Source organism: Sus scrofa, chromosome 17 (assembly GCF_000003025.6).
Source record: "Sus scrofa isolate TJ Tabasco breed Duroc chromosome 17, Sscrofa11.1, whole genome shotgun sequence".
In the NCBI taxonomy this organism is placed as follows: Eukaryota; Metazoa; Chordata; class Mammalia; order Artiodactyla; family Suidae; genus Sus; species Sus scrofa.
This window is the reverse complement of record NC_010459.5, coordinates 35,516,044-35,631,952: the sequence shown is the minus strand read 5'-3', so window position 1 is coordinate 35,631,952 and position 115,909 is coordinate 35,516,044. Positions and strand designations below refer to the sequence as shown.

Below are 115,909 nucleotides of genomic sequence, written 5' to 3'. Positions count from 1 at the left end.
CTCCTTTTATCTTTTTCTTCACCGTCCCCCTCTCTATCCTCCCCTCTTGCATTTATTTCCTCTGTTTACCTTCGTTCGTCTGGATCTGAGAAGGGTGGGGAACCAGAAGTAAGAGGCTTTTTAGGCGGGCACCCCAGTAACTCATTAGCAATCCCTCCACTGCTAATAGGCTACTTCCCAAAGTGTTCACATATCATGGTTCCATCCCTTTCTTTGATCTTGGGAGGTCTCTTTTCTTATTATCTTTTTCTTACTGCTTTGAAGCTGAGTAAACTGCAGCTCTGAGAGTTGCTGTCTCTTTCCACTCTCCCCTTTCCCTCCCTCAGGGACAGCCTTCATCTGGCCACAACCCTAGCAGAATAAAGGCAGGGAAGAGGGCAACATCAGAGGGAAAGTGATGAGAGAAAAAAAACTAGGTGGAGGGAAGAGCAAGTGCAAAGGCCTGGAGGCCCGAGACTGTTTTCCTGAGGGCATGTTTTCCGGAATGTCTGGATTTCAGATCCAGTGAAATAGAAAGCTAGGAAAGATGGGGACTGGAGCCTTCTGAGGGCTGAGATCCTAAAGGGCTCTTTATCCAGGAAGCAATGGGGAACTATTGCAGAATTTGAGCAGGGGAGTAATGTAACCAAATCAGGATTTGGAGAGAAGATTCTGCAACTAGAGGAGAGAAGTGCTCACAGGGAAGCAGCCTGGAGGTGGAGAGACCAAAGAGAGAGAGTAATCCAGGTAGGGTCACTCATACATCCTGGGTATCCCCAGCTTACCACCCCACCTCACCCCCTTTTGCTCAGATTGAATGTGTCAGGGCTTTTATGATACAAACACTCTGTTTGCTCAGGACAGTTCTGAGCACTGTATATTTACTAAATCATTTTATACTCGCAAATTGTGAGGTAGTTCATGTTTTCCTCCCATTTTACAGATGAAGAAACTGAGTCACAGAGAAGTTAATTTATTTATTCAGCATCACATAGTAAGTGCTAGAGTCAGGTTCAAACTCATCACCTGGCTCCAGAATAAGCTTTTCTTTCTTTCTTTCTTTCTTTCTTTCTTTCTTTTTTTTTTTTTTTTTTGCATTTTTAGGGCTGCACCCATGGCACATGTAGGTTCCCAGGCTAGGGGTCGAATTGGGACTGTAGCTGCTGGCCTACACCCAATAGATACTCTATAAAAATACGTAAATGAGCAAATGATCAGTCCTATGGTTCAGAACCTATAGGTTCTGCTGTTCTCATTTTATCAACAAAGCAACTGATTCAATAAAAGGGTAGTGGTTTGTGTAACTATCAAGCCCCTCTGTGCATCGGGAGCTATGCTAATAAATTTACTGATGTTGCTACATGTTATCCTCAAACCAGCCATTTTTGGGGGTGAGGAAACTGGGACACAGGGAGGTGCTGTCCCTTACCCAAGACCATGAGTTAGGAAGTAGAAGAGCTGACATTCAAGAACTCTAGTTCAGGCAACTGGAGAAATGACACGGGAAGGATCTGATGGGGTGCATGTAGCGTGGGTCAAGTGCTACCATAGAGGGGTACTGTAGAGGGGACTCTGCCATGAGTCAGTTTGGACCAGTCTGTTCTGAGTGGCCTGAGATCAGAGACCAAGGAGTCAGACTAGGACAAATAGGGAGTACAGGAGTGGTGTTCCACTGGGAGCAGGGACAGAGCAGCATGGACAAACGCTCATCAGTGGGACTAAGCCAGGCTCATTTAAGGCTGAGAAGAGGTTGGGTGTGGCTGCTGTGGAGGCAGAAGGAGGGCCTCAGCTGGTTAGAAGTGGGTAGGTCCTTTGAGATCGCCTCCAATTCCCCAAGCTCTTCTCTCATTTTACAGACAGGGATGCTGAGGCCCAGAGACAAGTACATCTAGCAAGTGACAAAAGCAAATCTGGGAGCTTTTCCATAGTTCCCGAGGGCATGGTCTCTGGGCTTTGTTGGGAATCACCCTTGGGAAGAGCCATCATCACATTTCCTCAATTAGCCAAGAGCTCAGTCCATGTCTACTGCACCCTCGGCTTGGACCAGTTTCTAATAATATTCCTTTAGTTCCTGTGGGAACTAAGCGCAAGATAATTGACATAGCATTGTTGATAACAAGAAAAACTGGGGACGACCCATATGTCCGTCAGTAGGGGACTGGCTACGTCAATCATGGACTTCCTGACAATGGAACGGCCTGTGGTGGTAAAGGAAAGGATGAAGCCCTTTTCTCCTAATACCGAGAGATGGCCATAGGGGAAATCAAGGGACACGACACTGGGCAAAGCTGGGGGAGAAGTAAGACTGAGCAGTTCCTATTGTGGATCAGCAGTAACCAAGCCGACTAGTATCCATGAGGATGCGAGTTGGACCCCTGGCCCCGCTCAGTGGATTAAGGATCCAGCATTGCTGTGAGCTGTGGTGTAGGTCGCAGATGCATCTCGGATCTGACATTGCTATGGCTGTGGCATAGGCCAGCAGCTTCAGCTCTGATTTGACCCCTAACCTGGGAGCTTCCACATGCCACACTTGTGACCCTAAAAAAAAAAAAAAAAGAAAAGAAAAAAAAAAAAGACCGATAACATATATTTGTATTTGTTCGCATACGCATAAAGAAACCTTGGAGTCTACATAAGGAAACGAGATTATTGGAGGGCACTGGGCAGAAGGGAAACAAGGATGAGAGGCAGACTTTATTATATGCCTATTTATAATTTTTGGAATCATGTGAATGTATTTACCTATTAATAAAATGAAATAATAATGGGGACAGCTGCTACTCAGTTACTGCTGAGTGTTGTCATATGGAAAGAGCCAGTCAGATTTTCCAATTATTTAAGAGAAGCCAGAAATCCGGATTTTAGTATAAAAGCTCTGGATTTTTAAACCTTGACTCCATTTTTTCTCAAACACTTTTCAGGCCAAATAAATAGGTCAGTGGGTCAGATGCGGCCTGAGAGCCACCAGCTTTCAACCTAAGCTCTAATGGCTTCCTGCTCCCTGGGCTGGAGTCCTCAGCGCCCCAAGTCCCCACCCCCAGGTGGGCAGCTGCGGACAGAAACAGAGAAGCGTCTTGTCCAGCCCCTTTTCTGGCACCCTCCAACCCTTGCCCCTTGGGGCTGTGACATTTGGGGCTTTTAACTCAAGATCTGGAAGGCAGAGAGGGGTTATGAACGCTCAGATAAATCCCTCCCCTGGGGCCCTGCAAGCGTTGAGGGCCAGCTGCCTCCTGCCGCCCACCCATCTGTCCTTGGGAGGTGGGGACAGGAGTGGGGCTGACAGTGATGGGGGTGGACTGGAGTCTCCCCTCTGAGCCTTAGATCACTGGGCTCTGTGCAGGCTCAGAATCCAAGAGATTGTGAGAAAAGAAAAGCAGGGGCTTGCCTGGACTTAGTTGGTGTGTGTTGGGATAATTCAACCAAATTACAAAATGCCAGCCCTGGAAAGGCCGTAAGGGACCATCTTATCCAGCCCCCTCATTGCACAGATGGGGAGATGGCTCCCCAACACACTGCCCTGGACCATGGCCTTGTCACCCCTCTCCCGGACAGCTGGACAGCACTGGCCTCTTCACTGGGCTCCTGGCAGCCCTTTTTTCCCCTCTTACTATTTGGTCTCCACTGTGAACCAGAGGGGCCTTTTAAAAAGATGAATCTGATCAGATCCCATGTCCTCTCAGAACCTTCTGCCTATTCCTACCTCACTTCGAGCCCAAGTCCTCAGCCCCACCTATTATCTCTCTCCTAATCTCCTCCCAGACATTTCCTCCTCTGCCTTTCCCTCGCTCATTCTGTTCCAGTTACACTCTTGCTGTTCCTTTAACCCACCTCCTCCCTCCCACCCAGCTTTTGTTCCTGCTGCTCCCCCAGGTGTTCACATGGCCCAATCTCTCTTTTCGCTAAAATGTTGCCTCTTTCCTAATCATTTCCCCCGACAGTCTGTCCCCTTACCTGTCTTATTTTTTTATCCATGTCATTTACCACTATGTGATGTTATAACACATATTTATTCGCTTCTTGCCTAGAGTATAAGGTCTATACAATCATGCTTATGTTGTTCACCACTGTGTCCTCAGCAGTTAGCAGAGTTTCGCATCGAGAGGTGCTTAGTGATCCTGAAACAGCTGTGACATGAAAGGGCACAGTCTATGATTCAGGTGGGCAGCCAGTCCTGATTCTACCATCACCTGCTTCAGTGACCTTGAGCAAGCCACCTCACTTCTCTGGGCCTCAGTTTCCTCATTTGTAACACAAGCCGTCACTAAGACAGCTTCCATTCAACAATCCTGGGGTGTCTTCTCTGTTCCAACATTACTTTTTCTATGGAATCTGAAAGTCCTTCAGACAAATGTAATTGTGTTTGTTTATTTATTGAATAGTTAATGCAGTCACATGATTCAAAACTCAAAGATAGAAAAAGAACGCATTTGTCTCTCCTGTTTGTCCTCCAAGGCTCTCCTTCCCAGAGGCACACAATGATATGTTTCCATTTCCTTTCTTTCTTTTGGTCTTTCCTTCTTCCTTTTCTTATTTCTCACCCCTGCACCGCTTATCTCTACCATGGCCTTCACCATTTTGAAACAAATCAGAGTTTAATTATACACATGTCTGTACTTTGCCTTTTTCCCCATGTGATAGCATTTTAGGAGATTGGTTCATATCAGCGCATAGAGAGCATTCCTGTGCTTTTTCGTGGCATCACAGTGTTCCATTGCAGCGATGGACCAGTCCCCTTCGCCACTCCCCTAGGTGGTGTGGATTAGGTTGTCACCAGTCTGTTGCAATAATACGTCCATAATTGACCCTGTGGCCACCCCATGTTGGGTATGTGTAGAACAAATGGACTTGCTGATTGGTATGATTGATAGGGTGAGTGTGTTCTTAATTCTGAAAGATGCCCTCTGTAGGGACCATACCCATTTATCCCACACACATAGCCTTGAGTAAAAGTGCTCATAAAATGCCTCTTAAAATGGACTGTAATAAGTCCTCAAGACTCCTTATGAGTGGATAAATTGTTCAACCTTGCTAAGCCTCTTTCCTCATCAATAAAAATGAGTTTCCTACTTCACGGTGTGGTGGTGAGCATCAAATGAGATCGTTGCGCAAAGTCCTCACTCCGCACAGTTCTTGGCACCTAGCAGGGCCTCTGTGAAGGTTAGCATTCCCCCTCTGCCTCATGTTATTATCTGCCCTCAGACTGCAAGCTCTGTGAAGGCAAAGACTTTGTCTTGTTCGCAGCTATTGCACAGCCTTGGCTATTGGAAGGTACCTTGTCCAATAATTACTAAGTGAATGCATTCACCTTTCAACTTCACTTTGCCCACCAGGCCTTCCATGATGACCTAGCTCCTGCCTATCCATTCAGCCTCATCGCCTACCCCTTTTTCCCCTTCTCCTTTGGATCTAGCCGTACTGCCTCTGCTAGGTTCCCTCCTGCCACAGTGCCTTTGCAACTGCTGTTTCCCCTGTCTGAAATAACGGCTCTACCCCACCTCCACCCAAAACATCTCCACTTTCTTAGTTTATTTCTACTCGTCCTTAAGTCTCAGGTCAAATGTCACTTTTCTAAGAAAGCTTCCTCTACTTCTACTCCTTGATTTAGGTAGAGACAGCCTTCTATATAATCTCGTTGGACTTGGCTTTTCATTTGAACCTTCTCACATTTAGGAATGGTATCTGCAGGAATGTATCTTATCCTTGGAACTGAAAGCCCATGAGGCTCAGGACCAGGTCTGTTTTGTTTCCCATTGGATCCCAGGGTCTGGCACAGTGTAAGCACCCAATAAACATGGCTTTGGGTGAATGACAACACCCATTTTTACAAAAGAGTTGAGCCATGCATCCTCACCCAAGAGAGGAGAAGTCTGGATTCCATGTTCCACTCTTTTTTTGTTTGTTTGGTTTTGTTTTTGGCTTTTAACAGTGGCACCTGCAGCATAGGAAACTCCCAGGCTAGGGGTTGAATTGGACTGCAGCTGCAGACCTACACCACAGCCATAGCAACACCAAATCTGAGACACATCTGTGGCCTATGCTGCAGCTTGGGGCAACGCTGGATCCAGGGATCGAACCTGCAACCTCATGGATACTAGTCATATTTTTAACCCACTGAGTCACAACAGGAACTCCCATGTTCCACTGTCTTTCCAGTGGAATAAGGAACGCCTGAAAGTTTCTATTTGGTAAAGAAGGGGTGGGGGGAGGGAGAGGGAGAGAAGGAAATTTGACCTATAATTCTCTCCAAGGCATGATCAGGTCATGGTCTCAGTGATTCAGCAGACCTCCCCTGAATCATCCTCTGAGGGTCCTGAGCACCCAAGAGGAAGCCCACAGAGGCTGAGCCTTAGCCTCAGTGGGCTCTCAGACCAGTGAGAAAGCCAAAACCATGGCAAAAATAGGTTTAGTCCATAACAGGAAAGTGATCTATGGCAGTAGAAAAGGAGGACTGCAGTCCTTCTGGAAGACCTGGGGACAAGCCACCCTCCTGGGGGATCAGGTCGGGGATGGGGTGGAGTCTTGGTGGGGGGAGCGGAGCTTAAGAAAAGAGTGAGCTTCAACAAATGGAGCAGGAAGACAAAGGCTACTCCAGGCAGAGGGCATAGCCTGAGCAAGGGCAGAGAGGTGGGCAAGCCAGAGTGGGTTTGGGAATTAGGGTTCAAGGAGAGTAGAGGAAGAAGAGGCAGAGAAAAAGTTGAGCTCACAGATTAGTGCCAGGAGATGTGTCTCTGAAGGGTCATGGCAGCACTTCTTATAATCCCCAAAGATGGAGAACGACTGTGTCCAGCCACAAGACAATGGGTCTGCAAATATGATACTTACAAACCAGCACAATGGCAAAGCCGTAGAAAGATGGATAAGACCTAATGTTGGGGAAGATGTGCCTCACTGGCAGGACTGCAAAAGAGCGCAGCCGTTCTGGAGAGGCTGTGGCAGAGCTTTGGAAAAAGAAGTTCGTGCCTGCCCCATGTCAAGGCAATGGCACCCTAGGGTGTTTAGTGGCACTGTGTGTGTCAAGGTGGAGAAACAGGGAACTCAGGCACTCACAACCCAGGGAGAGAACTTATGAAATGTTGTAGAAGCAGTTCTGAGTTCTCTGGAGGTTCCAAGAGCCAGGAACTAGAGGGACACAGAGAACAGGTATAGATCCAAGGAACATCGAGATGAGCCAAAAAAAGAGTAGGCTATGAACACAACTTATAGCACCATAGTATTTACATAGATTAAAAAAACACATACCCAGGGGCTCCTGCTGTGGCACAGTGGGTTAGGGATCTAGCATTGTCTCTGCAGCGGCTTAGGTCACTGCTGAGGTGCAAGCTTTTTTTTTTTTTCTTTTTCTTTTTCAGGGCTGAAATTTTGGCATATGGAAGTTCCAGGCTAGGGGTCAAATCAGAGCTGAAGCTTCTGTCCATGGACACAGCAACACCAGATCTGAGCTGCATCCTTGACCTACACCAAAACTCACATCAACGCTCTACCTTTAAACTGAGTGAGGCCAGGGATTGACCCCACATCATCATAGATACTAGTTGGGTCCTTAACTCTCTGAGCCACAAAGGGAACTCCCTATAGCATGGGTTTGATCCCTAGCCTGGTGCAGTGGCTTAAGAATCTAGCATCAGGAGTTCCCGTCGTGGCGCAGTGGTTAACGAATCCGACTAGGAACCATGAGGTTGTGGGTTTGGTCCCTGCCCTTGCTCAGTGGGTTAACGATCCGGCGTTGCCGTGAGCTGTGGTGTAGGTTGCAGACGCGGCTCGGATCCCGCGTTGCTGTGGCTCTGGCGTAGGCCGGCGGCTACAGCTCCAATTAGACCCCTAGCCTGGGAACCTCCATATGCCACAGAAGTGGCCCAAAGAAATAGCAAAAAGCCAAAAAAAAAAAAAAAAAAAAAAAAAGAATCTAGCATCACTGAAGCTGTGGTACAGCTCACAGCTGCAGCTTGGATTTAATTCCTGGCCTGGGAATCTTCATATGCCTCGGGTGCTGCCAGAAAAAAAAAAAGTTTATTTGTAGCTACTAAATCTAAACATACCCAGCAATCCCACTCTTAGGTATACACACAATAGTAGTGATACACATGTGTATGTACCTGAAGACACACACATGACTATTCTTATCTACACTCTTTGTAACAGCCCCAAGCAGGAAACCACCACATGCTCACCAATGACAGAATGGGTTAATTGCCGTGTAGTCTGTTGAAAGACTCTATAGCATTGAGAGTAGTTGTCTCTCTACAACTCCACATGACAGAGACAAAACTCATGACCAAAATGCTGAGTGAAAGAAGTCAGACACAAAAGAGCACACAGGTACGATTCTATTGGTGTACAAATTCAAAGACAAGCAAAACCAATGTATGGTGTTAGAAGTCAGGGTGCTGATTACCTTGGGGTCGGCTTGGAGGGGATCTCCTGGGGCAGGGGCTGCTGATGTCCTATTGCTTGGTCCTGTGCTGGTTACATGGGTGTGTTCAGTTCACAAACTGTATACATATGATTTGCACACTGTGTGTGTGTTCTACCTTAATAAGAATTTTTTTATTTTTTATTTTTAGGGCTTCCCTTGCAGCATATGGAAGTTCCCAGGCTAGGAGTCGAATTGGAGCTGCAGCTGCCTACACTACAGCCACAGCAATGCTGGATCTGAGCTGCATCTGCGACCTATGCTGCAGCTTGTGGCAATGCTGGATCCTTAACATGCTGAGTGAGGCCAGGGATCGAACCTTCATCCTCACGGATACTAGTCCAATTCTTAACCCACTGAGTCACAACAAGAATGCCAATAAGAATTTTTTAAATACATAAACACATAACACAACTACCATGCCTTTTTCAATAAATCACAAATATTAAAGGGCATATATCCAACACAGTAGAAAGGGTTTCGGTGCGTGGGTTGTGGGGGGAGGAGAAAATAATATAAAGGAGAGAGGGTCTTTGAAGACTAACTCATGACCACATGCTAAGAGCTGAGAAGTGGGATTAATTCAACCATCTGCCCTTTAGGGGAAATGAAAAAAAAATGTAAAATTTAATTTAGAGAACTAGGTAAACAAATGAATTCTGGGACTTATACACTATAGACTCTTTGGCAGCTGTCAGGGAATAGGAGAGAGATCTAAATATACCCATCAAAGATGCCCAAGAGCAAACAGGTGGCAGAGTGATCATTGGTGTGCTGTGGTCTCCACCCCACCTTCCGACCCTGCAGTGCACATAAGAGTCCTACATGTGTTTCCTGGGCTCTGAACTATGTCTTTAAATGAATCTCACAGCTCTGAAAAGGCACACCCAAACTGGGACTCTGGAGGGAACTGAGATGGGGGAGGGGGTGCCAAAACAGAACTTTAGTTTTCTTTGTAATGTTTTCATTTTCAATAGAATCTATTCATGGAATTTTAAATGAATGGATTTAGTATTAAATGTAGTAGTAAAAACCAGCTCAGGGAGGCTTAGACTGTTCTGGGGTTGCATTCTCTTTGAGGTCATTGATGATTTTTCAAGTCAAGCCTTGGGACCATTTGTTGCCTGATGAAATCAAAGCGTAGGGGGTTAGGGCACAGGTCCCCACCTGGCGTCCCCATCTGGCTGCATGACCTTGGGAGGGTCCCATCCCCTTTCCGGGCCTCAGTGTCCTCATCTGCCCAATGGGAATCAGATTTCTTTGTTACCAGGGGACGTGGGAGGATGAAGCAAGGGCACTGGTAGACTCGTATGAATATAAGGATTATTCTCTGGGTCGGGGGAGGAGAGGGAGTGGACGCCTCCCCTCCACCTGCCAAGCCCACAAGGCACAAAGGAAATGGAGGGAGGAGCTGCGGACCACCCAGGAGAGCAAACGGCCCATCTGTGGGACAGGGGCACATGTCAGCAGCTGGGAGGCCTGGCGCAGTGCACTCATAGGCCAGAGCCCGTGGGGCAGCCACCGAGGCTGCCTGGAAAACTGGGATACAGAGCCAGCTTCCTGCTGCTCCCAACCCCAGTGCAGTCACAGCCCTGTCATTTCTCCAAGCCCCATAATCACCCTCTCATCCCTCACTCACACACACACACACACACACATACACACACACACACACACACACAACTGCACCACACTTGCACTTTTAAGCCCATCCTTTCCCCATAACCAGGGATTTCCCAAAGTAACCCAATCACGGCCATGCTTGCTCAAAACCCTCCCCGTAGGTTCCCACTGATATGAGAACAAAATCTAATCCACCTGTCTTGGCGACAAGTCCTGGCATGATCTGCCACTCTCCCCGCCCCCGGCCACATCCAGCATAGGGATGAAGAGCCTGGCTTCAGAGAGAATCTGCTTTGGTTAGAAATCTGGCTCTTTTTCTCATTCATCCATTCATTCAAAAATGCACTATATGTGTCTCAACAATCATTTGATATGTAACCACATAATGTATTAAAATAAACATCTTTTCATAAAAAAGCAAAAAAAAATGTTTATTGAGCACCTACTAGGGGCTAGGTATTGTTCTAGGTATTTGAGATACGTCAGTAACAAATGAGACAAAGATTCCTGACCTCATGGAACTTCCTTTCTAACATAAAGAGATTAACAATAAATATAAACAAATTATACAGCATGCAAAAAAGGGACAGATGCTATGAAAAAAAAAAAAGAGCAGAGGAAGTTGATCAGGAACATTAGGGGGATGAGGGTTTCATTTTCTTTTTTGCTTTTTACGGCTGCAGCTGTGGCACATGGAAGTTCCCGGACCAGGGGTCGAATAGGAGCTGCAGCTGCAGCCTTTGCCACAGCCATAGCAACACCAGACCCAAGCCAAGTCTTCAACCTATGCCACAACTTGTGGCAATACCAGATCCTTAACCCACTGAATGAGGCCAGAGATCAAACCTGTGTCCTCACAGAGACAACGTCAGGTCTTTAACCCGCTGAGCCACAATGAGAACTCTTTGCATTTTCAAATAGAATGGTCACGGTAGGCTTCATTGAGAAGGTGAAATTTTTTTTTCCTTTTTGCTTTTATTTTTTTAGGGCTGCACCAGCAGCATATGGAAGTTCCAGGCTAGAGGTCAAATAGGTGCTTCAGCTGCTGGCCTACACCACAGTCACAGCAATGCCAAATGTGAGCTACATCTGTGACCTACATCACAACTCATGGCAATGCCAGATCCTTAACCCACTGAGCAAGACCAGGGATTGAACCTGCGTCCTCATGGATACCAGTTGGGTTTGTTAGCACTGAGCCACAACAGGAACTCCAAGAAGGTGAAATTTAAGCAAAGACTTTTAGGAGCTAAGGGAGACATGAGGCCATCAAAGGAAAGTGCAGGCAGAGTGAGCAGCCAGTGCAAAGGCCCTGAGATGGGACTGCCCTTGGGTGGCTTGAGGAGCAGCAAGGAGGAGGGGAGAGAGGTGGGAGATGCTCAGAAAGGTAGGGCAGTTCATGGAGGGTCTCTGGGGCCTCGGTGAGGAGTTTGGCTTTTACTGAGTGAAGTGGGAGCATTGGAGGGTTCTGCCCAAGGGGAAAGAGAGGAAGCCCAGCAGGGTTGGGGGTGTAGTGTGGGCGGCTGCTTCAGCCTGATCCCACCAGGGGGACTCTGGAGCCTAAGTTACACCTCACCCTACCAGCATCCCACGTGAGGAAGGTGGGCTTTCATAGCCCTGAAATGATGAGCTAGCTTGGAGAGAGGGTAAGTCCCCCCCAGGAGGCTTCGGCAGCCTGAGAGTGGTCCTTTCAAAGGAGAGAAGTGGGTGCTGGTCACTGAACACTTACTCAAGGAGGTGGATGCGGGTGCACAGAAACAGGAAAAAGGGGTCCAGGGGAAGGGGTGCAGCATCATTCGTATTGCCTCCAACCCCCAAACGCCAAAGCCCCAGCAGCCATAGCCCTTTCAGCTGGCAGGGCAGGGGGTGACCCAAGAGGGGGGCATAGCTTTGTGTGACCAAGTAGAAGTTTCTGGTTAGGAAAGACTTAGGGACCACCCCCACCTGATTTGCAAACAGGTTCATGCTCTGCAGTGTCTGACCAGGTGACTGTCCAACCTCATACACCTGGGATGGGGAGCTAGTTACTCTTCAGATAGCTCTGTTCACTTTTGGGTACTTTGGGTTTTCAAAAGTTCTGCTTCAGGAGTTCCTGTATCGGCTCAGCTGTAAGGAACCAGACTAGTATCCATGAGGACACAGGTTTGATCCCTGGCCTCGCTCAGTGGGTTAAGGATCTGGCATTGCCATGAGCTGTGGTGTAGGTTGCAGATGCGGCTCAGATCTGGCATTGCTGTGGCTGTGGTGCAGGCTGGCAGCTTCAGCTCTGATTTGACCCCTAGCCTGGGAGCCTCCATATGTCACAGGTGTTTCCCCCCTCCAACAAAAATAAAATAAAATAAAATAAAAAAGCAAAGAAAGTTTCGCTTCACGTTGAGTCCATGACTGAACACCTCTCATCTGCCAGGCACCATCCTAGAATCTGGAGACACAGCAGCAAACAAGACAGACAAGGTCCCTGCCCTGGGGAGCTCTCGACTGGCGAGGGAGATGATGAGGGTAAGAAGATGGTGTGTGCTAAGTGCAGAGATGGGGGTAGCCCAGGAAGCAATGGGGCCCAGAGGGAGGAGGTGACACCAAGCTGATAAGTGGGAGTACGGAGCAGTTACATAGGCACAAAGGTGGAGGAGAAAACAGATCCAGGTGGATGGAGGAGTGTGTGCAAAGGCCCTGAGAATCTCTCCCATGCTCAGTATTGCCCTTGTTACCCTCTGTCCAGCCACTGGCCACTGTACCTGGGTGACTGGAGCCACCTCCTTGTGGGTTTCCTGTGGGGAGGCAAAGAAGCTGGGGGAAGCAGCCACGGGCTCCTCCCTCGTCTTGGTTGAAGGTCACTCCCATGGGTGTTAACTCACCCTCATTCCCCACTCAACCTTCGTCTGTGAGCAGCAAGAAGCAGGAAGCCACCAGCCTGTGCTGTGGGGTCTGTAGGCCACCTCCGGGGAGGGCCTTGCCATGGCAGATGGGACACCTCTAGCCCCTTCTAGAGGCCCACAGGCTCACGCCTCCTTCTCCTTTTTACCTCACTTCCTACTTTCTCCCCCACACTCATTCTGTTCCATCTGCGCTGGCCTTGTTGTGCTTCCCATTGGCCAAAGGCAGGCTCGTCTCAGGGCCTTTGCCTTTGCTGTTCCCTCTAACTGGAATGCTTGTCCCCCCGATTTCCATGTGGCTCACACTCTCACTTCCTGCACATCTGTACAAATGCCACCTCTTCAAAGAAGCCCTCCTTGACCACCGTATCTCAAGTGGCCCCTTGTTTATTCACTCTCCACCTTGCCCTGCTCTGTGCTCCATGGCACTTATCACCCACTCCCTGACACATGATGTGTTTGCTTGTTCATGAGTTTATTGCCTGTCTGTGTCTCCATCAGAATTTTTTTTTTTTAAGGGCTGTACCCATGGCATATGGAAGTTCCCAGGCTAGGGGTCTCATCAGAGCTGCAGCTGCTGGCCTACACCACAGCCACAGCAATGCAGGATCCAAGCCACATCTTTGACCTATACCACAGCTCATGGCAATGCTGGATCCTTAACCCACGGAGCGGGGCCAGGGCTTGAACTTGAGTCTTCATGGATACTAGTTGGGTTTGTTACTGCTGAGCCACGACAGGAACTCCTCCCACCGGCCTTCTGAGAGCAAGGACCATGCCTGTTTTGCTCACAGTGGAATCCCTATAACAGGACCAGGGCAGTCAATAAATATCTGTGAAACAGATGGTGTGAAACCTAAGTGGTTCTGAAACAGGAGTCCTTCCAGGTCTGACTGGCTCAAAGTCTTAGATATGACCTCCTCCCCAACACTGCCAGCAGGCAGGGGTGCCCTCTAAGGGCCAGTCACAGCCAAGAAGCTGCCAATTTGGGTGCCTCCCTCCACCCTGCCCCATCCATGCCCATCTGGCAGGGGTCAGGGGTCAGTCTGGGCCCCAAGATGGAGGAGACTCAGTCCTGGGTTCCAGGCCCAAGGGATGACTGGTGGGCTCCGTTTCTCCTGTGGCTAATACTCCACCTTCCTTCACAGGGCCTGTGTCTGCATTTCTGAACCAGAAGGTGTTTATACAAAACATCCTGGCTTTGGTGACAAATTCACCCTCAATGAGGAATCCTTAATGAGTCTCCTTCTTTCCCCATGCCAGGTGGCTGCAGGGAAAAATAGCTCTGCCTCTGGCAGTCAAAGGAAGCCAAAGGCCAGGCAAAGATTGGGTGCTCCTGGGACTTCCAGGGCCACAGTTTGGGGAAGAGCCTTTTTTTCAGGGTCTAGAGACAGCAGTGGTCTAGAAGCCAGTGCACTCCTGGACCCATGCTGGCTCCTGACTTGCTGTGGACAAGGCATCACCCTTCTCCTGGCCTCCGTCAGCAGCTGTGAAATGGGACAGTAATAACTTGTCTATACAAAGGTCATTGTGAAATTCAAATAAGGCAAAGGTTATGAAAGGGCTTGGTTACAGTGGCCAAAAGGAGAGAAATAAAAGCTGGACTCAGGGAGAAAGGAGGTCAGAATTATAGTATCAGGTCTGCTGTTGACCTTTTAAAGTCCTCGCCGCTCTCCGATCCTTGATTTTTCCAGCCATGCAGTGAGGGGTTTGGGCATGAAGATTTCTAGGGAACCCTCTGGTTCTGAAGGGTAGCCACTTTCCACCTGCCCCCCTCTTCTTGGAGGTCCTCCCAGATCCCACGGCCCACACGGGTTCACTTTCCAGCACTTACACAACTTCTTTTCTGAGCTGGCACTTAATCGCTCACGGCCCATGGTTTTCTAACCCCTTCCTTGGGTGTAGGTCAGCTATTGCAGACACTGGGCCCAATACAAGGGCTCAGTGAATGTGGGAATCAAACTCAATTTAAAAAGATTCCTGAAGTTCCCATTGTGGCTTAGCAGAAACGAATCTGACTAGTATTCATGAGGATGCAGGTTCGACCCCTGGCCTCACTCAGTGGGTTAAGGATCTGGCATTGCCATGAGGCTGTGGTATAGGTCGCAGACATCGGCTCGGATCTGGTGTTGCTGTGGCTCTGGTGTAGGCCAGCTGGTACAGCTCTGGATTTGACCCCAAGCCTGGGAACCTCTATATGCTGTGGCTGCAGCCCTAAAAAGACCCCCTCAAAAAATTTAAATTAAATTTTAAAAAGTAAAAAGATTCCTGCCTCCTTCTAGTCCTGAAGAAAGACAATAAGGGGGATTTTTATTCACTCCATTTTATAAATTGGAAAGTGAAGATGTCACACTGTCAGAGTTCCTTGATGGCACAGTGGGTTAAGGATCTGGCGTTGTCACTGCTTTGTCTTGTGTCACAGCTATGGTGTGGGTTTGAGCCCAAGCCTGGGTGACTTCTGCATGCCGTGAGTTCCGCCAAACCCCCCGCCCCAAACCACAATGTCACATGGGCCTCTTCCGTATTCCTCAAGCAGAGGAAGAATTATTTGATTTCTCTGAAGCCTTATCACTGCCTGCCATATTATATAATTATTTGTTTTGTCATTAATTGTCCATGTTTCCCACTAGGATGAAGCTTCATGAGGGCAGGGCCTTTGTTTTGCTCACAGTTGCCTCCTCAGTACCTATAACTCCTTGGCACAGAGTAGATGCTCAAGAATTATACGAAGGGAGGGAGTGGTTAGGAGGCATCATAGCGTATACAGCAGAAACTGGCACAACACTGTAAGTCAACTATAATCTAAAAAAAATTTTTTAATGAAGTAAAAAAAAAAAAAGAGCAGCAGCATAGCCGACTATGTTCCCTTGGCCTGCAGGGGGCGCTCTAACCCTGCCTCCAAAGCTAGACCCCGCCTCTCGCGTTCCGCTAACGCGCTTTCGTTGGAGCCTGCGCGCCACCGTTCTTCTTTCAATTGCGCGTGCGCGCCGGAAGCCCCGTCAGAGCTGCGCGTGCGCAGGCAAAGCAAGAAGCGAGCTGTGGCGGAGCTTGTTAGAGTCGCGGCAGAGCAGAGTCGGGGCTGGAGCGCACTATGCTGTCACCCGAAGCGGAGCGGGTGCTGCGGTACCTGGTGGAGGTGGAGGAGCTCGCCGAAGAGGTTCTGGCGGACAAACGGCAGGTAGGAGGCTGATCCGCGAGGCTGGGACCCGGGTTCGGAGGTTGGGGCCTGGTGGCGAGCGCCTAGTGAAGCGCAAGGTGCGGAATCGCTCCAGCTCAGGCTCTCCAGGAGGTGACCTAGGCTTTTAGGCCAATGGCCGTGACGACAGGCTGGGCGGCTGTGAGATTATGTGGGTTAAATGAAGCGCCGCGCTTCATTCTGCATGTATTACACGGGGGCCTCTCTGTGCCAGGCATTCCGTCTCTTCCATCCTTTCTCTGCTCCCTTGCCCTACCTTCCCGATCCCGATCTACTCACCCCTTTGGGCATTTGATTGATCTGAACCCCTCTTTCAAAATGCGGTTCCTGGGCTCCCTCCCTGAGCTGGGCTGCACCGCCCCAGTTCACACTCTGAGTGGAGAAGAGAAACAGAAAAGAGGCCTGAGTGGTCTTGGGATCACGCAGGGATGGGGATGTGGGAGGAGTGTGGGGCCCTGGCCTTGGAAGGCCATGCAAACCTGCACTGGGAGTCTGGGTTTGGTACTAATAAAGATGCAGAGGCTTTGAAAAGAGTTCATGGGGAGAAGGAGAGTGATGTAATGGATTTAGGGTTTGAAAGATCCCTTTGGCTGCTCTGTAGAGAAGAGAATATGAGGGGCCAGGCACTCTGTAGAGAAGAGAATATGAGGGGCCATTGCCATGGGTGGGGTGAGGGATGGCTTTGAGCCAAGGTGGTGGTGTTGGGTCAGAAATATATTTTGGAGATGGACTTAGGCTTCCATGATCGTTAGGTATAGGGGTGAGGGAGTGGGAGAAATCAAGAAAGATTCATGACTCTTCATCTCCAGTTAGAAAGATTGAATGGTTGCTCCCTCAGGTAGTGAGAATGGGAAGACTTGGGGAAGAGCCTGTCAAACACTGCCTCAAGGTATGCTGGATGGTAAATAGCAGTTTAAAGTTTATTGGGTCCTTACTGTGGGTCAAGTACTGTGCTGACCTACTTAGTTCCTGGATTCATAACCGATGAGGTGTGTACTGTTCCTATCTCCATTTTTCAGAGAAGTGAAATAACACAGCTTAGAGTGGGCAGCATGAATCAAACCTGAGTATTCAGCTCCTTCAGGCAGTGTACTGTACCACCTCCTCACTTCCTTGGTAGCTATTGTGCTGTTATCCCCATCTCAGTGCCCCCACTCTGCTGTTCTGGTGTAATATTGCTGGGTTTCTTGTGGTACTAGGTGAGAATCAGCTGGAGGAGCTTGTCCAGGGAGTGGTTTTCACTCCCCTGGTGATTCTGAAATGCCCTAAAGTTTAAGAACTGGTGCTCCAGTGGATAATAAAAAAACAAATTGTTTGGTCCTGAAACATTTTTCCTGGGAAGACACCTGCACAAAGCATTGTCTTGAAGGAGCTGGCAGCTAAGTGGGGGAAGGAATACCTTCACACAGCAGGGCATTGGAATTAACCTAGCAGGGATGCCCTGGTTTTGTTTCTGTTCGGTTTTAACAGCTCTGGTCTGTTGGGAGTACAGGCCCGGGTAAGAGGTGTCTGAGTTCCCTCATGCCCCTGTGCTTTTCAGATTGTGGACCTGGACACCAAAAGGAATCGGAACCGGGAGGGCCTGAGAGCCCTGCAGAAGGATCTCAGCCTCTCTGGTAAGCCAAGACTTCCTCACTGCAGCCCAGGAGGCCTGTTCACTTCTCCTTCTAAGGCCTTTGACTTACCCCTGATAGAGACCAGGCAGGAGGCCAGAGGTGTGTGCACAGCCCATGGAGATGGGGAGACAGTATCCCAGTTCAGACCTGGACTGTGGCTCAGGATTTTAGCCACTCACCTCAGAGACAGGTTGTTAGCTGCTGGCTTATGAGTGACGGCACCAGGAAAAGCGCTGGGGGCTATAAAAATAGTACAGTTTCTGCCCTTGTGCATGCACCTAAAGATGGGTTAAACAGCATAAATACAGAAATGAAAGTCGTGAGAAAGCTGAAGAAGGAATTGGACATGGGCTTGGTGTTGGAGAAGGGGATGTGGCTCCTTAGATGAGGCCAGGTGTTGTGACAGAGCGTGTGATGAGGCTGGAGAGATGGGCAGAGGCCAGGCTGTAATGAAGGGCGGTAATGAAGGGCCTTGGGGCCAAGAGTTTAAAGTGCACTTGCTTCTGGCCTCACCAGAGTAAAACCCTGTGGATGCTCCCCTGTCCTTTCCTCTCCCCTCCCCCTCACTCATAACTCCACCCTCCTGGTCTCCCCTGCTGTTGCTGACACCCCGGCACACCACTGATCTTTGCTGTTCCTCGTTCCTCTGCCTGGCTCGCTCTTTCTTCGGATGTCCGCAGGGCTCACGCCCTCACTTCAGGTCTCTGCCCAAATGTCACATCATCAGCGAGGCCTTCCCAGACTGCCTGGTATCGGTGACAAGCCCCTCCCTCCTTTGGTGTTCCCCATCTCTCTTACCCTGCTTTATTTTCCTCGCCGACACTTGTCAGGGTCTGACAAGTCATATTTCTGTTGAGTGTCTTTACTTTTTTGTTAATTTCCTCTCCTCCACTATAACATAAGCTATGAGGGCAGGAGCTTTGTCCTGTTCTTCTGTGTGCTCAACCTCTAAAGCAATGCCTAGCAGATAGCAGGCACTTAAAAACATTTGTTGAAAGAATGACTGTTGCCATTTCAGAAGATGTGATGGTTTGCTTCGGGAACATGTTTATCAAGATGCCTCACCCAGAGACGAAAGAAATGATTGAGAAAGGTAAGGCCTCCTGGGCACGAGGACACCCCCCCCCCACCTCCCCCAGCCTTGGTCTTAACCCAGAGCTGAGAGTCAGGCTTTGGGCAGCTTGATGAGAGGTGGCTGTGTGTATTTTAATCCTTACTCTGCCACTGTGAGTTATTTCCTCATCTCTAAAAGGGGTCACATGTGTGTAGCACAGTTGTTGTGAAGTTGAGATGAAACAGTGCCTAGCACAGTGCTTGTTTATCAGTGAGGAACAAGTTGAACTGCAAATAACAGAATTTCACAAATTGAGGCTTAAGGAAATAGGGTTCTTTTTTTTCCCTCATTTTTAAGGCAGAGGGCTTTCTCCATATATGGCCCTGCCTTCTTTTTTTTTTTTTTTTTTTTTGGTGGTGGTCGGGGGGGTGGGTGGGGGGGTTGTTTTGTTTTCTTTTTAGGGCTGCACCCTCAAGATGTGGAAGTTCCCAGGCTAGGGGTCAAATTGGAACCACAGCTGTTGGTCTATGCCACAGCTATAGCAGCGTGGGATCCAAGCCACGTCTGCGACCTACATCACCACAGCTCTCATCAATGCCAAATCTTTAACCCTTGAGCAAGGCAGGGGTGGAACCCACATCCTCATGGATCCTAGTTGGGTTTGTTACCGCTGAGCCACAGTGGGAACTCCCCTGCTTTCTATTTCGGAAATAAGGCCATCCTCCTCAGGGACTTCTGCTGATACCTCATTGGCCAGAACTAAGGCCCACGGCCACCCATAGCTGCCAGGGAGCCTGGCAGAGGAGCTTTGCTTTCTCACATCCCCTGCAGTAGTGACTGGGTTGAAAATGGAGGTTTGGGGACAGTGAACCTCTAGGATGTGCCACAGCCTGGGTACACACCTCATGATACTCAAATTTCACAACCACAATCCTGGAGGCTCCTTGGAGAAGCATCATAAATGCAAAAGGTCAGGCTGCAAATGGTTCCTTGTCTGGGCAGGATACACATGTTCCCGCCCCCTGCGAAAACATGTGGGCCAGGAGGACCGGCAAGGTTGCCTCTGTCCCTGAGGACAGGGTGTCTGTCCCTGTTGAAATTCTAGCAAAGGAAACTAGGTCAGTTCGGAGGAGATGCTTCCAGCCACCCCACTGAAAAACATACACTGATGTCATGGTTATAAAACTAAGAGCTGTCATTGCACGAGGGTAGAGGCTGGAGGCCAGGTAGACTGAACGTTCAGAGGGCATGGCCTGCCTGGGCTCAGGGTTGGGTCCTTGGCTCTCTTGGTCGAGATGTGATCTTGTCACTAACCCAGGGGGTTCCGAGACATCATCATCTCTGCTTCTCAGGGATGGACGCAGGCTAAACAAGCTTGTGCAAGACTGTGGTTACTCATTTACAACAAGAACCCGAACCACTGCCCAGGCCAGAAGGCTCGGCTGGTCAGGGCTTTCCCCCACCCCCATCAGAAGAATGAAAGTCTGTGGGGGAAGACAAGCTGGCCAGAATGAGCGAGTGAAAACGGAGCAGGTGGGGTTGGTTGGGTGGCGCCAGCTGGTTGCACTTCTCACAACGCATCTGCCTTCTGGTGCGGTCCATGTGCTAAGATGGCCTTGTCTTCACTAGCGTGGATTGGGCTGAACGTCCAGGTCGCAGTTACCACAATCCTGCCTTTGTGAAAACTCCTCCCCTTGCTGGACGTGGGTCCATAAAATTCTCAGCTACCTGTTTTCCATCCATCTTAGGGTAGGCTGGGTCTAGGTTCTTTTTGATCCTAACATTTGCCTTTTCCATAATTTCACTTTGGGAGGATGACCTAAAATCCTGGGGTTGCCTTCCCCATCCTCTGGCCAGGGTCCTTTGCGTAATGAAAACAAGGTGACCCTCGAGTCCCGAGGCTGGTGTGCTCAGCCCTGGTCTGGACCCACTCAGTGTCCCTTCTCTAGCCTTTGGTTTCTTCCTCAAGTGGTCTCCGAGGCCCCCTTTTCCTTCCCGCATGCTGAGACCTCGTGCTCTCAGGGGGGTTGGGCGGAGGCTGGCATCCTTGAATCTGTCTGTAGCATAACCTCATCTTGTTTGCCATTCTCATTTTTTCAGATCAGGACCATCTGAATAAAGAAATAGAGAGACTCCGGAAACAACTTAAAGTGAAGGTCAACCGCCTCTTTGAAGCCCAAGGTATTGGCCTGGGGGCTGGGGCTGGAGACTGGGAGGGGAAGCCACCGTCAACACGGACTTGGAAGGCAAGGCTGGGCAGGGAGCCCCTGCAGGTGGGCAGTGGCCCAGACGGCCGGGAGTGGTACTGAGGCTGTGGGCTGTGGGCAGGGTTGTCTTGAGCTGTCCAGAGACGGCATGGGCAGGAAGTTTGTGGGGTTTTACTCCTGTCGCAGGTTTTTTTCCAGGCGCCAGGAGTGGCCTGGGGTATCTCACATTTCATGCCAGGCTGCAGTGTGGGGGACCCGGGTAGCTCTGACTGAGGGTCAGAAGGTCTCCGTCAGGCGGTCCAGGTTAGAGCTGAATTTCTAGGGAAACCTAACCACTCCGGATTGGTCACAGTTCAGCAGACATCTCAAGGTTCCTGGGCAGCACTCATGACCCTGCAGGTTCTTGGTGACTAAGGAGTGGAAGTCGATGCGTGTCGTTCCGTGTGTTGTAGAATTTGAGGCCCGTCTCTGTCAGACCTCCAGGGCCAGTAGGTTGGACAACAGGAGGCCCGGCTGTCTGATGAGTTGTCTTCTCCCCGTAGGCAAACCGGAGCTGAAGGGTTTTAACCTGAGCCCCCTCAACCAGGATGAGCTTAAAGCTCTCAAGATCATCTTGAAAGGATGAAACTTAAGAACCAAGATGGGGGACCTAAGACCAGCCTGCCCCCCACTCCCCACCCTGGGATGGTGGAAGACCCAGGACTCTCCAGCTTTGAAACCTGCAAGTCCAGGATCTGCCCTGCAAGGGGACAGGTGTGAATCTGGCCATAGCCCCCGTACGAAGCTTCTTTGTCTGTAGCACTTGGCTACTTGGTGATGACAGGAGGGAACCCTCAGCCTGCCAGTATCTGCCGGGCCTGACCGCTGGGGCTGGATGGACACAAGACGCATTGACAGGCCCTGGCGGCCACCAGTAGGTGGGTGGGGGCAGTGCCCATGGGGGTGTGAGAATGACTGCATCAGGCACTTCTCAACAACAGCCTGCTGTTAGCTGGGCCTGGCAGGGCAGAAGAGTGGGAGCGTCATTCCGGCATTCCTCTCAGAAAGGGGGAGACACGTTTCCAAGCAGCATGTGTAACGGAATTGGATAAAGCAGGAGGCTCACAGGTGGCTTCTGAATGAAGGACAGACTCTAGGGGCTCCGTGGTTCCCCAGAGCCATCTGTGGGGCAGATACCAGCCCCCCACCTCCACCCCGGCCGCCTCCACTTTGGCCCATTTTCCTGCTTGTCCCCAGGACAGAGCCCAGAGTGATGCTGCTTCTCAGCCTGTTGCAGCTGCTCTTTAGTCAGGAAGGCCTTGCAGAGTCCTGCACTGCTGCTCCGTTGTCCAAGATGCACCCCCACCGGCTCTGAAAGCAGGTCTGGGCCAGTGCTGCTCACAGTTCCCTTCTGCCTTCAGGGTCTATGACCCTAAGGTGAATGTGCCCTGAGAGGTGGCGTTCGTGTGCCTGGGTCTCAGTAAATGTTACCGAAATGAATGAATAGCAGCTGCTAGTGTTCACCTCGTTTGGTCCTCAGTTGAGGGCCTGCCACTCCATTTAGGGTGCCGTCTATGGAGGGGCAGTGATTCCTCCTTGAAATGATGTCAGGATTAGACAGGCAGAAACAGCAGATGATGGTGAAACCGAAAGGGCATTCCATGTGGGTCCAGCCACTAGTTATATGGGGACACAGGCTGGCATGGTCTTAGGTTTTCTTGAATCTAGAAATTGGATTTTTAAGTTGAGTTTTCTGTTTTTTAACTATTGCTGATTAATTCAGAAACTTTTTTAAAGCTTGGGTATTGGCCAAACAAAATGCTTTACATGAGCTTTTTGGTCCGGACCTATGATTTTGCCTTCTCTTGAGATTTCTTAGTAGAAACTGCTAGGTTTTCCCCATGATATCCCTAAGTAGGCAGGTGGACTTGGAAACTAAATGTCCACAATAGATTTAAGACATTAAGAATTCTAAACAGTGGAATACTATACAGCTGTATTCAAGGATGAAGACACTTTGAGCACTGCTTTTGAACAAACTTCAAGATACAGTACATTGAGAAGCAAGGACAATGTCTAATAAGCTCGTAATTTGTGTGCAAACAATGAATGTGGTTCCCTCAGAATAGAAATTTGCATGTTTGGGACACAAGGGTGCGAGGGGACATGTTGCTGTTATAGTGCATATTTTTAAATAAAAACTTAAAAAAGCAGGGAGTTGTGTCATTTACTTTGGAAGATACTGTCTGATGTGACTGCCTGGCTCACAGTTGCTCTGTCTGCACGTTACCTCTGCCTGTGTGGCCCCGTGGATGCAAGGCCTGTCAGATTCTTTCTCCTAGAGACTTGGAACCCATGCCTGGGGTTGCCGGGACTTGCCCCACTCAGAGGCTTGGAGGGAAGTCCCCACACTGGAGGCAGGAGGCCCTCGTAAGCCAAGAGGAGGTGTAGGAATGTGGAAAATGCATTTTTACTTGTGCCTGACTCCCCAAGCCTTCTCTTTGCCTGCCAGCTCAAGGCTTTCTGGGCTAAAGAGCTTGGCTCCCAGGCTCAAACAGGAAGGCCCAGAGAGGCACCTAGGTCACCCAGCTGACTTAGAGAAGCTCACATTTGCAGAGACCCTCACCAAGCAGCTCTGCCTTCCTGATCCTTACCTTGTCCACCTGAGAAATGGGGATGCTCTGGCTCACTGGTTTTAGGTGGTTGGGGGCACTCAGTGGGTTCCCCAGACAAGGATGGCAGGATGTGTTTGGAGCTCAGTCCTTCCCCAAACCTGCAGTAAATGCACAATCTAGTAACTGCTTGCTTTGCAAACGCAGCTTGCGACGAGTTCCCTTGCTCCTGGAGGATCCCTGGCCCCCTGAGAGACCTCAGAAGACTTGGCCGACAGCACCCTCTGAGCCAAGCCTGGAGCCTAAGATTCTCTGAAAGGGGTCTGTGTTCCTTTATTAGATACAATCTCTCAGGGGCAGCAGAACTTGCAGCATTTGTCCTTGTTGGGCCTGATCGCCAAGCCAGCCAATCTGTTGAGGTTAAAATCTATCCAGTCCCGGGGATAGGCTCTCTGCTGGGGCAAGATGCCCAGGGTGGGGTGGGGGCATCCGGGGGGCCGGCAGCAAGCACCTGCCAGGCCGGAGGGAGGGAGGCGAGTGCTTGGAGGTGCTGCTGTGCTGGAAACTGGGAGCAGAGCAAGGACTGGTTCGGCACCTCCAGGGTTTCTCCCCTCCGCATTGGGGATTAGTTGGAAGCTTTCTTCTGGCCTTGAAGGGAGCGGAACAGCTGCCTCAGCTGTTTTTTCCGATCGTTGACACAACCTGCAAGCAAAGTGGAGTGTTGGCTGCGCTGGCCTGTCCCTGGTAGAGGGGGCTTGGTGGTAGGGGAGGGGGGTGGCCTGTCCCTGGTAGAGGGGGCTTAGGGGGATGGGGGAGCCTATGCTCCTGCTCCCTGGTGGGAGGAGAGGAGAGCAGAAGCCACGCAACCACGGATGGCCTGTGGTTTGCATCCTGGCTCCTCTCCTGACCGCCGTGGCCCTCAGGCAGGTCATTTACCTCTTTGAGCCTCAGGTTCCTCATCTGTAAACCAGGTACCTGCTTTAGGGGATGAATGTTAGGATCATCAAAAGAAGGTAACATTCACTGGGGGCTTAGCTCCAGCCCAGGCTGCCTCAGGTATGGAACGTGGATTAACTTATTGAGCCTTCCCAGGAACCATGTGTACAAGAGAGAACTGAGGCTCAGAGAGGGTAAGTAACTTGTTCCAAATCACACAGTAAGCAGCAGGACTGAGGCTGGAGCCCAGGCTGTCTAGTCCTAGAGGCCAAGCTCTTTACCCTTATCCCACATTGCTTGGCTTTGCTCAGTGAAAATCGAAAATGCATTTAAAGCTGGCACAGTGCCTGGTACCTAACTGGCTTTTCCCTTCCCTTCCTTTCTTCCCAAACCCAAACCCATGGGTCAGGCACATCCAGCTAAGAGATGAATTGTCCCCACAAGTCGCCCCTGCTCTCGTGGAAGTGTATCCCAGGTAGTCCATGCTGAGAGCCTGATGTGACCTCCTCTCTGAGCACGTTCAGCGCTCCTAAGACCCCATCAATCCCGCTGCGCCATAGCGGGAACTCCTCTGAGCACGCTCAGTGTTTCCCACTTCCTTTTGCTCGCAGAGCTGATCCCTGAGGCAACTCCATGGTCATTTAATCTTGTGCCATGCACACTGATGGCACTCATGAATACTGACTGCATGAGTGAATCCCCAAGGGCACACAGCTAGTGACCTGGAGATATCTGCCATCTTTCTCAGCACGGCAGAGCCCCAACCCTGCCTCCTAGGCACTCAGCAGCCGTCAAGGCTTTACTGAGCTGAGAGCCCACGTAATGCATCCCCAGGGTTTTTCCAGAATGAGTTCCATGCAACCCTGGCTTTAATTCTAATTAGCTCGTTCATAACTCCCAAGGCTTTGTGTCCAATGCAAATCTCTTCTTGGAATTCTAGACTCATCTCTGAGCTCATCTGTTGATCTTTTCACCAGGGGATCTCCCGACACATCTTTAACTCATTTCATCAGTATTCTTCCCACCCCCAGCCAGCTCTTCTTGTATTCACCACCACTGGCCCAAATACTCAATTGGAGACTTAGGAATTATTCTAGAGATTTCTGAAACAGTGGCTCTCAATGTAGGTAGTGCTTTAGAATCATCTGGGAGCTTTCAAAAATACTGATGTCCAGACCAACTGAATCTGTCTCTGAAAAGCATTGTTTTTTGTCTGTTTTTGTTTTTGTTTTTGCCTTTTAGAGTCGCCCCCGTGACATATAAAAGTTCCCAAGCTGGGGTCAAATCTGCACTATAGCTGCTGGTGTACACCACAGCCACAGCAATGCCAGATCTGAGCCTCATCTGCGACCTATACCACAGGTCAAGGCAACGCAGGATCCTTAACCCCTGAGCAAGGCCAGGGATCAAACCGGCGTCCTCATGGCTGCTAGTCGGATTTGTTACCTCTGAGACACAATGGGAACTCTCAGCATTGGTTTTTTTGTTTTTTTGGTTTTTTTTGTCTTTTTGCTACTTTGGGCCGCTCCCGTGGCATATGGAGGTTCCCAGGCTAGGGGTCTAATCGGAGCTGTAGCCACTGGCCTACGCCAGAGCCACAGCAACGCGGGATCCAAGCCGCGTCTGCAACCTACACCACAGCTCACGGCAACGCCAGATCGTTGACCCACTGAGCAAGGGCAGGGACCGAACCCGCAAGCTCATGGTTCCTAGTCGGATTCGTTAACCACTGCGCCACGACGGGAACTCCAGCATTGGTATTTTTTAATGCTCCTATGATTCCGATATCCAGCCAAGGTGGAGAATCACTGCTCTAAATCCTTGCTGCTCAAACAGGGTCTGGCAGCATTGACATCTGAGGTAGACAGTTAGCAAAGGCAGCTTGCACCACCTCTCTGCAAAGGGACTTTGCCACTCCTCCCATCAGGAGGTGGAGTCTATTTCCTCGCCCCCTGAGTCTGGGCTGGACTAGCTTTGGCTCATGTGTGGCAGAATGACACTGGGATTTTCTAAGCTTAGGCCTCAAGAGACTTCGTTAAGTCTTCTCTCGCCTTCTCAGAACCCTGAGACTGCCCTGTGAAGACCCTGGGGCAGGACTGCTGGAGGATGAGTGGCCCCCTGGCAAGAGAGGCACCGACAGTGTCAACCACCACACATGTGAATGAGGCTCTCCTAGGCCGTCGTGTCTCAGCAAATCCATCAGGTGCCTGCAGCCCTAGAGCGATTCCAGGCAACACCTGAAGAATCATAAGCAAAGAAGTGAGTCGTTTTAAGCCACGAGGTTTGGGGAGGGTTTGTTACACAACAGTAGTTAACTAATAGGGCATCGTGTGGGAGCTTATTAGATATGCCTCCGCTCTAGACCTACTGAATCATAACTTCATTTTAACAAGATTCCCAGGTGATTGCACAGCTTGAAAGCACTGAATAGTCACTGTATAGTCCCCTCCAACAATACAGTGTGGCAGCCACTAGGGGTCTGTTGTGGGAAAACCATTCACAAACCTCCTCTCCTTTGCCTTCCTCAAGGCAGCATACTTGACTTCCTAGGCTTCCCTAAGGCTCAGATGCCCATGTGACCCAGTTCTGGCAGGTGACATGTCAGCAGAAGTGCCTGACAGAACATCCCTTTTGGAATAAAGAGTCAAAGCTTGAAGGAAAGTCTTTGGCCTTTGGGCCTTCCTGTTTCTTCCTGCCTGGAACAAAGACATGGTGTCTGGAGTTTGAGCAGCCATTTTGTAGCCATGAGGCAACAAGCATGCTTACAGAGGCAACACACTGAGTGTAGCAAAGCAGAAAGAAGAAAGAGCTGGGTCCTCAGGGGCATTGTCCAGCCATTGTGTCCAGTCCTGTGTGATCTACTCCATGACTTCCTATGGCTCAAGACAAATCAGTTCCTCTCTATATAACTATTAGTTGGCTTGTTAGTTGCTTGCAGCCAAACCCAATTCCAAATCATGTCAAATCCTAAAACATGCTTAAAATTTCTTTTCATCAAAAAAGAAGGAAAAAATGCCACAAACAACATTGAAAAAGCAAAATGAGGGAGTTCCCATTGTGGGTCAGTGGGTTAAGAACCCAACTAATATCCATGAGGTTGCAGGTTCAATCCCAGATCCTGCATTGCTGTGGCTGTGGTGTAGGCCAGCAGCTACAGTTCTGATTCCTGGGAACTTCCATATGTCTCAGGTGTGGCCCTAAAAAGCATTAAAAAAATAATAATAATTTTAAAAAAAGCAAAATGAAGGTGCTCCCTGGTGGCACAGTGGGTTGGGAATCCAGTGTTGCTGTTGCTTCTGTGGCTTTGGTTGCTGCTTTGGTGTGGGTCCAATTCCTGGCCCAGAACTTCTGCATGCCATGGGCACAGGCAAAAAACAAACAAACAAACAAACAAACAAAAAGAGCAGGAGTTCCCATCGTGGCGCAGTGGTTAACAAATCCGACTAGGAACCATGAGGTTTCGGGTTCTGTCCCTGCCCTTGCTCAGTGGGTTAACAATCTGGCGTTGCCATGAGCTGTGGTGTAGGTTGCAGACGCTGCTCAGATCCCGCGTTGCTGTGGCTCTGGCGTAGGCGGGTGGCTACAGCTCCTATTCGACCCCTAGCCTGGGAATCTCCATATGCCGCGGGAGCAACCCAAGAAATGGCAAAAAGACCAAAAAAAAAAAAAAAAAAAGAGCAAAATGGAAAGCTCAGGAAAATGTTTACAATAAGTTTGACAGAGGAATAATATCCTCAATATATTAATATCTAAGGCCTTTATAAATTTAGTAAACTGCAAGCCCATTGAAAAATAGACAAAGGCATAGACAGCTTACGAAAGAAGAAATTCAAATTTTAAATCTAAAACCTCATCTGTAATCAATGGAATGCGCAGAAAACAAGTCAATGTTTTTACCTATCAAGCTGGCAAAGGATTTTGTTGTTGTTGTTTTCAATTCAGAGCTGGTAAATTTGTGTAATCTTTCTAGAAAGCAATTTGACTGTAATGAGTCCCTCCTTTTGACCCAGTAACTCAATTCCTAGGAATCTGTCCTAGAGAAACAGCCAGAGTTTCAGCTGAGATGTATGTGAGAGGAGGTTCTCACAGTATTATTTATACAAGTGCAAAACTGAAATCATGCCAAGGGCTCAATTATATGAGATTGGTTTCATAAATTTTGGAATATTTTGCAGCCGTGGGTAATTTTTTCAACTGGGCCAGCTTGCCAAGCATTCAGGTTTTGCAGATTAGAGTTCAAGTCCCAGCTCACCCCTTATAACCAAGACCATCAGCATGTTATGTAACATCTGGAGACTATTTCCTCATCCTGCACTAAGAAAAGCTGCCTAAAAATGAAATGAGATAACATATATAAGATAGTTAGCCTGGACCTGGCCATAAAGTGGCCAAAAGAGAAGCTCTTGCTAATATCGTTGAATGAGATGGAAAATGCCATGTGGAAAAGTTAGACTCAAGGCTCCAGCCCACTGCCAATTTCGTAAAAGAAAAAGGATGAATATATGCATTTTTGAAAACCTGGAAGGAAATACACCAGATTGTTAAAGATGGTTATGTCTGGATGTTTTTTTATTTCCTTCTTTAGTTTTCAAATATTCTACAATGAGTGTGAAAAAAAAATCTCTTTTTTCCTTTTGCGGCCCAAGCTCGGCATATGGAAGTTCCTGGGCCAGGGATTGACTCTGAGCCACAGGTGAGCAACGCTGGATCCTTAACCCACTGCTCTGGGCTGGGGATTGAACCCATGCCTCTACAGAGGCAACACTGGATCCTTAACCCACTGTGCCATGGCGGGAACTCTGAAAAATTTTTATAGTCAGGGAAATTTTTCACCTTTTAAAAGCCAATTTTAAAGTCAAGCCCTAAGGTCTTTAATTTCTCTTAACAACATACTATGTTTTTGCTTGTTTGCCACCTCAGCCTTTGAAGTCCACCTCCTAACTAATTAATAATATCTCTATGTGCTGGGGAGTATTTTAGGCATATATTGAGATAGAAAATATTTAATCTGGAGTTCCTGTCGTGGCGCAGTGGTTAACGAATCCGACTAGGAACCATGAGGTTGCGGGTTCTGTCCCTGCCCTTGCTCGGTGGGTTAACGATCCAGCGTTGTCGTGAGCTGTGGTGTAGGTTGCAGATGCGGCTCGGATCCCGAGTTGCTGTGGCTCTGGCAGTAGGCCATCGGCTACAGCTCCTATTCGACCCCTAGCCTGGGAACCTCCATATGCCACAGGAGTGGCCCAAGAAATAGCAAAAAAAAAAAAAAAAAAAAAGAAAATATTTAATCTGTTTTACGGATGAGGAACAGAGAGGTTGAGTAGAAAATATTCAATCTGTTTTACAAATGAGGAACAGAGAGCTTGAGTCCCCTGCCCAAGGTCACATAGCTGGTAAACTGTAAATGAAATTATTATTATTTGTCTTTTTAGGGCTGCACCCATGGCATATGGAGGTTCCCAGGCTAGGGGTCCATTCGGAGCTACAGTCACCGACCTACACCACAGCTGCAGCAACTCGGGATTTGAGCCACATCTGCGACCTACACCACAGCTCACAGCAATGCTGGATCCTTAACTCAGAGATCAAACCCGCGTCTTCATGGATACTAGCTGGGGCCAGGGATTGAACCCGCATCCTCATGGATACTAGTCAGGTTCGTTAACCACTGTGCCACGGTGGGAACTCCAATGTCAATCAAATTAAAACAGTCTCACCGCTGTGCGAAGCTACCGCTTAGACTGCTGGGCAGCTCCCATGACTCAAAGCCAGCGCCCACTCCCCACCTGGCCCCACATACCAAGGTGCGTGTTGGTCACAAAGTTCCCCATTCCTGACAAGTCGGGAGCTCCCTCTTCTCTGCTGACAGGGCCATCGTTCCACATGAGGTCAAAGCCTCCCACTCGCTTCTCCCGTCCTGTGAGTCTGCATGGGCAGGAGACAGAAAGGGATAATGAAGGTGCGCCTGGCGGGGGCTAACACTCAAGCCAGGTCCCTGACCCCCCCACACCCTCTGGACCCACCCTGTCAGAGTACCTTCTTTTGTCCATCCATTCACCGGCCGTGTCCCAGGCGCCCACACAGGCCTCCCTCAAAAGGGGTCATCCCCCATTGGTTCCCAGGCTCCCTCAGTAATATGCACCTACTTGCATTTTCTGATTTAAAGTCTGCTGTCATTCCCAGACCACAGACTCTATGAAGGCAGGGACTAGATCTGTCGTGCCCTTTACTGTGTCCCCAGTGTCTGGCTCATAGCAGGGACTCAAATGTTTGTCGAATGAATAAGTGATGCTGCATAGAGTGGGCACTTGAGGTTCTGCCACTTAGCATCCATTTCACCTTCTTTTAGCCTAAGGTTTCCTGGGTTTTTCCTTTGAAAACTAGACTCCCTCTCTCACTCTCCTGGCTCGGGGGGGTTGACACTGCCCTCTGGGAAGTGGGCATAAGACTGGCCTGGTCAATCAGAGCCACAGTGACTGGTTCAGGGATGGGCATGTGACTCAATCCCCACCAATGAGCAATGAGAGTCAGCCCTCAAACTTTCGCTGAAATAATTGGGAAAAAAACTAATGCAGAGGAAAGAGATGAGGAAGAGGAAAGTGAGAACAGACCAACCAACCAACGCCGCCTGAGCCATTCCTGATATACACATTGTTATATCAATAAATAGCCTCTTATTGACATTTTATAGACAACTTCTAGATGTTTTACAATAAATTATCCTGGTAAATTAATCTAACAACACTGAGAGGTAGATAGATGGGAAGCCTCCCCTTTTACAGATGAGGAAACTGAGGCCTAGAGAGGTGAAGTGACTGGTTCAGGGTCCCACAGTCAGGAAATGTTGAGGAAATCCTGCTGGACCGAATCTCAGCTCAGAAAGCTGTAGCTGGCACTGCGCTGCCCAGACAGGGCTGAGTTCCTGGGCCAGGATCCAACCTCGTGGGGACCTCTCAGTTTCTCCATCTGTAGAATGGGGGGAGGGCAGGGGTGGGCAGAGCCTCCGAGGGCCTGACTTCTCTGTCTTTCTAATGGGAGCCCCGAGGGTCAGGTACGAGGATGCCCTCCCCCACCGGGCCTCCATGTCCACGACATGCAGGGTATCTTCCAGGAGGCAGGTCTTGAGCACGTAGTCCTCCTGGCTGCTGGCCGTCAGGGATGGGGACGCATTGACCTCCAGGAGCCACCTGGGGAGGGAGGGGAGAGGAGGGTCTTAGGTTACCTGGTCCCTGGGGGCCTCAGAATCTCACTGAGGTCAGCTCTCTCTCCACACTTCCATCTGAAGATAGCTTTCAGTGACTAAAACTTTTGAAAACAACCATCACAAACTTGAAATCCCCACTGGGGCCCTGCGGCGACTTAAATGAGGCAAGTTGGTGGGGCTAAGACATTGTTGCCCTCGAGCTCGTTATTGCTTTTCCTTCTTCCAAAAGGTCTGTGAGTGCAAGAAAAACTTTCCTTTCCCAGCTCAAGTTTGCCTATAAATGGCAACAGGGCTGCCATGCCCAGGGCTGGGCAGTAGGGGGGAAGGGCGGAGCCTGTGGTGGGCTGGAAGGAGGCTTCCATGTGGACAAGGGCAGTCGTGGCAGCTCCGGGAGGGAGCTGTCCCTTGGGAATGTGAGCCCAGAATTTCGAGATCCTCTGAGTCTTTCAGAATAGCCCCAAATCCAGATTTTTGTGTAAACATCTACCAGTGATCAGACCTGCAGTGTATGTAGCACAGAGAATTCTACCCATAGATTCTGTGATGATCTATGAGGGAAAAGAATCTGAGAGGGAATGGATATGTGTATATGTCTGACTGGGTCACTTTGTCGTACAGTGGAAATTATCACAGCCAAACTTTAAAAAAAAGAAGGAAAAAAAAAAACAAACAACAACAACAACCGAGTTCCCGTTGTGGCTCAGAAGGTTAAGAACCTGACTAGAATACACGAGCATGCAGGTTTGATCCCTGGCCTTACTCAGTGGCTTACGGATCCGGCATTGCCGCAAACTGTGGCATAAGATGCAGCTGCGGCTCAGATCCGGTGTTACTGTGGCTGTGGTGTAGGCTGGCAGCTGCGGCTCAGATCTGGTATTGCTGTAGCTGTGGCCTGCAGCTGCAGCTCTAATTTGACCCCTAGCCTGGGAACTTCCATATGCCCAGGTAGTGCCCTTAAAAAAAAAGGAATGAAGGAAGGAAGGAAGGAAAGAAGGAAGGAAGGAAGGAAGGAAGGAAGGATGGAAGGAAAGAAGGAAGGAAGGAAGGAAGGAAGGAAGGAAGGAAGGAAGGAAGGAAGAAAAAAGAAAATCAACAAACCAAACACAAACATTCTGAATGCCAAACTCAAAGTGTCTGCAGGCCAAAAGCAGCCCAAGGGCCTCCAGCCTTTGAACTCTTGCTTTGTGCAACCCTGTCATTTTACAGACAGGAACCTGGGGCACAGACAGGGGGAGGGCTCGCCCAGCAAGGCCGTGGGCAACTAGGGCCTCCTTTCCACTATCTTCTGCCTCCTGCCAAGCCTGTTCTTCCCATCGACGTCCACTTCAATGCCTATGGCACATCTTGCATCCCAGGGGCAAAGGAGAGAGATCTGCTGGTGCTGGGCCCCTGTTTTTTCTTGAACTTGGGTCCAACTTAGGTTTTTCTCAACGGCTCCTTCGCCTGGCTCCGAAAGCCCCTCAGCAGATGTACAGTGACCCTGGGAGGGTAGTTGGGTCCAGGAGCCACTGTGCTGGTGGGAGCAGCTCAGCCCAGGAACGTGGACACTGAGCCTGGCTTGGCCTTGACTTATTTAACTGCATGACCTCAAGCTGCCTGGACAACCCCACTGGGCTTCTGTGCCCTGTTATATCAGGTGAGGGCCATCACTGTGTCCCCTGCCAGCTCAGGCTTGTTCTGCTCATCGGCCCAATCTCCTCGTGGGCACTGTGGGAGGGTACCAAATTCTCAGCAGGGATCCGCATGGTAACAGCAGGCCCGTACATGGCACTTGGCATCCTCAAAGCACCAGGACTAACAGAGGGAAGGCTTCTTGCCTGGAATGAGGGTAGGGGGGGGATCTTTGCTGCAGCAGGTGCTCAGGAAAGGCCTCGGTGCCAGGCATGGGGCTCCACGCCTCATTTCAAGCCTCTAGGCACAGGGACCACTTTCGAGGCAGGCAAGCTGAGGCGCAGAGAAAGGACGTGCGTCCAGCTAGGAAGCAGCAGAGCTGAGGTCACACCCCAGCGGGCCACTCACGGCTTGAGGTCCTGGTCGATGAGGATGTCGTAGCCATAGAGCTCAAAGCAGTGCTTGTCGCTGATGATCACCTTCTGCACGCTCTGCAGGCTCCTGACGAAGATGTTGTCCATGTCGCTGAAGAGTGTCTCCACGGCCTCGGGCCCGTGCTTGGATGCCAGGTACTGCCGGAAGCGCTGCAGCATCCACTTGCAGCCCTGGGGCCCCCATAGCCGGGTTGGGAGAGGGAGCCTCCGTCACCCCGGACCTGGCCTGCCAGGACCCTCACTTACCGTCAGCACAGCCCTTAGGTTTGGACAAGAGGGGCCCAGCCCTGATCCTGTGATTAAGAGAAGCCCCCGTGGGGCCCTCCCTGGGGAGCCGAGATTCTGCAGGCCCAAGGGGACGCATCCACACAGAGCCTGCGCCTCTCTCTCTAGAGCACGGCCTGGCTAGCCACCCCACCCCTCTGGAAGTCCCTGCCCGAGTGTCCCGCACAGGCCTCTTCCCTGGGCCTGCCCTCCTGACGACAGACTGCACTGGCCAGGTGTGCACCCCAAGGCTCAAGGAATGACCAACAGGTTGCCGTCTTGGGTGAGTGTATGCATGCGTGTGTGTGTGTGTGTGTGTGTGTGTGTGTGTGTGTGTGTGTGTGTATGCGTTTGCAGGAGGCCCCCACGGTGTGGGGTGGAGCTGGGGACCATCTCTCCCTGTGCTCCTCTGTTCTGGCTTTTAACTCTGAGAAACCTGAGTGTTCTAAACATGAACCTGGCCTTACAGCTGAAAGAAAGAAAGAAAGAAAGAGAGAGAGGGAGGGAGGAAGGAAGAAAGATGACAGATAACAGATGATGGATGATAGATACATAATAGATGATAAATAGATAATAGATGATAGATGATAAATAGAAAATAGATGATAGATAATAGATGATAAATGGATGGATAGAGATAAAGGGTCTAAAATATAAGAAGATACAACACATTTTGTTAAAGCCTCTGATAGTTTGATTTGTAACTTTTAAATACTTAGACGCAGGCTGTGTGGGCCTCTATTTGTACTCTTGCCCTGGGCCCTGAAATGGGGTGATCCGACCTGGCTGGAGAACTGTCCTGGGCTCCCTGGCACCTCGCGTGCCCACCCAGCCCAGGCCCGGGAGGTTGTACCTGGAGGGCGGAAGCCCAGCTTCCTCACCTTCTTTGGGTGGTAGTCGGGAGATGTCTTTTGCACGGCGACGTTGGTGAGGTGAACATCTAGCAGAGGTTCGTGGTCAAGGGCCAGCGCAGACAAGAAGGGTGAGTCCTGCTCCATGAGGCCCCCAGGGAGCAAACGGCAACCCTTGCTTGGGACTCAATGGGGGCAGGCTGCAAAGCAGCCCAGCGGTCACGTGGTGGGGGAGGGCTTTGGAGTAAGATGGGCTCAAGTTCAAATCATGCCATCTGTCTTTACTGACTATGGGCTCTCTGAACCTGTTTCCCCAGCTATTAAGTAGCAACACAGGGTAGTATATCAACCTCCCAGGTGAGCTGGAAGATCAGATAAGAGGCTGTGTAGAAACACCTCGTACAGTGCCCAGCATGGCTGATATTATTAGATTAGGGTTTTTCCACTCAAGAGGAGAGAATCTTTCTGACAAGTAGAGCGACCAAGTAGAGAACAGCCGTCTGAGGACATTCTGAGCTCTCCATCACTAGGGGGCTTCAGGCTGGGTGGCCACTTTGTGGCACTATCAGAGATGTGACCCAGCACTAGGGTGGGGTCAAGATGGCCTTTGAAGTCCCAGCGCCGAGAGTCTGCCTTATGGTAGCATCGCCATCAGCAGCACTTTGCCACTTACGGATGCTCACACGATCATCTCATTTGTCCCCCAATCATTCCCATCTCACGGAAGAGACTGTCCAGCCTCAGAGAAGTTAAGAGTAGCCCCTCATGGTACATTCCCCCTGCCCCCGCATGGCTAAGCAAGAGGGATCCCCCGACCTCGTAAGTGACAAGAAGTAGCTTGCTGAAGACTTGCTGGGACACTTCATAGCAGGGGAGGTAGAGGCCCTAGGTCACTGATCCAAGTCTAAGTCCCCTAAAATGTATGTTTCTCCATGTTTGTGGCATCTCAGACAAGGCGGTGTGGCTTCAGCCTCTCCAGAGAAGGTGGGTGTCCTCATTAAGCACTGTTTTCCTAGAAGATCTTCTTCAGAGCTTTGCGACAACTTTTTTCCCTCGCATTTGTCTGAGAGTTTTTCTGCCTTAATTCCGAAAGAAGCAGCACATAACAAACCACTAAATAGGAAGAGAGCCCTTACATTTCTGGTCAATCGATTTTCAAAAAGGGTGCCAAGGAGTTCCTGTTGTGACTCAGTGGGTTAAGAAGGACATAGTGTCCCTGAGGATGTGGGTTCGATCCCTGGCCTCACTCAGTGGGTTAAGGATCTAGCATTGCTGCAAGATGTGGGGTACACATGCAGCTTGGATCCGGTGTTGCTGTGACTGTGGCTAGACCACAGCCACAGCAGCTCTGATTAGACCCCTAGCCCCGGAACTTCCATATGCCGTGGGTGAGGCCACAAAAAGGAAAAGAGTGCCAAGGCAATTCAGTGGCAGGAAGCATAGACTTTTCAACAAATGGGGTGGGGATGCCTGGATATCATGTGTGAAATATTGAAATTAAACCCTTTCCTCACACCATGGACAGAAATTAACTCCTCATGGACCATGGGACCGAAATACAAAAGCCAAAACTATAAAGCGCTTAGAGTAAAATTTGGAATAAGTCTTTGTCACTTTGTGTTAGGCAGAGCTTCTTATAGGTGACACCAAAAACACGGGTGACAAAGGAAAAGGTAAATTTAAAACTTCTGTGCTTCAAAGACATTATGAAGAAAATGAAAATATGGGGCACAGAAGATTTTTAGGGCAGTGAAAATACTCTGTATGATACAGTAATGATGGATACATGTCGTTACACATTTATCCCAGCCCATGTAAACTATGGACTTGGGGCGCTTATGTTGTATTAATGTAGGTTCATCAATTGCAGCAGATTTACCACTCTGGGGATTGGTGTTGATAATGGGGGAGGCTATGTGTGTGTGGGCACAGGGCCTGGGGTCTGTGGAAAATCTCTGTACCTTCTTCTCAGTTTTGCTGTGAACCCAAAACTGTCCTAAAAAAAAATGCCCTTTAAAAAAAAAAAGGACAAACCACAGAATGAAAGAAAATATTTGTAAATCATGTATCTGATAAGAGAGCAGTATTAAAAATACATTTAGGGAGTTTCCATTGTGGCTCAGCAGGTTAAGAACTCAACTAGTATCCATGAGGATGCGGGTTCAATCCCTTGCCTCGCTTAGTGGGTTAAGGATCCGGCATTGCTGCAAGCTGCAGCATAGCATAGGTCACAGATGCAGCCTGGATCTGGTATCACTGTAGGCTGGCAGCTGAAGCTCCGATTCAACCCCCAGCCAGGGAACTTCCAAATGCTACAGGTTTGGCCATAAGACAAACAAACAAACAGACAAACACACAAAAACATTAAGAAACTCACAACTCAACAATAAAAAAGACAACCCAATAAAAAAATGGGCAAAGACTTTGAGTAGAAATTTCTCCAAAGATTTACAAATGGCCAAGAAGCCCACGAAAAGATGCTTAATATCATTCATTACCAGGAAAACGCAAATTGAAACCACTTCACATCGACTAGGGTGGCTAAAATAAAAAAGGACAGATAATAACAAGTGTTGGAGAGGATGTAGAGCAAATGGAAATCTCATACCATGCTGGTGGGACTGTAAAACAGGGCGGAGCTTTGGGTAATAGCCTAGTGGGTCCTCAAAATGTCAAATATAGAATTACTATGTGACCAGCAATTCCACTCCTAGGATATACCCAAGAGAAATGAAAACATACATTCACACAAAAACCTGTACACAGTATTCACGGCAGCATTATTCCTAACAGTCAAAAAGTGGAAATAACCCAAATGTGCATTAACCAACAATGGATAAATACAATGCGCTATATCCATACAATGGAATATTGCTTGGCAAAAAAAAGGAATGACATACCGATACATGTGACCACATGGTTGAACTTTGAAAGCGTTATGCTTAATAAAAGAAAAAAAGATACAAAAGACCACATGTTGTATGAATCCATTTATGTGAAATGTCCAGAACAGGCAAATAGAGAGAGACGAAAGTGGTTGATAGAGCTGGGAGGGGGGATTGCAGGGAAATGGGAAATGACACCTAATGAGTACGGGCTATCTTTTAGGGGATGGTGAAAATGTTCTCAAGCCGATTGTGGTGATGGGCAAGTGGCGATGATAAGAACCACTGGGTTATATGCTTTAACTGGTGAACGATGCGCTATGTGACTATGTCGCAATACAACTGTTTTTTAAAAAAGAGAAAAGGAGGATGTCCAGACCAAGGAAGCTACTGGCTTGAAGAGGGGAACTCGCTCCTTCGGATGGAGGAAGGACCCACATTTTTCCTCCCCACAGGCATCTGCGAAACCGGGGACTTTCCTAGTTTCGGAGAAGCAGCGGATAAAAGGGGAGACTGGATGACTTGGTCCGCTGACCTCAGAGCCTCCTCTCTCCACAGATGGACCTGAAACCAAGTTCCAATGGATCAAAGAGCTAAGTGGCAAAAAGAAAACTCAGTGTGAGCAAACAACTGAACCAATCCCTAGTTAAGTGGAACTGATGAGCTGTGAAAACTTCGGGGGGTAAAGAATTTTCTTAGCTTAGCAACGATGGCAGAAATCACAGAGGAAATCAGTGGACACAGCCAACTCTATGAAAAGGAAATTAAGCAGACGTCAAGGCAAAAATGAATGGCGGACATGATCAGAGAAGAGATTTGTAACGAATATGACAGGCTAATGTTTTGTCACAAGACGATTCTGCATGAATTGTTAACAATAAAATTTTACGACACTAATAGATAAATAGATAAAGGATAGGAAAACATGAAAGAGAAAATATCACTCTAAAAGACCATCTGGGAATATGCCCAAAGTGTCTAGTAATAAAAGATACACAATTGTAAAGGGATGTAAATGGGGGGAAAATGCAAATTGGAAGAGATGCAAGTTCTAAGACAAGAATCTCCTTCCCCATCAAGTCAGTTGCATTTTTAAAATCTTTTTATTAAAAAACAAATGACCAAAAAACTCAGAATTCCTGTCAGGGCTCAGTGATAATGAATCCGACTAGCATCCATGAGAACTCGGGTTTGATCCCTGGCCCGGCTCAGTGGGTTAGGGGATCCGGGGTTGCTGTGAACTGTAGTGTAGGTCGCAGAGGCAGCTCTGATTTGACCCCTAGCTTGGGAACATCCATAGGCCGCGGGCTTGGCCAAAAAGAAAGAAAGAAAGAAAGAAAACCCACAGAATAGTTATAAGAATAGTATAATGAATGTCCACATATGCTTCACCTACATGTGCCAGCTGTTTCAGAAACATCCTGTTAAATAGATTGGCCCCAGTACTGGGCATCTGGGGTGAAATGGGACCTGTCAATGGCAGGGTGAAAACATAAAGAAATCTTCCAGAGAGCAATCCGGGAGTTCCTGCTGTGGCTCAGTGGTTAACGAACCCAACTAGCACTCATGAGGACTTGGGTTGGATCCCTGGACTTGCTCACCAGGTTAACAATCTGGCGTTGCCATGAGCTGTGGTATAGGTCGTAGATGCGGCTTGGATCCTGCATTGCTGTGGCTGTGGCGTAGACCAGCAGCTGTAGCTCCCATTCAACCCCTAGCCTGGGAACCTCCATATACCTGAGGTGCGGCCCTAAAGAGGCCAAAAAACAAAAACAAAAACAAAAACAAAACAGAGAGCAATCTGGCCTCATGGCCTTAACACTGTTTATGCTTCTGTGACATCATGCAAAGAAAGAAAATGTTTACTATAGTAAAAGATTTGTGTAAAAATGTTTCTTTGCAGCATTAAATTCCATAATAGGAAGAAACTGACTACTTTCCAATGCCTGCTGCCCAGAAGACTAGTAAACTAGTTAATCTACTCATTAGATTTGTATGCTTTGTAACTAAAAAAAAATGTTTATAAGGAAAACACTTTTGTAATGGTCAGGGAAAAAGAAGTTTTATTTATGCAATGGGATCGCTCATATATAAAAGGCAAAACAGGAGTTTCCCGTCGTGGCGCAGTGGTTAGCGAATCCGACTAGGAACCATGAGGTTGCGGGTTCGGTCTCTGCCCTTGCTCAGTGGGTTAACGATCCGGTGTTGCCGTGAGCTGTGGTGGAGGTTGCAGACGCGGCTCGGATCCTGCATTGCTGTGGCTCTGGTGTAGGCCGGTGGCTACAGCTCCGATTCGACCCCTAGCCTGGGAACCTCCATTTGCCGTGGGAAGCAGCCCTGGAAAAGGCAAAAAGCCAAAAAGAAAAGAAAAAAAGAAAAAAAAAGAAATTCTGAAGCTGGCTAAGTAGAAAAACAAATTGTAGAAAATATTCAGGAGGGCCTAGGCCCATTCTAACATGGAGGGAATGCAAATATATCAGCTTGGACAGATACTTATTCGAATGATGAAATTAAGGCAGAGCCATGTGAAATGGCTAAAAGCACCAGCTGGGTTGCCCAAGCCAGAAGCTTGGCAGCATTGCTTGCCATTTCCATCTCTCCCACGTGCAGGTAATCTCGTTCTGCTGATTTATCTCCTAAATATTTCTGGATTGTCTACCCCCTTTCCTCTAATGCTCAGATCTAAAAGCCGAGAACAATTTTTTTTTTTTTTTTTGTCTTTTTAAGGCCGCATCCATGGCATACAGAAGTTCCCAGGCTTGGGGTCGAAACGGAGCTGCAGCTGCTGGCCTATATCACAGCCACATCAATGCCTGATCAGAGCTGCGTCTGCAACCCTTACCACAGCTCATGGCAACACCTGATCCTTAACCCACTGAACAAGGCCAAGGATCAAACCTGCATCCTCATGGATACTAGTCAGGTTTGTTACCACTGAGCCATGATGGGAACTCCTAAAAGTCAAAAACAATTTTTGAGGTGTATATTTTAACCAGATAATACATTCACATGGTACAGGTCACAGTGTGGCTGGGGGAGGGATGGACTGGGGCTTTGAGATTGGCATGTGCACACTGAGGTATATGGAATGACTGGCCAACGGGGACCTGCTCTATAGCACAGAGAACTCTACCCAATATTCTGTGATAATCTATGTGGAAAAAGAATCTGAAAGAGAGTGGGTGGGTGTCCATGTATAACCGACTCACTTTGATGTAGAGCAGAAATTGTCACAACCTCATAAATCAACTACACTTCAATAAAACGTTAAAAGTAAAAAAAATTAAAATGTATATTAGGAATATATCCTTCCCACCCCATTCCCCACCCACCCATTTCTCCCCCAAAGGCAAATTCTATCTCCAGAAGGGAATTACTAGGTCAGAGGACCTATGCATTTGTCTTTTGATAGGCATCTGCCAGATTGCCTCCTAAGTGGCTGTACCAGCTCACACTCCACCAGCAAGGTATGCAATCCCTTGGCCTTGCCAATATAGTGTGTTACCAACTTTTTAATATCTGCCAATTTGCTTGGTATAAAGGCCATTGTATTCAAGGGAATGAGTGAGTCAACGACTAGGCACATAAAAGGATGCGAACATTCTCCAAAGAGGCTCAAAGAGTCCAATCCTATGAACATGGATCAATGTGAAATGATCATCAAGCAGAGAAGCTTGGGGTGGAGTTGCTCTGAGCAGAGCAGAGATGCTCCCTCGGATCACTGGGGGATTTGCCCCCACCCAGGACTGAAAGGGACCAGGTCTGCTGTGATCACAGCTGTATCTCCTGTGGCCAGACCAGAGCTGGGCCCTCAGCAAACATCTATGGAATGAATGAGTTCTCTCTGAACCAGCCAGGGGACATGCTGGGGCAGGCTGCATGGGGGATGCTGGGGGTGGGGAGCGGCTCCCAGGATACACTGGTCGTCGATGCTGTTCAGTGTGAAGCGGGTGTTGGAGAATCGGGCGAAGCCATCCCGGTATAACCAGGCCCGCAGCGGGATGTACTGGGTGGAGGCGGGAATGGAGAGAAAAGGGTAGGAGGCTCACTACCGGCACTTTCGCACCTCCAAGCTTTTGCACCTGCTCTTCCCCGACTGGAATGCTCTGCCTTCTTTCCCACATCAAGCAGCCTTCAAGAATCTGCTCAAACTTCAGCTTCCTTTGATTGATCTCCAGGGGGTGGGGATGGGGGCGAGGAGATGCAGAAGGGGACAAAATTCATCGGCCTCTTCTCTGCTCCACCACCACGTGTAACATCTGCCCGCTCAGGGTGTGTGCGTGTTTCCCATCAGACGGAAAGCTCCAGGAGGGCAGGGGCCGAGCCCGTCCCAGACAGCCCCATATCCTGTATCCAGCATAGGTTTTGTGCCAGGAAGGTTTAAGTGTTGGTCGAATGCATGGGTGGAGGGAGTATAGCAATTTCTTGGCTGAGAGTAGGCCGTCTGGATCTGAATCCCAGCTCTGCCCCTCCCCAGCTGTGTGAGCTCAGGCAAGTCACTCAACCCCTCTGGTCTGTCTTCTCATCTATAAAATGAGGCTAATCAAAGAACCCTGATTATTAGGAGAACTGAATGAGATAAAACCTGCTGAATTCTGGACCTGGTACTTAGTAGGCGCTCAATAAATGCTGGCTGTGCTCATCATGGATGACTGAATGAATAAGGAAGGAAGGCAGAGGGACAATTCAGATTCTGGGGCCTCGAGATGGCAAAGCTTGAGTCTGTTTACCCAACCCCGGACTCTCCCAGGTAGGTAAAACCAGACAACTAACACAGGTGCCCCCAGAATGGCTTCTGCCCCCATCCCTGGTCCAGCTGCCCCTTCCCCACCGCTGGAGGAGGGGGCCTGTCTTGGTCACTCACCGACATCACCAGCACGTAGACACGCAGGTCAAACTTCCGGCCTGTCAGCCAAGAAAAGAATGAATCAGTGTAACAAATATTGATTGTGTTGCCGGCACTGTACTAGGTTTGGGGGATCGAGCAGGAGACAGGCAGACGTGAAGCCCAATAAAACCACAGGAAGCCTCGGGTGGGAGGAGATGAGTGAGCAGAGGCCCCAAGGGGGAGAAAGAGCTGGTCCAAGGGCAGAGCAGGAGACCATGCCAGTGAGGTCGGCAGGGGCCAGGTCAGGTGCAATTTGGGGATTTTGTTCTACCAACCATGGAAAGCTACTGAAGGGTGTCTGATCCCTCTGGCGACTGTGTTTGCAGTGGAGTGAAGGGGACCAGAACAGCGGGCATCAGTGAGGAAGCTGGCACGGTTGTCCCAGAGGGAGAGGACAGTGGCCAGAACTGGGATGGAAGGGACCAGGCAGATGCAGGAGCTGCGTGGGAGCTTGATGAAGAACCGGATGGGGGAGGGGGAAAGAGGGCGGACCCAGAACAGTCTCCCGCTGCCAGCTCAGCTGCCAGGGCTGGAGGGGCTGTGTCCCCAGGTGAGGAGGCTGGGGGATGCGCCAGTTGGTGCGGAAAAGACAAGGGCTGGACGTTAGTCCTGTTGGATTCAAGTTACTGAGGGCAGCCTGAGAGGGCGTGTCACAGGCTTGGGGCATCGGGGTCTGGGTGCCGCGGGACAAGGTCTCGGCTGAAGACAAAAAGCTGGGAGACACTGGATCTGGATCGTGTTCCAAGCCATGAGAAAGGAGGGGCTCACTGGGAGAAGAGACCCAAGGACTGCCCCCGGGGAAGGACATTGCCCCAGGAGGTGACTGGAGGCAAGTGATCTTGAAGCTATTCCTTGAGGGCCCTTCAGAGCGTGGGGCCCCTCTCAGACAAGACCCTCCCGAGTCACGCCCCTCCTCCCTTGCGGCCTGCAGTGTCTGTACCTCTCAGCCCCGTGCAGGAACCGCAGAGGTAGAGACAGCCTGGGGAAATCCAGGAAGGCTTCGTGGAGGAGGCTGGTTCCACCTCAGGCCCTTGGCCCTTGCAGCATCCTCTCCCTCCAAATCTACCCACAGGTGACTCCTAGTTGAAATTCAGGTTCAGCTCACCCAAGTCACCTCCACAGAGAGGCCCTCCCTCAGGTTCCGCCTGATTGACTTCATAACACCCCCACACACACCCGCTCCCCGCTGTGTGGAACCATCTCGCTTTGTTTCCAGTTTACTGCCATCTGCTCCTCTGGGGTGTGAGAGAGCAGGGTGGGCAGCCAGCACTGAGGACGGTGGTTGGCACGAGTAGGTTCTTTAAGTGTTTTTTAGATAAACGCGTGCAGGAGTTGGTTCTTACAGAAGGAAGAGGATTTTAGTGAACCAGGAAGGGAGAGGGAAGGCCATGCTGGGCAGAGGAATCCCTGGGGGCAATGGCTAGAAGGTGTGGGCATGCAGGATGGAGCGCCACCATCTTTTCACCCCTTCACACCCCATGTCAGGCTGAGCCCACGATGGGCTGCTAATTGAGGTTTGTTGATTGACCAACTGACCGTTCTGTGGAAGGGCAGGGAGCAGAGACGGCCATCGTACCTCCTATCAGGTAGGGATTTTCGATGTAACGCTGAGCTACATAGTTCTCCACTGGAATTTCATCTTTCTGATCTTCAGAGCTTCTTGTGTCCTAGTTGTGATAATAATTGTTGTTAACATTTTTGAGCATTTCCTGTGTATGAGGCATTGTGGTAGGCACCCTACTTGAGGTCCTTAAATCAACCCTGTCAAGAAAGTACTATTGCTGAAGTCAGCCATATAATGAGACACCAACATCCAATGCTTCCACTGACATGTGGAATCTGAAAAAAGGACAGACTGAACTTCTTTGCAGAACAGATGCTGACTCACAGGCATTGAAAAGCTTATGGTCTCTAGAGGAGACAGTTTGGGGGTGGGGGGATGTGCCTGGGCTGTGGGATAGAAATCCTGTAAAATCAGATTGTTATGATCATTATACAACTACAGATGTGATAAATTCATTTGCGTAATAAAAAATTTTAGAAAAAAGAAAGTACTATTGTTTCCCCCATTTTACAAATAAGAAACTAAAGCACAGAGAGAGGGAGTAACTTGCCCAAGGTCACACAGCCAATCAGTAATATAACTGGAGAGTGGACCTATAAGGGCTAGAACTTGGGCATTTAACCTCTAGATCTGTGTTGCCCAAAAGGGCAGCCACTGGCCACATGTGACTATATATATTTATATTTAAATTGATTAAAAGGAAGTGACGTTACATGAGACGACATGGATAAACCTTGAAGGCTTCATGCTAAGTGAAATAAACCAGACATAAAAAGACAAAAATTATATGATTCCACTTATTTGAGGTATCTACAGTAGTGAAATTCATAGAAACAGAAAGCAGAAGGGTGGTTGCCAGGGGCTGGGGCAGGGGGGCAGAAAGAGGTTAGCGTTTCATGGATACGGGTGTCAGTTGGGAAAGATGAAAAAGTTTTGGAGGATGGACGGTGGTAATTGTTGCACAAAGCTAGGAAGGTACTTAATGCCATTGAATTGGACACTTAACTATGGTTACGCTTGCAAATTCTATGTATACTTTACCACAATAGAAAAGGAAATAAATGAAAAATTCAGTCTTTTAGTCACACTAGCCTCATTTCAATGTCCGACATCAACATGTCGCTAGGGGTCAAGGCATCGGAGACCACAGGTGTGTGACATTTCACCAGTGTAGAAAGTTCCACCGGTCAGGGCTGCCTGGAGCACCACCCAGGCCCCCAAGCACATTCCTTTCCTTTCTCTACCTGCTAATCCTTTGCAAACCAGCCCAGCTCAGGAAGACAGCCATGTTCCTTCTCTGTCTCTGTCTCTGTCTCTGTCTCTGTCTCTGTCTCTGTCTCTGTCTCTGTCTCTGTCTCTCTCTCTCACACACACACACACACACACACACAGTTCCTCGCCACCTGCGAAGCTCTTCCCCACCCATCGTCTCCTTCCCAGTAACCTTGCGAAGAAATCAAGACCCAAAGGCAAATGTCGCACACTTGGTGAGGTCACCCACCAGCCAGTGGCCGTGAGCACTGGAACTCAGGGCTTCCGGGCTCAAGCACAGAATTTTCTACACCTACCATCACCCCACCCTCAAGCGGCTTCAGGATGAAGGCAGGATCAAAGGTCTTCTCTTTCTGGGACTCAGATCATCCCCCATCTATACTCACGTGGCTGCCAGAGGGGTTGATGGCGCTCCGGGAGGGCTGGGCCTCCAAGCTGGTGAGCTTCTTCCCAGCGGTGCCCTGACAGTTTCAAGGGAGGAACAGGGGACACATGGCAGAGAGAGGAGATTCCTTTATTAAGCACCTGTGAGCTGCTGGTGCAACAGGTGCTGGTGGAGTATGAGTTCTGCCATCCTGCTCCTCACACCCACCTGGCACCATGATCATCTCTAAGGCTCAGAGGGGTTCGGCAGTTTCCCCACGACCATACAGCTGCTGAGTGGCAGAAGCAGGATGGGAGCGGGGATTTCTACTGAGCCTGTTCTTGGGACAAGAGTGGGTTTGGGGGAGGGAGGGAGGGAGCTGCTTCAGGCTCAGCTGAGGACCTAGAGGAAGACTTAGCCAAACTCTGCAGCCAGGTGAGCAGGAGGCCCCGGAAAAGAATGACTACTATTCTCTTTGGCACATTAACTCACTGCATCCTCAGGGGTACTATTACTGTCCCATTTATGAAGTCACAAAGAGGTGAAATGACTTGCCCAAGGTCACACACTTATTAAGTGGCAAAGTCAGGGGGTTTTTTGTTTGTTTTTGTTTTTGGTCTTTTTAGGGCCACACCTGCAGCATATGGAAGTTCCCAGGGTAGGGGTTGAAGCTACAGCTGCCAGTCTACACCACAGCCACAGTGGCACAGGATCCAAGCTGCGTCTGCGACCTACACCACAGCTTGTGGCAACAATGGATCCTTAACCCACTGAGCGAGGCCAGGGATTGAACCTGCAACCTCATGGATACCAGTCGGGTTCTTAATCTGCTGAGCCACAATGGGAACTCCAAAGTCAGGGGTTTTGGGTCCAGAGACCTTTGCACATGGGCAGGCCTGTGGGCAGAGTTCTCTGCCAACTTCTGGTCCCTGAAAGGGCAAAGGCAGGCTTGGGGAAGAGGTGGGAGAGACGGGCTCACCTTTCTCCAGTCCATGATGTCCTTAAGCCTCCGGAAAAGGAAAATGCCCTTCCCCTGCGACCGGGCTACCTGGGGTGGGGGGTGAGGGCAGAAAGGTTGGCTCTCAGCTCTGTGTGATTCCCCGTTGGGCCCTGGGCTGGGGCCCCTCCCCAGCATTTCTCTGTCTCCATCTCCCCCATGGGCCCCCAGCTCTCCCTGGAGGAATGGCCTAGCCCAGCCCTGGGATGGCAAAGGTGCTATAAGCCTGGTGGGAGGGAGAGAGAGAAGTGAGGAGGAAAGTGAGAGACGAACTTGGCTCATGAAGGCACACAATTGCATGAATAATACAAAGGGGCAGACAATTAAAAAACCATTTCTAACAGTCCTGGGAACATATCATCCAATTCTTTTTTTGGAAATCAATTTGCCTTCCTAATTAGATTTTACTTCAGCTAATACTGAAATCAGTCTGCCTTTACTGAATCCTAGCATGGATAATTCAAAGCTTCATGGAGTCGAGGGGCTAGAGGAAGCTTTAATATCATGCAGAGCAGCCAGAAACCCAGGCATTGCTCCCTCGGGGACATCATTCTGCGCTGATCACCCGCTGGCCTTGCATATTCATGGTGCCAGAGGGCTCACTGCCCTCCCTCCCCCACCCCGACAGCCCACTCCCGTGCAGATTAGCTCTATTAAGCAGTCATCCAAAAGGTATATATTAGGTGCCTATTGTGTGCTTAGCTTCATGCTATACCAGGAACACAGACCTCATGGAGCTTCCACAGCCTAACCTGTGTTGAGCTAAAATCTGCCTGCCTGATTCTGGCCTGTAGGGCCTCCTAGAACAAATCTGATTCCTGGGCTCCAGAACGGCCCTTTTGTTATCCACAAGCACTGAACAGCTCCCCTGAGTCATCTTTTCTCCAGCATAAAGGCACCCAGCCTGTGCAAACTCGTCTCTCCCTCTCATCGCCTCTGAGCATGGCCTGGCTGGTCAAAGCGAGGCTTTCTGCACAACATGAGGCAGGTGGAGCCATCAGGCAGGGCTATACAGGTTGTCCACTGCCAGAAGGACTCCCAGTCCTGGGCGCGGTGGGAACTGAAACCCGGCCCTCCTCTGCCCGCTCGCGCACTCTGGTTCAGGGTGGCGTGTGCCCAGAAGATGGGGTGCCCAGAAGACTGGAGCACTGGCAGTGGTACAGGGGCAGCCACACGTACACGGCTGTTTTGGACAGCAACTACTCAGTGTGCATCAAGGGCTTTCAACAGTGCACAGACCCTTCATGAGAGAAGAGAGATGACCCAGTGTCAGCAATGAAGCGGCACTGACTCCATTACATTTCAGGAAACACACATGAAAACCCCAATATGATAGCACTGCACACTCCCTGGGAATGGCTACAGTTAAAGGCAGACACTACCAAGTGTTGGTGAGGATGTGGAGGAACTGGAACCTTCACGCACTGCATTGTGTGGAGCAGCCTCTACTCAAGCTGAGCTTAGGCACCACTGTGACCTAGTAATTCCTTTCCGAGGTCACAGAAACACATGAACATGGGCACCCACGACATGGATGGGAACACCCAAGCAGCAGGATTCATAGTAGCTCCAACCTCGAAACCCTCCAATGGATAAATATTCTCTCAATGGAATAGTATACAGCAGTGATTATTAACAGTTTCTAATTACCCACCTCAGGATGGATGAATCATATGAACCTAATGTTAAGAGAGACCTGATGTAGCTGTACTGCAGGATTCCAATTATATAAAGTCCAAAAATAGAAGGAAGCTACGCCGTTGGTAACTGGGGCTAGGGCACTGGAAGGGTACTGTGTGTAATCTTGGGTGCTGGTGTTCGCTTTGTGAACGTTCTTCAAGCTGTACCCTTAAAATCAGAGCCGTTTCTGTTTTATCAAACTTAAAAATTTTAGGTTCTTGAAGAACAAACTTGTGGCTGCCAAGGGGGAGGGGGAGAGGGGGGATGGACTAGGATTTGGGGGTTAATAGATGCAAACCATTGCCTTTGGAATGGATAAGCAATGAGGTCCTGCTGTAGCCCTGGGCTCTAGTCACTTATGATGGAGCATGACGGAGGATAATGGGAGACAAAGACTGTACATATGTACATATGTATGTGTGACTGTACATATGTACATATGTACATATGTATGTGTGACTGTACATATGTATGTGTCACTTTGCTGTACAGATGAAAATTGACAGAACACTGTAAACCAGCTATGATGGGGAAAAAAATCACTTAAAAATTAAAAAAATAAAATTTTAAGTTCATATCTTTCAATGGAGACTTCTGTTGGTTGACTTCCCTGTAGCCACTCCACTGCCTTTTCTTCCTGGCTGGCAAAGCCCACCTCTCAGGATGTGGAGGCTGGAAAGACCAGATACTTGTTTTCCCAGCCTCCCTTGCAACTAATGGAAACCACGTTACCTGTTTTGGCCAATGAGACCTAAGGAGATATCTTCCAGGGGCTTCAAGGAAAGAATTTCATCCTTGTTAAAAATTTTAAGGTTGGGGAGTCCCTGTTGTGCCTCAGAGGGTTAAGAACATGTCATAGTGTCTGTGAGGATTCAGATTCAATCCCTGGCCTCTCTCAGTGGGTTAAGGATCAGGTGTTGCTGCAACTGAAGCACAAGTTGCAGAAGTGGCTTGATGTTGCTCTGGCTGTGATGTAGACCAGCAACTGCAGCTCCGATTTAACCCCTAGCCTGGGAACTTTCACATGCTGCAGGTGCAGCTGTTAAAAAAAAAAAATAGGGTTGGGGAGAGATTGAGGGGTCAGGGGAAAGAGAGAGAAAAATGCCTGCCCCTCGTTTGAATGCTACGTCTGAGGAGGTGACACTTGCAACTACTGTGGCCATCTCACATTGGTAAGGTGACAGGTTTGACGACAGAAAGCCAACACATTGAGGGTGCAGAGGGGACAGAGAAGAAGCCTGGCCTTTTTTTTTCTTTTTAACTGCACCCATGGCATGCAGAAGTTCTTGGGCCAGGGATCAAACCCACGCCACAGCAGTGACCCGAGCTGCAGCAGTGACAACACCGGATCCTTAACCTGATGAGCCACAAGAAAATTCCCAAGCCTGAGCCTTTAATGGCACCATGGAGCACATCCCCAAACCCACAGCTGCCTACCTCCAGCTTTTTGTTTCTAGGATAATGAAAAGCTTTTATTGTTTAAAGTCTTGTTAGTCACTGACATGCCTGTTCTGGGAGATGCACTCTTAAGGAAATAATCCTCAAGAGTGGAAAATAAACTTCCTGCTTAGTGACATATCAGAGTTGTTAAGACTGGAAATCACCTACCATCTGGCTCTGGCAGACTGTCATTTCCAAGCGCAGTCTCAACCCAGTCCCGTATGTTTTCCATGGCCTTGCTACCCCTCACCTTCTGCCAAGAGTTCGAGTCACTGACCCTTCCCCTTGAATCTGGGTGAGGCTTTAGGACTGTCTCGAGGAATCGTGTACAGCAGAAGTGATGCTGTGTGAATTTCAATGCTGGATCATCAAAGGCAATACAGCTTCCACGCAGCTTTCTCTTTGGGGATGGTCACCCTTGGAACCCAGCCACCATGCTGTGAGGAAGCTCAGGTCACATGGAGAGGCCCACGTGGAGGGCAGCTGAGCCTTCCAGCCCTCAACCCTGGCTGAGCTCCCAGCCAACAGCCAGCACCAACTTGCCAGCAGAGCTATAGCCAGCCAGCTTGGCAGCAAATCAATCCTCCAGCCTTTGGTAAAGCCTCCCTGGTAGATGCTGGGGCAACAATGAGCCTCCCCTGTCAAGTGCCACCCAAGCTGGAGGCTTATGAGGCAAATAAATAAGAGATGGTTGTCATTTCAAGTCCCTGAGTTTCAGGACATAGCTACAGAAACAAAACTTTAGGGGATGGTTCCTAATAATGGTAATATTAGCAGCTAACACTTCTCAACTATTTCCTATGTACCAAGCACACATGCCTCATTAAAGCTTAAAAAAGGATTTGCACACATTGCCTCATTAAAGCTTAAAAAAAAAAAACCCTGTGGCGTTCCCATTGTGGCTTGGCAGATTAAGAAACTGACATAGTGTCCTTGAGGATGCAGGTTCGATCCCTGGCCTTGCTCAGGTTAAGGATCTGATGTTGCTGCAAGCTGCATAGGTTGCAGATGTGGCTTGGATCCAGAGTCACCATGGCTGTGGTGTAAACCGCAGCTGCAGCTCTGATTCATCCTCTATCCTGGGAACTTCTATATGCTGCACATACAGCCTTAAAAAAGGAAGAAAGAAAAAAAAAAAAAACCCTGTATGAAGGCATTATTTATTATTATTATTATTATTTTGTCTCTTTAGGGCCACACCTGTAGCATATGAAAGTTTCTAGGCTAGGGATCCAGTCGGAGCTGCAGCTTCGGTTTACACCACAGCCACAGCAATGTGGGATCTAAGCCTCATCTGTGACCTACACCAGAGCTCATGGCAACTCCGGATCCCTAACCCACTGAGCAAGGCTAGGAATTGAACCTGCATCCTTCTGGATACTAGTCAGGTTTGATACCGCTGAGCCACCACAGGAGGAACTCCCTGAAGGCATTAATTTTATCCCCACTTTGCAGCCAAAGAAACCAAGGAACAGAGAGATCAAGCACTCTGCTCAAAGTTACCCAGCCAGTAATCAGGTGACAAATCCAGTTTGGTTAAATCTGTGTTTCACAAGCTTGGGGCTCCTAGCTCCTGCAAAGCACCAGGGAAATGCACACAATCACGTGATCAACATGGTGTTTATCTCTGGGAGCATCGATCTTACTTGATAATTCAGGAGGAAAATTTTTTATATTATTTTTATTAAAAGATCCGTTATTGATCAGAAAACAATATGAGTGGATTATTCAAATGAACCACACGTTCATTTTGCACCACCCATGGCCACTCACAGCCCTCGACCCCTTGCCTTGCCCAGGGGGGGCATTCTTTATGGGGCATTCACTGGATGCAGCAGATGTGGTTGGTGGTCTCCCCCCAGCAACCATTCCCGTTTTTCCCTGCCAATGGAACCCCACCTGGGTCTCCTCTTCCCAGTGACCTGGCCCTCTGGGGACGTCTGAGCACTCACAGTGGTCTGATGGCCCTGCCATGTGATGAGTTCAGGCCTGAGCCAGCAGGAAGCCAGGGGAAATCCGCAGCAGGGACTTCTGGGAATTTGTGTGTCTTCCACAAAAGGGCCATAAGATTGGAGTATTCCCTTATTCCTGTGGCAGGTGGAGATGTGAGAGGTGAACCAGAGCTGCAGCAGCCTCGTTGTGACTAAGAGGAACGGTCAGCCCAGTGTGCTGGGAATTGATGATGCTGCTGAGCTGCCCAGTGAAGCATCCCTGGAGTCGACTTTCATCATCAAAGGAAAGTCCCTGGGGTCTGTACACTTGGATGAGAAAACATTTTTCATCTTTATTTTCATTAACCCCTGACCAGATTTTCGCATTTCCTTCCATTAAGAATGCAGGCGAGAAATTTTAATAATCTTACCCATGCCTGTGACTTTGCTCTCCAAAGACATCACAGTTATTTTCATATCACATTACAACTGTTACTGATCTCTAACTCCAAATACTGTTTATACTCATTCTGACCTTGAAATGATGGTAACTATTGGGCCTGCTGTTAGACTTCTCTTTAATTGTTAATGAAAAGCACATATATTCCTACGGCATAAAGAATGTTTTAATAGTCTGCGGTGACTGTGAGAAAGCACCCGCAGGGCTCTAACTGCAGGAGAGTGGCTGACAGAGTGCCAGCTGCTGCGGCTGAAAACCAGCCCTGCTTGCCAGGCCAATGACAGGGACACGAAGGCTGACCCCCTCCTGACAGCGAGGGGGTTGGGAGGCCTCTGCCTGGCCTCGATGATCTTCCCTTGGGCCTCACGGCCAGTTAGAACCTTCCACCCACACTTCCTGCCCGCTCTCCCTCACCAGGGTGCCACTTGGTGGTGAGACGGCTCCCCCAGCCTCCTCCCAGCTCCCTCCTGCTTGCCTCGGGGAAATAACTCTGGCCCTGGTGAGTCTTGTCTTGGCATCTGTCTCTCAGAGGACTCAGGCTAACAGTTCGTAACTGTTTTTCAACCTAGTTGCTTTCTTTCTTTCTTTTTTTCCCCGCTTTTTAGGGCTGTATTCCCGGCATATGGAGGTTCCCAGGCTAGGGATCAAATCGGAGTTACAGCTGCAGGCCTAGGGCACAGCCACAGCAATGTGGGATCTGAGCCACGTCTGTGATCTACACCATTGCTCCTAGAAACGCTGGATCCCCAACCCACTGAGAGAGGCCAGGGATCAAACCCACAGCCTCCTGGATCCTAGTTGGGTTCATTAAATGCTGAGCCACAAAGGAAACTCCAACCTAGTTGCTTCCTTATATAATCTAACATACTTTATTTTATGCTTTGAAAAACAGTATTCTGGGGAGTTCTCTGCTGTGGTGCAATGGGATCAGCCATGTCTTGGGAGTGCCGGGACACAGGTTTGATCCCCAGCTGGGTGCAGTGGGTTAAGGATCTGGTATTGCCGCAGCTGTGGCTTAGGATGCAGCTGCGGCTCCAGTCTGATCCCTGGCCTGGGAACTCCACATGCCACGGGGCAGCCAAAAGGGAAAAAACAAGAAAAACAAATTCCCAAAAACCCCACTATTCTGTGATGGGGTCCCCACATTTCACCGGATGCCAAAGAGGCACGAGAAGAGTTCAGAGCCCTTGCCTTCCTGTTTGCGCTACTGTGAGTTGGGTTTTCTGTTACCTGCTTTCCAAAACACCCCAGTTCTTAAGAGATTTCAAGTGATAAGGTGTGAGAAGCTGGGGTTGGGGTAACCTGGTATACGAGAAGGTTAAACCTTGGCACTTCCTGTCCTGCAGTTTGGACAGAGGCTCCCAAAGCCCAGAACAGCCCATGGTTCCCAGGAAGCTCACAGCCCTGGGTGAAGTGTGACAGCAGCTCTGCAGTCACACAGAGAGACCGACAGACAAGCCAGGACCCCGGGAGCCCAGCAAGGGAGGCTGGAGAAGCAAGCATGGTCCTAGGAGCTGGGTCCCGTCCAATTCCCTGCCAATCCAGAGCGCCTGGGCTGGTGGCAGGGCAGCACACTGAGATGGAAGAAAAAGTTTGGATTGAGGCGATGTTTACACTAGTCTGGTGGTGTGGGAAGAGAGGTCCCTTTAGGGTGGCACGAAGGGGATGACACTGCTTGCTCCCTTCTGAGTCCAACTCCACTCCCTCTTTCCAGAACTGTTTTGCTGCCACCGAAGAGGAAGGGGCAGGTGTGGCAGGCCCTGGGGAATCATGCGGAGAGGACATCTGAGGGAAACCTGAAGATTATCGTACTAAGTGAGGTTGGTCGGACAGTAAAAAAAAAAAACAAAAAAAACACCATGTGATATCACTTGTATGTGGACTCTTTTAGATACAAATGAACTTGCTGCAGAACAGAAATAGACTCATAGGCTTTGAAAACAAATTTATAGTCCCCAAAGGGGACAGGTGGAGGGAAGGAGGGATGGACTAGGGGGTTTGGGCCCGGCATGTGCACACTATCATATATGGAAAGGCTGGCCGACAGGGACCTGCTGTAGAGCACAGAGAACGCTGCCCAACATTCTGTGATCATTTATATGGGAAAAGAATCGGAGAAAGAGGTTTGTGTGTATTTAACTGAATCACTTTGTTGCACAGCAGAAATGATCACAACATTGTAAACCAATTACGCTGCAATAAAAATTTTAAAAACGAAGGGAAAAAAAAGACATCTGAGGGAAAAGGCAGGCCAGTGGCTGCCTCAGCTGGCCCCGCCGTGGCAATTATGTGAAAACCCTTGTGTGTGGCTGGACAAGGACCGACTGGGTCACAAAGACAGGCCCTGTGGGAAAGCAGAGGGATTTGGAGGGCTTTTCCCTCCATTTTCAAAGTTTAGGGCAACATCCTATTTTTTAACATTTCCCCACACCAAGAGGAATGCAAACAACAGGACTCCAGAACTAACGATTGAGCCCAGTGGGTCTCAGAGTGTGGTACCCAGACTAGCAGCATCCTCGTGACCCCTGGTATGATGGTCCATTTTATGTGTCAACTTGGCTGGTCAGAAGTGCCCAGTCATTTGGTCAAACACTCATCTAGTTGCTGCTGTGAAGGTATTTTATAAATAAATGTGATTAACATGAGTAAACTTCAAGTAAAGGGAATCACTCTGGAGGAGGTAGGTGAGCTTCAGCCAATCAGGTGAGGGCTTAAGAGCAAACACTGAGGTTTCTGGAAAAAGAAACAATCCTGCCTGAAGACTGTAAAAGGGGAAGCCTGCCTGAGTTTTCTGCCCCCACAGATTTCAGACTTGCCAGTCCCCTCGAAATCACAGGAGCCAATTCCTTACACACACACACACACACACACACACACACACACACACCCTAATGGTTCTAGTTCCCTGGACAGCCCTGATGGCTACATCTGGGAATTTGTTAGAAATGCAGATTCTCAGGCCCCACACGACTGCATCTGATCTCTGGGGGTGGGTGCTTGAAGGCCTCCAGAAAATTCTCAGGTTTGAGAATTACTCCTCTCTAGTCTCACTCCTCAAAGTGTTGTCCGTGGACCAGCCCCAAAGGCGTCACCGGGAGCTGGTTAGACAGGCAGACGCTCAGGCTCCACCCAGACCTGCTGAATCAGGCTCCGAATTCTAACCTGCTCCCTGAGGATTTGTGAGTGCATTCAAATTGGAAAGCCTGAGCCCATGCTTCCTAGGGGCAGGAGGAAGAGATGGTGTTGCCCGGACTCTCGGAAATACCAATAAAAAGGGTCAGTCATTGGGCACCTAAGTGCCAAGCCCTTTACACAGGGTGTGTAATTCATGAACACAACGTGTACACATTTTTTTTTCCTTTTTGGGGCCGTGCCTACACCATACGGAAGTTCCCAGGCTAGGGGTCGAATCGGAGCTGCAGCCACAGCAACGCAGGATCTGAGCCGTGTCTGCAACCTACACCACAGCTCACGGCATCACCGGATCCTTAACCCACTGAGCAAGGCTAGGGATTGAACTTGCATCCTCATGGATACTAGTCCCTTGAGCCAAGTCAGGAACTCCACAATGTGTATAAATCCACTGAATTCTCTCACAACCCTGTGTGGTAGGTATGCCTGTAAATGTCATTTGACGGATGAGGAAATGGAGTGAGAGGAGTTGAGTAACCTGTTGAGGGTCATGCAGCTTGTAAGTGGCGGATCACCCACACCCCGCACAGGGCGCCTCAGGGATTCAGGAGTGAAAACGCTAATACAAGCACGCGCACGCACTCACACACAGGCACACACACACACACACACACAGAGCCAAGATTCCTCCTCCTAATTACAGCTGTCATTGTGTCTGCCGCTAACAAAGGCCGGGGGCTGGGAAAGGAACAACTTAATATGCAATTGCTTGTTCTCAATTAGCACAAATTACCACTTGTCTGAGAAGAGGATGCTGGGAGCTGGAATCCGCCCTGGGTTGCCCTGTTTGTCTGCCTAACCCCCTTCAGAGCCCATCCCATTGGCTTCCTGCCTTCCCGGGAAGGGGACATAAGCCTTCCAGCAGGCCTCGTGGGGTGACATCAGGAGGCCTGGATAAACCCCGGCTCGGTCCCCTTTGGGAGCATCCATTGTTTTCCATGAGTTCCCTCCTCCACACACTTGTGTTTTGACTAAATCAGCCAACACTGGTGGGTCTCCAGCTCCACAGAGGAGCTGCTCCCACCCTCACCAACCTTCCTGGGGCCCAGCACGTTCCCAAGCCTGGAAACTACTAGGGGCTTTGATGCCATTCAGGGCTATGGTGGTGTTGTAAGAGACTGGCCCTGGCATGAGGCAGGACTAAGGGATTGGCAGGTGCTCTGCCACTCTTGCCCCTCCACTTAGTTTCTTTCTTTCTTTCTTTCTTTTGCTTTTTTAGGGCTGTGCTCATGGCATATGGAGCATATGGAGGTTCTCAGGCTAGGGGTCAAATCAAGGCCAGGGTTTGAACCCACATTCTCGTGAATACTAGTCAGAGTCATTTCTGCTGAGCCACGACAGGGCCAGGAACTCCCTCCATTCAGTTTCTTGATGGCCCAAGGGCTCTCTCCAGATGCAAGGCCTTCGTGCATGCAGTTCCCTCTTCCTGGAATGCTCTTCCCTATCTCTGCCCTTCTTCAGGCCACCTCCTCTGCCTCCTTCAGGTCGAAGCTCAGTACTAATTCTTGTAACAACAATTATCATTCATTGCTATACCGTAACTCATTTAGTCACACAACATTATCCCCTAGGTCCTGCAGTTACTCTCACTTTGCAGATGGGGAAACGGAGGCCCAGAGAAGTTAAGTAATCTGCCTGAGGTCACCCAGCTAATACGTGGTACAGCTAACATTTGACCAAGGGGTTTGACCTCAGAGCCACTCTCTCACTTCTGTAGAGAAGACTGCTCACAGGCTGGGGGAAATCCTCTTGGTGTTTCCTCTGCTGACACCACTCTCCGTGTTAACACTCGGCACAGCGGTGACCACACATGTATCCTCTGCACCTTGTCTGCCCTGGAGGAGGGCAGAGACCCATGTCTGACTTGCTGAGAGCTATAGCCCCGCCATCTAGTTCTGTGCCTGGCACATGGCAAGTGCTCAGTAAGTATTTGGGGGATACTCAAATAAATAGGTCTCAGGCTCCTCATCTTTAAAATGGGGCTGGTAGGAGTTCCCGTTGTGGCACAACGGAAACAAATCTGATGAGTATCCATGAGGATGCAGGTTTGATCCCTGGCCTTGCTCAGTGGGTTAAGGATCGGGCGTTGCTGTGAGCTGTGGTGTAGGTCGAAGACACAGCCCAGACCTGGCATTGCTGCAGCTCTGATTTGACCCTTAGCCTGGGAACCTCCATATGCCACCAGTGTGGCCCTAAAAGACAAAAATAAATAAAATATAAAATAAAATAAAATAAAATGGAACTGTTAATACCTCCTCCCAAGGACCATTATGAGAACTGTAAAAACTTCCCACGGCCTGGCCATTGTTTTCATTCATAGCAAAAAGAGAGGCTCTGGAGTTCTCGTCATGGCTCAGGGGGTTAAGAACCGGACTACTATCCATGAGGATGTGGGTGTGATCCCTGGCCTCACTCAGTGGGTTAAGGATCCGGCATTGCTGTGAGCTGTGGTGTAGGTCGCAGACATGGCTCAGATCCTGCGTTGCTATGGCTTTGGTGGAGACCAGCAGCCACAGCTCCAGTGCAACCCCCAACCCCAGGAACTTCCATATGCCATGGGTGTGGCCCTAAAAAGAAAAAAGAGAGAGAGAGAGAGGCTCTGGATTCCCTTCCTTGGTGTCCTGAGGATCACTTGTTTATCTAGTGAACATTTTTGAGCACCTCCTATGTACCAGCAGTCATAGGTGCTGGGTTCACACACTGCAGAGAAGAGGAGATGATGTCAGCACTTTAGGGAAAGGCAGATGGTGCATCTAAGCCTGAATTCCCAGGCAGAGTCCTGTCCTGAGATGTGCGAGAGGAGGAGCCCTGCTCTGGGGCCCGGGACATCCCCCGCCACGCCCCCCCCCCCCGCCCCCCGCACCGGGCACTCACAGGCTTCATGATCCAGGTGATTCCCGGGTTTTTGCGAAACTCCTCTACAAACAGGTGATACTCGCATGGCATCTCAAAGGTTTTGGGGAAGAAGTCACACTTGGCTGCCTCCAGCTTTCCTGCCTCACGTTCCAGCTGTTTCCGGAACCGCTTCAGGTTCTTTACCATGTAGTTCTTGCGGGTCAGCTGGGAGGCACAAAGGGCAGGCAGGCTGTTGGCATGCGTGACCACTGCCTTGCTCCACCTCCAACCCCAACCATCCCACTGGCTGCATCCCCTGCAACCTCCATTCTTTGTACGGTAAGAGTGACAGTAACTTGGACTGAGAGCCTGCTATTCAGTAATTATCCCCACATTACAGGTGAGGAAACTGAGGCAAGGCAATGTTGTCGGTTGCCCGGAGCTATCCAGCCTACAGGAGGCACAGCCAGCATTTGATTCAGGCCTGTCTGACTTCAAAGTCCTTGTTTCTAACTGCTAAGCCGTGCTAATCTTTTTTCTTTGGTGGAGGGTGGGGCGTGAAGGACCAAAAAAATAGCTTCACTGCTTTGCCAGGCAAAGGAGGCCACAGCTGGCTAATGCCCTAAAGACGCTGTCCTCCCTTGGGAGAGATTAGGAAGTGGTTTTATAGTTTGGAGTGGAAAATAGGGCCACAGATAAGGATCAGGGTAGATGCAAGCTTGTATTCTTCAAAGCTGGTGTTTAATGGTCCCGGGACTGGTCCTGGTGGCCCGCCTCCTTTCTGCACTAAACTATTAAAATCTCCCACCACTGGCCTCTCCAGCCCCATCTTTGTGGTCTGACTCCTCCCAGACCTCCCTCCCGCCTCCAGGCTCCAAACAGGTCCACCTGCCTCACCCCGATATCCCATAATCCCTCAAACATCCTGCTCCTTCCGCCTTTGCACCCGAAACCGGCCAGCCCACGACCTCAACCCCCAGCCCAAGATGGCCTGTTCCTTAGGCCTTAGATCCTTACCCCCTGGCCCCCTGGCCTTATTCAGCTCATCATGTATCTAGGTCACATATACCCCACCTGGCCTGACCCCCAAATTCCCTTACACTTTTCCATGCTGGTTTGTACCCCCAAACCAGCACCTACTTGCGGCTACACCCAGTCCCCTTGTCCCCCTCCCCTGCTCCCAGCTCACCTCGTAGTGGTTTCGGAAGTGGCTGATCCGCACATGCTCATCCATGTAGGTGTGGTCGAAGTTCTCCCGGAGCCAGCTGACGTCACACCAGTAGAAATCCCACTCCCCTTCACTGGGGGCCGGGGTGGGACAAAAGTCATGCCCTGAGACCCTCAGCATGCTGGGGGGGGGGCGGGGTCTGCCTCCCCCTCCCACCTGCCCCTAAGGTGCAGCTGAGAGGGAAGCAGCAGGGTGCCCATCAGGAGTCTCAAGGAAGTGTCCCTGGGCCACCTACTGCTCACAATGTGCTTTGTGACGCTGGAGTGAAAACTACAGAAATGTGCCTATAAAAATCCAGCTGCTGGCTTCCTTTGAACGATTGGCAGATCTGACCATCCTGAGCCCAGATGCCTCCCAGCACCCACCACCTTAGGGCACAGCCTGTCCAGATCACAGTCCCTACCATGTATGGCCTGTGACGATTGGCCAACTCTGGAAGCATCCACGTAGGCACCCCAGAGCCCACATTACTGAGCAATGGAATTAGGTAACTTTATAAACTTTCCCCAGTTTAAAAAGCCCCCCTCTCACTGAATCCTCAGAGCAGCTCCCGAAGTGACTAACATCATGCCTGGAGCCCTAAGACAGCGACAGCCTTGCTCACGGAGGAACCAGCAGCCTCAGGATTCACACCCAAGCCTGCACGACTCCAAATTCAGACCCTGTCCTTCACCATCAGGCCATAGAGCGGGACAGGAAACCAGACCAATCTACCAAATCCAGACACCACAGAGCTGTGGTGCACAGAAGAGGTGCTTGAAAAAGGCGTGACAGGGGAGCTCTCATTGTGGCTCAGCAGGCTAAGAACCTGACATAGTGTTGGGTTTGGTCCCTGGCTTTGCTCAGTGGGTTAAGGATCTGGTCTTGCTGAAAAGCTGTGGCATAGGCTGCAGATGCAGCTCGGGTCCCACATTGCCATTGCCGTGGCTACGGTGTAGGCTGGCAGGTGCAACTGCTGATTCGATCCCTAGCCCAGGAACTTCCATATGCCGCAGGTGCAGCCATAGTAGCTGCCATCATCAGCATCATCATCTCTGTAATATGCCCCAAAGCATCCAAGAAAGGACCCTGCCATCTTAAATGACCCGTGCTACAGCTTGCCATCAAGAGCCAATTCCTAATTTTTCTTGTGGGACGATTTATTCAAACTCTGTCTCCCCTGCTAGGCTCCAGCACCAGGCAGCAGGCATCATGGATTCAAGGAACTCATTTGTTCCTTCATTTACTGAGAGGCTGCTGGGACAGGGAGGATGAGCCTGGGACTCACAGACAGCCAGACGAGGTGCAAACTCTAGCTCAAGTCCTTACTAGGTGAATGACCTCCAACACGGTATTGTGTGTATGTGTGTGTGTGTGTCTTTTTAGGGCCAGACCCGCAGCATAAGGAAGTTCCCAGACTAGGGGTTGAATCATAGCTACAGCGGCCAGCCACAGCAATGCCAGATCCAAGCCATGTCTGTGACCTCACTACAGCAACTCCGGATCCTCAACCCACTGAGCGAGGCCAGGGATCAAACCTGTGTCCTCATGGATACTAGTCAGGTTCGTTTCTGCTGAGCCACAACGGGAACTCTCAACATGGTTTTTCTTTTTGTTTTTTTCACTTAGTGTGTCCAGTTTTTGCATCAGGAAAATGGGGAGGATAATAGCACCTACTGGAAGGTTTTCTGGAATGATTTAAAGAGGTCATGCTTGTAAATTGCTGAAGAGTGTCTAGCAGGCTTAGCTATTGTCAGGTAACAAATACTGACTGAGCAGCATGGCAGGGCAGCTGGTTGCCCTTAGCCCTCATACCTCTGCTCGCTCTGTAACAGAATCTCCAGTGTTTCCCCAGGAAAAATATAGTCTACATTTTCCAGAATAAAGACAACATTTTCCTAGATTCTCTTGCAGCTAGATATGGCCACAGGGCTAAGTTTTAGCCAATGAATGTGAGGGACTTCTGGGTTGTGTCTTTCGAAGGTAGGACATACTTTTTCTTGTCTCCTTCCTACCTCCTGCTGCTTGGAATGTGGATGCAAGGCTGGAGCTCCACTTCAGACCATGAGGACGAGGGCCTTACTCAAAGGAGAGCAGAGTGGAAAGATGGAAGCAGATGGGTACCACGTTTCCATATCATCTCTAAGCCTCCTATAACTGGACTCCAGTGGGAGGGATAAATAAACTTCTAGCCTGTTGAAGCCTCTTTGATTTTGGGTCTTTGTTACAAGCTTCCAAATCTTAACCCTAGCATTAGCACCTACCGTGTGCCAGGGATGGCATGCCTGCTCATTTCAGTATTCCCAGAACCCAACATGGGAAAGGAAAGGCTTAGGGGTCATATAACTTGTTCAAAGTCAAAGAACTAGTAAGTAGCGAGGACCTGCCATCACCGGATTTATCCAGCAGGTCTGTGACAGCTGCGTAGAGAGCTATAGGACCCTGGCTGTGGAAGAGTCAAACTGAACTGAGTTTGAATTCTACTCTGACACTCACATGCTATGTGACCTTAAACGACTGACTTAATATCTCTGAACATAATTATATCTTGCTGGATGGTTGTAAGGCTTAAATAAGACAAAGATGGCATTCAGCAATGCACCTGACACATTGTGAATGCTAAATAAATGTTGGCCCCTCTCACAGTCAGACCGAGACAAGTCCCTGTGGCCACCAAGGGAACTGGGAGAAAAACAAAGGGTGAGCAAGACCTGTGAGACAAAGGGAAGGAGAGATGAGGCTTGGGGGTGTGTCTTACTCCTTCACTTCCACCCATCCTGGCCTGTTGCGAAGGACGTCCATGAGAGTATTCATGAGAGTGGTCTTGAACCGGATTGATGCTCTCTGCTCTCTGCAAGACAAGGCAACAGAACGCTTGCTCAGAATCAACTCTTTTCCTAGGATGGTCCAGAGTAAAAAGAGAAAGGAAGAAAGGTCAAGTCGCATACCTGGAAATGCCAAAATCTAGAATTACTGAATTTCAGAATTTAGCATCACAGCATGAAACCCTTAAAATAATCAAATTGAGAACTACAGAATCTTTGAATCATTGAAAATAATAGCAACCATTTTCTTCATTGCCTCCTATGTGCAGACATGGTCTGGTTGCTTTACATAGGCCATGGCTAATCCTTAAATGTAAGTGCTTGCAAATCTCCCTTTCTGTCACTCATTTGAGAAGACGGAGTGGATATACTTTTCCATCTCCCTCCTACTAGTCCAACTAAAACCCCAAACATAAGAAGACCACGAAGGAGTTCCCGTTGTGGCAGAGCAGAAATGAATCCGACTAGTAACCATGAGGTTGCTGGTTTGATCCCTGGCCTCGCTCAGTGGGTTAAGGATCTGGTGTTGCTGTGAGCTGTGGTGCAGGTCGCAGACGCAGCTCAGATCCCGCATTGCCATGGCTGCGGCGTAGGCCGGCAGCTGTAGCTCTGATTCAATCCCTAGCCTGGGAACTTCCATGTGCCACAGGTGCAGCCCTAAAAAGACAAAAAACAAAAACAACAAAACAAAACAAAACAAAAAAACCCAACCACATTTGAAGAACATATAAAGAACACAGGAAGAAAGCAAGGATGTCCACTCTCACTACTCTTATTCAACATAGAACTAGAAGTTCTAGCCAGTGCAATCAGGCAAGAAAGGGGATACAGATCAGACAGGAAGAAAGAAAACTGTCTCTTTTTGCAGATGACTATGTAAAAATTCCTAGAGAATCAAAAAAACAACTCACAAACTAAAAGGTGAGTTCAGTGAGATTATAGGATATAAATAAGCCATACCAAATGCAATTACATTTCTATATATTATCAATGAACACATAAACACTAAAATTAAAATGCAATTTATAATTACATTTATTTTATTTTATTTTAATTGTCTTCTTAGGGCTGCACCTGTGGCATATGGAAGTTCCCAGGCTAGGGGTCAAATTGGAGCTGGCCGACACCATAGCCATAGCAACGCTAGATCTGAGCTGTGTCTGCAACCTATACAGCAGCTCATGACAACACCAGATCCTTTAACCCACTGAGTGGGGTCAGGGGTCGAAGCTGCCTCCTCATGGATACTAGTTGGGTTTGTTACCACTGAGCCACCATGGGAACACCTACAATTACTTTTTAAAAGAGGAATAATTAGGAGCAAATCTAACAACACAAGTGCAGGATTTAGGTACTGGAAACTACAAAATGCAAATGCAAAAAATCAAAGAAAATCTAGATAAACTGAGAATCCTACCATGTCGATGGAATGAAAGACACTGCAGAGTAGAGATGTCAATTCTCCTCGCATTGGTGTGCAGATTTAATGTGATTCTTGGGATCAAAATCCTAGTAAGGTTTTTTGGAAGATATAAATAATTCCAAAATGTATATGGAAAGGCAAAGATATTAGAACTAGAATATCTGAAATGATTTTGAAAAAAATAAAATCCAACCAATTTCAAAACATCATGTAGCGTTGCCATGAGCTGTGGTGTAGGTTGCAGACGCGGCTCGGATCCCGCATTGCTGTGGCTCTGGCGTAGGCTGGCGGCTACAGCTCCGATTCGACCCCTAGCCTGGGAACCTCCATATGCCGCAGGAGTGGCGGAAGAAATGGAAAAAAAAAAAAGGCCAAAAAAAAAAGAAAAAAACATCTTGTAGCTACAGTAATCAAGACTGTGTGGTATTGGCAGAGAGACATAGACCAAAGGAACAGAACAAAGAACCAAGAGATAGACCCACACAAATATGTCCAACTGAATTTTGACAAATGAACAAAAGCAATTCAATGGAGGAAGAATAGCCTTTTCAATAAATAGTGCTGGAGCAATTGGGTATGCATGTGCAAAAAATGAACCTAGGCTTAAACCTCATATTTTATACAAGAACTCACTCAAAATAGGAGTTCCCATTGTGGCTCGGCAGTACCGAACCTGACTAGTATCCATGAAGATACAGGTTTGATCCCTGGCCTCACTCAGTGGATTAAGGATCTGGGGTTGCTGTGACCTGTGTGGTAGGTTGCAGACAAAGCTCGGATCACATGTTGCCATGGCTGTGGCGTAGGTCTGCAGCTGCAGCTCCAATTCGACCCCTAACCTGGGAATTTCCATATGCCGTGGGTGTGGCACTAAAAAGACAAAAAACTAAGTATGCAGCTGCTACATAGCCCATCAATTGTAAACCTGAGCATTTATACCAGTGAAAGGAAAACTAATGCACAAGCCCATACTTGAATATTTATGACAAATTTACTGATAATAGACCCAAACTGGGAACAACTCAGATGACCTTCAACAGGTGAATGGTTAAGCACATGATGGTATAAACACTCCATGGAATATTAGTCAGCAATAAAAGGGAATGAACTGTTTATACACTTGACAATCAGATGTATCTCTAGAGAATGATGCTGAGCGAAAAAGGCTAATCCCAAGAGGTTAGTATGTATTGCATGATTCCATTATAAAACTCTTTGAAATGACAAAATTATTGACATGGAGAACAGATTAGCAGTTGTTGGCGGTTAAGGATAGGGTACTTTGGGAAGGGGAAGCGAAGGTGGCTATAAAAGGCACTATGAGGGAGCCTTGTGGTGATGGAGGTATTGCATATTTTGACTCTATCAGTGTCAATATCCTGGTGGGACACTGTGCTATAGCTTTATTCCATGTTACCATTGGGGTGAACTGGGTAAAGGGCATGTGAGATCACTCTGTATTATTTCTTACAACTGCATATGAATCCACAATTAAAAATTCAATTTTGGAGTTCCCATCGTGGCGCAGTGGTTAACGAATCCGACTAGGAACCATGAGGTTGCGGGTTCGGTCCCTGCCCTTGCTCAGTGGGTTAACGATCCGGCGTTGCCGTGAGCTGTGGTATAGGTTGCAGACACGGCTCAGATCCTGCGTTGCTGTGGCTCTGGTGTAGGCCAGTGGCTACAGCTCCGATTCGACCCCTAGCCTGGGAACCTCCATATGCCGCGGGAGCGGCCCAAAGAAATAGCAAAAAAAAGACAAAAAAAAAAAATTTCAATTTTTAGGAGTTCCCGTTGTGGCTCAGAGGTAATGAACCTAACTAGTATCCATGAGGATGCGGATTTGATCCCTGACCTTGCTCAGTGAGTTAAGAATCCAGCATAGCTGTGAGCTGCAATGTAGGTTGCAGACACATCTTGAATATGGGTGTTGCCGTGGCTGTGGTGTGGTCCGGCAGCTGCAGCTCTGATTTGACTCCTAGCCTGGGAACCTCCACACGCCGTGGGAGAGCCTCTAAAAAAAAAAATTATTGCCAAAAAATGCTAACCATCGTCTAAGCCCACAGTGAGTTGTTGCAGTAACATAAAAGATCGCTGATCTCAGATTACCACAATAAATAATAATAAGGAAAAGGTATGAAGTATTGTGAGAATTACCAAAATGTAACAGACATGAAGGGAAAAATGCTGTTGGAAAAATGGCACCAAGACCTGGTTGATGCAGGGTTGTCACAAATCTTCAATTTGGAAAATATCTATGAAGAGCAATAAAGCAAAGCACAATAAAATGAGGTTTGCCTGCACATGTGCACACACACACAAACACGCACACATATATATATGTGTGTGTGTGTACACACACATATACACACACACATATGTGTGGGTGTGGATGTGTGAGGGTGTGGAATTTTTTGGTTTTCACTATTTTTATACACAATATTCAGAATGCAAAATAAAAGTATAAGACATTCAATAATAAAGCAGAAAAACATAGTGTGTAATCAAGAGGAAAGACAGCCAAACTAGGTAACCCCATAAACAACCTGTAATTATTGGATAAGGACTTTAAACAGATATTGTAAATGTGTTAAATAAAACACATCAAAAGGTGGATATAATGAGTAAATATATGATTTATTGTGGAAAAGACACTGAAATTCAAAAAAAAAAAAAAGAAGAACCAAAATGGAAGACTCTAGAACTGAAAACTATAATGTCGGCTATTGAAAGTTCATAGGATGAGCTTAACTGGTGACTGGACCGTTGTTTAAGAAAGGATAGTGATGTTAGTGAAAGGGTACCAATTTCCAGTTATAAGAGGAATAAACTCTGAGGATCTAATTCCAGCATGGTGACTATACTATATGATATACTCAAAAGTTGCTAAGAGAATTGATACAACAAAAACAAAATTGTAATCACATGAGGCGAAGGCTGTGTTAACTAACCTGATTATGTAACGAGTGTGTTATTGCTTTTCAAATGAATTAAGAATTTTTTAAAAATTTATCACCTAAAATATCTAATATGGTGAACATTGATGAGTATAAGCCACTGAACCAAAAATTAGAGACCACAATAATTTTTAAATTGTAAAGGATTCCGAGCTCAAAATTCAAAAACCACCACTCGAAAGTATTGAAGTATTTAAACTTAATCCAATCAAGAGACACAGCTTCAAAATCCATCAGACTGGAGAAAATGTTTAAAATTGGGCAAATACCAGAGCTCCCGTTGTGGCTCAGTGGTTAAGGAATCCAACTAGGAATAATGAGGTTTCTGGTTCAATCCCTGGCCTCGCTCCGTGGGTTAAGGATCCGGCATTGCCATGAACCGTGGTGTAGGTCACAGATGTGGCTTGGATCCTCCGTTGCTGCGGCTGTGGCCTAGGCCAGCGGCTACAGCTCCGATTAGACCCCTAGCCTGGGAACCTCCATATGCCTCTAGAAAAAACTAACTAAAAAAATAAAATCAGGCAAATACCAAGTGTTTGCAAGAATGTGGAGAAATTATAAATATCCAACAAAACACTGGTGAGAGTGTAAATTGGATAAACTTTTGAGGAGCAATTTGGCATATAAAAACCATCAGCTACTCCTTCATACATATTGGACTGGCAAAAATCTAAAAGCTCGAGTTTTGGCAACAATATGCTAAAATGGAAACTCCTCTTCTTTTTTTTTTTTTTTGTTTTTTTGTTTTTTTGCCTTTTCTAGGGCCACTCCCGCAGGGCATATGGAGGTTCCCAGGCTAGGGATCGAATCGGAGCCGTAGTCACCGGCCTATGCCAGAGTCACAGCAACGCAGGATCCAAGCCACATCTGCAACCTACACTACAGCTCACGGCAACGCCGGATCATTAACCCACTGAGCAAGGCCAGGGATTGAACTCACAACCTCATGGTTCCTAGTCGGATTCATTAACCACTGAGCCACGATGGGAACTCCTGGAAACTCCTCTTCTGATGGTAGAAGTCACCATAGAGAACCACATGGCAGTGTTTGGTAAGTGCATATACTTGCCACCAGGCAGTCTAGTCTAGCCCTATACCCTACATAGGCACTAGGCAAAATACACGTACAAGGATGTTCCTTCGTAATTGTTCATATTTTTATGGAAGTAATCTGCAGCACACACTTTTGGCTCATCTTTATCTCTTGCACATTCACCATCCCTGTGCATGCCAATTGGAGGGCTTTCCTCTGCCAGCACCTGCAGCTCTTGACCTGGGGGCTTTTTCTAGCCCCTAGTCTGCTCAGCCTGTGCTTGCAGTAGATGTGAAGTACCGGGGAGTGAACTTCCCTCCCCTAAGAGCATACAACCAATGATGACTGCAACTGATGGACAATTGATGGACACATCCTCCAGCCCTCTCATCACTCAGTTGGGGTAACTCTGCAGTGTGCTCTATACTCTCTCATAGGAGTCCCTGATGGGATGGAAACCCACTTGCCCACAGCAAGAACCCATCCATAATGCACCTTTTATTGGTTCCTTTCCCTTCGCTGCCTGACTTCCCTGCTTCCCTGCCAATGCTTACTGGAACCACCTTCCATGTAAAGACTTGCTCTCACATCCTTGTCTCAGGGTCGGCTTCTGGAGGAAAGCAATACTAAGGCTCAACCTAAGTGCCTTTCAAGAGGAAGATAAATAAATAACTTGTGGTATGTAATGGAATATCTATATATCTATATATAGATATAGATATAGAGTGTATAAAATGTATCCAGAGCTACACACACCAACATGGACAAATACTGAGAGTACAATTTTGTGTGACAAAAGCAGAGTGCAGAATAATAATGGCATAATGCCACTTGTGTAACTTGTATTCTTAGCCACTCATGCAGCCAGGGTGTCCAGGTGACACAATTCTGGTCAATAAGATGAAAGCATAGACTGCTCAGAACCATGGGTTCCTGCAAAGCGTTTGTACCCTTGATGGTTTTTTTGCGGTTTTTTGTTTGTTTTTGTGTTTTAGGGTCCCATGACATACGGAGGTTCCCAGGCTAGGGGTTGAATCAGAGCTGAGCCACAGTCACAGCAACACTGGATCTGAGCCACGTCTGTGACCCACACTACAGCTCATGGCAATGCTGGATCCTTAACCCACTGAGCAAGGCCAGGGATTGAACCCAAGTCCTCATGGATGCTGGTCGGGTTCATTAACCGCTGAGCCACGACAGGAACTCCGTTTGTTCTCTTGACAAGAGTGAAATAGCCTGAGTCTTCCCTCCCCCGATTCTTCTCATCTTAATCACGATGGGAAAGCCGTAGCTGTAGCAGCCACTCGGTGTCCATCAGGAAAAGGTCAAGACAATCACAGGTACGAGCTCTGACATGGTTGAACCCCTATACCAGCCCTTCTGACTCCGTTACATGAAGAGGGAAAGAATGCAAGTTTTAAAATTTACCATTAATTGGGTTTCCTCTTATTTATAGTTGAGCACATTTCTAATTGATATCTGCCCTAATAAAATAGATAGTGGGTCGTATTAAGAAAAGGGCTCTTGTTTTGTTGGTGTGTAAGTTCTGGAACAGAACTGAATTGCTCTGCCTGCAAACATGAAAGGTTTGATAGTGGAGAGACAGAATCAGTGGGGAGAGAAAGACGGCAAAGGAGATGGAGGGGTGCCGCACGAGAGACGGGTCAGAAACCACACAGGCCCTCCGCGGCGGTGCAGCCAGGAAAGACTTTAAAAAGGATAGCAATATCTAATAAAATAGGGGACAGAAGAATCTAAAATACATGCCATGGTCTGTGCAATGTAAACTGTCTCTTCCAACTCCCCACAAAAATCTTCAGTAAAGTCTACATTGCTCCAGCCTGCTTTGTGTACGTGGATTCTGTGTGCTGAATCCAAAGATGTGCTGAGTTCTGCATCGAGATTATTTTTTTTTTTTTTTTTTTTTTTTTTTTTTTATCTTTTAGGCCTGCGCTCATGGCATATGGAGGTTCCCAGGCTAGGGGTGCAATCAGAACTATAACTGCCAGCCTATGCCAGAGCCACAGCAACTCGGGATCCGAGCTGTGCCTGCAACCTACACCACAGCTCATGGCAACACTGGATCCTTAACCCACTGAGCGAGGCCAGGGATGAACCCGAGTGCTCATGGATGCCAGTCGCGTTTGCTAACTGCTGGGTTCGCAGGGAACTCCTGCGTCGAGATTACTGATGCAGAGTGAAGCAGAGGATCAGAGTGGAGTTGACATTTGAGATATTCAGTCAACTTCACACGGTTGTTGAAGGAGGCAAAAGAGCACATTTAGATACAACGTGGGTCCTGAAGACCAACAAGCTCTGCCACTAACTGATCCTATGGTCTTGAGCAAGTAACTTAGCCTCTCTGAGCTTCAGATTCCCCATTTGTTAAATGGACTTAGCAGCAGTATCTACTTCAAATAATTATGGTAAGTATTCAAGATATATAAGTAAAGTGACTAGCCCTGGCCTGGCACATACTAAGTGCTCAATAATTGTTTGTTGTTGCTGTTGTTGCTGCTATTGTTAATATTATTATAGAAGGGGGAAGGAGGGACGGACAAAGGGATGGATGAATGGAAGGAAGGAAGGAAGCAGTCAGCTCTGTGTATATTGGATTGGGTAGGATCACTCACCGCTCTTTTCCCTTTGGCAATCCATGGACCTTGTAATTTTGAGTCTGCAATGAGAAAAGCAAAATGATGTAACTTCCTTCAAATCTATCCTGTATTCCCAGCTCAACTTACTGCACACATTAAAATACTCAAACTATCAAACTCAACACTGCTCAGATGCTAAGGTCCAGCCTGGCCAAGTTGGCATGGTCATGCTGATGACGAGTATAGTGAATGTCTGGTTTTCAATCTTCCAAAAGTCCAACTATGAACCCCAGTTGGAGGGCTGAACTCAGCAGGCTACGTAAGAAGGATCTGGACCTTCTACTCTAACCTTGAATGTTTGATCCTCCATGATCCAGGAGGAGCTGAGTCAATGACTCAGGGCAATGTTAATTCCTTCTACCCAAAATGGTCTTTCTAAATCCTCAAAGGAGGGGGGTTAGGTATTAATCTCCTCTGAAACAGTTTGGCCTTAAGTCCTAGTAAGACTGATCCCTAAGGCAGGTGTGAAAAAAAGAAATCAAAATCAGACCAATGCAGAATGATCTTTGCAGCTTGGACAGACTTTGTCATCTGTATTCATTTTCTGTGGCTACATAACAAATTATCATAAACTTGGTGGCTTAAAAGAATATAAATCTATATCTCATGGTTTCTATGGGTCAGGAGCCTGGGCATGTCTTCACTGGATCCTCTCCCCAGATCTCACAGGGCTACAGTCAAGGTGATAACTGGGGTTATATTTCTCCTCTGGGGCTTGGAGTCCTTCTCCAAGATTCTCTAGACTGTTGGCAGAATTGTTACTTGGGGTTGTAGGACTGAGGTCCCTGTTTACTTTCTAGTCATTGGCTGGGGACTACTTTCAGCTCTTAGAGGCCACTTGCAGTTTCTTTCAAAGTGGCTCCCATGGGCAGTTTACAGCATGGATATTTTCTCTCTTCCAGGCCAGCAGGAGCATTGTCCCTCTGATTCCCAACCCTCCCCTCGTCCAAGTCAACTATGATGGAATAACATAATATATTGTAATCATGGTAGTAACTATGCTATCAAATTCACAGGCTCCATCTGTGATTTAGATAGGCCATCTTAGGAATCTGCCTACTATATAATCCTACCCCCCAAAGAGCCAGTGGAAGGGGATAGAGGACACAGCTTTACCAAACTGGCAGAACTAAGTGCCCCCCCCCCAAAAAAAAGCAGCTGAATTTTTTTTTTCTTGGTCTTTTTGCCATTTTCTTGGGCTGCCCCCTCGGCATATGGAGGTTCCCAGGCTAGGGGTCCAATCAGAGCTGTAGCCACTGGTCCACGCCAGAGCCACAGCAACGCGGGATCTGAGCCACATCTGCGACCTACACCAGAGCTCATGGCAATGCTGGATCCTTAACCCACTGAGCAAGGCCAGGGATTGAACCTGCAACTTCATGGTTCCTAGTTGGATTCATTAACCACTGAGCCATGACAGGAACTCCAGCAAGTGAAATTTTATCCCTTTTGTCCATTCAACCCCTCTAACTCCTCCAGCATTATCCAAGTAAAATATTTTTTATTTGCTCATATTTATGTATGTTTATTCAGTTGCTCCAGGGTCTTTATTTGAAAGACTTTCCCTTTTCTCACTGAAGTCTTTGGGCTCTTCTGACAAAATTCAATTGCCTATGTATAGGTGGATCTATCTCTAGACTCTATTCTGTTCTATTGACTTATTTGTCTACTCTTAGGTCACTATCACGCTGTCTTAATTAGCTTTCTAGTAAATCTTGAAATCAGGTAGTACAAGTCCTCCAACTTTTTTTTTTTCAAGATTGTCTTTGCAATTTGAGGTCCTCTGACTTCAATATAAATGTTAGAATCAGCTTGCTAATTTCTACCCAAAAAAGCATATTGATATTTTTATTGGGATTGTATTGGATGTACAGATCATTTGGGGAAGAAGTAACATCATAAATTATTGTATTCATCATTCTATGAATATGGTCTATCTCTTTATTAATTTGTCTTTAATTTATTCCCATAATGTTTTCTAGTTTTCAGTACAGAAGTCTTAAACTTTTAAAATTAGATTTATTCATAGGTATGGGGTTTTTTTTTTGTGATCCTATTGTAAGTTTTTACATTTTCATTTTCCAATTATGTGATGATGGTATATTGTGGTAAACAGAATAATGCTCCTCAAAATGTGCCCATGTTCAAATCTATAAATATGTTATATTACAGGGCAAAGGGAAATTAAGGTTGTAGATGGAATTAAAGTTGTGAAGCACCTGACTTTAAAACAGCGATTATCCTGTATTAACTGGATGGACCCAATGTAATCACTCATCTTTTGCTGAGTGATTACCCTCGGGAGGGAATTAAAGAAATGGAGGTGGAACACGTGTTAAGAAGCAGGCTGAGGTGGGAGACCTGGATTCTAGAGTCATTCATTCCTCTCTCTGCGTCTAATCTTTTCCACTTTTGAAATGGGGACACGGATGGGCCTGTGCACTCCTAGAGGGCTGGGGCTTGTCAGATTCACCTCTGCGTCCCCATTGGGCAGCACTCTGGGCTCTCCTGGAAAAAGACACTAATTAGCATTTGGGAGATGGATGAGCCAGCAGCAAGAAGACTGTGGGGTGACTAGATCTGACTAGATCTCTAAGAGCTTTTCCAGGTCAGGAAATCAGAAATTCTGAGCGTCCCTCAGGGTCACGAAAATCGCCGAGTACAGTTTAGAATCCTAGAGTTACGTAAATTTCCCGCCAGCAAACTGGGTTCCTTGGACTAGCGCGGAAACTCCGGCGTCGCGCGGCATGCCGGGACTTGTAGTCTTTTCTCTCATTTCATCATTTTCTTCTCATTCTAACCGGAATCCCTCCTCGAAGGACTCCTCAACTTCTGAACCCTCTGCGTTTTCCCTCCCTCTCTAGGGGCGATGAAACATCTGGATCTAGGGGCACTCTTACCTTAGGTCGCGACATGATACGATTCCTCAGGGCCGGCTCCAAACCGCCACTGACTCCGGCTCGAGCCTGTGCGTCTCGTTGCCAAGGTGACGGAGTGACGCTCTGCCGCTCTGTTTGGATGAGGCAAGGGCACTCCTTCCCGCGCAGCAAACAGAGCCAAGCCGATCGTAGCCGATCGTAGCCGGTGCTGGCCGATGTGGCCGAGACCTTTCTACTCCCTCAACCTTTCTTTCCCAGCCCCATGCTTCCGCGCCCCTGGGGCACACCAGGCCAGAGACTGACTGCCAGCCGTGGGCACTCACTGCCTAGCGCCTCCTCTGGCTGCACCTAATAGCGCTGCATCTGAAAAGTTGTCAGCTTCTGACCAGTGCATGGATCTAAGTTTCCTTACACGGTCCTTCACTAAATTACCTGCTCAATTCGTCACATGACCAGTCATTTCTGGTCCCTTTCAATCACTCTTTAATTCTTAGGCACCAACTCTATGCCAGGACTCACCTCAACGCTGTCTACTAGTGCCCACTCTTCCCTAACCATTTGATTCATTCTCTCCCCTGCATATAACCCCAAGTGGCAATTTATTCGTTATTGCACCCTGTATTGGCTCTTTGTCCTTCCGTGCCTTGATTCCACTCTGCCAGGGGAGATAACTATTAAAAATTAGAAACTATTTAAAATTTTTTGTTGTTTCGTAGCAACAAAAATATGTTATGTAGGAATATGTCTAACAAAATATATACATGACATTTCATTAAACAACAAATTTTTATTAAGCATCTGCTCTATGTCCTGTGCCATTCTTGACTCCGATGCTATAGCAGTGAACAAAACCAACAAATATTGTGGAGTCTATATTCTCATAGAGAAAATTACAAAATATTATTGAAGAACATTAAAGAAGACATGAATAAGTGGAGGGATATACCATGTACATGGATAGAAAGACTTGAGGTATCATATAGACATGTATTTTTCCAAATCCAATTAGGATTATTGAGAGCCCTTGTCAAACCAAAACAACAAAGTGTATGTTTTGAGGAAGAGAGATATTTCTTTGTATATCAATCCCATTATGGTGCATGGAGAGGCAAATACTAATGTAATACAATAGGGATCCTAGAAACAAACACAGGGGTGTGTATATGCATGTGTGTGTGAGAGAGAAAGAGAATCTAGTGTACAGTAGAGAGGTAGAGGCATCATAAATCAGTAGCAAAAGGATGAAGAACTCAATAAATGACCCTGAGAAACTGATTTTCCATAGGAGTAAAAAATAGATAACCAATTCTAGTGGATTAAAGAATAAATATAGCAGAGTTCCTGTTGTGGCTCAGCGGTAATGAATGTGACTAGTATCCATGAGGATGCTGATTCCATCCCTGGCCCCGTTCAGTGGGTTAAGGATCCAGCACTGCTGCAAGCTGCAGTGTAGGCAGAAGACATGGCTCAGATTTGGCATTACTATGGCCTGGCATAGTCCAGCAGCTGTAACTCCTATTCGACTCCTAGCCTGGGAATCTCCATATGCCATGTAGCCCTAAAAAGACAAAAAAAAAGAAAAAAGAAAGAAAGAAAAGAAAAGAAAAAGAAAATTAATATGGCAAACAAATATTTCAGTTAAGAGCGCCAACTCCCAAGCAGTTGAAAAACCAACCATAACTTTACAGTCAGCCCTTCCTATCTGTATTCCCCTCATCCTTGGACTCAACCAACCTCCAACTGTGTAGTACTGTAGTATATATTTATTGAAAAAAAAAAAATCCTGGCGTTCCCTAGTGACCTGGTGGTTAAGGATCTGGCATTTTCACTGCTGTGGCTCCGGTCACTGCTGTGGCTCCGGTCACTGCTGTGATACAGGTTCCATCCTTGACCTGGGAACTTCTTCAGCAATAGCCAAAAAGAAAAAAGAAAAAAAATTCACACATAAGTGGATCTGCTCAGTTCAAACTCATGTTATTCAAGGGTCAACTGCATATACATTTTTTTTCTTTTTAAGGCCGCACCGGCAGCATATCAAAGTTCCCAGGCTAGGGGTCAAATCTGAGCTGCAGCTGCTGACCTACACCAGATCTGAACTGCATCTGTGACCTATGCTGCACACTCCTATGTGGGGCTCTTAATCTACTGAACCACAACGAGAACTCCATATGTATATCTCATGGTGGTGAAGGGTTTCTTTATAAAGCATTTACTCAGAAGGGAAAACTGATCTGTGGCTCTCTCAAAATTTAAACTGTCATATAACAAAAGATACCATAAATTGGATTAAAAGACAAGCTACAGACTAGGAATAAAAATCTGCATCATATTGAACAAAGGGCTAGTATTCAAAGAACTCCTGCAAACCATTAAGAAAAAGACTCTTCCCCCACAACCTACAAAAGAAAAGTGGACAAAATATACAAAACAAGGAAATTTCAGCAGAAGAAACTCAAATTGCCAATAAGCAATTAAGATACATTAGGCAAAATAATTAGAAGATATGATTTCAAATATTCAGCTAGTCAAAAATTTAAACATATATCAATTCTAAGTGTGAACATGTTGGAACAACAAGAATCCTTATATGTTGCCAGTACACTCACACTTTGGAAGGCAATTTGGCGATATTTTGTAAAGATGAAAAGATACACAACTTACGACATGGCGATTCCACAGCTGGTTGTATATCCCATAGGCTTTCTGAATACAGTCTCACAATCCATAGTGCCTTTCATTTTGCAGCTAATGTGCAAGGTGACAACCTTCCCTAAAGAAATTCTCACACTTGTGCATGGGTTGCAGCCTTCTTTATATTAGTGGAAAATAAAAGAAATGACACATATGTCCACTAGTAGGGTGATGGACAGATAAAATGAGATATATCCTAATAACAAAATACTATACAATGATAAAAATGAATGATCCAGCCCTACATCAGCATGGAAATATCCCCCAAACTTACTGTTGGATCAATAAAAGCAAGTTGTAGAATGATAAATTTTTTTTTTTTTTGGCTGAGCCCTCAGCATGCAGAAGTTCTGGGGCCAGGGATTGAACCCTTGCCACAGCTGTGACAACTGCTGGATTCTTAACCCACTGAGCCACCAGGAAACTCTGATAAATATTTTTAAAGGTTACAATTTGTGTTAATTATGAACACATATACAAAAGTATATTCTGTATACTTATGAGTATTATAGGTATTACAAGTTTAGGAGTTCCCGTCGTGGCGCAGTGCTTAACGAATCTGACTAGGAACCATGAGGTTGCAGGTTCGATCCCTGCCCTTGCTCAGTGGGTTAACGATCCGGTGTTGCCGTGAGCTGTGGTGTAGGTCGCAGACTTGGCTTGGATCCTGCATTGCTGTGGCTCTGGCGTAGGCCTGGATCCTGCATTGCTGTGGCTCTGGCGTAGGCCGGGAGCTGCAGCTCCGGTTTGACCCCTAGCCTGGGAACCTCCATATGCCGCGAGAGCGGCCCAAAGAAATAGCAAAAAAGACAAAAAAAAAAAAAAAAAAAAGAAAGTTTAAAAACACAAGACTGGAGGGAGTTCCTGTTTTGGCTCAGAGGAAACAAATCTCACTTGTATCAGTGAGGATGCAGGTTCAATCCCTGGTCTCGCTCAGTGGGTTAAGGATCCGGCATTGCTGTGAGCTGTGGTGTAGGTCGCAGACTTGGCTCGGATCTCGCATCGCTATGGCTGTGGTGTAGGCCAGCGGCTACAGCTCTGATTGGACTCCTAGCCTGGGAACTTCCATATGTCTCGGGTGCAGCCCTAAAAAGACCAAAAACAAGCACGCAAACAACAATCAAACAAAACAGACTGGAAAGATGCACACCCAATTCATGATAGTGTTGCCTCTGGGGAGAGAATGAAAGAGGAGGAGAGAGGGAAGGAAATTTCAACAATGTCAAGTTTATTGGGGATTTTTTTTTTAACAACACAGTTGAAGCAAATAGGTCAAAATATTCTTATCTGGATTTGTTTTTGTTTTTTTTACAGCAGTAGGAGAAATTCAGTACTACCACAGAGGAAGTTTAGCAGGCTTTGGGAATGCAGAACAGGGGGGTGTAACCGACTCTAGGGGGTCAGCTGAGACTTCCGGGAGGAAATGGGAGTTCATCTGGTAAAGGGATGGGAAGGACATTCCAGGCCGAGGGAGTGGCACTTACAAAGCCTGGAAGACACATTTGAGGAAATGAATGCAGATCAGTGACCAGGAAGGAGTGAAGAGAGGAGAGAGGAGCCGGCCAAGCTGTTTTTCCTGTTTCCTTTTCCACAGATGTGGAAACAGAGCTCTGATGAGGGGAGTGGAACCCAGACCCCCTAACTCCCTGTCAGGTGCTTTTTGATAATAATAATGACATAGGGCCACACCCGTGGCATCTGGAAGTTCCCAGGCTAGGGGTCCAATCAGAGCAGCAGTTGCCGGCCAAGGCTACAGCCACAGCAACGTGGGATCCTAGCCGGGGCTGCAGCCTACACCACAGCTCACGGCAAGGCCAGATCCTTAACCCACTGAGCAAGGCCGGGGTGGAACCACATCCTCTTGGATACTAGTTGGGATTCGCTTTCACTGTGACATAGTGGAAACTCCCTGTAGGGAGCGCTTTAAACGTGTCCTTGCATTTCATCCCCAGACAGACCTAGAGGGATTTTTCTTCCTCCTCATTTTACAGATGGAAAAGCTGAGGCCCAAGGTCATTAAGAAATGTGTTGAAGGTCACAGCAGCAAAAGCCAGATCCCACAGGGCCTTGTGTGCCATGTTAAGCAGGTTGGACTTTTCCCAAAGGCATTGGGGAGTGTATTAGATTCCTGTTGCTGCTGTAATTACCACAAACTGAGTGACTTACAGCGCAAATGTATTAGCATACAGTTCCTGAGGTCAGAAGTCTGACACGGGTCTCACTAAGCTACCATGAAGGTGTCGGCTGGTCGGAGTTCCTTTTGGAGGCTCGTGGGAGAGAGTCTGTTTCTCTGCTTTTCCACCTGCCTTCCTCGGCTCATGGCCCCCTTCCATCTTGGAAGCCAGAACTCACAGCCCTCCGACCTCTGCTGTAGTTATCACACCCCCTCTGACCCGCCTTCGCCTGTCTCCCTCTTTCACCTCCAAGGATTCCTGTGATTACATGGGACCCACCCAAACAACGGAGGATCATCTGATCCTCTCCCATCTCACGGTCAGCGGATCAGCCACGTCAATTCCATCTGAGGCCTTAATTCCCTCTTCCCACATAATGTAACACGTTCACAATTTCCAGGACATCTTTGGGAGGATCATTACTTTGGAAGCACTGAACGCACGGTTTTAAGCAAGGGAATGACAAGGTGAGAACAGCATTTTAGCATCTTCATATTATTGGTTTTATACAACTGCTACTTCGTGACTCATTTAAGGCAAATGGGCTTTGTAACAGCTAACGCCTTCAAAGGCTGAACAGTACACAGGGATTGAATGTGCTGAATCTCTTAACTACATTTTTTTTCATGGTTTTTAATCTAATAGAGTTCTTTCCGGCATGTGCATTGATTATTCCCCTAACAACCTAGCAGAGCCACAAAGGGCTGTGGAAATTGCCCCTATGTGAATGTGGAGCCCGGGGTATTTGGTCACCTGCCCAGGTTCATAGAGCTGCTAAGGTCAGGGTCATAATGAGGAATTTGTCTTCAGGCTCCTTTTTTTGGTGTTTCTTTATGCCATCCACAGGGTGGGGCATTCTGGGAAACAAGTCAGACAGTACATCTTTGGTGCAATCGTCCATGTATAACCTGGGGCCCAGTAAATATTTGTTGAATGGATTAATAACCCGGCTTTCCCTTCTGAAGCACAGATAGCAATTCTCAAGGCAGGAAAACGTGAAATTATCCTAGGATTTCTTCCTTTTCCCTATATCCAGTCTATCTGCAAGTCAGCTGTGCTGCCAAAATACTAACATATGCTCCGTCCAACCCCTTCTTTCCAGCTTCTGGGCTCCCACTTTGTCCCAGGGCACCTCATCTCTTGCCATCTCTCACTATCTCACTCAAACCCCCTCTAATCTACCCTGCAGATAGGTGTCAGGGTGATCCGTGTAAATCAGATGACACGGTCTCTCTAGCTAAATTTTCCTTTTGCCTTTCTGTCACGCCGAGAAGGAAACCCTAAACCCCCCATCACGGCCATACATGATCCTGCATGCTGGGCCCCCCTCTCCCCTTCCGCCTCATTCTTACCACCTCCCCTTGGTTCCCTCCCTTTCAACCCTGCTGGCTCGTTCCAGAGGCCAAGCTTTCCCACCACAGGGCCTTTGCTTGTGCCGTTCCTTCTGCTGGAAATCTCCCCACTCTTTAAACAGCTGCATCCTTCCTATACATTGGGTCTTATCTCGAAGGTCACCTCTTTAGAGAAGTTCTTCCTGTCCTCCATTTTGTTTCTGCCATAGAGAATCGTCACCATTTGTAAATGCTTTGTCTGTTTGCTTATACTATTTGCCTTTCCTCCCAAACCTGATGTCCAATATAGAGCTACCAGCCACATACAGCTATTAAGCATTTGACATGTGGCTAGTCTGTATTGAAGTGTGCTCTAGGTGTAAAATACACACTGAATTTTAAAAACAATACAATTAAAGGAGTGTAAAATATGTTACCAATAATGCTTAGGAGTTTCGATTGTGGCTCAGTGGAAACGAATCTGACTAGCATCCATGAGGACTCAAGTTCGATCCCTGGCCTTGCTCAGTGGGTTAAGGATCTGGCATTGCCATGAGCTGTAGTGTAGGTCACAGATGTGGCTTGGATCCTGCATTGCTGTGGCTGTGGTGTAGGCTGGCAGCTGTAGCTCTGATTAGACCCCTAGCCTGGGAACCTCCATATCCCATGGGTGTGGCTCTAAACAGACCAAAAAAAAAAAAATTTTAAATATTGACTACACATTGAAATGATACTAGTTTGGCTTTATTGGGTCAAATAAAACCATTATTATTTCTATTTTTTATTTTATTATTATTATTATTTTTTTGTCTTTTTGCCTTTTCTGGGTCCTTGGAACTTACCATTTAGTTGGTGCTTAGTGAGTATTTGTTGAATAATAAACAAATTTATTATTGTTTAATAATAAACAATAATTTGAGCTGAGACAGACAGCCTCGTGAATATGAGAAAGAAAGAGACACCAAAGAAATCATTCTATTTTTCTCCAGTCACTGCATCTCAAACAGGTTCTGTTGACTCTTTCTCCCATGGTCACCTGCTACTATAGATGGGGTGGGGGGCAGGTGATGCCTGGAGGAGCAAAGCTGGTTCAGCCGCTTCTATTTCAGCCCCATAGGAGATGTGCACTCTCAATTAATTTCCCTTCTCTAGCTTTCGTCCTAGTAGCAGGAAGGGCTGACCTCAACACAAAGACACAGTTAGGATAACTGGGACCCCAAGGGGTGAAGGTCAGAGGTGAATGAATAGAGCCTAGAACTCTGGTCTCCAGACTCACCTTCTGGGACACTTGCGTTTAATTATACCCTTTACCCCAGGTGACTGTAACCCTCCCTCATCTCCCTCTCCTCACAAGTACCCCTGATTTAACGGGGCCCCTAAGCAGAGTTATGGGGCCCCAATAACTCTGCCAGCAGAGCTGACCCAGATGGCACCATCCTCAGAGGCCAAAGTGGATGGGAGGATGGCTGGATGAATGGACAGAGAGACGGACGGATGAATGGAAGACGTGTAGGATGAGAGGACAGACTGCTGACTGCGGGGGAGGAGGAGGGGAGTGTGGGGGATAGGATCGTGGGGGGGGGGCAGGGGATTACTAAAGGAAGGAATCACCCACTTTTCTGATCTAGAAGAGAATCTGAAGATCAGAGATCAGAGGACCCCTAGTGATCAAAGTCAGCCCCCATCACGTTTCCACTGGAAAACCGAGGCCTAAGGAGCTGGGCGTTTTGCCCCAAGGAGGCCCGCAGGGAGGTCTAGCCAGAGCCGGATCTGAGTCTCGGAGCCCGCGGCTGGGGGCTCTCTCCGCGTCCCCCCCGCCCCGCCCGCGCCTGACAGTGCCAGGGTGGGGGGAGCGCCCCCGCCCCCACCTCCGGAGGTCGTGGCCCCACGCGGCCCCAACAAGCTGCCGTTGTCCCGCGGGCCCCGGGCCCGGCACACTGGGGCTTTGTCCAGCCCCCCGCCGCGACCCAGGGTGGGGGGGCGGCCCACATGACCGAGGGGGTAGGAGGAGCCTGCGGCGGCGGTGGCAGCGGCGGCGGCAGCGGCTCCATCATTTCCCTCCCTGGCCGGGGGTCGGCGGACGGCGGCGGCAGCGGAGGCGGCGGCGGCGGCGGCGGCGGCTGGGCAGGGCCGGGCGGGGCCGCGGACGCCAGGCCCCCGGTTCCCCGCCAGGCTGCAGGCGCCCGGCCCGGGCCGTCAGGGCAGCTGTGACCCTTGCGCTCTGCGGGCGGCGAGCTGGGGGTGCGCCCGGACCCCCGTCCCCGGGATCATGGGGAATGGCATGACCAAGGTAGGGGGCCCGATGGCGCAGCCCGCACCTGGCCGCCCCCAGCCCCGGCCGGGCGTCCGCCTCTGACCTTCTGGCTCTCGCTGAGTCTGTGGGTCTCTGTCTGTCTGGGACTCTGAGATCGTACTTCTCTGCCTCCCTGGGACTGTCTCTCGCTCTGACTCTGTATTTCTGTATCTCTGTTCAGGTCTCTGTCTCTCTCCCTGGGCTCTGGGTCCCTCTCTCTGCCTGTTTCTGAGACTCTTGTATTTCTTCTGCTGTCTTTCTGTGGCTCTCTGTCACCCTCAGACTCTGTCTCTTCCTGAGTCCCTGTCTCTGTCGCCAAGTGTCTCCTCTCCCCTGTCATTGTCTCCCTGGACCCTCTAAGGCTGCGTCTCCAGCAGCCCCGCCCCCCCAATGCCTCTGCCGGACCGTCCACCTGCCCCAGCCTTCCCACCACCTCCTCCTCAGAATCCCCCTCCACCCACCTTGGCAAGTCCACCTCTCCCTTTGCCCCCTCCCCTCTGCTCCTCCCACCCTCCCTCCTTAGGCCTTCAAGCTCCTCCATCCTCTTTCCTCTCCCCCCACCCAAGCTGGCCTCCCTCGGCACTCCCCCTGCTGCCCTCCCCAGACCCCTCTCACAGAGAGTCCAGACCTGCAAGGGGAGGCAATTGCTCCCTGAGTCCTAAGGGCCAGATGCCCTTCATGGAACTGAGAGGGGCGTTGTGCACCCCTCCCCCCTGACCCCAGCCTGTCTCTCTCCTGTAGGTACTTCCTGGACTCTACCTCGGAAACTTCATCGGTGAGCACTGCCCACTCTGTCCCAAGGCCATGGCATGCTCCTTGTCCCAGGCCTGTGTCCACCATTCATGCTCTGGCCCACGCACCCCGGACGTGCTCAGGAATGGGGCCGGGGGCAGAGAAGCCATGCCAGGCTGGGAGTGGGGGAAGAACTCATGAGGAATAAGGGCCGCGTGGGTGGAGGAGTGTCCCCAGGGCCCAGGGCTCAGAACTCTGGACCCTGGGCCAGTCTCTGCACCTGCTCTAAGCCTCAGCCTCTCCTTAGGCACCCCTGCCCCTAAGGAGTTTTCCAGCCCCCGGGGTTCCAGGTTGAGGAAGCTGGAAACACTTTCCCGCACAACCTTTTCCTCAGAGGAGACCTCTCTAGAAACCAGATTCTAGATCAGAAACTTCACTGGCCAGCACTGCCCGCTTCTGTCCAAGGCTACAGCACTCTCCCTGTGCTGGGCCTGTGCTCAGAGAAGGCAAGTCCTGGGCTGGGGCGCCCCAAGGCGGGAAAAGTCACTTCCATGTGTGGAGCCAGAGAAAACTTCAGAGGGGCAGAGCTTTCCCATCCATTCCTGTCCCCCACTGGGCTGAGGAGCTGCTCCCCTAAGCCCTGGGAGCTCCATGTTGACTTCTGAATATTTGCTAATAAGGTCTGAATCCTTTTTAAGTGTGTAGCCCCATGAACTTGACCCCACAACCCCATGCCCAGCCAAGGCTGCACACAGTAAACACTCAGGAAATGTGGTGAATGAGAACATGGGCACGTGGAGATAGTGTTATTTACTCTGATTATAAAAGGCCTGCATACCCTGGGAATCCAGCCCCTGGAGATGGCCACTGATAGCAGTGAGAGCTGTAGCCCTGGATCATTTTTCATATATCTTTGGAGATAACAGATGTAATATTTAAAACAGAAATGGAAGCCTCTTCTGCATGCTGTTTCTGTAACCTGTGTTTCCCATTTAATATACCGTGGACTTGCGTGCACATCCGCATGGAGAGCCCTTTTTAGTGGCTGCACAGTATTCAAGTCTGAATCTACCATTATTTATCCAGTCCATTTTTGGGTTGTTCCCATGTTTAACTATTTCCGCTGTGTTTACTGTTATAAGCAGCACTGCAGAGAACATCGCCTTCGCCACACAGCTTTCTGTGTGAGTTAACCCTTCTCTCGGAAAGATTCCTTGAGGTAGAATTGCCTGGGCAAGGGTATGGCAGGGAAGGGTGTTTGTGATGGAGAGAACAGCAGGCTGGGGAGGGGCTGAGCTGTTACCTGCGGGCGCCCCCGTGGCAAGACTGAAGCTTAGGGGTTTGGAGGACCTGTCATGCTGGAGCAAGAGGTGGTGAAGGAGCAGGGAGCTGACAGAGGGGGGGTCTAGGTGGAGAGGGAGGAATGAGGAGAAGAGCGAGGTGGGGACATCCCTCCACCCCCCCACCCCCCCCCCCACCCCCCTGCCTGCACTTGGCCATCGGAAACATGCAAGACACATGTGCCAGACTGGCTCAAGCATCCTGTTTCTTTCAGATGCCAAAGACACGGATCAGCTAGGCCGGAATAAGATCACACACATCATCTCCATCCACGAGTCACCCCAGCCTCTGCTGCAGGTACTCCTTATCCCCATCCCAGGGTTTCGAGCATAAGGGGCTTCAGACCCCCACAGCACCTATGTATCACCTATACTGGCACATAGGTCTTCCTGACTCATGCGAACTCATTTGGTTAGAAACAAGCCGGTTTTACATTAGCATCCCGAGTTGCTCCCTATCTGGCAACTGAGGACCAGAGAGGTAAAGTAACCTGCCTAAGGTCACACATCCAGGAAGCTAAGGAGCTGGAATTTGAACACAGGCCATCTGGCCCCAGAGGCCTCACACCAAACCTGAAAAACTGCCCTGAGGGGGCTTTGCATTGTCCAACTGAATAGATGATCCCAGAAAGATGGTTCTGGGAGTCCCTGTCGTGGCTCAGCAGAAAATGAATCTGACTAGCATTCATGAGGAGGCAGGTTTCATCCCTGGCCTTGTTCATAGGGTTAAGGATCCGGTATTGCTGTGAGCTGTGGTGTAGGTCACAGACAGGGCTCGGATCTGGTGTTGCTGTGGCTGTGGCCAGCAGCTACAGCTCCGATTTGACCCCTAGCCTGGGAACCTCCATATGCTGCAGGTGCGACCCTAAAAAGACCCCCCCCCCCAAAAAAAAGTTGGTTCTGGACTTTGTGTCTTACCTGTGACCTGGTGCTATGATTTCACCTCTCTGGGCCTCTGATCCCTCAGGCCTCTCTGCTCCAGGGGGCTGTTGTGAGAATACAAAGAATTGTGGGATGGTGAAGTTGCTTTGTGCACAGCTCGGCCCCCACTGTGTTGTCAAGTCCTGGAAAAGAGGGGGTGAGGGTATTATGACCCAGAGGAAGGAAGCAGGAAATCCAGACCACATGTGCCGGAGTCAGGAGGTCTGAGTTCACATCTTTACCAACACACCTGGGCACAGGACTTTACCTCTCTGGACCTCAGTTGCCTGATCTGTAAAAGGGGACTTTTTTTCTCTTTCTTCTTGTTTTAGGGCCACATCTGTGGCATATGGAAGGGCCACATCTGTGGCATAGGAGTCAAATCAGAGCTGCAGCTGAGGGCTTCACCATAGCCACCCCAATACCAGATCCCAGTTGCATCTGTAACCTATGCTGCAGCCCCGATCCTTAACCCACTGAGCGAGGCCAGGGATAGAACCCACATCCTCATGGACACTATCTGAGTTCTTAATCCACTGAGCCACAACTGGAACTCCGAAAGGGGACTTTTATAGCAGTACCTACCTCTCTGGGTTACTGAGAGCCACAGAATAGGTGCTCAACAAATTACAACTGATAAAATAACAAAATTCATCATTTTCATCCCATAAACTGAGCCCCTTCCTCTTATCTGTTACAGTCTGTGTCACCCACTCAAGGGAAAGAACTGTGGGTGGGAAGGGGCTCTGGACATCTGAGCTCCAGACCAGGTGCTGTCACAGATTTGCTGTGTGACCTTGGGCAGTGTCCTTCCTGTCTCTGGGTCTTCGTTTCCCACATGTCAGATTTGATGGTTTCTAAGAGCCACCTCCAATAATCTGTGGTTCTCCGTGTCATTCGAAGAAGAAATTTACAGGTCAGTTGAGGTCCGATTTTGCATTATAGGGCAGGCTGTTTTGAGGGTGTTTGGAGTCTGCGGAAACTAGAGTGCATGGGGAAGGCTGTCTAGGTGTGACTATTTACAAACGAAATAACTGCTGGCAAAATGAGTCCCCTTCTTCCAGCAGCCCTTCCCTCTTCTCATGAGAATTTCCCTCTCCATCTGTCAGTGAATTTACCCGTCAGGGTTTAATAATGCCCTGTAAGCCCAAGGCCAAATGCATTGCAAAGTGAAAATGCAAACCTTGCAAAAGAGGTAGGATGGTGTGCCCTTGGGGAGAATGCTGTTGTGGAGAAGGGCTGGAATCTCACAATCCCACATGAAGCCACTAACTGATAAGCACCTGGCCAGGGGTCCCTCAGCCACTGGCCAGAGGTGAGCCAGAGCCTAGAAGAGAGTCATTTGACTATCAAATGAGGTCCTTGAAAAGTGATTCTTAGACTGTGGGCAGAACCTCTCTTCAAGATCTTGTGTGAAGGTTAGACGTGCAGGGAAGGATGCTGAACAAGTTAGTTGGAGAAATTACTGACAATTCAGTCCTTGGTTATTTTCATGATTAGCACATAGCTTTATAATTGCAATTCATGAACAAAAACTTATCTTCATAGTTTTTGTTTCTTTTCAAGATAATAAGATCTGCTTTGCCCTTCTTACTCTGTAATTTTGTAATCCTCATATGGAAGGGAGTCACTTCAAGTGGCCCTTTGCCAGCTTTTTTTTTTTTTAAGGGCCAAGCCTGTGGCATATGGAGGTTCCCAGACTAGGGGTCAAATCGGAGCTACAGCTGCCAGCCACAGCCACAGCCACAGCAACGCTGGATCCGAGCTGCGTCTGCTACCTACGCCGCAGCTCACGCAATGCTGGAATTTTAACCCACTGATCAAGGCCAGGGGTTCAACCCGCATCCTCATGGATACTAGTCAGGTTCTTAACCTGCTGAGCCACAACAGGAACTCCCCTTTGGCAACTTTTAAGTAAAAGGTCCCTGGATCCTTTTTGGCCAGTCCTTGTGCCCAGGTCACGTAAAGAGTTAGGATACTATCTTCTCAGAAGGTTCTGGAACCACAGATGGTCAGAGCTGAGAAGCCCTCAGAGAAGGTGTCTACCCTCTTTGGACAGAGAGGACAACAGTGGCCGAGGGAGGGGCAGGAACCAGCCTGGGGTCACGAGGTGCTTCGGAGGCCCAGACCAGGGTCAAGGGGTGCAGGCATGGGCTCCCCACTGCCTATGTGTGTTTTATACTTGCAGGACATAACCTACCTTCGCATCCCAGTGGCTGACACCCCTGAGGTACCCATGTAAGTTCCCCTGGATGGGCTGCTAGGTGGACAGACAGCTACCCCCTGTGGTAACAGGAGGAAGGTTGTGAGGTGGCCCCTGGCCAAGACTCCTTAACCTTCCGCCATGAGATGGAGGGAGCACCCTGTACCTCAGGACAGATGCCCCAGTGGATCTGAAAGGGTCAGGCTCAGCCTGCTCCTGGCCTTGGAGTTAAGGTCCCCGGTTCGGGGCCAGGTCGGTTCGGGGCCAGGCTTTGCCGTTTACTTGCTGTGTGACCTTGGACAGAGGAAATGGGTGGGTGGGGGTGGAGGACTCTTGGCTTGAAGGAGGCTTTCAAAGACCTGAGGGCTGGGGCTGAGGCCCCCCCCCCCAGGGCACGGGGGAGGGGGGGGCTCAGAAAGCGGGATTTTTGTCTGTGTTATGAGCAGTAGCGCCTCCCAGTCTGGAAGTGACCCAGACAAATACTTCCGCTCCCGGGGAATCTCGCTCCCAACCCCCTTGCTCACCCTTATTGTCCCCAAGTGCTCCGACTGCAGATCCCAGAGGGGCAGGACTCCTCCCACCCATTTTCTGGACAGGTCAAGATAAACCCTCTGTGCAAATAGGATCCACGGGACCCACTGGAGAGGTGCTCCTGCCTCTGGTGGGATTTGCCACGACTGGCCTCTCTCACCGCCTGAAACGCCACTGTTAACTGCTTCCCCCACGCACGTCCACCTGAACCGCGGCACTGGCCCCCATTCACCCGCGCGTGCTGGCTGACCTGAGAACCCCGGGCTCTTTGTCTCTTGCCATCCTGTAATCAGGGAGGGGGACAACTCCTAGGAGACCTGCCCCCCACCCCCGCCCCGACCCCTGCCCCAGTGCTCCCTATCCTCTTGCTTTCTTCTCTAGCAAAAAGCACTTCAAAGAATGTATCAACTTCATCCACTGTTGCCGCCTCAATGGGGGAAACTGCCTGGTGCACTGGTGAGTAAAGAGGGAAGCGGGGGGTGGGGTGGGGTGGGGTGGGGTGGGGGGTAAGTAAATGGCTATTCTTTCCCGAACACGCCCTCATCCTATGGGGAAGGCGGAACCTGGAATGGATCTTCTCCAGCCTGTAACCATGCATCTGACAGAGGCTGATGGATGGCTCAGATTGAGGCTTGTGTCCCTTATCTGCTGTGTGGCTCTGGCCAATTAGCTGTTTCTCACTGAGACTCAATTTTCTCATCTGTAAAATGGGGAGAGGAATGTTAACCTGGTGGGCTACTGGGAGGAATAGGCGATGTCATGCAGGTAGCCCAGCATCCTCCAATAGTTCTGGCTCCTTCTCCTCCCCTCTGGCTTTTGAGGCAATGGTACAGGGCAGTGAGGAGCCCCAGGCTGGGAGATGAGACCCGAGTTTTCCCAGGGCCCCCTGGCCCACTCGATTTCATGCACCCCATAACTTCTCACTATGTCTGGCTCAGGGCGGCCCTGCCTGAGCCCCAGCCATAGAAAGAGCTCCTCCAGCCCATCTCTCCCAACCCCCCTTTCCTTGCTCCAACTGCACCAGCCATCTTCAAGTCCACCAGGATCCTAGTGGTCTTTGTACACTGCCCAGAACATTCTTTTTTTTTTTTTTTTTTTTTTTTTTCTTTTGTTGTTGTTGTTGCTATTTCTTGGGCCGTTCCCGCGGCATATGGAGGTTCCCAGGCTAGGGGTTGAATCGGAGCTGTAGCCACCAGCCTACGCCAGAGCCACAGCAACGCGGGATCCGAGCCGTGTCTGCAACCTACACCACAGCTCACGGCAACGCCGGATCGTTAACCCACTGAGCAAGGGCAGGGACTGAACCCGCAACCTCATGGTTCCTAGTCGGATTCGTTAACCACTGCGCCACGACGGGAACTCCTGCCCAGAACATTCTTGACAATCCTTACCCATCTTTCAGGATTCAGCTTGATGTCACTTCCCTAATCCTCCACACCCCCTCCACCAGATTGTATACCTCTTCCTACGCAACCTCCTAGTCCCCGGACTCACCTTCAAAGATTTATCACCTCCTGAAATTGTTTCCCTGGTTAGCGTCTGTCTCCCCCAACTGTATTGTAAGCCCCAAGATGGCAGAGACCATTTTATTCCCCACTATGTTCCTAGTACCTGAAAAATCAGATGATCAGGGAGTTCCCATTGTGGCGCAGCGGAAATGAATACAACTAGGAACCATGAGGTTGTGGGTTCAATCCCTGGCCTCGCTCAGTGGATTAAGTATCCAGCGTTGCTGTGAACTGGGGTGTAGGTTGCAGATGCAGCTTGGATCTGGCATTGCTATGGCTCTGGTGTAGGCCAGCAGCAACAGCTCAGATTCGACCCCTAGCCTGGGAACCTCCATATGCCGTGGGTGTGGCCCTAAAAAGACCAAAAAAAAAAAAAAAAAAAAATCAGATGATCAGGAAATGTGTGTTGAATGACCGTATGAAGTGATGTTTCTTTCGGGCCTTTGGCAGAGGAGAATGCTGGGCAGAGGGAATGGCATGGGCAAAGGCCTGGATGTGGGAAGACATATCCTGGCAGGTTCCTTGTGGTTGGAGCTCAGGAGGCAAGGATGTGAGAGCTGAAGTAGGGGTGGGGTGCCAGGAGGAGATTGAACCTTCCCCGAAGCCTTCGGGGTGGGGTGTCTCAGCTTTGCAGGCATCTCCCGAAGCACCACCATCGTGACAGCATATGTGATGACTGTGACGGGGCTCGGCTGGCGGGACGTGCTTGAAGCCATCAAGGCCACCCGGCCCATCGCCAACCCCAACCCAGGCTTTAGGCAGCAGCTTGAAGAGTTTGGCTGGGGCAATTCTCGGAAGGTAGGGGCTGGGGCAGGGGCAGGGGCTTGGGCAGGGGTAGGAGACTCTTCTTACTTGAGCTGAGTACTGACTGGAAAGAATTTAGCCTGTGATTTAGACCTGGCAGAAGGTTTTCCCAGGGTCTTAAACTTGTAGCCCTTGACCTAACCTAGCCCCTAATTTGGATGGCCAGATGTTTTCTTTTCCTTTTTAATTTAGGATTTGAATACCTGTGGGCCAGATAATGACCACTTCAATTTGGCCAGGTCCCAGCACCACCTGCTCTACCTGCCTGAAACCTGAAGGCAGTTGACAGTTTGGCTCCTTTGGGGAAAAATGTCTAGTCCCCGGGGTCTTGATGAGGCCAAAGCAGTTCCTTCTCTTGTGCCCACAGGGCAGAGGGTATATAGAAATGTCAGGAACTGAGCCCTCCCCGCCACCTTACCCCGCCCCCCCTCCCAACAAGAGATGAGAGACAGAGAGAGAAGCAAGTGCAGGCTGGTGCGCCGAGGCTTATCTGCAAGGCTGCATTAGGAAAGAGGCAGACAAGGAAGAGGGAGGCCTTTTGAGCTGAGTTGCTGCACAGGGTGGGGAGGGGTTAATGTGGCTCCCACTAGGCAGGTGAGGGGTCACCTTAGTAGGTTTGGAAGATGAAGTGTCAAAGGGGAAGGGGATTCAGGAAGAGGGAAGGGACGCACAGGGAGAGGGGCTCAAGGCGGGGAGATGGAGGCTCAGAAGGGAAGCGAAGAGGATGCTCAGGAAGGGGAGGGGCTTAGCGAGGCGTGGGGAGCTGCCGAGGGCGGAAGCTCTGAAGACTGGGGAGGGGAGCCGGTCCCCGGGCCGGCACCGACCCCGCCCCCTCTCCACCGCAGCTTCGCAGGCAGCTGGAGGAGCGCTTCGGGGAGAGCCCTTTCCGCGACGAGGAGGAGGTGCGCGCGCTGCTGCCGCTGTGCAAGCGCTGCCGGCAGGGCTCTGCGAGCGCGGCCGCTTCCCCGGCGCCCAACTCCTCGGCCTCCGAGGGGACCCTGCAGCGCCTGGTGCCGCGGATGCCCCGGGAAACCCACCGGCCGCTGCCGCTGCTGGCGCGCGTCAAGCAGACTTTCTCTTGCCTCCCGCGGTGTCTGTCCCGCAAAGGCGGCAAGTGAGGATCCCGCCCCGCCGTGGGGTCCCTCGTCCTCCCGACTGGTCCCCCTTCGGGGACTGTCTGGGCCTCCCACGGCCATCACGACGGGCCCAGAGTCTGTGGGAGCCCTGCGGCGACTTGATCCCCGCCCTTAACTCCTCTTCCCGCCTTGCTTGTCTGCGTCTGCAGTCCGTGCGTCCTCCATCTGTGTGTGTGGCTCTGTGTCTGGGCCGGCCTGCTGCAGCCACTTGGTGCCTTAGTCCTTGGGCTGGGGGAGGGTGCCCCCAGGGGCCCTCCCCCATTAAAGGCTGCGGGAGTGGGAGTGGGTGGGTGGGGTTTGGATGGGCCTGGAGGATATTAAAGAGCCACAGAAGCTGCCTATCTGGTCGCCTCCCAGTCATTCAGCAAAGGCCAGGCTACAGGGCAGGAGCCTGTAGGAAACCGGAATGGGAAGGGGGGGGTCACATCCCCTAGGACTCTCAGTAAACTGCAGTCTTCGGGGCTGAATCCGCTTCCCTGACCCTCCACCTCTATCTCTCCCCGGAGCCTGGGTCTCCCCCAGAAAAGGCCCCCAGCTGCTCCTGCTCTCTGAACCCCCTCCCCTGGCTGAACCCCTGCCCTCCTCCCTGAGCAGGCCCCTCCTCCACAGCCCCCTTCCTTTCCCTATTCACGAAGCCTGGCTAGCAAAGTTCTAGCAGTAGTGCCTCCCTCATGCCTGACTTTCTACTCCAAAGAGTTCACTTAATCCTCCGGGAGGAAACAGAAGCTCAGAGAGGTCAGGCCGCTTGCTTGAGGACACATAGCTACAGTAGGGGAAGCTGGGTTTGAACCTAGGCAGTCTGTGTCCCAAGAAGCTTCTTGTCAAGAAGATTCTTCTGGTCTTGAAGGTTTACTGGTGGGAGGATCTCCAGCTAGTGGGAGTGATCCTTCCCACCTAGAGTTTACTTTTTTTATTTTTTATTTTTTTTTAGGGCCGCACCTGAGGGATATGGAAGTTTCCAGGCTAGGGGTCAAATTGGAGCTGCAGCTGCCAGCCTACACCACAGCCACAGTAACTCCAGATCCAAGCTGCATCTATGACCTACACCACAGCTAACACCTACACCATACCACGCCGGATCCTTAACCCACTGAGCCAGGTGAGGGATTGAACCTGCATCTTCATGGACCCTAGGCAGGTTGCTACCGTTAAGCCACAACGGGAACCCCTTCCCACCTAGCATTTAAAGGCCAGGACAGCCACTGAGGAGGGAGGACCTCAGGACAGCCCAGGAAAGCAGCAGACTGCTACTAAGATGAACAGGTGTCATCCAAGCTGATTTTTTTCCTCAACTAAAATTAACTTAGAGTTAAGAAGGATCTGAAGTTGCTATGTAATAATCACCTGTATGGGATTCTTATAATGAATGCACCAAGCACTGTATTCAGGGCTGTGAGGGGGCCCAGATTCCAGCGTTGGGGGTGTGGGAGGATGGATGAAGTTACCGTCACCTGCTGCCCAAGCTCCTACTCTGCACTCATGGAATACAGGTTCATTGAGTACCTACTGTGTGTCAAGCATTGTGCTGGGCACCGAAGACACAGCAGTGAGCAAATCTCTGCCCTCACGTTGCCACTGTTCTGGTGGGAAAGACACTGGAAAGACAGATAAAATATATATATTTTATCACACACACACACACACACACACGTATAGTGGTCGTGGAGGGTGAACCATTGTGCTATGGGGGGGGGAAAGCATTCCAGGCAGAGGGAACAGTAGGTGAAGAGGCCCTGAGGTAGGACGGTTTGTAACAAGCAAGGTGGCAGGACTCAGCAAGACAGCAGGGTGCCTGCGGTCCTCCTGGCTGGTCAGTGGTACCACCATGCACCAGGTTTAAAACATCTTTCTGTTTCTGCTGGTGTCGCTCCCTGTTTGAAAACCCCCATCCCTATCATCCATAGAACAAAGGAAAACACGTTGATCTGATGTTCCAGGTACTTCGTGGTGCTCCCCCACTTCCATCTTTGCTTTCACAACACTCTGACTCAACAACAGCCATAATAATACTACTCATTTATTGAGCACCCACGATGGGCCAAGCAAAGTGCTAGGCATTTTCCCTGCATCTCATTGAACCCTCAAGCCACCCTATGAAGTAGGCGTTGCTGTTTAACAGAGGGAGAAACTGAGGTCGGTGCCCCAGGTGGTCAGCCAGCAAGTGATGGGGCTGGGATTTGCATCTAGGCAGCCTGGCTGTGGACCCATCCTCCTCATAACTATGACGCTGCTCCGCAAAAAAAATGAAGAGATTGCCTGACACAGTCAAGCCCCCTGCTTAGATGTAATTCTTATTCTTGCATTGAATCGTATGAGATCCTTTGTGCCCCACTGGAGCCCTACGGTTCTTTGTTTGAATCCTGGCGTGACTGCAGAAGTGTCAGAACTGGGTGGCTGCTGCCACATGAGGACAGAGAGTGGGGAGCATGAAGTCCCCTGACAAGTACACATGAGGGACGGTGCTCTCAGCCTCTGGTCAAGGTCGCCGGCCTCCAGCTCTGTGCTTGCTGCAGTGAGCGGTGGTTTCTCTCAGAGCTTCGGTTTCCCCAGGTACACAGCAGGGGGTGGGGGCATCGGAGTCACCTGACCTCTTTCATATCACGACCTCCCTCTGACAATTTAATGAATGATATAAACCCCAGAAAAATGCATAGGGATGAAAAAATTGCATCCACTTTTGGGAGAGGGGGGTCACAGACCTCAGGAGGAACCCATGAACTCCAGGTGCAGCTGTTGGGAGGCAGTGAGGAGGGGAGGCACTGTGTGGGCTCCTGGGCTCTGGGAACAGAGTCACAGGTTCAGATCCTGGCTACCCCCTGCACTAGCTCTGTGACCTCAGTCTTCTCCACAATGAAATAATTATACTCATCTCACATGCTCTTGTGAGAACCAATTGAGACACCACAGGAGAGGCCCAGCACCCTGGCGAGTGGTCAGGAAAAGGGGACCCCCAATATTTAAAGAGATATTTCTCCAGGTGTGACCCAGGGGCCACCTGGATCAGAATCCCATCGGGGAACTTGTTAAAAATGCACGTTCCTGGGCTACTTGCACAGAAAATCTGATTCTGCAGGTCTGGGATGGAGTGTGCATTTTAAACCAGTCTCTGCCTCCCAGTTATGCTGGGAGTTAGCTTGAGAAGCACTGTGCCTTTGCAACCTGCACGGTCCAGATCCTGGAAAGAGTCTGACTTTCTGAGAGGTTGGAAAGAGCAGAAAACAGGTGCAGGGGTGGCGCCAGGGATGCCTTTGGGTGCCGGTCGTCGCCCCTCCCACTCCGGGACGGGCAGAACCTTGGCTACCCCATCCCGAGCCACGCAGTGGATCTTGGCGTCCCATGGGGCCGCTAGCTGTCCCCTACGCTAGGTCCGACTCCCTCCAGGCCGGGCGACACGGGGAGGGGCAAAAGAGCCTCGGGGGAGTAGAAAGGAAAGCGAAACTGCCCGCGAGACTTTCGCTTTCGCCGCCTCCGGGCGCCATCCAGGTGGCCCGGCACTCCCCGGTCGCGCTGGAGTGCAGCCGCTGCGCGCCCCTGAACCGACCCCTGGCGCACCGCGTCCCCAGTGGCCGGCGACCTCTGGCGGAGGGACGAAGGGACGGTCCCAGACAGCAGGCCACCCATGGCGGGGGCCGGGGGTCCCCTGCGCCTTCGCGATTGGCTGGTGGCACAGATCGAGAGTGGGCGCTACCCAGGGCTGCGCTGGGAGGACGCGGGCAAGACCCTCTTCCGCATCCCCTGGAAGCACGCAGCCAAGTAGGGCTACCAGGCGCAGCAGGACGCCGCGCTCTTCAGGGTAAGCGGGCGGCAGCGCGGCCCGGGAGGGCTCTGCAAGTGCGTGGTCGCAGCGCCGGGACGGACCGTGCGCTGGTCACCTGGGACCACTCGCGCAGCCTTTAAGCTCAGTTGTCTCTAGGTTGAGAGTGGCATTCTCTCTCGGGATGGGAGACCCTCCCACAGCTTCTTAAAACAGAATCTGCCCAGGGCTGCAAGTCCTGAACCTTCCCCACCCCTCAGGGGACTTCTCCTCCCTCCCCACCGGGAAATGAGACGCCGCTGATGGGAATTCCCTCCGCTTCCAACCCCCAAACGGCCAACCCCAGAGGCTTGGGGACATTTTCTGTGCTTCCCCAGCACCAGCCCATCTCATTCTCTAGGGATGACCTCCCTTTCCTCAGTCACCGCTAACTTCCTCCAAACTGGCTCTTTCCCATGCAGATTTTAAATTCTGGAATCTCCCCCAAGCCCAATTAGTAACCACCCCGCATACCAGGCCACCCGCTACCATCCCAAACAACCAGAGCCACCTCCTGCTCCTGCTTCTCTGGCCTCCCCTCCCCTTTCACAGGGTAGAGCACCCAGAAAGGGTCTTGTGATCATCAGCTACCTCGCTCCCTCACTCATAGCGCCCCAGTTCCTCCGACCTCTGCAGTCTGGTTTCTCTCCCTCCTCCTAATGTCTCTAATTGCCAAATCCAGGGGTGCTATCACAGTCATATTCTTGGACCTCCGGGTGGGCCTCAGTGGGATAGACCCTCCCTTCTCCTTGAAACACTAATAACTTGATTTCCAGAATCTCAGGGTCCCCACGCCGCCCCACTCCTGACCTATTTTCCCCCTACCTTCCTGGCGCCTGCTTCTCAGCTTCCATCTCCGCCCTCCTCTTTTGGGGCTCTCAGCATTCCCTCCGGGACCTCCTTCCTCTGGTCCCACTGCCTCCTTTCACAGCCTCAGCCTGGAGCCCAGCCATTCCCAGCCTCCCCTCCAAGCCCCAAATCTGTTAGTCTAGCAGCCCCAGACGACTCAAACTCAGCATGTCCTCAGTGCTACACTCAGCAGCTCCCCCCTAAAAAAGTCTGTGTTTCCCAAAATGGAAGATGGCATGGATCACCATGCAGACCCCTGATTCAGGCACCCAAACCCTGGCCACTCCCCTCTCTTCCAATCTCCTTCTAATCCGTCTCCAAGGCCTGCTGGCTCTTCCTGCAGAACTGCTCTTCTGTCCATTTACTTGGACCCATTCCCACCATCTCTCACCAGGACAACTGCGTTCCCTGCTTCCCCTGTGCGTCAGCTCTTCCCTCTGTCCCCCAGAGGAATCTTTGTCAATGTAAATCTTGTCTTGGCCCAGCCCTTACTCACACTCCTTCCATGGCTCCCCTTGTTCTCGTGATAAAGTCCCAACTCATGACCATGATCTCAAAGCCCTGTGTGAACTGCTCCTCCCTGGCCCTTCTCCATCTCTCTCCACTCCTTCTCCAACTTTAGACCTGGCCCAGACAGTTCTTTCAGTTTCTAAATGCATCCTGTCTCTCTCTCTCTCTCCATGAGACCTTTGAACTTTCCATTCCCCCTGCCTGGAACACTCTCTCTTCTTCCCTTTCACTCCCATCATGCTCAGCTTAAACAGCTCCTCCTCAAGACCCATCTTCCCTCATTCTTTCATTTGTTTAATGCATTTATGATGCTCTAACTCAATGCTTCTCCCAAGTCGTCCCTGATGTCCCTTCTGCTTCTTCCATTGGAACAACTTTCCCTATGAACACCAAGTGCCTCTTATGAATCTGCCTCCTCTAGTTGCTGGAGGGTGATGACCCTAAGCACGATGCCTGACCCCTAGAAGGAGCTCAGTACTTACTGAACGTGTGGTTCCTGGCCTACGCCTTAAGGGTATGTGCTGTTCAGAAGTGAAAGAGTCTGGGGACTGGCCCTCCCTATCCCTCCCTCTTGGGGCTGCCTTGACCCATCTCTCAACCTACTGTGGACATGCACTTGGGACTCCCTGGCTTCACATCCTCCTGGTGCCCATTGCCCACGGGATGCATGCCTTCCAGAACGTTCATCATCCAGCTTCGATCTGTCTCTTCCTTCTTCATTCCTCTTCCTCTTTCTCCCACCGCATTCAGTTGATCTTCATCATTCACGGATTCCATACTTGCAAATTCGATTACTCGCTATAATTATTTGTAATCCCCAAATCAATACTCCAGGCACTTTTGGAGCCTTTCATAGACAAGCAGAATGGGGAAAAAAAAAAAAAATTGAGTCACCAACGTGCGTGTTCCCAGCTGAGGATGAACAAGGTGATAACTCTAGTTTCAGCTCTTCTACTGTAAACAGAAGCCCTTTTGCAGCTCATATTTAGTTCTATGTTTTACATATTTTTGGGCTTTTTCTTGGTGATTTCACTCTTTATAATGGCCCCCAAGCCTACCCAGGGCTGAAGTGCTGTCCCGTGTTCCTAAGAACAAGAAGGCTGCGATGTGTCTTTCAGAGAAAATGCGTGAGCCAGATATGTTTCTTTCAGACACAAGTACAGTGCTGTTGGCCATGAGTTCACTGTTAACGATCAACAATTTATATTAAATAAGGTGTCCTTAAACAGAAACACACATAGGAATTCCTGTCATGGCTCAGCGGAAACAAATCTAACTAGGAACTGAGAGGTTGCAGGTTCGATCCCTGGCCTCCTCAATGGGTTAAGGATCTGGCGTTGCCATGAGCTGTGGTGTAGGCCAACAGCTATAGCTCCAATTCCACCCCTAGCCTGGGAATCTCCATATGCTGTGGGTGAGGCCCTAAAAAGCAAAACAAACAAACCAGAAACACACATAGAACAGCTGATGAAAATGGTATGACTAGGGGCTCACAGGAACCTAGCCTTGTAGTTCTCTTAGCAACTAACTCAGGGTTCATGTAAATTTTACAGAACACAGCTACCATGAATAAGAATCAACTGTACACATATCCTCAGACACAGATACCAGCTCCAGCCACACCAGGCCGATCACTGTCCCCTGAATGCACCACGTCCACGTCCTTCCATAACTTTTCTCAAGCTGTTCCCCTGTCAGGAATGTCACTCCACCTGGCAACTTCCTAGGCATCCTTCAAGGCCCAGTTCAAGTCATTCCACCAATATTTATTGAGTACCTCCTATGTACCATGCACCACTCTAACTAAGCCCTTGGGGACACAGCAATGTCCCCAAAGACCCCTCTCTCACTGTGATGATAGCACCCTGTGCCTTGAGCCCAGGTTACCTTTGAGTTAGAGCATCCTTAATACGATAAATGAGAACTGCAATAAATAAGCACTGTATGCCAAGTGCTATGCTAGGCACCTTACATAGACTGCCCATCTTACACCCACCACAACCAGGCGAGGTTAGGTATCCGCACCGTTGATAGACAGCAAAATTGAGCCTTAAAGTTCTCACCACTGACGGGTAGCACCAACATAGAAACTGTGGCTTTCTGTCTGGTGTCCAAGTTTCCCACTGAGTGTGATTTTTCAGTTAACCTCCCTGCCCCAGCCCTGAATGTGCTCTGTGCGAGCAACACATCTCCTAGTGTCCTCCCATTTGACTCCTCTGCTTGACTTTTCTTGACTCTATCCGACCTCAGGACCTTTGCACTTGCTGACCCTTCTGCCTAAAACAGCATTCCCCCAGCTCTTTGTCAGACTCCACCCTTCTTTTTAATCAGGTGTCAGCCCAAATGCCACTTCCTCCAAGAAGCCTTTTCTGATCACCCTCTATAAAGCAGCCCCTCATATTTCTTCAGATAGATCTTTAGAGCATGATCCTGAATAAAATAAAAATAAGACACAGAATGAGATCTACAACACAGTATGATATATATAAGGTGAGAATACACACAAAACATCAATACCCACTTTGCAAGAAATCATACAAACCAAAGATATTCATTAAACACATTAGAGTGACTGCTATGGTGGGAGAACTTGTTCTCTGTCCATCTAATTTGTTGCTCCTAGATGCTTCTGGATGGTGCATAGACTCTATAGTGGGCATCTAATAGACACACATACCCATCCACTTTCCCAGGAATGGACACAAGTTTGATTTCTAGACCTCAAATAACACTGTGATGGATCTGCTTGCCCTGGTCCCCTCATGAGGCTCTGTGAGAATTCCTTTGGGATTGGAATTTCTGCTCACAGGCTATGCTTATACTCATTTGGCCTAGGCATACCTAATTACCCTCTAGAAACACTGCACCCATTCCACATCCATCAGCAGTGTCCATATCCCAACCAATTCCTGGCTTATGCAGCTGGCTAAGTGTTGCAAGCTTACAGTGATATCTCATATTTTTATTTGCATTTCTCTGGCATTCATGAGTTTCAGTAGCCCCTCTTAAGCTAACAGGCTTCCAGCTTCCTCTTCTGTAAACCACCCATTCTTGTCCTTTGATAGAGAATTTTTTCTTTAGGGGATCCTGTCTGGTCCTTGTTGATTGCAGAAGTTCCTACATATTCTAGATCTTGGTCCCTTGCTGATTTTAGACATTGCAAATGTTTTTTGCCTTAGGGTTCATGTCTTTGAAATTTTGTTCAAGAAGCAACCTCTGCACCTAGAAGATTTTCTCCTACATTATTTTCTATTAAGTTTACAGTTTTACCCTTTACTTTTGGTTTTTTAATCATCCAGAGTCTACTCTGTATGTGACAATGGGTAGGGTTCTAGTTTTATGGCTCTCCAGAGAGCAAATCATACTACCATTTTTTATTTTTTATTTTTTTGGTGTTTTTGCCTTTTCTAGGGCCGCTTCCCACGGCATATGGAGGTTCCCAGGCTAGGGGTCGAATCAGAACTGTAGCAGCTGGCCTACACTGAAGAGCCATAGCAACGTGGGATCTGAACTGCATCTACGACCAACACCACATCTCACGGCAACACCAGATCTTCAACCCACTGAGCAAGGCCAGGGATCGAACCTGCAACCTCCTGGTTCCTAGTCAGATTCATTAACCACTGAGCCACAACAGGAACTCCGTATATGTAAGATTTAACAACTGTTTCCTAGACAATTGACTATGTGAAAAGGCGTGGAAATTTATTCACATGGGTAGGCAGACCTTAAAGAAAACTGAGTTTGGCATGGTCCTCCTTACTCTGGACCCTTCTGTAGGACTAGAAGAGCTAAGAACACCCTTGACTGTCCTGCTGGGGCACCTGGGGTCTTTTTTTTTTTTTTCTTTTTATAGCCACAGCAGCATCATATGGAAGTTCCCTGGCAAGGGGTAGCATTGGAGCTGCAGCTGCAGGCCTACCACAATGCTGGATCCAAGCTGCATCTGCGACCTACACCGCAGCTTGTGGCAACTCCGGATCCTTAACCCGCTGAGCAAGGCCTGGGATTGAACCCTCAACCTCATGGTCCTAGTCGGATTTGTTAACCTGGGATTGAACCCTCAACCTCATGGTCCTAGTCGGATTTGTTCCCATGATGGGAACTCCGACTACTATCATTTTATATCCCATCATCCTGTTGATATTTCATTTCTCACAATCCATAATTTGGAATATAGTTATTTCCTTTTGCTGTCTGTGGCCGCTTTCTCTCATTAGACTGGGGTTCCTTGAGAACTGGGACCATGTCTATGCTGTTCCCATTCAGTCCCTAACTTGGGCCTGGCACATAGCAGGAGTTCAAGGAATTTGTGTTGGATGAAGGGAGGGGGGAAGAGAGGGAGGGATGGAGGAACAAAGGGACAGAAAGGCACAGGGAGAGAAGGATGGGCGATAAGCAGCCTTCAGCCCTTGGCGTGGCACCAGCCCCCTCTCCCAGGCTATTCCTCCCCAAATGCCCCTGCTCATCCTCAGGCGTGGGCCATACACAAGGGCAAGCACCTAGAGGGCATTGACAAGGAGGACCCCTCCACCTGGAAGACTCGGCTCCGCTGTGCCCTCAACAAGAGCGCGGACTTCTGCGAGGTGCGTGAGCGCAGCCAGCTGGACATCTCCAACCCCTACAAGGTGTACCGGCTCGTGTCCGATGGTGCCCATGGCCCAGGTACCATCATACCCCTGGAGGTAGCAGCTGAGGATGGCTCTCTGGGCAAGAAGGACCTCACTTTGCCCATCTGTAAAACAGGAAATGATGGCTTTAAACTCATGGGCTGGTAAACATAGTAGGACCCTTAGGCCACCCAGTTTCTCTCCCCATTTGAGAAGGAAAGCCCAGAGGAGGCAGGGGGAGAGAGAGAGAGAGAGGGAGAGAGAAGAGGTGGGCCTTGCCTGAGGTCATGCAGAGAGCGGGGCTCATCTCAGACAAAGTTGAGGGGGCTCCCCTTGGGGCCCAGGAAACCACAGATTGTCTCCTGCTTCATCCAGTTACCAGGGCTTGTGCTCCCCATAAAGAGGAGGACATTCCCCAGAGCCAGCAGGAGCCCCCTGGAGAAGGGACAGAGCCGGCCTGCAGGACAGACCAGGTCAGTGTGCCCTTCCAGCCCGCACGGCCCTTCCAGCCCAGCCACCCCCCACCCGCTCCCTGATCCCCAGTGCACTTACCTCATCCTCTCCGCCAGCTCCTGCCTGTCTCTGTCCCCATCCCTCCAACAGCTCCACTTCCTACCTCTACTCCATCTCTGCATCATTTTCTGCTCTTTCATTCCATTCTCTTTGCCTCCATCATTTCTGTCCCATCACCTTCACCATCTTCATCTCCATCACTCCATCTGCACCAACCCTATTTTCTCAGCTCATCCCCCTCGCTTGTCATCACTGGGTCCATCCCTCTGTCCCCACTCACCCTATCAGATCCAGTTCCATCACCGTATTCCCTTCATCATCATCACCTCTCTCATTGTTGCCAACTCCCCCTCATCTCTCTCTCCATCACGGTCTGTATCATCTTTTCATTTCCACCTCATCACCTCCCCCTCTTCATCTATGGGTCTTTGCTCTGCCCTCATCCCCCCATAAGCCTGGCTCACGCCACTGTCCCTAGTGCCCTTATTCCACGGCTCTGTTCCCCCATCTCCATCACCCCTCTCCGCATTCACTCCTAGCACTTCTCTCTCTATCACGATGAGCTTCATCTCCGACCACATCACCCCCAACAACCCATCAACTCTCTCTTTGCCTCTGTAGGGGAAGGGTGTGAGCTCTGAAACCTCAAAGTCCCTGTCAACCCCAGCTGGCCTTTAGTCTTGTCCAGACCTCCCCGTGCCTCAGTGCAGACTGTCGGGGAACTCCTGTGGCCCACAGGCCTCCTCTCCCACCTTCACAACCCTTTCTCCCAATGCTCAGGATGGCTCCGGATTAGCCACAGAGGATAAGGACAAGGAGCGGCGCCCCAGGCTGGCCCAGCAGGGCTCCCCACCACCAGCTGCCCTGCTCCCAGGCCCTCTGGCTGATCACCGTAAGGACTGGGTCTCCTCACCCACCCCTGCCTCCTCCCAGGCCTCTTCTGGGACCTTGATTTGGGGTCAAGGGACCCAAAATGAGGTGATGCCTTACTGCTTCCCCTCCTTCCCCAGGGTACCAAGCCCAGGATCCTGCACACCCCTGGGGCCTCTTGCTCTCTGAGGATTTCGGCAACCCTGGTGAGGAATCAGAACGTCCTCTCTTCCAACCTCTATGCAGAACGGGGGAGGGCCCAGGGTTGGGGCCAGATAGATGGCCTGTCTCCCACCCAAAGGCCCCAGCCCAGACTCCAGATAATAACCAAACCACTGCTAACATTTGTTGAGGACCTAGCTTATGCCAGGCACCCTTCTAGGCGCTCCCCACAGCCCTGCAAGATAGATACTGCCGTTATCCCCATTTTATAGATGCAGAAACCAGACACAGAGGTTAAAATAAGAACCCGGCTCAAGATGGCACAGTTGGTAACCCTGGGAAAGTTACTAACAGGTACAGCGAGAGATTAGTATCCAAGGGCCTGGCTGCAGAGCCCACAGCCCTACCCACTGAGATTTTTTTGGCTCTTCATATGGAAGGCTGCTGTTATGCTCTTGCTGCCATTATTATTATTAGTCACTGCTGCCATTATTATTAGCAGTAGTAGTATTTTTGTTACTATTAAAATATTTGCTGGGAAGACACTCCTAGAATCCCAGAAGTTGGAGACTCCTCAGTGCCATGCCCCCCTCCCACTGTGCTAATAGCCCCAGACCCTATGCTTTTGAAGTTCAACTACCAGTTGGTTTATTACTAGAAGCTGCTATTATATAATTCTCACAAGTGAAAATTATCATCATCACTTATCTAGAGGGGGAGCGTCAAAAATTCCCGAGGTCGGGGAGAGAAGGACCTGGAGTGCAGGGAGCTGGCGTCTCCAACGCCGGGCGCGCGCCCCCTGCCTTTTCCACAGATTGCTGGCTGCACGTGCGGCTCTTCTACGGCGCGGAGCTGGTGCGCGAAGCCGTGGCGCGCACTGCCGAGGGCTGCAGCCTGAGCCCGCGCGCCGCCGCCGAGCGCCTGCTGGGGCGGCCACCGCGCATGGCGCAGGTTCGCTTCCCGGAGCCGCCGCCGGGCGCCCGCGTGCTGCGGTGCCTGCTGCCGCACTTGGAGCGCGGCGTGCTGCTGTGGGTGGCGCCCGAGGGCGTCTTCGCCAAGCGCCTGTGCCAGGGGCGCGTGTACTGGCGCGGCCCGCTCGCCCCACACCGCTCGCGGCCCAACAAACTAGAGCGCGAGCGCACCTGCCAGCTGCTCGATACGCGCCGCTTCCTAGCTGGTAAGAGCGCGACGGCGGGGCCGCTGGCGGCGCGGGGCAGAATGGTCGGACACAGGGGCGGACAGAGGGGATTGGGTACCCGAGATGTGAGCGCCGGGAGATGGGCTCGAGAATGCTGGGCATGCGGTGGACCTGGAAACAAAGGATATGATGCAGAAGCCCCCGGAGTGGGAACGAATATGGGCACAGTTACGGACATAGCGGTATGGGAGGTGTGGCAGCCGGGCAGGCTTGGGGCATAAGCATAGCACTTGGGCACTTGTCATAAGGCATTAAGCATAGGCGGGCACTGGGAGCACTGACCACCAGATAGGCATAGGTGAGTGGCAGTGAGCACAGGGGCATGAGTCAGGGAACATGAAAACTAAAAGTGGGAGCAGATGTGGGACATGAGGCAGGTGCCAGGATGCAGAAGTGGGCCTAGGGCAACGGCACGCAGTGGGGATGTGGCCTTACCGGACGTGGGCATGGGATGTGAGCACAAGGTGGGCACGGGTGGAACGCCCCATCCTGGCCCAGACCCCACAGTCTCCGTGTCCGTAGAACTGCGCGCCCACCTGCAGGATGGCCGCCCGGAGCCTGAGTACCAGATCCGGCTGTGCTTTGGCGAGGAGTACCCGGGGCCTCCGGACCAGCCCGAGGAGCGTCTCATTATGGCCCATGTGAGTCACCTCCCACGCCAGCAGAGGACCACACACTCCAGTCCCTTCCAAATGGCCTCTCACTGCTCCCCCCAGTCCCAGCTCCACCCCTGACCTGCCCTCCGACCCTCTGATCTCTAAGACCCTGGCGAGGGAGGTAGGGCTCTCACTAGGGCTGCCGCTTCCCACCAGAACATAGGGGGCGATAGCGGAGAGAATTGGCTCATTACCCCACCCCCACCCCCTGCAGGTGGAGCCGGTCTTCGCCCGCGAGCTCCTCCTACACTCAAAACGCCAAGGCCAGGTCCCCAGCCTTGAACCCCCGAGAGCGTCACTCACCTGATGACACAGCTGAGCCAGCCTTCGGTGGCTGCTTCCACCTCCCGTACCCTCTAAAGCAGCCCCCCGGCCCCAGGGCGCAGATCCCACCCAGCCCTGCCGCCAGCTGAGCCAGGGGACTTGCGGTTTCGCCCCATCCATCGCCCAGGTAGGATGAGACAGAGGAAGCCAACCCCGGCCTTCAATCCCTCAGCCTCTCAGCGCGGAGAGGCGGGGAATCCTGAAAGAAGGTGCGTGGGCGGACAGCTGCGCAGCTGAGCGGGGGGCATCAGGCCTGAAAACCAAACTTGATCTTGAGGTTTCAGAAACAGCAATTAAGACAGAAACAAGGCTTTTATTTTTTAAAGAAACCAGCCTTTTTTGTTGGGAGCCCAGCATGCCTCTAGTGACTTACCTAAGGCAGACCTCACCTGTGATTGATATGGTTTGCTTAAAGCTGAGTTTACCAATAATTAGATCCTCAAGATGGTTTAGACTGGGGTCAGCCAGTAAGAGGAACCCCTGACCTCTGAGGGGTTCTGAGTTTCCAGACCCTCCTTCCACCTGTCACCAGTCTCTCTTCTTCCGGGATGCGTGGGGAGTCGTGAGGAAAGTGCAAAACGGTGGACTTGGTCTCCAAAGATTCTGTCTTTGGAGAAGCTGAGGCAGGCCCCCAAACACAGCCCCAGGACAGAAGCCAAAGTGGGAGCCAGAAGTCCAGCCCCTCCCCAAGCGCCATCAATCTTTGCAAACTCCAAGTTGTAAGGAGTCCTTGAGAACTGGGAGGGAACCCCTCGCCCAAGAAGGCAGTGACCCTGCCTTGTCGGTAAAGTTACTGTTTTCCACCCCAGATATCAGACCTTTCACCTTTTCTGATTTCTGACCTCACTTATAAGAATTCTCTTACAGATGGCAACATAAAAAAATCGCTTTTAGTGATACAATAAGCCATTTTTATGGAGGGAAACCTCTATGATTCAACAAAGGAGAGAAGTCAATCAAACCACTATTTTTAAAATTTTATTTATTTATTGGAGTTCCCATCATGGCTCAGTGGTTAACAAACCCAACTGGCATCCATGAGGACGCGGGTTCGATCCCTGGCCTCGCTCAGTGGGTTAAAGATCCGGCGTTGCCGTGAACTGCGGTGTAGGTCGCAGACGTGGCTCAGATCTGGCATAGTTGTGGCTGTAGGCGTAGGCCAGCGGCTACAGCTCCAATTCGACCCCTGGCCTGGGAACTTCCTTATGCCGTGGGTGCGGCCCTAAAAAGACAAAAAGACAAAAAAAATAAAATTTATTTATTTATTTTGCTTTTTAGGGCCACACCTGTGGCATATGGCGGTTCCCAGGCTAGGGGTCAAATCAGCAACGCTGGATCATTAACCCACTGAGCATGGGGCTGTCCTCTACCCCTGCCCCTCATAGAGGAATGGGGTTAAGGAGTTATAGAATTCTGGTTGAAATCACAGCTTTGTCACTCACTTGCTGTGCCATCTCAGGCAAGTCACTTAACTTCTCTGAGCCTCAGATTCCTGATCTACTCACAAGAAGTTATCAAGATCTCTGGAGCAGAGTTAATCGGAGAAGTAAATGCCCAGAGGGGAGGGAAGGGCTCATGGACAGTGACACACGGTAGGTGTCCACTAACTTGTGTAAGTCGCAGATGCTGTTTGGATCCCGTTTGGCTGTGGCTGTGGTGTAGGCTGGCAGCAATAGCTCCGATTTGACCCCTAGCCTGCGAACTTCCACATGCCGAAGGCGCGGCCCTAAAAAGCAAAAAAAAATAAAGATGGGAAACTGAGCCTCAGCCAGGGACTTGGTTGAGAGCCTCTTGGGAGGGCGGCTGTCTCTGACCAGGTGTCTGTCCTCCCCACACTCGTCACGAGAGGGCGCCAGGGCTCAACGAACGGGGTTGGGCCCGCCCTCATCACTACCCTAGGCACCCCACCCACTGTGGACCCCTCGAGGAGAGCAGGGAACAGTGTGACCCCAGAGTGCTCTGCCCTCCTGTGGGGGGAGAAAGTCAAGCATGGGCCTGGAGGAGGAGAAAGGGGGAACTAGAAGTGGGGATTCAAGGGGCCCCCGAGGCTTTTCTCACAGAAACTCCCAGTTCTCCGGCTCAAGACACGGATTCTACCTCTGCTCTCTCGTGAGCATGCGTGTGTGTGTGTGTGTGTGTGTGTGTGTCTAACGCCCTCTTTCTATCTCTGCATATTTCTTTATTTGTCTCACTCAATGATTCTAACTTTTTCTGTACTGTATCTCTGTGTGTGTCTAATGCCCTCTTTCTATCTCCACATGTTTCTTCATTTCTCTCATTCAGGGAGTCTCACTTTCTGTGTTGAGTCTGTGTGTCTCCCTTTCTTCTGTCTCCGTCTAATCATCATCTCACTTTCTGTCTCTGCCTCTATCTTCTCTGTGTGTTCCTGTCTCTCTCTTAGTGTGTCTGCCTCTCTTTGTCTCTGTCCCTCGGTCGTTTTTCACTCTCTCTGTCTCTTTCCCTCTCTCCGCCTTTATCTCTTTTTCTTTCTGCCTCCCTGTTTCACGTCCTGGCCTCCTCACCACCACCAGCACGTGTGGGCTGAGGGTCTCAGGCCCTTCCCTCCCATCTCCTCACCCTGGCAGCTGCTCACAGCTTCCCAATCCTGGCCTCTCCTGCCCGCCCCTCTTGGGCCTTGGGGGAGGGGGGCGAGGGAGGAAGGGAGGGCAGCCTGGTGGGCCCACCCCTTTTTGCCTTTCCAGGCTGGGAGGCTGGGCCAGTGGGCCTTTTAACCAGCCTGGGCAGGCTGGGCCGGACACCAGCCCTGGACACGGTGCCTGGCCTCCGCGGTTCCGGCAGCCGCCAGCCCGGTCAGCATGCAGCAGCAGCCCCCACCCGGGCCCCCGGCCCCTGCGGCCGAGCCGACCAAGCCTCCCTACAGCTACATCGCCCTGATTGCCATGGCCATCCAGAGCTCACCGGGGCAGCGGGCCACGCTCAGCGGCATCTACCGCTACATCATGGGCCGCTTCGCCTTCTACCGCCACAACCGGCCCGGCTGGCAGAACAGCATCCGCCACAACCTTTCACTCAACGAGTGCTTTGTCAAGGTGCCCCGCGATGATCGCAAGCCCGGCAAGGGCAGCTACTGGACGCTGGACCCCGACTGCCACGACATGTTCGAGCACGGCAGCTTCCTCCGCCGACGTCGGCGCTTCACCCGGCGCGCAGGTGCCGAGGTCGCCAAGGGCCCTGCCAAGGCACGCCGAGGAGCCCTCAGGGCCACGGGCCAGGACCCGGGAGCCCCCGACGCTGCGACTGGCAGGCAGGGCCCCTTCCTGCCGGAGCTGCCGGAGCCCAAGGGCCTGAGCTTTGGGGGTCTGGTGGGGGCCTTGCCAGCCAGCATGTGCCCGGCAACCACCGATGCCAGGCCCCGACCCCCCTCGGAGCCCAAGGAGATGCCCACATCCAAGCTGGCAGGCCCAGGGGAGCTCCCCGTGGCCACCTCGTCTTCCCCGTGCCCAGCATTTGGCTTTCCTGCCAGCTTCTCCGAGGCCGAGGGGTTTAGCAAGGCCCCTGCACCCATCTTGGCCCCGGAAGCAGCCGTCGGGAGCAGCTACCAGTGCCGGCTGCAGGCGCTGAATTTCTGCATGGGAACTGACCCGGGCTTTGAGCACCTCTTGGCCTCAGCAGCCCCCTCCCCTGCACCACCCACCCCTCCAGCCTCACTCCGGGCCCCGCTGCCTCTGCCAGCTGACCCCAAGGAACCTTGGGTTGCAGGCAGCTTCCCCGTCCAGGGAGGCTCGGGCTACCCTTTGGGGCTGACCCCCTGCCTATACCGGACGCCAGGAATGTTCTTCTTTGAATGAAGCCAGCCGACCTCGGGCTGTCCCCCGCCAACTGCACCCTCCAGGCCGAGCCTGACTCTAGGATCTGGGGAGCTCTCAGAGGACGCAGGCCTGGCAAGCCAACAACACCTGGGACAGGAAGCCGAGATTGGAGTGGTGACCCCTCAGCCAACCCCCAGGGCCTCGGGACAGACTTGGGGGTGAGGGGAAGCAGGGCCCCATTGGGACGTACTCTGTGGCTCTCGGGGCCAATAAAGCCAGTGTGATGATGAGGGTCAGTTTGCTGGATGGTTGAGGGCTGAGGGCCAGGACGCCTGGTTCCATGGAGGGCTACCCGCGTATGGTTGTGGGGTCCGATGGCAGGGGCAGGGACCCCTGATGGAAATGTCTTACACGAGGCCTTCTCCTGTGGGGGACTTTCTCAGGGAGTTTCCCAGGAAGGCAGAGTAAGAGGGGAGCAGGGGGTGGGAAAGAGAGAGAGGAGGGTTGCAACCAAGAGAGACACCCCAGGCTGGAGTGAGGCTGGGCTGGACGGAGGGCTTGATTCTCCAGCCCCCAACCCTGTGACTCAGCATCCCTCATGATGAGCAGTCGCGATAACTGTGACCATTGGTGGCATTTCTTCTGTCTTGGACTGATAGGTGTCCTCTCACTGAATGCTGGGTGGTGTGGAATATTATTCCCAGTTTACAGCAGTGGAAACTGAGGTTCCAAGTTTGAGGCTCACGTGCTCCAGCTCCAGATGGCAAATGAATGGCAGAAAGGAAATCAAAACCAGGTCTAGCTGGCTCTACCCCTGCCCGGCGATTTGAGTGAGGATTCAGCGTGGCACGCAGGATGTCCCCCAAGAAGGAAGGGGGTCTTTTTTGGAGTCTTGGCATTGCAGGGCTAAAAAGGTGCCCCTTGCACAGAGACAGGGAACCCAAGGCTCAAAAGGCAGGCCCCACTTCCCTTGTCTGGATTTCCCAAATGCCTGGGGGACCCGCCCTGAACTCCCAGCTCTCAGAGGTCTCCTGGTGACTCTAAGAAATCACCTCCCGTGTGGGGGAGTGGCTGGCCATCTGGGTGCAGATCAGAAGAAACTGAGCCCTGACCTTTGGCTTTCTTTAGCTGTCCCCTTGGGTGGAAGCAGAAGAAATGGGTGTATCCGTGGACCCCATCAAAGGAACAGACTTAGGGACCTGAAACCTCACTGTCCCCACACCCTCCAACCCCAGACTTGCAGAGGCTTTCTTCTGGATCCTCGGTCTCCCCACTGGAATGTGGGTTTAGGGACAGAAGAGAGGGCCAAGGACACTGGGACCAGACCCTTTCTGGTCTTTGCTGTAGGAGCCTGGAGGGTCTTATGTCCCACGGAGTGATACCCAGCAGGCTGGAGACCCCTTTATCAGGCAGGCAGCCCAGTGCCTCCAGAAGCCCCACCTTGGGCAGGCGGCCACGCTGGCTTCGGTCTCTGCGGCTCCCTCCTCCCCCAGCAGGTCCCCTGGGGCCTGGGAGGAAGCGAGCCTGGCTGGATAGCCCCAACTGTCTGGTTCCCACAGACTCCAGAGCCGGGTCGGAGGGGGACCTGCAGGGGTGGGGGCTCACTGCGGCTGTGAGGGGTTGGAAAAATGTCTGGCCAGCTGTGGGGACCCTCCCAAGCGTGCATGCCAGAGCCCAGCCTGGAACCCATGGAGCCATGAAGGGACAGAGAGTGGGTCTGTCCTGTTGCACTTGGGCAGCCTCATGGCTGAAAGGGGAGGGGATGGAGGCCCGCGTGTGGGGTTCGTACCACGGTGTGTGCATGGGTGTGTCAGTATGTCTCAGGGTGTGTGTGTGTGTGTGTGTGTGTGTGTGTGTGTGTGTGTCAGATGCACCGAGACAAACAGTTACAGGGACCGGGGCAGATTCAGGGGGGCGGGGTTCTTTCTCACTTGGGTCAGGGAAAGAGGCCTCGGCCGGGCACTGTTCCCTGTGGTGCATTCCTGTGGAGACTTGGTGACCCCGGGCCCTTCCCAGCCTGAGTCCTGAGCTAGTAGGAGGATGGGAAGGCTGTTCCAATGCCGGAGCCCAGGCTTCTGCCCCCCGCCCCCGCCCCCGCCCCTGCGCCCGCCCAGAGAAGATTTAGCCTCTAACTGGGGCGGGGGCTTGGAGAGAAGAAAGCTGCCCTTGCCCCCCTACACCCTTGGCCCCGGGGGACCATGCAAAAGTCTCATCACATTCAGCTGCACGGACTCAGCTTGGGGCCTGAGCCCCCTCTCCATATCCCTCTTTGGCCCCCCAAATAGTTCAGAAGTGAAGAGGGCCGCTCAGCCCCACTCACCAGACAGGACCCTGAGCTCCGAGCCTGCCTTAGACGTGCTGTGTGAGCCTGGACCAGCGCCCTTCTCTCTGGGCCCGGGCTTAATTCCTTTTGCCCGGGGGCAGGTGGAGATTGCAGGATGGGGGTAACGGGCAGCCTAACTCTTTGAATCCAGATCCCGAGGGGCGTCGGACCTGGGGGACAGGCTGGGAGGGAGCCCCTCCCCAGAGGTGCTGGACCAGGAGGCCCAGACACCATGATCTCATGCTGCCCTCTGCTTGCTGCCCAGCCCGGGGACCCCACCCACTGGGCCTCCTGCCCTCACATTCTTTCCATGACCCACAGACACCCTCTGGCTCCTGCCTGACGCTCCCCCCCCACCTCTACCCCCACCACCTGACAGGAGGGACAGTGCTTTGCCTAAGCTGGGCAGATCCAGAGGGGGCACTTGGCACAGGTGGAGAGACCAAGGCCAGAGAAGGTAAGTGACATGCCCAAGGTCGCACAGCAAGATAGGAGCCGGTACCCCTCTGCTGCTCTTAAGAGGACAGGGGCCATCCCATCCGACTCTCCTCACCGGAGGCTTGTCTGCCTCCAGCAGGGGACACCCAGCCCTGACTCCGACTCCGACTCCTCCTCCTCCTCCTCCTCCTCCTCCTCCTCGACAGCTTAGAGCAGAAAAGGGTGCCGAGTGGCCTTGTAGAGTTAGGCTAAATCAAAACCTAAAAGGGTGGGATTGGTGGTACTTCAGAATATGCCAGGGTTTTTCATCACAGCAGCTCAGATTCTTGGAATATCAGAGTTGAAAGGGCATCTCCTGCCTGTTGGCTGAATCCCCTCTGCACTGAGCCGTGCATATCACGTGGATTTCCAGGAAAGGGGAGCCCCCTACCTTCAGAGGTGGCCCCTTCCCGCCCAAGTTTGGCAGCTCCGAAAGGCTGTCAGGAAGTTTCTCACCTGCTGGTCCTTTGGGCTCTGCTCTCTCTGCCTCCAGGGAGCCCCCCACCCCCACCCCGGTTCCCCACCGCCAGGGCTGGGCCTTCCTCAGCCGCTCCTCCACCCGCCACATCTTATCTCAGCGCCTCTCCGCCCACCCGCTTCCTTCCCTGGTTTAGAGCATTCCACCGCCCAGAGCTCCAAGCTCCTTCCCACACCCCAGACAGCGCCTGGGCCAGGGCGGGAGACCCTCTCCCTTGGAGGGAGGGCACTCCGAGGCCACCGCGGTGATGAGGAAGACGGGGGAGGTTGTGTTGGCCAGCCTGGCACGTCCGCCTCCCTGGAGTGTACAAACCCAGGAATTCAGGCCTCGGCCAGAACGCGCCCTCCCATCACCCCTGAAAGGCCAGGCTGCCAGAAGCTGTCGGTACGGCAGCTAAGAGCAGGGGCTCTGGACTCCAGCCGAGGGGGCTCAGATCCCAGCTGTCACTTCCTAGCTGTGCCACCTTGAGCCAGTTGCTTCCCCCTCTGGGTTTCCCTCATCTGTAAAATATGGGCACCAGCAGGACCTGCTTCCGTGGGACTGTTGGGAGGATCACGTGAATTAATGTTTGCAACGTGCTTTGAACAGGATCTAATACATGGAACCTGCGTGTAAGTGTTTAGGTAAAATAAATAAATATTTGAGCCCTGGGGGCTTGTCTCCTTAACCTGATTTACCACCCAGGAGAAGGTCTAGCTGCTGTCGAAGGTGGAGGGATGCAGGGGGAGGGGAGGCTGTTATACACACAACGAAGCTTTGGATTCATTCCTGGCATCTTCCCTTCCTTGCTGTGTGACTTTAAGCAAATAGATTCCCCTCTCTGAGTATGGATTTCTTCATCTGTAAAATGGAGGAATGACTGGGAGGTGCCGTCGTGGCGCAGCAGAAACGAATCTCGCTAGTATCCATCAGGACGCAGATTTGATCCCTGGCCTCACTCAGTGGGTTAAGGATCTGGCACTGACATGAGCTGTGGGGTAGGTCGCAGACGGGGCTCGGATCTGGTGTTGCTGTGGCTGTGGTGTAGGCGGGCAGCTACAGCTCCGATTAGACCCCTAGCCTGGGAACTTCCATGTGCCTCCCTATGAATGAGTGAATGAATAGATAAATAAATAAATAAATAAATAAATAAATAAAATAAAATAAAATGGAGTAAGAGGAGTTCCCATTGTGGCTCAGTGGGTTAAGAACCTGACACAGTGTCCATGAGGATGCGAGTTTAAACCCTGGCCTCAATCGGTGGGTTAAGGATCAGGTGTTGCTGCAAGCTGTGGCATAGATCTCAGATGCGGCTTGGATCCAGCATTGCTATGGCTGTGTTGCAGGTTTCCAATTCAACCCCTAGCCCTGGAACTTCCATATGCTGCTGGTGGGCGCATAAAAAGAAAGAGAAAAAAATGGGGTAATAATATCAACCTCCAGGACTGGGATATGGGAAACCTCATCTTGCATAGTATGTGTATAATTCAGTCAACAAGAATGAAATTGGGAGTTCCCACTGTGGCACAGTGGGTTAAGAATTTGACTGCTGGGGCTCAGGTCACTATGGAGGCGTGGGTTCAATCCTTGGCCCAGTGCAACGGGATCCGCTGTTGCCACAGCTGAGCCCAGGTCACTCAGATTCAGTCCATGGCCCAGGAACTTCCACTTGCCATGGGTGTGGCCATTAAAAAAAAAAAAATGAAATTGGACACCTGAAACTAATATGATAGTGTCTGCCAACTAATGGAACACAAAACAGCCCAGCTGGAGGGCCTTGTACCCTCAGCCCAGTCCTCTCTGCCCCTTTTTTGCACCTGGCAGGAAAGGTCCCAGGCCACCCCCAAGGTCCAGGTCCCTAACCCCTGGTTCCCCACCCTGCTGGCAACTGGGTGGTGACTCAGGGAGGCAGCAGGCGGGGCTGAAGGAAGTGGTTCCAGGCTAAAAACAGACCAGAGGCCCATTTAGCCTCGTCGTCAGCCAGAACCCTGCCCGTGGCCCCTGGAAAGGCCAGGGCCGCCTCCTGCAGACCAGAGCCCTCCGGTACCCTGATCTCCGTGGGAGGCAGACCCTCCCGCCCTGAGTTAAGGCAGCCGACCCCATGGTCACATGTTTCCACTTCTCAGCCTCTGTGCACTGTTCCCTCCGCCTGGAATGCTCACTCCCCACCGGCTGATTTCTCAGCATCCAGAGCCCCAGTTAAACATCACCTCCTCAGGGAAGCCTGCTGCCACCCCCTTATCTGATTGAATGCACCTAGATTTTTCTCCACCCCGCATCCTCTTTGTTTTCTCTACTGGCACCTGTCACAATACGGAATCCCGCATCTCTGCCTATTCACGTCTCCTGGTGTCTCTTGGCCTTAGAACATAAGCCTCAGAGGGCAGGGGCTGGGTCTGCCAGGCTTTATCCACTTCCCTAAGCCGCTGGCTGGCCTAGAGCAGGCCCTCAATAAAGGTTTGCTGAGTGGATAAATGGATAATCCATTTGCCATGGATTAAATCTCAGAGAACCGCCCCCCCCCCCAGGGGCTCCCTGGCTCACTCAGAGCCAAAGGCCAAGTCCTTACAGGCCTGTGTGATCTGGCTTTGGCTTCCCCTGCCCTCCCCTGCCTCGCTCCAAACAGCCTTTGCACTCACTGGTCCTCCGGCCTGGAACCATCTCCCACAAATACCCACAGGACTCACTCCTGCCCACTCTTCAGTCTTGGTTCAAACCTCCTCAGAGAAGACCCATGACCACCGCATCCCCTGTCTGTCCTACCATCTCACTCTAAATTCATTATTGCTGTCCAGCATCTGTCTCCCCAACAGAGAGAAACTCCAGGAGACCAGGGGTGTTTGTCTGTTGGCTGTTGTCCCCAGCACTTCAAGCAGTATCTGGAACAAAGTCGTGGCTGGAGACATCGTTGTGGAACAAGCAGAAGCTCAGCAGACTGGCCTAGTGCTCAACTGGCCGGCGCATCTCATGTCCCTTTTATTTTTCCGCCACACCCACAGCGCGCGAAAGTGCCGGGGCTAGGGATCGAACCCGCGCCACAGCAGTGATCTGAGCCACAGCATTAACAACGCCAGATCCTTCACCTGCTGCACCACATGGGAACCCTCTCATGTCACTTTTGCATTGACCCTGGGAGGCAGGTAGTATTATCCCATTTGACAGACAGGAAACTGAGGCTCAGAGAGGGCAAATAAGTAGATGTGAACCCCATTCGGCCTGACCTACACCCGGTCTCTTTGTCATCAGCCTGTCTCTCTGGAGGTGTATGAGGTCTGCAGTTCCCTCCTCTTGTCCCCACAATCATTACAGCTTCCCAAGCAGACCTGGCCCAACCTCTCTCTGGCCTCCCTGCCTCCAGTCTCTCCCACTCACAGGGATCCTTCTAAACCACAGATCTGACCATGTCCCTTCTTTGTTCAAAACCTTTCCATGGGGGAGTTCCTGTTGTGGCTCCCTGGGTTATAAACCAGACTAGCATCCATGATGATCCCTGGCCTTGCTCAGTGGGGTAAAGATCCATCATTGCTGTGAGCCGTGGTGTGGGTCACAGAGGCGGCTTGGATCTGGCTTTGCTATCTATGGCTGTGGTGGAGGCCGGCAGCTGCAGCTCCGATTCTACCCTTAGCCTGGGAACTTCCTGGGAACTTAGCAGGTGCAGCCCAATAAAGTAAAACATAAAAAAAGGAAAGAAAGAAGAAAAAAAAAAAAAACCACCAAAAACCTTTCCACGGTTTCCTATGGCCCCAGTTCAGCCTGGCATTTGAGGCTTCTGTCAACTTCTCTAGATTGATTTCCTGCCTCATCATATGCAAAAGCCCCACTGGGATGACAAGCTTGTTCTCAGCTCCCTGGAGCAGCCTAGAACACCCCCTTCTCTCTTTCTGGAAGAGGCCTCCTCCTCATTTGCTCTAAGCATGGAAGTCACTCCCCCTGGAGAGGAGAGACCAGGACCTAGTGGCTTCTGCCATGCCCTTCCAGCTCCACCATAAGCCCCAGCCTCCCACCGCCGGGGTCCCAGAGGCTGTGAACTCTCTGAGGGCCGAGACCATGACTAATTCATCTCCAGTCTCTGGCTTAGGGCCAGGCCCAGAAAAGGGGCTCAACAAATAGGGATCGGATGTGTCTGAAGTCAGACCGCCTGCTTTGCCATCCCACCCCAGTACTGACTGGCTGGGAACCCACAGCCTTGTCCATAGAGTCCTTGTGCCGCAGTTTCCTCATCTGAGAACTGCTGGTAATGAAATACCCAGTCACGGGGTGGGGATGAAACGAATGTACACATGGGAGTCCCTGGGTGCAGGGCTTTGTGCTCCATAAATAACACGGGCGAGAGTGAAGGAAGGAACAGGTGTGCGGGCAACTGCACAAGCGGGAGCTCGGTCCAGGTGGGCACATCCT

General features: G+C 50.3%; 4 protein-coding genes across 10 annotated transcripts; 3 read left to right on the top strand and 1 right to left on the bottom strand.

Moving 5' to 3' along the window:
• PDRG1 (p53 and DNA damage regulated 1) lies at positions 15,886–23,148 on the top strand. Its single transcript, XM_003483933.4, has 5 exons — positions 15,886–16,063; positions 17,622–17,697; positions 18,716–18,790; positions 20,852–20,932; positions 21,501–23,148. The coding sequence occupies exons 1-5, from the start codon at positions 15,977–15,979 to the stop codon at positions 21,581–21,583; spliced, it is 402 nt and encodes a 133-aa protein (XP_003483981.1). The 5' UTR covers positions 15,886–15,976; the 3' UTR covers positions 21,584–23,148.
• TTLL9 (tubulin tyrosine ligase like 9) lies at positions 19,192–73,580 on the bottom strand. Its single transcript, XM_003483936.4, has 15 exons — positions 73,357–73,580; positions 70,433–70,476; positions 62,320–62,412; positions 59,544–59,655; positions 58,394–58,579; positions 46,799–46,867; positions 45,842–45,916; positions 44,196–44,286; positions 42,596–42,636; positions 41,650–41,737; positions 34,877–34,935; positions 33,706–33,902; positions 31,556–31,669; positions 30,283–30,407; positions 19,192–24,251 (listed from the first exon to the last, which is right to left on the bottom strand). Exons 1-15 carry the CDS (start codon positions 73,369–73,371, stop codon positions 24,175–24,177), a joined length of 1,386 nt encoding a protein of 461 aa, XP_003483984.3. The 5' UTR covers positions 73,372–73,580; the 3' UTR covers positions 19,192–24,174.
• On the top strand, positions 81,460–91,338 carry LOC100525721 (dual specificity protein phosphatase 15). The gene is made up of 7 exons (XM_003359940.5): positions 81,460–81,821; positions 82,566–82,599; positions 84,112–84,194; positions 87,006–87,055; positions 87,933–88,007; positions 89,686–89,857; positions 90,709–91,338. The coding sequence occupies exons 1-7, from the start codon at positions 81,801–81,803 to the stop codon at positions 90,979–90,981; spliced, it is 708 nt and encodes a 235-aa protein (XP_003359988.2). The 5' UTR covers positions 81,460–81,800; the 3' UTR covers positions 90,982–91,338.
• FOXS1 (forkhead box S1) lies at positions 94,335–108,545 on the top strand. Of its 7 annotated transcripts, XM_021077446.1 has the most exons (10): positions 94,335–94,792; positions 96,573–96,665; positions 96,986–97,078; positions 100,627–100,816; positions 101,137–101,234; positions 102,055–102,166; positions 102,285–102,350; positions 103,121–103,483; positions 104,027–104,145; positions 104,375–108,545. In XM_021077446.1, the coding sequence occupies exons 3-10, from the start codon at positions 97,070–97,072 to the stop codon at positions 104,465–104,467; spliced, it is 1,050 nt and encodes a 349-aa protein (XP_020933105.1). In that variant the 5' UTR covers positions 94,335–94,792; positions 96,573–96,665; positions 96,986–97,069; the 3' UTR covers positions 104,468–108,545. The 7 variants fall into 7 exon arrangements, with proteins under 7 accessions (XP_020933105.1, XP_020933107.1, XP_020933108.1 ...); XM_021077448.1 differs by lacking the exon at positions 96,986–97,078; XM_021077449.1 differs by lacking the exons at positions 96,573–96,665; positions 96,986–97,078 and having other exon boundaries at positions 94,414–94,792; positions 100,627–100,737.

Excerpts from the sequence above, each read along its gene's own strand:
- PDRG1 (XM_003483933.4), top strand. The coding sequence starts at position 15,977 with ATGCTGTCACCCGAAGCGGAGCGGGTGCTGCGGTACCTGGTGGAGGTG. Across the intron at positions 16,064-17,621 it reads TTCTGGCGGACAAACGGCAG|ATTGTGGACCTGGACACCAA; the intron begins GTAGGAGGCTGA and ends TGTGCTTTTCAG. Across the intron at positions 18,791-20,851 it reads GAAAGAAATGATTGAGAAAG|ATCAGGACCATCTGAATAAA; the intron begins GTAAGGCCTCCT and ends TCATTTTTTCAG.
- TTLL9 (XM_003483936.4), bottom strand. Across the intron at positions 62,413-70,432 it reads TTGCCAAAGGGAAAAGAGCG|AGAGCAGAGAGCATCAATCC; the intron begins GTGAGTGATCCT and ends CTTGTCTTGCAG. Across the intron at positions 34,936-41,649 it reads GAACAGCATCGACGACCAGT|ATGTTCACCTCACCAACGTC; the intron begins GTATCCTGGGAG and ends AACCTCTGCTAG.
- LOC100525721 (XM_003359940.5), top strand. The coding sequence starts at position 81,801 with ATGGGGAATGGCATGACCAAG. Across the intron at positions 82,600-84,111 it reads CTACCTCGGAAACTTCATCG|ATGCCAAAGACACGGATCAG; the intron begins GTGAGCACTGCC and ends TGTTTCTTTCAG. Across the intron at positions 87,056-87,932 it reads GACACCCCTGAGGTACCCAT|CAAAAAGCACTTCAAAGAAT; the intron begins GTAAGTTCCCCT and ends TTTCTTCTCTAG.
- FOXS1 (XM_005672824.3), top strand. The coding sequence starts at position 100,471 with ATGAAGGGAGGGGGGAAGAGAGGGAGGGATGGAGGAACAAAGGGACAG. Across the intron at positions 101,235-102,054 it reads CGGCCTGCAGGACAGACCAG|GATGGCTCCGGATTAGCCAC; the intron begins GTCAGTGTGCCC and ends CCCAATGCTCAG. Across the intron at positions 104,146-104,374 it reads AGCGTCTCATTATGGCCCAT|GTGGAGCCGGTCTTCGCCCG; the intron begins GTGAGTCACCTC and ends CACCCCCTGCAG.